Source organism: Schistocerca americana, chromosome 2 (assembly GCF_021461395.2).
Source record: "Schistocerca americana isolate TAMUIC-IGC-003095 chromosome 2, iqSchAmer2.1, whole genome shotgun sequence".
NCBI classification, from domain to species: Eukaryota; Metazoa; Arthropoda; class Insecta; order Orthoptera; family Acrididae; genus Schistocerca; species Schistocerca americana.
This window is the reverse complement of record NC_060120.1, coordinates 1014533663-1014666112: the sequence shown is the minus strand read 5'-3', so window position 1 is coordinate 1014666112 and position 132450 is coordinate 1014533663. Positions and strand designations below refer to the sequence as shown.

At 43.1% G+C, this 132450-nt stretch overlaps 1 protein-coding gene and 1 pseudogene across 1 annotated transcript; both read left to right on the top strand.

Moving 5' to 3' along the window:
• Positions 1–41494: 41494 nt before the first annotated feature.
• LOC124596365 (allergen Cr-PI-like) lies at positions 41495–102580 on the top strand. Its single transcript, XM_047135472.1, has 10 exons — positions 41495–41621; positions 57745–57875; positions 57972–58130; positions 75001–75178; positions 81863–82170; positions 82253–82408; positions 89391–89555; positions 89643–89771; positions 89861–90173; positions 101886–102580. The coding sequence occupies exons 1-10, from the start codon at positions 41549–41551 to the stop codon at positions 102287–102289; spliced, it is 2016 nt and encodes a 671-aa protein (XP_046991428.1). The 5' UTR covers positions 41495–41548; the 3' UTR covers positions 102290–102580.
• Positions 86681–86797, top strand: LOC124596959 (annotated as a pseudogene).
• Positions 102581–132450: the final 29870 nt, after the last annotated feature.

Sequence of the window (132450 nt, the reverse complement as noted above, 5' to 3'; positions counted from 1 at the left end):
AAGTTCAAGAATAAACTTCTCTTCTTGTTTGGTAAAAGAGACGCACTTCGCAAAAGCGACATAATTAGGAACTCGTGAATAACTGACTGATGATGGAAACGTACGCTACATTGCAGTTACTTTTCAGTCGTAGAGCTAAACAATGTGGCTGACAGTGTTCCAGTACAGAATCTGACAAGTGTAAAACATTTTTCAGCTAATATTTCTTTGGACCCCCGCCCCAAAAAAAAAAGAAAAATAACCAAAAGCATTTTCCCCAACAAATATCTTTTGCAAATTCAGTAAGTCTTTTTGGATCAAATGCATTTAGCTTGGTTTCTAAATCTCGATGGTGACAAGCTATGAGCTTACTTATAGGCTTATAAGTTGGTAACAGGAAATAAAAAACCGTTCTGATAACTAACATAGCCTTAGCATTTGTCATCTTCTTATATCGGTTCGGTATGTCTTACAGACTGCTCGGAATAATAAAGATTTTACTGATATAACCTCAACTGGAATAGACAATGCCTGCAGGCTCAAAGGAAACCGATAAACTCCATTTGTAGAATGATACCAAAGACGGATATCTCCGCTCAACTGAAGATTAGGCATTGGTAAAAACATAGGCAAGTATTTAAGACCTATGGACTGTGAAGCAGTGTGCCACTATTATATAATATAGCGTGAAGTATCTGCTACATTGCTACACGAAGAAATCATACAGCAGTGCGTAAATCCTCATACAGCGTTCTGTGATTCATTATTTGCGGAACCTTAACTTTAGATTAGATCAGAGAATACAAATTTGATACGACCGTACCGTAGCAGACAACAGTTCTCGCTCTCCGAACATGAAATGTACGCTTCTTAACGTGTAGCAACGCTTTTCAATGCAGCAAAACATGCAATGTGGCTGGGTGTTCTTCCTGGTAAGTCATCCGAAGTACAGCCCGCATCTCGTGGTCGTGCGGTAGCGTTCTCGCTTCCCACGCCCGGGTTCCCGGGTTCGATTCCCGGCGGGGTCAGGGATTTTCTCTGCCTCGTGATGGCTGGGTGTTGTGTGCTGTCCTTAGGTTAGTTAGGTTTAAGTAGTTCTAAGTTCTAGGGGACTTATGACCACAGCAGTTGAGTCCCATAGTGCTCAGAGCCATTTGAACCATCCGAAGTACAGATAACGACTTACCTCCGTAACACGCATGCGTAAGTATCGTTCAGTTATATGTAACAAAAACCAGCGTAAACGAACGTCCAAACCAATAAAAAATTATGGAAATAATTTATAGTATCAAAATGTACACAAGTAATTTTTAAAGTCTGTTGTTGCCGAAATATGAGGATCAATGCCGAAGTCAACTGTCCCAGAAGAGGAAGTCCCATAAACATCTACTCAACTGCACCAGGTGCAAGCAAACACGTAACTCAGGTGCAGTTCCCGTGTTTACCCGCTCGTGAAACTATTCAAAATTTAACTGTGTAAACGATATTAGAATCACGCCATGACCTGCCTCAGCAACGTCACACGGTATAGTCTTTGTGCATTAAATTATATTCTTCGTAGCGTGAATATGCGCATGAAATAAAACATTTATCGTTCACTAATTTTTGTGTGACTAACATATGATTCTACGTGTAAATATATTTGCGAATTAATAAGGATTTGATACAAGAATATTTGTGCTCCTCTTCGTTACCCTAGCGGGTGTGGGTTGTTTTCTTTATCATCCAACCAAGATATATATATGCCATCCAGCCAGAGTATCTATAAAGTGCTTTGAGGAGCACTTCCTCTTCTTCCTCCACGTGCCTGCCTAGATAAACTTCTGTAAACAAAAATGCTACCTGCCAAAGCTATTCCATATATACCCTAAAACACACAGACTGTGGTGGTAGTTCAGTGGGTTACAATCTTAGTGCATCATAAGTGAGCATGTTGACTTCAGCCAACTTTATTCTTACCGGATACCACAAGATATAGCTCTATGATCAGCTAACAATGGTGAATTTACTCGTTCATTAATAATACAGAATATTGATCAATTGTAGCTTCTTAATATACGGTAAAGATCGAAGGGGTAATAATGGTTGAGGAAGTGATTAATCAAGTTGTAAACTCCTACACCAACTGCAACTGATTTTAGGACATTGTTCTCCACTGTACTGTTAAATATATATATTACCTAATTAGGACTGGTTCCTAGAAACAACGTTATTACGCAATGTATCGAACAGACTTAAACCGTTTCCTATTAAACATTTCGATTACGGTATAAAACACATATGTAGCGTTACTGTCGTAATTTAATTATTCCGTAGCAGGAGAAATATACGAAGAACTCACTTATTGTCACTATTCGGCTAGCAGGTGCCAGTAAGCACACAATGGTACTTGTATTACATAAAAAACATTAGTTTGACTGATACTTCGGGCATGAAAGATCTATGATTAGGTAAACATCGTACAAAATACCAAAACACTTGTTTTCCTGTCTAGAGAACATGGTAGTAAACTGTGATTTATAAGTGTAAGGTGGTGCTAAACATTTTTCGTACTAGCAGGCTGTATTTTGTTCTGTGTTCTGCTGTGTATACAGCCTGGTTATAAGAACACCACGGTACGCATCTAGTGGTTGGAAAGCACTTCGCTGACCTTAAAAAAATCCGTATATTTAACAAACATTTCTTTTGCTAAAGTGCTTATCTTACATATATACTATGTGGAAGTCAATTTCACACAGACTCCGACGCTATTTAACATTTGGTAGCCAACCTACCGAATTGATAAAAATACCCTAAAAGGGGGAGATACTATTAACCTGTGAATATTTCCTAAGTTAATAGTATCTCCCCCTTTATTGCAGTGCTTGACCCTATGCGAAGAAACATTAATAGAATTGAAGAAAGTGACAGATTCAGTGCCTACAACTGACTGACGTGGAATCAAAAATTGGGATCTTTTGTTCTATAGGCTTTGTAAGTAGGCTGTTTAGGTTCTTATATTGGTAACGCCGCCGCCACGTAGCGCTCTTTATGAAAATCACTGGCTGTGCTGTGGGCAGTCTGTGGCTAGTTTGTATTGTTATCTGCCATTGTAGTGTTTGGCAGCTGGATGTTAACAGCACGTAGCGTTGCGCAGTTGGAGGTGAGCCGCCAGCAGTGGTGGATGTGGGGAGAGAAATGGCGGAGTTTTGAAATTTGTAAGACTGTATGTCATGAACTGCTATATATATTATGACTATTAAGGTAAATAAATTGTTTGTTCTCTATTAAAATCTTTCATTTGCTAACTATGCCTATCAGTAGTTAGTGCCTTCAGTAGTTTGAATCTTTTATTTAGCTGGCAGTAGTGGCGCTCGCTGTATTGCAGTAGCTTGAGTAACGAAGATTTTTGTGAGGTAAGTGATTTGTGAAAAGTATAGGTTAATGTAAGTCAGGGCCATTCTTTTGTAGGGATATCTGAAAGTCAGATTGCGTTGCGCTAAAAAAATATTGTGTATCAGTTTAAGCACAGTCATGTATAATTTTTCTAAGGGGACGTTTCAGCTTGTACATCCTTCTGTAGCTGGAAACAATTGATAACCACTCATCAGTGTGTTTTGTATTACAATGCCACAGAACTAAGTTAGCCGGATGGGGTGGCCGAGGGGTTCTAAGCGCTACAGTCTGGAACCGTGCGACCACTACGGTCGTAGGTTCGAATCCTGCCTCGGGAATGGATGTGTGTGATGTCCTTAGGTTAGTTAGGCTTAAGTAGTTCTAAGTTCTAGGAGACTGATGACCCCAGAAGTTAAGTCCCATAGTGCTCAGAGCCATTTGAACCATTTTTGAAGAACTAAGTTAGACCTGCCGTTCAGCTTTTGTGGAATGAGTGTCACGGTTTTGGAATGTGAATACGGTGCGAGTTTGTCTGGTACGTGGAGCTGTAATAGCTGTCACGCTAGTGGTGAGGGTGTCTCATTAGGCTCACAACCTGCAGTGGCAATCACTCTCGAGTCGGGTTTTGGTTAGAACCGCAAGTCTGTGCATTAATGAGCAATGCAAAAGCATTCCTACCTGCAACCGAGTGGTGGACGCAAGTTGCATATCAGAATATGCAAGTGTGACAAGAGTTAGATGGAAGTGCCTTCCACCATATATCCGTATGGTGGCATCTGATTTTCCGTACAGTCCGCATCAGCACTGTCTGGGAACAGATGTATGAAGCCTAAGTACAATGTCATCCATTGTAAACAGTACAGGGAGTTAGAGCATTGATAACACAGTGGTGTGCTTTTCTAAGGAACCATTTGGACGCTTCTACAGTCAGTCAGTGATTCCCATGTTGGCTCACAACAATCACAAACAAAAGCTGGTAATTGATTTGGGTTTTGCAATTTTTTGCAATATCTATCACTTTATTTAAGCAGGTGTTCTTGGGGGGGGGGGGGGCTGGAGTAACAGCAAGTGTACAAAGCACACGCATGATGCTTTTTGTAATGTGAAAAGGCTGATCGCTGATGATGCAGTTGTCTACATGAAGAAGACAGCAGTGCTGATAGATTGTAGTGAACTACACAGATTCAAAGATTCGTATAGAGACTAGATATAAATGCAGGTAACATATTATGCATTCGTAGAAGAACAGATCCTGTACAGTTCTATTACACAATCGGTGGAAACTGTAACAGCCATATAATACCTAGCAGTATCTGTGCCTGGAAGAATCTAAAATGGAATGACTACATAAACCAAAAGCAGATGCAGGGGGGCTCACATTAATTTGGTGTAATCTTAAGGAAACATGACCCATTCACAAAAGAAGCAGTTTACAAAACATTTACTTGAGTGACCTTATTATTCTTTTTTTCTTTTCCTCCTTTTTGTATTGGTCGTCAGCCTGGGACACTTACAAGCTAGGATTAATAGAGGATCCACCGCAGAGCGTTTGTTTAATCGGCGTGACTCCTTACGGTAGATGCTACAAGAGGGGTGATTTACATTTTCCCATTGTCATGTCGGTCCACATGGATGTGGTTCGAGCCTGTTTATTATTTAATGGAATGGTACTGCTGTATTCGAGATAATAAACAGGCTCGTCATCTGTTACTGGACGTCGGCGTGCGGAGGAGACTGCCCCACTGTTCTTATGTCGACATGAACATCTTCACTTTGTAGAGGACTTAAAGAGCGTACTTGGCCAAGAAGATCAATGCTCAAATTTTACACCGTGCCAGGAGCTGCGTCTCATTGTTCATGATCTAGCCCTATGGGATACTTGGGAGGTACGGCGAGCCGGGATTCACATTTCACTCGAGGCATTCGGCTAGTCCGTCAGACCGCATTTGTGTCTCCCGTAGGCTGAGAGCGCTTGCCTTTGGTGTTCTACGACCACTGCGCGTACCTGTGTACAGGAGGTTTGGAGAAGTCGGGCACCATGGAAACTCAACACTCAGCATCTACAGAATCCTGATTGTCGCTAACGTATCACTGAGAACAGCAGACAGGTGGCCGCTTGGCACATGCACACTACAGACTTCTACTTCAGCGCCCTCCGCCAGCCACCTTCTCTAGAAGTACTAACTCAATGTAGCATCATTAAGGCGAAGCTACTAGCGATTACTCGCCGGAAACTCCATGCGGCAGTGGCGCGTGCCCGTAGACCTGGTGTGGTGTGACGGGAGAATTTCTCCATGCAGCATATTGTGCACAATTGCAGACACCGCAGACTAAGCTCTGTCACAAAACTCGTAGATCATCGTGTGCAGCGAGTCACCTACCAAGCGGACATAGTCGATAGCTTTGTCGAACATTATCGACGGGTCTACTGTGTCGATAATGGGGCCGTACTGGACTACGAACCTAGCGCCGAGAACCTTTCGCGCACCCTATTCTTGAGGAGGGGATTACGTTAATGGAACCTTTCACTACCGCTATCTTCAGCGGTGCACTGTACAAGTCACCAGGCATCGACAGTCTCCTGCCCAATTTTGTCGTGCGTTTTGTGGTCTCTTCTTTACACGATGGACGGTGAAACGGGTGTTACGATTAATCAAGGAAAACCCCCAGTTGGGAAACGGGGCCAAAATTAGTTGGCTACTGTCGAGCTGCAATTTACATTTTCTTTATTGATCACTTCAACCATTAAAAGTCAATCCTTTACCACTTGACCAGGAACAGATCCAAAAAGCTAGCAGGTATGAGTGCCTTTTCAAAACTAGCCGTTTTACTTAAAACAGGCTTTGATAAAACATTTGATGACAAATCAAAATTTTCCAAGTAATGAAATTAAAAACTTTACCGTTAATAGCCAAGCCATTTTACTTAAAACAGACTTTGATAAAGCATTTAATAACAAAATTAAAATTTCCATGTAATGAAACAAAACATCAATTTGCATACAATTTCTCCACCGAACATGTAGGGAGCCACTTCTTTTAAATTTTGGCGCAACAAGATATTAAATTACAAGGGCTCGCTAACGGGGAGGCAGAACTAGCATTTCCAAAGGATGCCAAGTAGATTAAAACAATCAAAGTAAAGATACAGTCATTCACCTTTTACAATAACTAACAATTTTAAAGCCACGTAATTTTAAAAAACCCACCAATGAAAGGCAAACTTAACATTTTTAAACAGTGGCCAAAAACAATCAGAGTAAAATAGAACCATTTAACATTTTACAATAACTAACAACTTTAATACCATGTCCTGCCACCAAAATGTCCTGGGATAGAAATAATTCACCGACCGGGTGTAAGGGCGGACACAATCGTCTCCCGAAGGATGCTCAGGCTAGAAGCGGACTAACAGACCCACAACGCCTCACATTCAGCTATCACATCGACCTCACGCGAGGCCAGGGGAGGAGGAGCCATCAAATCAGGAACCATAATCCCTGCCCAAAAATACACTTCCTCTCAGGCAGTACTAATAAGAAGTCAAAAGATCACTGTCTATAATTACACTGGCGACAGGGATAGGAAATCCGAACGTAGGAGGCCACAAAGCAGAAAAAATGTAATCTAAAACAATACTCCCTGCCAAAAAATACACTTCCTACCGGGCAGTACTAATAAGAAGCGGAAAAGATCACAGTCTATAAATACACCGGCGACAGGTACAGGAAACCCGAACGCAGGAGGCCACAAGGCAGAAAAGACGCTGGTTGCACAAACCAAAATTCTTCAGTTAACGTCTAAACCTTTAACCAACTTAACTTGGAGTTTATCAGAGAAACAGCAGGTGAACTCAGATGCAAAGGTTCCTCATACCCGATCGTGTACACGTCGCCAGCGTACCCAACTGGGCACAGTCACGCAGCCACGCGCTCTGTCACCGGAGCCCGCGTCTTCTCTGCACCCACGGCGGCGAAATACCACTCCTCAGGTTAGGCGAGATACTAGTCCATCATTCCCGCCTCCAGACGGAAAATTTAAGGACATCCGTTGCCGCTCCCACCAAGTAGTGACTCGGAACCACAGCCGTGGCCCCCGGGTGCTCACAGCAAGAGCTTACAGCCTTTTGCCGTCAACTCGTCCCACACGTCTCACAGCGCCAGGATGGACCACGCGGCTTCTTGGAACAACAGCCAACCCTCCACCGACACGCCACGCCGCGGTCTCATCCGACATTCTCTAGCTCCCGATTTTAAAAATCGACCGACCGACTCGTCACCGCTAGGCAACCAACCGGCCATCCCCCCAAAGATCTTATTCCCTTACACAAGGCTAACAGGAAGCAACGACCCGAAGATCGATAAGACCAGACACGCCGCCAGAGGGGAATCTCAACAGAATCGTACGCAGCATAACGATAAATAAGAAAGAATCAATTAACGATGGAATGGAAGGACTCCGAACAATCTTAACAGCGCGATATATGTTGAGAGCCGACACACGGCTCAGACGGAGATGTATAATGTATAATGAACTGATCATGTCTTCAGCTGCGATTCCGCCAGCCCTTTGTCGAGGGCATTACTGTTCCCGTTCACAGATCGACGCCTGGAATTATTACGGGCCACTAACGTCCTGTTACATTATTAAACAATGATTACAAGATATTTGCGAGGTTATTGGTGGCGCGCTGCAGACCCCTCTTACCACGTGTCCTCTCCACCGCGCCAACTACGCCACGTGGTCCAGTTAACGTCCAGACAGCAACTGGAGAGTGTCGTGACGTGATTGCGCTGGCAGAGGCGTGCAGACTTCATGCGGCGATTGTTGCCATAGATTTCGACAGCCCATTTGACTGGGTACGCCATGCCTTCCTATATTCTGTCAGAACTGATGGGCTTACCTGCCCGGTTCACCAGCACTCTTCAGCGGCTTTTTAGCAGCTCGCGTTATTTGGTCCAAGTCAATGGGCATGTGGCAAGTCCGATACCGATTCAGCGGTCGTTCGAGAAGGCTGCTCCCCGTCCATATACCTTTATGCAGTGATGGTCGAGCCACTCGTCAGCCTACTGACGACGCAGCTGTCTGGACTCTCCTTACGTGGTTACACCTTCCGATGTCGGGCATACGCAGAGACCTCCCGCTGCTGATTCATTCTCGGGAGGAGTCGCACGGATCCTCGACACCATCACGGCTCATGGGAGAGCGGCTGGAAGTGTGTTGAATGTGCGCAAATCCACGGCGTTGTTATTGGACGCGGGAAGATGTGGCGCACCTGCCCAGTGTACTACATCTCTACTATCTTGAGATTACCTTTCCGTCGTCAAGGCGCCGTACAGCGGCGGTCAACTTTCGTAAGGTTTTGAGAATTACCCATGTGATGATCAGTCACAGCTCCTCCCTACGCCGCCTCGATCCTTTGCAGCTTGGTGTATACCTAAATGCGTGTGTATCATCCAGAATGATTCATATTGCGCAGATTCTACTGCTGCCGATTTCGATAGGACGTTGCATTCAAGAGACATTCAGATATTTTCAGACGTCTGGGTCCATCTTCAAAGTACTCTGTGACCCGCACACTCGACCCCCGAGTGGAGGGTTTGCTCTGACGAACGTCCGCTATCGTCCGGCAACACGTCACATGGCCACGACGCATAAGCAATGGCGCAGTGTCGAAGCCTCCATTTCGCACCATTTACTTGCCTTCCATGTGCCAGCATCCCTCTCCCAGCCGGTCCCGGTCGGTAGCATCGGGCCCGCGTTTGCACACCTCGCGGCCTTCATCGTGGAACTCAGTTATACTCGCACGAAAGCGGCTGCCGCGGGCTAAGAATTTCTACGTCCTTTTCCTGCGTGGTGTCACCTGTAACGTCGTAGAATACAAGTTATCATTGTTGCAGTGGACTGTGACTTGGCGCCACATTCATCACAGCTTCTTTCCGACGCATATCAGATCGACTTGGTATTATGCAACCTGTGGGAAGTATCCAGCTAATCAGCGGCTTCATGCCATAGGACTGGCGAACTCTCCCCTCTGCGACGTCTACCGTAATGTCAACGATGATCATCACAAATTCAACTCTGTAGGCGTAACGGATTTCTGCTTCTTGGGGCGACAAATAGTCGCGTGTTTTCTACGAGTGCCGCCGCATGTTACTGACCCCGAGTCCTTTCTTTACCCAGCGGTGGAATATTTTCCTGCAAGAAAATCTCAGGTGGATGTCTGGAAAAAGGACTGGACTGTGGCATATCTATACGGAGATGCTCATCACTCGCGCCTTATTTTTGGCAGTACTTGCAGACTGCACGTGCGGAGGTTGCGCACAGTTCCCGTTGTAACGAGTATTTTCCCAATTACCTTAACAGCGTTTTTACCACGCCCCCACCACGTTGGCGTGTTCCCGCTGTGGCAGGTGCCCGCCCGATTCTGACTGAAACAAGACGCCCCTACACCTTGAACTCGGCCCGCCTGCCACACTTTATACCCTGCAGGGTTTCCAGGATTCGGGATGGGTGGGTTAGTTTTCATTTGTTTTCGCTCTGTATACAAGTGCACAAAAATGAAATAAATAAATAAGTAAAATTAAGCTTCAGGAAGAGGGAGGCATCGTGCCAGAGCACTTGCTCGTGAAAGGAGAAGGTGCCGATTTCGAGACTCGACCCAGCACACAGTTTTAATCTGTCAGGGAGTTTCAAATGAAACGTTACTACGATCATTAAGGGGCTCCGGAACGCCCTATACTTGCAATGTTAAAATAACGCTTATAAATTACATCTTTCCTCACAAAGTATTTGAGGTAGGAAGTTGAACTTTTTACAGATTATTTATTGGAATATGGGCTACAACCTAACACAGGGATTTTACAACATTTTAGTTCAGTTATTAAAGATGATTTTTTTTCAATTGTAATGAAAATTCACAACATATTTTTGCAATTTTTTATTAATATATTCAAAAATATACAGTTTTTTGGAAAAAGGCTGTGTTAAATTATGCAGAAGGTACTGTGTAACATTTACTGAAAGTTTGAAACAAATATGTTTGGAAGATCCTTAGAAAACATGTAATTAGTATGAGAAAATAAAAGTTTTGGGAATCGAGCGACAAACATTGGATTAACTTTTTAGTGCATTCCAGGTCCATAGGATGGATTATCTTCATCCTCTGCAAACTCCTCCTCCAGCTTCCTCTTGTTCCTCCTCCTGTTTACTCTTGCTTGTATTTCTAGACTCTTTACAGCCCTGTCTGCAGCCCGAAGGCGTTCCTTGTCTAAAGCAAGCATCTCTCGTAACATGTTAGAACCTATCTTCATTCCCATATTTCTAAATACCTTGCACCTTACAATGTTGCCATCATCGAAAGTCGCAACAGCATCATACACACCAAAGTGAAGTGTTTCTATTCCAACAAATACCGTATTGGGGATTCTCGACCATATAACACTATTTACACTTTCATTGGGGTTTTGAGTTTTTCCGTGAATACACTTTTTCAACAGTTCAGGTGCTGCTAAGTCTCTGAAAATAGGTTTTATCACCTCCATTATTGCATGAGGCAGACTATGCTTATGAGTGTACACTTCACCAGTTAGCAATCTTTTGTTATATTTACACCAACTGTCTTCTTCTTTGGGACACAAGCTATGTTGGGGATTTTCCTCGGTTGAAGAAGTATGAAAAAAAAAAGCCCAAACAGCCTTCTTCATTTCGTCGACACTTTGTGTATTTTGCCTAATAGCCATTCCATAATAGTTCTGTATTTTGTCAATTACACTGTCAGTTAAACTTCCCTTCCCATCCAACCCTTTACCATCACTGAGTTTTTGTTTTTTGTACGAAGCTTTCAGTCGCCGAAGTCTTGTTCCCATTCGCTTCTGTACGTGTCCAATACACTCAAATTTCTGCACTACAACATCATCACCATAGGGCTTCAGTCCTTGAACATGTTTGAAACTTTTAGAATCACCGTCACCAAGGTAATTAACATATCGCACTTTATCACACGCCTCAGAACGCTGGAATATACTGGCAACACCAGCCACTTCCATTCCTCCACTACTGCCACTATAGTTAGCTTTGCAATTATTTTCATGTGTACCTTTATATTTTTGTGGACATCTACATTACTTTGATATTACTGCTACATCTAAAACTTTCCCTGTATACATACTGGTGGCAGATGCTACACCATGAAGAGATGTGTGTCCCCGTTTATGCCAGGTACCATCGAACGCTGCCGTCAAATCTCTGTTACCATTATTTTCCATTACTGCCTCGTCCACAGCATTCTTCATAGATTCTATACAGACATCTTCTACTTTAGACTCTATTGATTTATTATAGGTCGTAAACTTGGTTGGGGGATTTGGAAGATTCATGATGCCACAGAAAATTGCACCTGCAGTAGCACCCTTACCAACTGAACGCAAGGTATAAACAAATCTAATGTTGTGTTCGTAGATTTTGCTAGCATTTTCTTCAGTTGCAGTTACTGCAACACTCTTCCAAAAGGTGGTCATGTATGAACACTTATCACATTTCAGTTGTATTTCACTAGCAAGTCCTACGTGCTTTATTATGGAGAGTTCCAGACCAACTTCACTACAATGAATACATCTTACACAGTTTGAAAAATTTCCTTTGAGAACCGACATATCAAATATTTCATTCACATCTGATTCGCCCATAAAACATCCATAGTTTTCACTCATTGAACCAAGCTTCTTCTGTGAAGTATTTTCTTTCCCACTTTGACTGCTATGGGCAGGTGTACTTGAGAGGTTAGGTTCACTCACTTGGTTATCGTCTTTATTGTTTACAGTAATAACACATACCTTTGGCTTTCCAACATTTCTCCTTTTCTTAAAAGCCTTCAGAGGATTTCTAATAACTTTACTTTTACTCATTATTATACTCCAACAAAACAGAGACTCAAGAAACAGAATTAATTACGAATATTTTCGAGATAACGACAGAGTAAATAAACATGAAACAATCGACAATCACACCAGCGATATACATTGAACCATCACAGGTTAGCCACAACACATACTTTATCTCACATCACTAAAATGTACCTGATGAACACGGACGTTAATAATAACACCATTTGACAGCAGTTTAACAGCGCCACAGTGGGTCACGCCCATGTAGAACACATTTCAAAAAAAATTTAAAAATAGTTGTAGTCTTCGGAATTGAATAAATTATGTATCTATTAAAAGGTAATAGTCTGCAGATTCAGAAAACGCAAAAAAGTAAAAATTGAACTTTTCATGATTTTGAGCCTTTCCGGAGCCCCTTAACATGAGGTTACGAAGAAGCAGAAATAAATAAAAAAAACATTACAATTAAAGCAATTAATTCCAGACAAGTAATGAGCAATATCAATTCGACAACAAATTACAATAAAAAAACAGGTACTGTCTTTGATTAATATTCAAAACGTCCTCTGTTCGGCGATCGAAACCCACCACTGCTTAATTTTTGGTTAATAACCAGAATTGACGGCCGAAAACTTCCAGCATAAGAAGTCACACTCACTGTGCCTCGTCAAAGAGGGCGGAGGAGCGGACAGAGGTTCAGGGCACTCTCTTCTCCTTGGGTTGGGAAACTGCCCCTAAAGGTGGAGGATTCAGCAATGATCAACGGCATGAGGACGCACAAGACAATGTAAACCACTGGATGAAAGGCGCTTAACGTGTATTCACACCACATATGGTCTGTTATTGAAAAAGTTTCATGAAGATCCGTCCATTGCCAAAAGATTGCGGAACAGTCCCCCATTCTGATCTCCAAGAGGGAATAGCCAAGGGGGAAGTGACCATGACAAAAAGATTGAATAACCAACGAAAGGATAAGGTTCTACGAGTTGGGGCGTGGAACGTCAGAAGCTTGAACATGGTACGGAAGCTAGAAAAATCTGAAAGGGAAATGCAAAGACTCAGCCTAGATATATTACAGGTCCCTGAAGCGAAATGGAAAGAAGACAAGGATTTCTTGTCAGGTGTATATCGTGTAATATCAAAAGCAGCAGAAAATCGTATAACGGTAGAAGGATTCGTTGTGAATATGAAGGCAGGGCAGAGAGTGTTTTACTGCGAACACTTCAGTGTTAGGTTTGTTCTTATCAGAATTGACAGGGAACCAACACCGACAACGATAGTTCAGGTATATATGCCGACGTCTCAAGCTGAAGATGAAGAGATAGAGAAAGTATATGAGCATATTGAAAGGGTTTTACAGTACAGAAGCTGTGAAGGGAGATGAAAATTTAATAATCATGGGGGACAGGAATACAGTTGCAGGGTAAGGAGTAGGAGGAGAGGTTACAGGAGAGTATGGGCTTGGGTCAATGAATTTGAGAGGAGAAAGGATTCTGTAATATTCAGCTAGAAAAAGAAAATACTCTGTTCTAGGATCACAAAAGGACGGGGTATACTTGGAAAAGGCGAGATGATATGGGAAGATTTCACTTAGAGTACATAATGGTCAGAGAGAGATTTCGAAATAGGATACTGGCTGGATTGTAAGGCATACCCAGGAGCAGATATAGACTCAGATCACAATGTAGTAGTGATGAAGAGTAGGCCGAAGCTTAAGAGATCACCCAGGAAGTATCAGTACGCAAAAAAGTGGGATACGGACGGACTAGATAGACTTGAAGTTCTCTAAGGCTGTAGATAGAGCAATAAGAAAATCTCAGTACGCAGTGCAGTTGAAGAGAAATGAACATCTCTAAAAACGGTCATCACAGAAGTTGGCACGAAAAACGCAGGTACAAAGAAGGTAACTGCGAAGAAACCATGGGTGACAGAAGAAGTACTTTAGTTGATCCATGAAAGAAGGAAGTATAAAAATGTTCAGGAAAATTCAAGAATACAGAAATACAAGTCACTGAGCAATGAAATAAATGGGAAGTACAGAGAAGCTAAGACGAAATGGCTGCTGGAAAAATGTGAAGTCGAAAAAGAAATGATTGGGAGAAGGACTGACTCAGTATAAAGGAAAGTCAAAACAAAGTTCCCTGAAATTAAAAGCAAGAGTTGTAACATTAATAGTGCAACGGGAATTCCATTGTTAAATCCAGTGGAGAGAGCGGATAGGTGGAAAGAGAACATTAAAGGCCTCTATGACGGGAAAGATTTGACTGATGTGATAGAAAAAGAAACAGGAATCCATTTAGAAGAAATTTCCTAAATTCCTAAAAGTATTTGGGAAAATGGCAACAAAACAGCAATTGACATTGGTGTGTATAATGTCTGGCAACATTCAATCTTACTTCCGGAAAAATATCATCCACACAATTCCGGAGACTGCAAGAGCTGACAGGTGCGTCAATTATCGCACAATCAGCTTCATAACTCATGCATCCAAGTAGGTGACAAGAATAATATACAGAAGAATGGTAAAGAAAAATGAGGATGCGTTAGACGACGGTCAGTTTGGCTTTAGGAAAAGTAAATCATAGAGAGGCAATTCTGACGTTGCGGTTGATAATGGAAGCACGATTAAAGAAAAATAAAGACACGCTATAATATTAGTCGACGTGGAAAAAGCGTTCGACAATGTAAAATGGTGCAAGATGTTCGAAATTTTGATAAAAATAGGGGTACGCTTTAAGGAGAGGAATAATAAGAGTGGACGACCAAAAACGAAGTGCTCGGATTAGAAAGGATGTAAGACAAGGACGCAGTCTTTCGCCTCCATTGTTCAAACTGTACATCGAAGGAGTGGAATTAAAATTCAAGGTGAAATGATATGATACGATGCGCTGACGACATTATTACCCTGAGTGAAAGTGAAGGAGAATTATATGATCTGCTGAATGGAATGAACAGTCTAATGAGTACAGAATATGGACTGACAGTAAATCGAAGAAAGACGAAAGTAATGAGAAGTAGCAGAAATGAGAACAGCGGCAAACTTAACATCAGGATTGATGGTCACGAAGTATATAAAGTTAAGGAAGTCTACTATGTAGGCAGCAAAACAACCAATGATGGACGGAGCAAGGAGTACATCAAAAGCAAACCAATTCTGGCAAAAAGGGCTTTCCTGCCCAAGAGAAGTTTACTAGTATCAAACGTAGGCCTTAATTTGAGGTAGAAATTTCTGAACATGTATGTCTGGAACACAGAATTGTATGGCAGTGAAACTTGGAATGTGGGAAACCGGAACAGAAGAGAATCGTAGCATATGAGATGTGGTGCTACAGACGAATGTTGAAAATTAAGTGGACTGAAAAAGTAAGGAATGACGACGTTCTGCACAGAATCGGAGAGGAAAGGAATATGTGGAAAAAACTGACAAGGAGAAGGGGCAAGACGATAGGACATCTGTTAAGGCATCAGAGAATGACTTCCATGGTACAAGAAGGAGCTGTTGAGGCCAAAAACTGTAGAGGAAGGCAGAGATTTGTACACATTCAGCAAATAATTGAGGACGTAGGTTCCAATTAGTGCTCTTAGGTGAAGAGTTTGGCACAGGAGAGGAATTCGTGGGGGGCAGCACCAGACCAGTCAGAAGACTAAAGACTCAAAAAAAAAAAAAAAAAATGCTGTGGTACGAAATAATTCCCGTCCAGCATGTGAAAAAGGCTTCTTTAAAAGCTGACCTACGAAAACGATTGTTCCTCCATTTCTGTGTTCGTAGTACCTAAGTACAAGTATTTTGTGGAATACCCACTGCAATCGCTGTATAACGATTAAGACGCTAGTTACCGTAACACGCAGACTATATTTAGCAAATAAAAGCAAATTCGCCTGGGTCCAGAACCGAATACTCGAACTCCCCATGCTAACCGAAAGGCTATAAACTGCACCAACTGCACAGCACTTCTCCAATACGTTAACGGGGATACTTCCCGTACACGGGATTTTTGCCAGCCTATGTCGTCCATTTACTACCGGAAATATACGCAGGACGAAATTCTGTGTGAGGCATTTTTGTATTGTTAGTATTTGAGAAACCGCGTAGCGAAGTCCGATTGCGAGAATTTTTCTTCACCCAATGTAAACAGGGTGTTTGTTTTACCTTGAGATAACTAAATGTCTCAAAACGGCACATTATACGAAAAAAATTAAGGTGGAAAATTGATATTAGTAAACATATATCTTTGCTGCAACTGGCCATGTTCTAAGAACTCCGCTCTTGTGAACCTGGTCAGCATTGTATTTTCAGATGGCAACCCCACATTTTTATTGCATTTTCGGATTCTGTGCCAATAACATACGTACGCTTCACTCAAACCACTGTTCTCATTCGTGGTGGATGGCGCTGTAATCGATAAATATCAAGTGTACCTGTTATTGCAGTTAATAAAAAATTGTTCTGAGCACTATGGGACTTAACATCTATGGTCATCAGTCCCTTAGAACATAGAACTACTTAAACCTAACTAACCTAAGGACATCACACACATCCATGCCCGAGGCAGGATTCGAACCTCCGACCGTAGCGGTATCGCGGTTCCAGACTGTAGCGCCTAGAAACGCACGGCCACACAGTTAATAAAAGACACAATGGATTTTACATTTCATTTACGATGTAAGTGTAGTTTTTTTCTTGGAATCCGAATATGCAGTAAAAATCTGGGATTCCCAGTTGAAAGTACAAAGCTAACTCTGTCCACAGAGGAGGGGTGGTTAGGAGGTGGTCAGTTGTAGCACAGACATATGTCGTCCGTAGAAATATTAACTTTTCACCTCGAGCAGCTTTTTTCGTACGATGCGCCGTTTTAGAGATCTGTAGTTGTTTCAAGTTAATACAAACAGCCTATTATTACAGTTTGTGTTTACATAATATACAGTGGTGTAAAGCTACGTAGAGTGAGTTGTTAGTGAACCCTAAGTTTTACCAACAAATCTCTTCGCGGCGCTCTCTATTGCTAATGCTTGCTTCCTAATTACTGATATGAGTCTCAATAATACCTGCAAATTTAGATTACCACACCAGTTGTTTAAATGACAGCATTGAGAGACTTGTTACAGTATATTTGTACCGAAGAATATAGGGAAAGACAGCACCGTGCAGCAATAAATTAAAAGCGAAGTAAAATGTGTTGTATAGAATAGATTTCCTGCGTCTTCTTTACATTCAGTCCATAAAATGTAGTCTTCGGCTCATCCTTACACATGACGTTTGCACTGTTTACTGAGTAATAAAGTTATTCCGTCGCATTTTTTGTGTGTATGTACTAACATTATATAGAAACTCTTACTTATTACCAACTTAAAATAAGGGTGATTACTATACAGTTCACTAGTGATGGGTTTACTGTTAATGGAATGGAGGGAGTCTATATTATGCATTTGATTCATTATTGTAATATGTCCCAGAGATCGACCACCCATCAAAGAAAGTGTATGGTTACAATGTTTCGTCCTTCTATAAATGTTTGCGACCAATGTGTGTTGGAGTTGTGTAAGGATAATCGCGCTAGGGGTATCATGCATGCCGGGATGATGCAATTTTAAAGTCTCATTCTTGGAAATACTGCAGTAATAAAATCTGAGCATGTGGAAGACTGGTGGATGCTGTCTTCCTGCAGTAGCCTGCATTGTGATTTTAAGAAAGAGGCCTATCTGTTTCCACTGCTTCTGCTGGATGGAGTGGGGGAGGATTTGTTTGTTTACACATATGCACTGGTAAGAACTCTCTTAGCCTCACATTGTGTGGGAGTCATTTATTCCACAGCAGAGAGATGCACCACCACTCGCACTGGGCAAGTAGCAAGAGGACCGCAACCATAGTGAGTGTTGTCAACAACATTGGGTGGCAAGGTGGTTGAGCCGTGTTGCGGCTTGCGTTGGTGCCATGGCGTCTCGTTTTCTTCTTGTGTTTACTGGGGCCACTACGTTTGCTAGCGTTGTCTGTCCATGAGTGGCAGCAACAGCGGTTATCGATATCTAGTACGGTGGTACTACCTTTGGAGGGACGTCAGGTGTTTCTCTGGGTCGGAGTGATCGGCGAGTTCGGTTGGAATGGAGCACCAGTGAGGTCTGGTAGAACGAGGACATGCCAGGACCGCTGGCGGCACGCAGGCACTGCCGGATCGAGGGAATGTAGTTGCGAGGACCCCAACCTCGTCTGAGTGAACATTAGCCCACTAGTGAAACCTCCACTATTTTGAGATCATGCCGTTTGTTCGCGCGTTGCTGCTCGCAGGGTCGCTGAGACGAAATATAATTAGCCATCCTCCATTTCTTATTATTAATCATTGAATTCCTTGTGTTATTATTGGTGAAGTTCCACCAGCGGTATTTTTCTGCCTTGTGGCCGTTAACGCCCCCAGTTACCTGCCCTGGAGGTTAGCGTATTTTCGTGGCAGTGTACCTTTCTTCACCTTGCCGCTGCTGTCCAGTAAGGCATGCAGTTCGACAGCCTCCTTGATTGTGGCTCGGACATTTCGTTTCTTTTGGACTACTTTCATTATAGTGGTTCCTTCTGCTTCTGGATCTTCCAAACGCCGGATTCTGAAGACGCAGTGCTGTCCACCCGTTCCGCCTTGCCTGGGTTATTCCACCGTTGTATTGGTTATCAGACGTTAGGTAGATTTTGCAAGAGTGTTGGTCTGCATTTAAACTATCACTAATTTGAGTTGCCATCCAGTTAAGTGAATACAACTCTTGGCTGCCTGTTCATCATTTGCGAAGTTGAGCAACTTCCACAGGTCGATCCGTGGAGCACTCTCTAAGGCCCACTTCTCTCTTGATTTGGTCAGATTGTGATGATCGTTTAAAAATATATATATATATATATATATATATATATTTTGAATTATTACTGTTTGGGCCTTCAGATACGGGATGTTCTCATGAAACATCAATCACCAGTTTTCTCCTCCGATTGCGAAAACATTCTGTTGGCACCCACTTACATAGGGAGAAATAAATGATCATTACGAGAAAATAAGAGAAATCAGGACTTACACAGAAAAATTGAATTGCTCGTTTTTCCAGCGCGTAATTAGAGGGTGGAACTGTAGAGAGACAGCTTGAAGTTGGTTCATTGAACCCTCTGCCTGGCACTTTATTGTGAATAGCAGAATAATCCCGTAGCTGTAGATGTAGAAATTTGCGCTCTGTGGTGAGAAGACGAGGCACCTACATTGCGGACACTTTCCAAAACTCAAGGTTGCCAGTAATGACCGCCTGAGCACTACAATAACTTTGCCAACCTCTGTAGCAGTTGCAGCAACCGTTATTCGGTGATCGTCTTGAATTAACTTGCTAACAATGTGAATATTCTCGTCTGTCATGCTGGTCCTCGGGCAACGTCGGTGTACTGCATTCTCTACTGTTTCTCATCCTCGTAAAAACTGTTTATGCCTTATGTACTCTTGACTCTTTCTCACAGTGTTGTCCCCGAACTGCGCCTCAAGCCTTTTCAAAATTTCGGCCAGTTTTACGCCCTCTGTTGGCTGTTATTCTGAGTCACAAATAAAAAGACACAAGGCAACGAACGGTCTAGCTACGGAGGATAATCTCAGCAAGCAACACAACAATGAGCAGAGATCATGTTGCCCTCAGGTTACACAAAAACATGTAAAACAAAAATTGCGGTTTGTATTTGAGTCACACTCGTAGGTATACAGGGTGTTCGGAAAGTTCCGTTACAAACTGGGAGTGAGTAAATAACATTTTGAATAGGAACCCATCTCCAGAAACATGCTGTTTCCGTTCCACAACAGTTTAAATTCGGGTGTGTAACGCGTCCAAATCTAGAGAGGGAAAGAGAAAGGTGTGATATATGTTTTTTCTGGTATGCAACGGGGTAGATAGGATGACCCAGAAACCTCCCCTTAGAAAAATTTATGATTTACTGTGCTGATTTTCCAACAGCTGAGCAAAACTGAACGTACTCAGATATTTCTCTCTTTACTTATTCTGATCATCACTAAACTGACACACAATATTTTTAGCGCAACGCAATCTGACTTTCAATAATCCCTACAAAAGAATGGCCCTGACTAACAATAACCTATACCTTTCATGAATCACTCACCTCACAAAAATCTTCCTTACTCAAACTACTGCAATACAGCGAGCGCCAATACTGCCAGCTAAATAAAAGATTCTAATAGAGAACAAACAATGTATTCACCTTAATGGTGTTCAAAAGTCATTATATATATATATATATATATATATATATATATATATATATATATATATATATATATATATATATAGTGATTTTCATACAGAGCGCTACGTGACTTTACCAATATAAAAACCTAAACAGCCTACTTACAATCCTTACCACTCCTATGGACTACCGTTTGTGGGGTCGTAAACAAAATTTGATTTACGGTACTCCTGTAGAGACAGAGGAAGTCCTGCTGGCACGAGTTTTTACCGCTGCACAATAAAGTTAAGACACTAGTTGTACCAGAACAAGCTTCGTAGTACAATGTCTGTAATAACGTTGGTGGTCGTTACTTCAAGCCGCTGTTGTTATGCATCAGTACTGTTCTGTAAGTAGAGTATTCTGGGTTCTTTTCTGTTTTGGGATAACGTAAACACGTAATGTTTAAGTGTTAATACAAACAAATGTCCTTAAATGATAAATCGATGTTTAGTTATGTTCCCTTTCGAGTTCTTACCTAATAACTGTTGTGCGTCCTGCCTAATTAATTTCCTCAACCAGACGTGGATGAGTTGAAACATCTGAATTGAAGCCGTCGTATAACGGAGGCGGTGCGCTTCCCGATGTGGCTTCCTACTGAAATTATGATGTACTCATTCTCCTCTACATGTCCTAGAAGTATGTAACGGGAATTTCCGAACACCTTGTAGAACTGGATGTAGCACAATGGACACCTTCAAGGGGAAGACATGCGTAATCTCTGATCATTGACTATTTGTCAATCATTAATTGAACAGATCAACAAATGACACATTGGTTGGCCTGCACCACGGACTACCCTACAGACTAGCCTGCTAACCCTGCCTTATATCCAAAAGCATTACAGAGACCCAATTTTGAAACCGCAGTGGCAGCAGCCTAAGACAGCTTTAATGAATAACGAACCATTCTCAGAAGATCATCGGTAGATGTCACTGTAAGCTATAGGAACACATCGTGTTTTGTCATGCTTCACTGTCGCTCACCGATGTTAAAATATATGTGACCCGATTCGCTAGGTGAGGGCTTTTAGGTGAACCTTGACGATCGCACTCGAGTGCCCGACATAGTGACACAAGGTCGCGTTACGTGGTCTGGCGTTTATCACATTTCTCCGCCTCTGCTCCCAGTTCGCCTTTCGCTGCGCTGAGTCGCGAATTTCTCTGGGACAGCGAGGACATCTGTATCACACCATCCCAGCGAGTGCAATGTCAAGGGTACGGCTAACGTTGCGATACCGTTCAAGATTTTTACTTGTGGGCAATTCTCTATCTTGAATTCTTATTTTGAAGAATGCAAGGTTTCTGTGGCAGATAGGTGACTACTGTTGTTGTTGTTGTTGTGGTCTTCAGTCCTGAGACTGGTTTGATGCAGCTCTCCACGCTACTCTATCCTGTGCAAGCTTCTTCATCTCCCAGTACCTACTGCAACCTACATCCTTCTGAATCTGCTTAGTGTATTCATCTCTTGGTCTCCCTCTACGATTTTTACCCTCCATGCTGCCCTCCAATGCTAAATTTGTGATCCCTTGATGCCTCAAAACATGTCCTACCAACCGATCCCTTCCTCTAGTCAAGTTGTGCCACAAACTTCTCTTCTCCCCAATCCTATTCAATACCTCCTCATTAGTTACGTGATCTACCCACCTTATCTTCAGCATTCTTCTGTAGCACCGCATTTCGAAAGCTTCTATTCTCTTCTTGTCCAAAATAGTTATCGTCCATGTTTCACTTCCATACATGGCTACACTCCACACAAATACTTTCAGAAACGACTTCCTGGCACTTAAATCTATACTCGATGTTAACAAATTTCTCTTCATCAGAAACGCTTTCCTTGCCATTGCCAGTCTACATTTTATATCCTCTCTACTTCGACCATCATCAGTTATTTTACTCCCTAAATAGCAAAACTCCTTTACTACTTTAAGTGTCTCATTTTCTAATCTAATTCCCTCAGCATCACCCGATTTAATTTGACTACATTCCATTATCCTCGTTTTGCTTTTGTTGATGTTCATCCTATTTCCTCCTTTCAAGACACTGTCCATTCCGTTCAACTGTTCTTCCAAGTTCTTTGCTGTCTCTGACAGAATTACAATCTCATCGGCGAACCTCAAAGTTTTTACTTCTTCTCCATGAATTTTAATACCTACTCCGAATTTTTCTTTTGTTTCCTTTACTGCTTGCTCAATGTACAGATTGAATAACATCGGGGAGAGGCTACAACCCTCTCTCACTCCTTTCCCAACCACTGCTTCCCTTTCATGCCCCTCGACTCTTATAACTGCCATTTGATTTCTGTACAAATTGTAAATAGCCTTTCGCTCCTTGTATTTTATACCTGCCACCTTCAGAATTTGAAAGAGAGTATTCCAGTTAACATTGTCAAAAGCTTTCTCTAAGTCTACAAATGCTAGAAACGTAGGTTTGCCTTTTCTTAATCTTTCTTCTAAGATAAGTCGTAAGGTTAGTATTGCCTCACGTGTTCCAACATTTCTACGGAATCCAAACTGATCTTTCCCGAGGTCCGCTTCTACCAGTTTTTCCATTCGTCTGTAAAGAATTCGCGTTAGTATTTTGCAGCTGTCACTTATTAAAGTGATAGTTCGGTAATTTTCACATCTGTCAACTCCTGCTTTCTTTGGGATTGGAATTATTATATTCTTCTTGAAGTCTGAGGGTATTTCGCCTGTCTCATACATCTTGCTCACCAGATGGTAGAGTTTTGTCATGATTGGCTCTCCCAAGGCCATCAGTAGTTCTAATGGAATGTTGTCTATTCCCGGGGCCTTGTTTCGACTCAGGTCTTTCAGTGCTCTGTCAAACTCTTCACGCAGTATCTTATCTCCCATTTCGTCTTCATCTGCATCCTCTTCCATTTCCATAATATTGTCCTCAAGTACATCGCCCTTGTATAAACCCTCTATATACTCCTTCCACCTTTCTGCCTTCCCTTCTTTGCTTGGAACTGGGTTGCCATCTGAGCTCTTGATATTCATACAAGTGGTTCTCTTCTCTCCAAAGGTCTCTTTAATTTTCCTGTAGGCAGTATCTATGTTACCCCTAGTGAGACAAGCCTCTACATCCATCCCCGCTTAGCCATTTTGCACTTCCTGTCGATCTCATTTTTGAGACGTTTGTATTCCTTTTTGCCTGCTTCATTTACTGCATTTTTATATTTTCTCCTTTCATCAATTAAATTCAATATTTCTTCTGTTACCCAAGGATTTCTATTAGCCCTCGCCTTTTTACCTACTTGATCGTCTGCTGCCTTCACTACTTCATCTCTCATAGCTACCCATTCTTCTTCTACTGTATTTCTTTCCCCCATTCCTGTCAATTGTTCCCTTATGCTCTCCCTGAAACTCTCTACAACCTTTGGTTCTTTCAGTTTATCCAGGTCCCATCTCCTTAGATTCCCACCTTTTTGCAGTTTCTTCAGTTTCAATCTGCAGTTCATAACTAATAGATTGTGGTCAGAATCCACATCTGCCCCTGGAAATGTCTTACAATTTAAAACCTGGTTCCTAAATCTCTGTCTTACCATTATATAATCTATCTGATACCTTTTAGTATCTCCAGGATTCTTCCAGGTATAAAACCTTCTTTTATGATTCTTGAACCAAGTGTTAGCTATGATTAAGTTATGCTCTGTGCAAAATTCTAACCGACGGCTTCCTCTTTCATTTCTTAGCCCCAATCCATATTCACCTACTATGTTTCCTTCTCTCCCTTTTCCTACTGACGAATTCCAGTCAGCCATGACTATTAAATTTTCGTCTCCCTTCACTACCTGAATAATTTCTTTTATCTCGTCATACATTTCATCTATTTCTTCATCATCTGCAGAGCTAGTTGGCATATAAACTTGTACTACTGTAGTAGGCATGGGCTTTGTGTCTATCTTGGCCACAATAATGCGTTCACTATGCTGTTTGTAGTAGCTAACCCGCACTCCTATTTTTTTATTCATTATTAAACCTACTCCTGTATTACCCCTATTTGATTTTGTATTTATAACCCTGTAATCACCTGACCAAAAGTCTTGTTCCTCCTGCCACCGTACTTCACTAAATCCTACTATATCTAACTTTAAACTATCCATTTCCCTTTTTAAATTTTCTAACCTACCTGCCCGATTAAGGTATCTGACATTCCACGCTCCGATCCGTAGAACACCAGTTTTCTTTCTCCTGATAACGACGTCCTCTTGAGTAGTCCCCGCCCGGAGATCCGAATGGGGGACTATTTTACCTCCGGAATATTTTACCCAAGAGGACGCCATCATCATTTAATCATTCAGTACAGCTGCATGTCCTCGGGAAAAATTACGGCTGTAGTTTCCCCTTGCTTTCAGCCGTTCGCAGTACCAGCACAGCAAGGCCGTTTTGGTTAATGTTACAAGGCCAGATCAGTCAACCATCCAGACTGTTGCCCCTGCAACTACTGAAAAGGCTGCTGCCCCTCTTCAGGAACCACATGTTTGTCTGGCCTCTCAGCAGATACCCCTCCATTGTGGTTGCACCCACGGTACGGCCATCTGTATCGTTGAGGCACGCAAGCCTCCCCACCAACGGCAAGGTCCATGGTTCATGGGGGGGATGTGACTACTAAGTGTTTAAAAACATCCCACGCCGGTTCAGAGGATTGCAAAACACTTGGATTTCTCGACATGGACACGGAAATTGATGAGGTAGGGTAAGAGGTGCTAACTTCAAACAAATTTTGTAGGAGAGGGCTATGATAATATCACTTCAAATACTTCTCTTTGTGTTAGAGAACAAATTTTCAACAACAATCCCAAAGCCGAGGATATATCCTTCCTAAAGGGGGCCCTAGCCTTACAGCTTCGTGAATGAACTTCGGTGGAGTTTGGCAGGACAGAGAAGGAGCCAGTGACAAGTTGAGTCGGAATGGCAAGACTGCTGGTATGGCGTGGTTGGCGGCGCGCTGCACGCGAATAGCGTGATCCACATTTATAGGCTCGGTCACGCACAGAATCTTGACATGTCACATGTAAGACATGACAGTAAGTAAAAACCACTCCGCTCCATCTTTGGGCTAATGGTACAGCAACCTCCTGAGATGATCAAGAAAGAGTACGCAGTCTCGGTTGCAGAATGGTTATTTATTTATTTAATTTGTGTCGCTTTTCACTCTCGCAGGAGCGTCATCAGACATCTGGGGGAAAAGGCAAGTTTCCTCAGTGAAAATTTTTCAGCCAGGTAGCCATAAAGCTACATTGTCAGTCAAAGCAAATGAGAAACCACCACCCGAGATGTGAAAAGAGCGGAGCCATAGACAAATTCACCGGGTAAAAACACTAGAGGATCACCTGCAAGTGTAAAGAAAGTCCAGCAATCACCAAAAATGGCACATGATCCAATAAAATATGCCGGGCACATCCCCCTACGGAAATAAATAAGAGTAGGTTCCAAGGCGAGGAGCGGTAAACGGAACAAAGATAAGAAAGGCTGTAAATAAGGGTGGAGATAAAGGAACAAATATTGAGTGCTAAGAGATCTTTTCTCACAGAGTATGCGAGTAATAGAAGGAATAAAATCGTACAGGCTCAAGCGATACGTTATCTTAGACAATGGATCTAAGCTTACCATTATTCTGTGAACACATTCTTTGTTTTTCCGTCTGGCGGCGGCACCGAGTACGATATCGGTCACTTTGATTCATTTCTATGTAGTAGAAGCCGTAAACTGGTGCCATAAGAACGCTTTATACACCTGGCCTATGTTGTAAACACGCCCCGCATGGCGTTAAGAGCGATGACGCGTAAACACAGGTCATTTGTGATCCTTGTGCGGTTTATTTCTTATATTGCCACATACTCTGTGAGCCAAAGTCTCTTAGCACTCAATATTTGTTCCTTTATCTCCACCCTTATTTGTGTGCTTTCTCATGTTTGTTCTGATTACCGCTCTTCGCCTTGAAACATATTCTTATTTATTTGGGAAGGTGGATGTGTCCTCTATATTTTATTGGATGATGTGCCATTTTTTGGTGATTTCAGGACGCTCTGTACTCTCGTTAGTGGTCCTAAAGAGTTTTTACCCGGTGGACGTGTCCTGTAAATTATATTGGCTGACGTGCCATTTTTGGTGGTTGCGGGACTTTCTGTACACTTGCCAGTGGTCCACGAGTCTTTTTGACCAGTGATTTTGTCTTTGGTTACGCTCTTTTCACATTTCTGGTCGCGGTGTTCCGATTGATTTATTTAACTGATAATGTAGCTTTATAGCTGATTCCTGGCTCGTAAATTTGTGTTGGGGAATATTGGTTTTCCCCAGATTTCTGATGATGCTCACGTAAGAGTCTAACGCATCACAAATTAAATAAATAAATAACCATTTTGCAAATGGGTTGCCTATTCTTTCTTGACATCAAGTATATTTTTGTCAGTATTAAGTAAGAAAAGCTTCGCTATTGCGTTATCATCTAACAAAGGTAATTTATTGGTGAAGGGGTTAGTTTCCTGCTTTGTCAATTACTGCTAGCACCTCTGTTCTTTCCCTATGGTACCCGCAATTCTACTGGTACTGGGAAGTGGAACAGTGGCCACACATTGACCATCTACAGTATGTTTCCGTAAGAGTGTGCAAAAATTTAGCAAGACATAGAGGATGCTGCATTGAATAGTTTGAGGTAGGGAATATGGGGTCGGAGAAGCCAGCGTAAGGAGATACGGAAGCAGACTTGTCAGCCGCTTTGTCTAGTGTTGTGACTGACAACTCGCAATTTTTCACAAACACAATTTTTATTTATGTAAGTTTGCAAGGATGATGACTGAACAACAAAATGAAAGTAACAATAATGATGCCAGTAGAAGTTCATGTCTAATTTTCCACAAAGGTTCGTGGTAACACACACACACTAGTAAAAGTCCAATTCAGAGACTGAGACGTAATCTTCAGCGGTCGAAGTCCACGAGGTCGGCATCCGGAGTGAACTGAACTTTGGTGCTGGTTCTAGCCCCTAAATAGCTCTCTCCAGCCAATCAGGTTTCGGCATAGTGATACTTCCTGCAGGCTGTGGCTCGAGCTCCCCCAGCAGGAAGTAGTGCTCGGAATGTCTTTTTCCATTATCTTCTCAGGTGTTTTACCATGGCGCTTTTGGAACGCCTTCAACATTGACAACCCTATCCTCTGTGGTGTAATATGGGTTGCCGGCCTTCAGGGGCTACCTTGGCTCCGGCGTAACATCTAGCATTACTGTTTTCCAGCTTATTTACAAGTAACATGTGTACAAGTTTAGATGTACTGTGCTGTTTATTTACATGTACATTCTTTATTTCCTGCAAGAAAATGAGGAGCACGAGCCTGATTACTAGAGAGTCATGACACAGATTTTGTTTACTTTACATGCCCACAAGACGGCTCTGTTGTATCTTATTTACATTGTCTCATGACAGAATGTGCTGTGAATGAACGACAGACCCATTAATAACTCAGGGCTATTCAGAGACGTACCGTACAATACGATGGAGCAGTGTCGGTACAGTTTCGCAGAACTCACTGCTCTGCACCTTGTGTATGCGGAAGTAGGTTGCAAAACTCCCGTTGTTGAAAGGTTGTACAGGGAACGATTTCCTAAGAGGCATCATCCACCACTGTAGGCGAAAATGTCATTGGGCCATATCTTCTACCTGGCCGTCTGAATGTCCACCTGTACTTGAGGTTCGTGCAAAGAGTTCTACTTAGTTCCTGGAGGCATATCCTCCGCTGTTCATGAGACGATGTGGAAATAATATGCGGTGCATGGCCTCACTGAAGTATGGATGTCCGAAGCCATCTCAATGCTATATTTCCTAATCACTGGCTTGGAAGGGGAGAGCCTTTTCCGTGACCTGCTAGGTCACCTGACCCGGATCCCGTCACCTGTGAATGAGCCCCCAGTGGATACGGAGATGAAGTTAGTTGCCGGTATTGTAGCTGTCTTTGATGTTATTCGAAACACACCAGGGATATTTGTCAGGGTGCGTCAGAATCTTGTTGGCGAATGTCATGCTTGCGTCGAGGTTGATCGCTGACAATTTCAGCACATGTATGTGTATGATACAGTACAGATGGTACGTTCATTGTGTCAGTGATGATATTTTCAGTTAAATAATGTAAACAAAAAATACACAGTAATGTGATTTTAATCCTGTTATCTCCTTAAGCTGGCTTCTCCGACCCTAGGTTCCCTACCTCAACTTGCTCGGTGGAGCATCTCCTCTATCTCCTGTGAAATGTTTGCACTCTCTTGCTGAAACACCCTGTATACTAAACGTCTGACAGAGGACCATTGGCTGGCCGCTGTAGCCGAGCGGTTCTAGGCGCTTCAGTCCGGAACCACGCGCCTGCTACGGTCGCAGGTTCGAATCCTGCCTCAGGCATGGAAGTGTGTGATGTCCTTAGGTTAGTTGGGTTTAAGTAGTTCTAAGTTCTAGGGGACTGATGACCTCATATGTTAAGTCCCATAGTGCTCAGAGCCATTTGAACCGTTTTTTGAGGATCGTTGCAACACACACGAACTTCCGTTATTTACCGAACGGTGCGGTTCAGATTTATGTTACACCATCCTACGGATTTATTTCCTCTTTCAGTCTGTTGCATTAATTCCAGAATCAAAGGACAGCGATAATCGTAGTTTTAGTTTGTTTTGAGGCAACAGCCATGCCGGAGTGGATACACCTGTTCCCGTCAGATCACCGAAGTTAAGCGCCGTCGTGTGTGACCAGTACTCGCATAGGCTACCGTCCTGGTTTGCCCGTGCTGTTGCCAACCTTCTTTTCGCCTTTGCCCTAAAAGGTCAGGAAGGAAAGTGGCATGAAGTCGCTGATCAGCAGTCGTTGCGCCAATGTCCTGGATTAACTTCCAAATCTCTCCGCATTGTCTCATGAAGTGAGGGCAAGCGAAACTTTGGTGGTGCGTCCGTCGGGTTGGGGTATTGAGCCGGACGAGCCCTTTGGTGTTCTTCGAGAGGAGAGGGCTGTGTGCCGGCACCTGGTTTCAACCTCTCCTTTCTTTCGTCATCTCCAACACGAACACTACACTACACTAAAAGCACACCGTTACAATCATCTACACTTAACATGCACTTTCTCCACAGCCCTCACACTTCGCGAAGGAAAGGTGGCTGTGGACGCTAAGGATACAGAAAACCTTTGCGATTAGGCGGCCGAACCTGCCCTTCGGAGTTTCCCACCCATTCATGCCATACGATTTTACTTGTTTTGAGCACCATAACTCTGGGAATGTTCCAGTTTCAGCTCTTCTGATCTGGAAGCAGCAAGAAGGAAATACTGCAGTGACTATCAGCTGTTGAAAAATATTATTTTGCCGAGCAATATTTCGTGACTGAGGTTCATTACGTTTATTTTCCAACTAGATGTTAATATTGTCCCTCCTGAATGTGCTTGTTTCTGCCTAGATGATATAGGTCGATCACATTGTAACAGATTGTTGACAAGAGATAAAAATAATGAAAGTAAAATGGGGATAGGCGCCTTTCGCTTTCATCAAGCAATGCGCATCACAGAAAACACCAAAAATCTAAATAAGATATACTCTCTGCGAATTTTAACGATCCTCCCCTAAGGTCTGCTGTTTAGTGTAGTGGTTACGTAATCGGGAGGAAGTTGAAATCTTCATTTGAATATATCCTGGTTCTTCTTCAAATGACTTCAGGCAAACGCCTGATCTATCCAGGTCCGGTGTCTGTTCTTCCATCTACCTGAACAGTTCCTCCATATGACTCCCGACGAAAAGAAAAGTTATTTGTAATTTCTTCTTTCTGTGTCTACTGACTTTTGTGTCTTCCAAGCAGTACTTCAAATCGATTTTCTATCAGTGCAGGTATCAAGACTTACTAGGACAGGTCGTACTGAAATTTCTAGTCAAAAAAGGCGCGTGTGTTGCGTCTGCCTTAAAGGAAAATACTGAACCATTCTCAGTTCGACGCCTGGTTTGAATGAAACAAAATTTCACTAGGCTATGCCGTACAGCTTGCTAAACTTGTTTATTTCTTTGAGTTACCAAGAGGAGACAGTAGGGGATGAGGTTAATTTGAGGAATTTGAAAGGTCAGAGGCGAAATTTAGGTAAAAAAAAGCTGTAGCACTAATATTCGAATTGCTGCGGTCATCCTGGAGGTAAGGACAAGAGACTCAAACAACAGAAAACATTTCCGAAGCACTACATTTTCATATCTTTCTGATACGCCTGTGTAGAACATAGCATTTGCTTTTTACCTATAGCGACCAACGGTGTCCATAAATATTTTTAGACAGAACGTAAACTTTTAGTTTTTATTATGACATCGAAAAACAGGCTTGTTTATCACTGCCCTTTAGTCTCGGCACCGTCTGCGAAACTCTTTCCACGAAGGTTTCCCTTTAGTTTTGGCACGAACTAAGAAACCTCTTGATACGCGAGGTAAAAATGCGTCGAAGGACTGCAGCAGAACATATTAGAAACGTGTTCTTGTCGTACGGTCATTTTTACATGAAACGTGTTGTTATAAGGTCATTTTTGTGTAATAAAGGAAATCAAAGCCAAGGTATTTAGCGCCTTTTATTTTAAGCAGCTTTCCTTTCTTATCGTAACTGTTGGACGAATAGTGGAGGTGGGATACTTTTACTTCGCTGTAAGTGCTTCTATTACGCTTGAATATTCTCAGACATGGCATCCGTAAGAAAGAAAACAAACTTTGCGTTCAGTGGGATTGAAATCTGCAGTACCATTCTGAACTTTTAATTTTGATCACAGACATGGTGAACTTGATATCTAGTGAATTGCAGACTGTAAGGCAATGGAAAGGCTACTAACTGTTTTCTAAATTGTATTATATTTCCGTTATTACTTTTTTCATGTGCTTAAACTTCAGAAACAAGAAGTTCGTCGTAACATAAATATACTAGACTTATCGTATACGAAGTTCGAAGAAAGTGAACTAATACGAGGAGCTGTTGTAAGAAAGCTTATATTTTACGCAATGAGTATATTCGCTTATATCGGACATGCTTGATCTGTTTGGATCCGTCCCCTCGTTCGATATTGAATTTATCGTATTGTATGTTAACCGGGGGCCTAGAAACGACGGAGCGGCTGCGTCCCCGCCGCAGCCGCAGTGGTCCACAACGCCACGACGACTACCGCAGTCCACTTCACCCCTCCGCCGCCCCACACCGAACCCAGGGTTATTGTGCGGTTCGGCTCCCGGTGGACCCACCCCCCTTCCCGCCCCCAGGGAACGTCTCACAGCAGACGAGTGTAACCCCCTACGTTTGCGTATTAGAGTAATGGTGGTGTACGTGTACGTGGAGAACTTGTTTGCGCAACAGTCGCCGACATAGTGTAGCTGAGGCAGAATAAGGGGAACCTGCCCACATTCGCCGTGGCAGACGGAAAACCGCGTAAAAAACATCCACAGACTGGTCGTCTCACCGGACCTCGACACAAGTCCGCCGGGCACCAGGCGCTCCTTCCCAATCTGGAAACCCGCGCGTTAGACCGCACGGCTAACCGGGCGGGACTCTTTCGATATGATCAAAAGTCACTAGCCCTTAATTTTTCGAGATTTAATTAGCTTAACATGTTTGGAGCTGTATCACTGTTATCCAACCCCCCTCCCCCTCCCCCGAATTGTAAATTGCTTACTTTCTCCGTGGTGCCCTCTAGGAGATCGAGACACTGATATTCATATTCATGCCAGCAGGACCCTACAACGGCGGTCCTGCTGGGATCATCCAGTAGCTGAGGAGTGTTCCTCCGATGACGCGCTGCAGGATTTCGTCTGTTACCAAGCGTGATCAGTCCGGTTCATGTCAGCAGGTTCGGCAAGGCACAGCATTCGGTTGAATGTTGCCTGCTGAACGAAAGTGTTCATACGGAAGGCACGATGCATTCGTGCATTACCGTCTTTATACAGGAAGCCATCCCTGAAATGTTATCTGCAGAACTGGACAATAGGTGGAGGACAATGTCCAGTTCCTGCAATGACTTCAAATTACTCTCAATAGTAATGAGACACGTCCGGCTGCTTTATGTGATGTCGCCCCAAAACATGTCTCACTGCATTAATGAACTTGTGGGGCTGCCTGACTGAGATGTGCATTGGTACCTTACATACTCCTCTACGACAGTCATCGGGTGTCAAACAAATCCTGCACTCGTCGGGAAAGAGAAATCTACGCATTAAAACCTCGTAGTTTGCAAAAACAGACATAATGTCTGATAAGATAGCCGCAATAAGTGATTTTACAATGCTACTTATAATCCTTCTTGATTGCAAAATGTTTATTCATATGACCGGTTTCGGTTCCTGTAGAACCATCTTCAGATCTGATATTTCGGTCACAGGAATAAGTCGTCCAAATACAGCAACTTTCACTTGCTGCTGTATTTTGACGGATTACTCCTGTAACCGAAATATCAGATCTGAAGACGGTTCTACAGGAACCGAAACCGGTCATATGAATAAACATTTTGCAATCAAGACGGATTATAAGTAACATTGTTAAAACCTCTTCAGTACCGCTAGTCGAAAAGTACGTTTATTCATTAAACACTTCTGATACATGTAATCTAATTACTAAGCAGTATAATAAATTATAATAAATTGTAGTTACTTTCTGCAATTATTGACTAGGTTTTCCTAAAAGATATGTATTGTACACTCCACACACAAGGGAAACTCATACTACAAAACAGTGGAAACTACACTACTGGCCATTAAAATTGCTACACCAATAAGAAATGCAGATGATAAACGAGTATTCATTGGGCAGATATATTATACTAGAACTGGCATGTGTTAACATTTTCACGCAATTTGGGTGCATAGATCCTGAGAAATCAGTACCCAGAACAACGACCTCTGGCCGTAATAACGGCCTTGATACGCCTAGGCATTGAGTCAAACAGAGCTTGGATGGCGTGTACAGGTACAGCTGCCCATGCAGCTTCAACACGATACCACAGTTCATCAAGAGTAGTGACTGGCAGATTGTGACAAGCCAGTTGCTGGGCCACCATTGGCCAGACGTTTTAAATTGCTGAGAGATCTGGAGAATGTGCTGGCCAGGGCAGCAGTCTAACATTGTCTGTATCCGGAAAGGCCCGTACTGGACCTGCAACATGCCGTCGTGCATTATCCTGCTGAAATGTAGGGGGATCGAAGGTAGGGTAGAGCCACGGGTCGTAACACATCTGAAATGTAACGTCGACTGTTCAAAATGCTGTCAATGCGAACAAGATGTGACCGAGACGTGTAACCAGTGGCACCCCATACCATCACGCCGAGTGATACGCCAGCATGGCGATGACGAATACACGCTTCCAATGTGTGTTCACCGCGATGTCGCCAAACACGGATGCGACCATCATGATGCTGTAAACAGAACCTGGATTCATCCGAAAAAATGACGTTTTGCCATTCGTGCACCGAGGTTCGTTGTTGAGTACACCATCGCAGGCGCTCCAGTCTGTGATGGAGCGTCAAGGGTAACTCCAACCATAGTATCCGAGCTGATAGTCCATGCTGCTGCCAACGTCGTCGAACTGTTCGTGCAGATTGTTGTTGTATTGCAAACGTCCCCATCTGTTGACTCAGGGATCGAGACGTGGCCGCACGATCCGTTACAGCCATGCGGATAAGATGCCTGTCATTTCGGCTGCTAGTGATACGAGGCCGTTGGGATCCAGTACGGCGTTTCGTATTACCCTCCTCAACCCACCGATTCCATATTCTGCTAACAGTCATTGGATCTCGAACAACGTGAGCAGCAATGTCGCGATAAGATAAATCGCTATCGCGACAGGCTACAATTCGACCTTTATCAAAGTCGGAAACGTGATGGTACGCATTTCTCCTCCTTACACGAGGCATGACAACAACGCTTCACCAGGCAACGTCGGTCAACTGGTGTTTGTGTATATGGAGTCGGTTGGAAACTTTGCTCATGTCAGCACGTTGTAGGTGTCGCCACCGGCGCCAACTTTGTGTGAATGCTCTGAAAAGCTAGTCATTTGCATATCACAGCATCTTCTTCCTGTCGGTTAAATTTCGCGTCGGTAGCACGTCATCTTCGTGGTGTAACAATTTAAATGGCCAGTAGTGTATTGTCTTTATGTCCGCAGCTCGTGGTCTCGCGGCCACGTTCTCGCTTCCGAAGGGCGGGGTCCCGAGTTTGATTCCCGGCAGGGTCAGGGATTTTCACCTGCCTTGGGATGACTGGGTGTTTTTGTTGTCCTCATCATTTCATCCTCGTTCCTGACAGTGGGTAGATTGGACTGAGCAAAGGTTGGGACTTTGTACGGGCGCTGATAACCGCGCAGTTCAGCGCCCCACAAGCCAAACGTCTTCATCATATTATCTTTGTGCTGCAAGGTGTTAATATTCCATTTACAGTCTGTAGACAATCAAATAGGCTTGGACGAAGACAGGCAAGAGTTGAACAAATGAATGAAAACACACACCTGCTAGCCGGCCGCGGTGGGCGAGCAATGCTAAGCGCTTCAGTCCTGAACCGCGCGACTACTACGGTCGCAGGTTCGAAACCTGCCTTGGCCATGGATGCGTGTGATGTCCTTAGGTTAGTTAGGTTTAAGTAGTCCTAAGTTATAGGGGACTGATGACCTCAGACGTTAAGTCCCATAGTGCTCAGAGCCATTTGAACATACCTTCTCAACCTGGGCACTGGATTTGCTGTTCATCACTGCAGAGTTAGGGAAACAATACGACATCGTTATTCTAAATTACAATGAATGGTGACTCGGACATTCACACATGGAAGTTTGGTCTGCCCGTAGGTTGCATTCGGAAAGCCAAATGGTAAGGCGACCACTCGCGATAAACGGGAAATCCGTGTTCGAATCGCGGTCCAGCAAAAATTTTCACTGTCGTCATTACATTCTACACCTGATGGTTGTCCATATTCACGACTGCGAATACATTTACTGTATTAGGGAAACAATGCCTGATTTAAATAACTGACGATGCAGAACGCTGAAACTTACTGTGGTAGTTATCAACATCTTAAGAAAGGTTAACAAAGAATTGGCACTTCTGTATTTCGCGTAACATGAGCTCCGTATGCGGACTAAAGTTACCATGTCCATATGTTAGCCGCCCGCGGTGGCCGTGCGGTTCTATGCACTTCAGTCCGGAACCGCGTGACTGTTACGGTCGCAGGTTCGAATCCTGCCTCGGGCATGGATGTGTGTAATGTCCTTAGGTTAGTGAGGTTTAAGTAGTTCTAAGTTCTAGAGGACTGATGACCTCATATGTTGAGTCCCATAGTGCTGAAAGCCATTTGAACCATTTCCATAAGTTGTATACAACACGCGTGGTACGAAGGGTATTTTCAGGTTAAATTCGCGTAGAAAGGAGTATTTATTATTGTGCGTAAGAAACTTTTAGAGCCGAAATTGATCTTGGCATGTACAGTCTGGGTCGACACAACGCTCCCACAGGCTTCTAAAAAGGTAGTGCGGAATGACGCTATGATGTACACTAGTCGGCGGTCAACTTCCCGTGTTGACAACCCGTCTCGCCGCAGACTGACAACGCCCGCACCCTCATTCTAAGTAAGACTGAAATGACTTTTCAGGGCACAGAGACAGACTGAACCGTGCAAACCAGCCGCAATGTCCCGTTCACGACTGGAGACACACGGCATTCTGCTGAAATGCACTCACATTTCCCGTTTTCTTGTAACTCCATTGCACGAGTGGAGAGGTACTTAGCGATATCTCCTTCTAGAAAAAGTATTGAGAAGGAGGTTTCTAATTTAAAAAAAAAGGTATTGGATGGAGCATAAGCCGCGAAAAAAAGGACTTGAAAGAAGGATCGCTCAAGGTAAGATTGCGTGGAAGGAGGCTAGAGAAGAGAAGAAGGTATGGAGTGCTGAAGGCCACGAAATCAACAGATTACCCGTAGATTAAAGAAGAGAAGGTAAGTGGAGAGCTTCATTCGATTCCTGCTTTAAGTCGTTTATACCAAAGAAGTAGAGTATATGTTATTGGTCTGTGTTACATTGATACGGACTGAAATGATCGGATGTATCAGTCATATTTCCAACAACAAAAATACAGGTAATGTATATTTGGGTGGTTAAAAAAACTGAATAGTTAACATAAGTGAGATGCTAGAAAATATATCGAGTTCCGAGAAATCTTTCATGGATTATGCCATCGTGTAAGAGTATGGGCGCCGGCCGTCGTGACCGAGCGGTTCTAGGCGCTTCAGTCTGGAACCGCGCTGCTGCTACTGTCGCAGGTTCGAATCCTGCCTCGGGCATGAATGTGTGTGATGTCCTTAGCTTAGTTAGGTTTAAGTAGTTCTAAGTCTAAGGGACTCATGACCTCAGATGTGAAGTCCCATAGTGCTTAGGGCCATTTTTGAAGAGTATAGGCGTCCGCAAGAGGGGAGGGGCAGGTGGAGGAGATGTAAGAGGAGAAAATCCGCCCCTCCCCCTACGATCTGGATACAGAGTTTTAATTCATTACAGAATTCTAATAACCTCTAGAAGTGGGTGGATAAGCATCAATTCTGTGGGTCATAATAATTTCTTGTGTCACCTATAAGATTTAGTTTTTATGGCATGGCACACCTCGAAAATGACCAACTCAATTATATGAAAATTGACACTCTCACAGTCTTATTCCTCCATCTCTCTTTCTCCCGTGGAGAAACTTCTGCTGACGCCTATAGTCGCAGATATCGGCAAATTGTAGCGAAACGCAGGAAATTCTGAATATGAAAATTGACACTCTCACAGTCTTATTCCTCCACCTCTCTTTCTCCCGTGGAAAAACTTCTGCTGACGCCTATAGTCGCAGATATCGGCAAATTGTAGCGAAACGCAGGAAATTCTGAATATGAAAATTGACACTCTCACAGTCTTATTCCTCCACCTCTCTTTCTCCCGTGGAAAAACTTCTGCTGACGCCTATAGTCGCAGATATCGGCAAATTGTAGCGAAACGCAGGAAATTCTGAATATGAAAATTGACACTCTCACAGTCTTATTCCTCCACCTCTCTTTCTCCCGTGGAAAAACTTCTGCTGACGCCTATAGTCGCAGATATCGGCAAATTGCAGCGAAACGCAGGAAATTCTGAAGAGCATCGACACATGGTGTAGCGTCTGGCTGTTGACAATCTACGTAACCAAATGTGACGTATTGCTCTTCAGTGAGCGTAAAGACCAATTATTGTTGTTCGATTGCACTTCCACTTCTTCGTTGCATTGTCCCTTTTTTTCTTGAGGGTCGGCCATTGAGTAAATCTCATGTGCAAATGTGACGACGTTTTCTAAACGAATGCGTAGCGTTTAACTGAGGTCGATCATGGGTACCAGCGCGGAATTTACTAGGGCTGTTGAGACATCGATATATCGATATCATTTACAAAACATGTTGACTTATGCAGGTATTGTTACATCCCCGATATATCGATATCGAAGGGCAATATCGAGTAAGGATATTTTTTTTATATAATATTTCTTTCGTAATTTTCGGTAAATATTCGAAACTCTTCTTTTGGCATTGTAGTAGAACACAATTTTACACTCACTGCGTGAAGGAGCGTTACTACTTTTTGAGCTTTCATCACGTCCAGTCTTTTCTCATCGACGGTGTAGCAAGTATAGCGGTCACAAAGAAGAAGTCCGATTCACTGGGAGGGGGGGGGGGGGCGCGGTGTTAATGGAATGACAAGATTTCCGATGTGAAGAAATAGCACACCAGATCGTTAAAAATATTTTTTAACCCAACTGGTGTGCTATTTCTTCACATCGGCATTCTTCAAAAACAGTTGCTGAAAATTACGAACAAAAATCTAAATAACAAGATTGGCCTTAGCGGTAGGCGGAGATGTGTGAGGGAAATTGTCGACGCAATCGGCGCTTGGCGCTGCCAACACAAACTGCAACGTTTAGCTTCACCACGCAATTTTGACACTACTAGATCGCTTGCGTTCGCAGAAGTGAAAAAAACAAGGAAGTCGACATGAAATGTTCCTGACAAATCCGATGTGTGACGAAACCGAACGACAGATCACCCATCGGACGCATTTTACTGTGCCACTTACAAGCAGTTACCATTTTTACCATAGTGGTTATCACCTAGGGTGAACGTGAATCGCTTTCTTTTCAATTCTTGCTTTAATGGGGCTAAGCAGGCTACTAGCTTGTTGACATACAAGATATCTAATAATAAATCAATACTTAAATACAGAGATCTAAAACCGGCAGCTTATTTACAATGTGCAGCCCATATCTTCGTAGACCGGTTCGGCGATAAATTTTCCGTTGATATAACGGTACCTTTTTACGACATATCGAGGGGCTATAGAGATATTTTTAAATATCGATACATCGGACTCTCGATATTTTTAAATACATCAATATATTTACCTAAATGAATGTCAGAAAGCACCTAAAACCCACATCTGGGTTGGACAGATCACCAGCCATGGTTATTCAGCGGGGCCGAGGTACGCCGCGAGGCTTGCCTCCGAGAGTTCCAGAAGCGGCACGTTAGCGCGTTTAGTGGTTTAGTGTTAACACTGCAAAACCGCACTTCACATAGGAGTGGGCGCCCAGAGTGACCTAAAATGGAAGGACGACGCAAAATTAATTGCCAGTTTACCTGTAATACGTCTTGGCATCAAACGAAGCTGTACAGATTGCTCGTAAATTCCCGTTACAAACTCCTAGGACTTGTAGAGAGGAGTGAGTACATAATATTTTGAATAGGAACCCATATACGGAAACTTAACGTTTCCGTACTGCGACCGTTTCAGTTTAGATATTTAACTCATCCACTTCTGCTTGAGGAATTTAATTAGGCGTGATATAGTACAATTACTTGGCAACAATTCGAAAGGAAACGTGGCGAAACATCCATTTATCATTTAAGCACATTTGTTGGTACCAACACTGAAACATAACGTTTTAACATTACTCAAAAAAAAAAAAAAAAAATCAGAATCTTTTACATACAGAACAGTACTGAGGAATTACAACGGCGGCTCGATGTGGCGACCACCAATGTTGTTACAAACATTGTACCTACTGTAGTATCATTGCCACAGATCCTACTACAACGGCGCGCCAACACAAGGTTGGCAGCCTGTCGTCGGCCGAGCACAGCGCAGTCTAGCGGGCTGTGCAGCTCGACGGAACCGGAGTGTGCCTCGTTCATTTCTTAGCTAGATTTCAACCTAGGCAGACGCACTTTCATAATCGGCTCTCAGCCAGTTCTGTTTGCATAGATTCTCTGAGATGGGCCCATCAGGCTTAGTCCCTGAGAATATGTAGTGTTAGTTATAGCCAGAGCTGCAATCCTACAAACTACTGAAGATAAGTAATTTTCATCGTACTATTTGTTTCTTGAACATTAATCCTTCTCTCTAAGAGTGTGCCGTACCGCATATTATTGCAGCCTGGACTCCTTCACCTCCTGTCAACTCGGCCTCCTACTTATTTGCATTTAGTAACAAGCTGAAAACACCCACGCATTTTGTGCCTCTAAACAGTGAGACACAATACCTACGAAGCGATCTGGTACGCACTCTCCACAGCACCAGTGTCTCTTCAGTTGCTGTTGCACCGGCCTGAACGCTTGCCAGCAGATCTTCCCCTGTCTCGGGTATAAAACAAATCCTGCATTCGCCGGGGAGGAGAATACTATGCCTTGTAAATTGTTAAGTACCACTAGTCGAAAAATTTGTTTACTCATCAAATATTTCTATCACGCGTAATCAAATGACCAACAAGGTTAAGAAATGTAATTATTTTCAATCATTGTTAACCAGCTTTCCAAAAAACTGTGTGTTGTATACGGCACACATACACATACACTTGAAAGTCATTCTGCAAAATACTGGAAAGTACTATGATAATCCGGCAAGGGGATAACATTTCATAAACAGTCTTTTGACAAGCTGCATTGGTTCAAGATAGATAGAGCAATTAATAAAAACACACCGCTGCTGAACGTCGACAATGGGTTTGCTTAACTTCTCATGATTGGGATTCACAGTCATATAATATGTTTTAAAAGACATCATAGTCGCCGTTGAGTGTATAAAATATTTATTATTACGATTGTAATTTCGGCCTTGTGGCCATTATTCAAGTAACACAAGATCCGTGTCGTACTCATCGGATCTGTCAGACTCTCACAGTCCAAAGGCTGCATTTTGACGACGACACGTACTCATGTCAGATAGTCTAACATTCTGACAGAATGTAACTTTTGCAGTGTTACTTGAAAATGGCCACAAGACCGAAATTGCAATCGTAATAATAAATATTTTATACAGTCAACGGCGTCTATGATGTCTTTTAAGAAATGGATTTGCTGTTGTTCGTTGCAGGCTTCAGGGAGACAAACCCCAACTTCAATAACTGACGATGCAGAGCGCTGAAACTTGCTGCTGTAGTTGGTAGCAGCTGAAGGATGATTGACGAACTATTGGCACTTCTGTCTTCGCGTAACGTGCCTTTTGCATACGACCCCGCAAGAAGTTGTCAATAGGATCTACGTCTTGCAGTCACGGCCACACGGTTGGACACCTCTGCCTATCCATCTTTCAACAGCAGACGTATCTTTCAACAGCAGACGTTGAAGTGTTATTCGTCTGAATTGAAACCGTTGTAGATCGAAAACGGTAGTTTCCGGACGTGGGTCCATATGAAAAAATGTTATGCACTCACTTCCATATACAAGTCTTAGATATCAGTAACGGGAATTTCCGAACGCCCAATATAAAAAGTGGCTAGTCGCCGTACTTCTTGAAGCATTTGCGGCCTGCCAGCCACCAGCGCGCCACCTTCTCCAGTCATGATCTCTCACAGCATTGAGGGGGGGGGGGAGGGGGGGAGGGGATGAAGGTCAGGGCACGAGCGACAGGGACCGGTTTCCAGGAGCGGTGCGCGCGCACGGGTCCACGGCAGGCCGGGCGATGACGCGCCGACGGTTATCTGCGGGGACTCACAGGGTACTTAAGGCGGGTCGAGGTAGCCCGCTGCAGGCCCAGCACCAGCTGCCAGCTGCCGGCATGTGGTCGACGCTCCTGCTGTCTGCTCTCTTCGCCTGCGCCTCCGCCGCCGCCCTCGGCGGCTCCACGGACGGTGAGTGCCGCCTCTCTCGCGGTCACTGCCTCTGAAGGCTCACTCACACTCACAACTCCGCGCCCGTCCGCCAGGGTGAACAGATTGGGTCGCGGAGGGGTCGGCAGTCTAGGCTTCGCTTATTTTAAACCTACATACAGACTCCGCAGGCCACCGTATGGTGCGCGGCGGAGGGTATCATGTACCACTACATTTCCTTTCGTACTGCACTTGCAAGTACAGTGAGGAAATACGACTGTATACAGGGTGGTCCACTGATCGTGAGCGGGCCAAATATCTCACGAAATAAGCATCAAACGAAAAAACTACAAAGAACGAAACTCGTCTAGCTTGAAGGGGGAAAACAGATGGCGCTATGGTTGGCCCGCTAGATGGCGCTGCCATAGGGAAACGGATATCAACTGCGTTTCTTTTTAAAATACGAACCACCATTTCTTATTACATATTCGTGTAGCACGTAAAGAAATATGAATGTTTTAGTTGGAGCTCTTGTTTCGCTTTGTGATAGATGGCGCTGTAATAGTCACAAACATATGGCTCACAATTTTAGACGAACAGTTGGTAACAGGTAGGTTTTTTAAAATTGAAATACAGAAGGTAGGTACGTTTGTACATTTTATTTCCGTTGTTCCAATCTGATACATGTTCCTTTGTGAACATATCATTTATGAGAACGCATGCTGTTACAGCGTGATTACCTGTAAATACCGCATTAATGCAATAAATGCTCAAAATGATGTCTGTCAACCTCATTGCATTTAGCAATACGTGTAACGACATTCCTCTCAACAGCAAGTAGTTTGCCTTCCGTAATGTTCGCACATGCATTGACAATGCGCTGACGCATGTTGTCAGGCATTGTCGGTGGATCACGATAGCAAATATCCTTCAAATTTCCCCACAGAAAGAAATCCGGGGACGTCAGATCCAGTGAACGTGCGGGCCATGGTATGGCGCTTCGACGACCAATCCACCTCTCATGAAATATGCTATGCAATGCCGCTTGAACCGCACGCGAGCTATGTGCCGGACATCCATCATGTTCGAAGTACATCGCCATTCTGTCATGCAGTCAAACATCTTATAGTAACATCGGTAGAACATTACGTAGGAAATCAGCACACACTGCACCATTTAGATTGCCATCGATAAGATAGGGCCCAATTATCCTTCATGCCATAATGCCGCACCATACATTAACTCGCCAAGGTCGCTGATGTTCTCCTTGTCGCCTTTTCGCACCCATCGTGGATTTTCCGTTGCCCGATAGTGCATTTATGCCGGTTTACGTTACCGCTGTTGGTGAATGACGCTTCGTTGCTAAATAGAACGCTTGCAAAAATCTGTCATCCTTCCGTAATTTCTCTTGTGTCCAGTGGCAGAACTGTACACGACGTCCAAAGTCGTTGCCATCCAATTCCTGGTCCATAGAAATATGGTACGGGTGCAATCGATGTTGATGTAGCATTCTCAATACCGACGTTTTTGAGATTCCCGATTCTCGCGCAGTTTGTCTGCTACTGATGTGCGGATTAGCCGCGACAGCAGCTAAAACACCTACTTGGGCATCATCATTGTTTGCAGGTCTTGGTTGACGTTTCACATGTGGCTGAACACTTCTAGTTTCCTTAAATAACGTAACTATCCTGCGAACGGTCCGGACACTTGGATGATGCCGGCCAGGATACCGAGCAGCATACATAGCACACGCCCATTGGGCATTTTGATCACAATAGCCATACATCAACACGATATCGACCTTTTCCGCAATTGGTAAACGGTGCATTTTAACACGGGGAATGTATCACGAAGTAAATTCCGTCCGCACTGACGGAATGTTACGTGATACCACGTACTTATACGTTTGTGACTATTACAGCGCCATCTATCACAAAGCGAAAAAAGTGGTCCAATTAAAACATTAATATTTCTTTACGTAAGACACGCATATGTAATAAATAATGTGGGTTCCTATTTAAAAAAAAAAACTCAGTTGATATCCGTTTGCCTATGGCAGCGCCATCTAGCGGGCCAGCCATAACGCCATTTGGTTTCCCCCTTCAAGCTAGACAAGTTTCGTTCTTTGTAGTATTTTCGTTTGACGCTTATTTCGTGAGATATTTGGCCTGGTCGCTATCAATGGACCACCCTGTATAGCGTCTTCGTACGAGCCATTATTTAGCTTGTCTAACGTGGGCTATTTGGAAAGTAAGGCTCCACTGGGCGCGAAATCCGATGAAGCTTTACACAGATGTGTTGGGCACTGCCTTAGTATCCCCTTCGATCGCATCATGTCGCTCTTTTCAGTTATGAATGAGCACTTATAGATACCCGGAAAACAGTGTCTCCCGAAAAGTGTGAGGGTCTGGTGAGATTTCGCCTGATGTTATACAGCCCACATAACATAACTCTCATTTTCCTTCTTCATGACTGTTCTCGGCCGCACTCGGCAATGGGCAATGATGACGCCCCTGCAGAGTTTTCAGTGGAAAGTGTTTAATCACCTACAATACAGCTCGTAATTGGCTCCCCATGAGTTTCATCTCTGCTGACGTGAACCGCTGGCTATGAAGAGAACATTTTGGCTCAGACATCTGTAGACTAGCAGACCAGTTTATAGAATTGGAGGAAAGCACAGGCTGTTACCTTCTATGACGAGGATACTGGAAAGTTGGTACAACGTCACAACAGATTTCTAAGTCGGAGCGCCCACTGTATAGAGAAGTAGCTGGAAGATAGCAGTTGTAAATAAAACTTTTGTGGTTTTCACAGGAGTTACCATTTCTCGACGAATCGGACCTTTCTTCAGAATAGCTTTGGTATCTTAGTAGTACTTAAACGAAGTATACGTTGGCGGCAGTAGAAATGGTCTGTAGCCAGCTTAGAATTCCTGTTCTCTAAATTTTTTCAGTAATGTTCCTCGAAAAGAACGCCATCTTCCCTCCATTTGAGTTTCCGAAGCATCTCCAAACACTTGCGTGTTATTCGAATCTACTGGTAATAAATCTAGTACCACGCCTCCGAACTGCTTCGATGTCTTCCTTTAATCCGAGCTGTTGCGAATCCCAAACACTCTAGCAGTACTCAAGAATATGTCGCACTAGTCTCCTATATCCGGTCTCCTGCACAGACGAACCACACTTTAGAAATCCTCCCAATATTCCGATGAATTTCCTTGAGTCAGAGAAGTTGCTGTCCATGCATCAGCACGGCTTTAGAAAGCATCGCTCCTGCGAAACGAAACTCGCCCTTTTTTTACATGATATGTTGCGAACCATGGATGAAGGGTATCAGACGGATGCCATATTCCTTGACTTGCGGAAAGAGTTTGACTCGGTGCCCCACTGCAGACTCCTAACTAAGGTACGAGCATATGGGATTGGTTCCCAAATATGTGAGTGGCTCGAAGACTTCTTAAGTGATAGAACCCAGTACGTTGTCCTCGATCGTGAGTGTTCATCGGAGGTGAGGGTATCATCTGGAGAGCCCCAGGGAAGTGTGGTAGGTCCGCTGTTGTTTTATATCTACATAAATGATCTTTTTGATAGGGTGGATAACAATGTGCGTCTGTTTGCTGATGATGCTGTGGTGTACGGGAAGGTGTCGTCGTTGAGTGACTGTAGGAGGATACAAGATGACTTGGACAGGATTTGTGATTGGTCTAAAGAATGGCAGCTAACTCTAAATGTAGATAAATGTAAATTAATGCAGATGAATAGGAAAAAGAATCCCGTAATGTTTAAATACTCCATTAGTAGTGTAGCACTTGTCACAGTCACGTCGATTAAATATTTGGGCGTAACATTTCAGAGCGATATGAAGTGGGACAAGCATGTAATGGCAGTTGTGGGGAAGGCGGATAGTCGTCTTCGGTTCATTGGTTGAATTTGGGGAAGATGTGGTTCATATATAAAGGAGACCGCTTATAGAACACTATTACGACTTATTCTTGAGTACTGCTCGAGCGTTTGGGATCCGTATCAGGTCGGATTGAGGGAGAACATAGAAGCAATTCAGAGGCGGGCTTCTAGATTTGTTACTGGTAGGTTTGATCATCACGTGAATGTTACGGAAAGGCTTCAGGAACTTGGCTGGGAGTCTCTAGAGGAAAGGAGGCGTTCTTCTCGTGAATAGCTACTGAGGAAATTTAGAGAACCAGGATTTGAGGCTGACTGCAGCACAATTTTACTGCCACCAATTTACATTTCGCGGAAAGACCACAAAGATAAGATAAGAGAGATTAGGGCTCGTACAGAGGCATATAGACAGTCATTTTTCCCTCGTTCTGTTTGGGAGTGGAACAGGGAGAGAAGATGCTAGTTGTGGTACGAGGTACCCTCCGCCACGCACCGTATGGTGGATTGCGGAGTATGTATGTAGATGTAGATGTGGATGTAGGTCGACCATTTGCCTTCCCTACCACAATCCTCACATGCTCATTTCATTTAATATCGCTTTGCATTGCTGCGCCTTGATATTTGATTGACGTGAATTTCTCAAGCAGCACACTGCTAACGCTGTTTTCCAACATTGCGGGACTGTTTTTCGTACTCATTTGCATCAGATTACTTTTTTCTGCATTTAGAAGAAACTGCCTTTCATAACAGTAACTGGGAATTTTCTATCTTCTTATAGTTTCTCAACAACGATACCTTCCTGTACACCATCAGCAGACAGCCGCAAACTGCTGCTTATCCTATCCCACAGATCGTTAATGTACGAGGGTGGAACTTAAATAGTCGCAACTATTTGTTCACAACCGATACAAATGAGTTACATGATTTCACCTGTTACTGTCCTTCAAAGTAGTCACGAGCGCTGTGTAGGACCCGTTGTCAGCGATGTGGAAGGCGTAGTATACCGTCAGCAGAGCCTGTTCTATTCATGGTGCGAATGGAGCGGTGTACTGCCTGTCGGATCTCTGGAACAGTTCTGAAGCGGATGCCACGAAGTGGTCCCTTCATCTTCGGAACCAAATCAAAGTCACAAAGACTTAAGTCGTATTACTGTTCGTTTTTGGAGCATCACCTGCTTCCAGCTTTGCGAAAGAAGCGGCGACACTTTCCGCGCAACCCACCCATCATTTTACACGACAATGCGCGGGCGCATATAGCGCAAGCTGTGGCTGCTCTGTTCGGTCGATGGGACTGCGAATTACTGTACCATCCACCATACTTCCCGGACTTAAGTCCTTGTGACTTTGATTTGATTCCGAAGATGAAGGTACAATTTCGTGGCATTCGCTTCAGGACGGTTACAGAGATTCGACAGGCAGTAGACCGCTCCATTCGCACCATCAACAGAACAGGCTCTGATAACGGTATACTACTCCTTCCATGTCATTGGCAACGGGTTCTACACAACGCTGGTGACTACTTTGATGGACAGTAACAGGTGCAAACATGTAATTTTTTTGTGTCCATTGTGAATAAATGGTTGCCACTATTTAAGTTCCAACCCTCGTATATAGAAAAAAACAGCAGCCCCATCACACTTCCCTGGGACACTTTCGACGATGCCCTTGTCTCTGATAAACACACGCAGTCGAAATCAACGTACGTGGTTCTCTTACTTAAGAAGCTTCCGAGCCATGCACATATCTGGGAACCTATTCCGTAAGCTCGTACCTTATTTAACAGTCAGCAGTGGGGTGCCGTGTCAAATGCTTCCCGGACATCTAGGAATATGAAATCTGCCTGATGCCCTTTACCCATAGTTCGCCTGTGAGATAAGGGCTAGCTGAGTTCCGCACTAGCGATGCTTTCTAAAAGCTTGCTGATTCGTGGACAGCAGCTTTTCCGGCACAAGGAAATCTATTATATTCAAACTGAGAATACGTCCAAGATTTCTGCAGCAAACCAGTGTTACGGATATGGTCTGTAATGTTGCGGGTCTGTTCTTTTCCCCCTCTTATATACACGACTCATCTGTTCGTTTTTCAGTATTTCGTTCAATTACTGGACTGGTCACATTTAAATATTTAAAAAGCTGTCATGATCTACTCATTAACATGTATAATCCCGTGACTTCAGGGGATCGGCAAGTTATTCTGGATTTGGTATTATTGGTACGGTTCAAATGGCTCTGAGCACTATGGGACTCAACTGCTGAGGTCATTAGTCCCCTAGAACTTAGAACTAGTTAAACCTAACTAACCTAAGGACATCACAAACATCCATGCCTGAGGCAGGATTCGAACCTGCGACCGTAGCGGTCTTGCGGTTCCAGACTGCAGCACCTTTAACCGCACGGCCTCTTCGGCCGGCTTATTGGTATGGCAGGATACTCAAACTACCTGGCAGATTAAAACTGTGTGCCGGATCGAGACTCGAACTCGGGACCTTGGCCTTTCGCGGGCGAATGCTCTACCATCTGAGCCACCCAAGCACTTGCCCGCGAAAGGTAAAGGTCCCGAGTTCGAGTCTCGGTCCGGCACACAGTTTTAATCTGCCAGGAAGTTTCATATCAGCACACACTCCGCTGCATAGTGAAAATCTCATTATAGCAGGATACTCTTTTTCGTGGGAACCCTGCATCATTCTCTTCTTCTCCGGAACGGTATTTGCGTACTCTATTCTTCTGCGTCCAGTGTTATAGCGTCTGCAAGCGTGAAAACGTTTTCAAAATGCTTGCGAATCACGTGAGATCGGACGTGGGTACCACCCCAGCGTGCACCTAGTCTGGTGTGGGAAAAAGAATTAAACACAGTAGGTTAAGTATTAAAGTTAGATAGTGTGTATACCCTTCGAGGCAACATAACTCACGACGCACAAATTACACTGAGGTCGATTGTTTAAAGAATCGCAGGTGGGGAGGGTGTAGTGGTCGAATTGCTAAAAAGTGAGCCAACAGGGGTCACGGCCAATCAGTGGCCGAGTTCGGGGAAAAGTTGAAATACTCTTAAGGAAATAGCGGCGTGGCGGTGAAAATGCAACAGTGGAAGCCAAACGGCTGAGTGTTTTCGAAATGGACAATTCTGGAATGCAATGAGGCGTCCGTTTAGTTCGTCGGCTGATGGCAACACTCTTCTTGATTGGTAACTTTGGTGTACTCAACTGTTTTGAAGTAAAAACGCAATGCATTTGAATTATTAGCAGTGCCAAGAAGCTGCGACATGTGGGTTCCGGGAAAGCCATACGTCATCTTACCCTTAAAAATCGGAACATCCCGCGAATATCGGGACTTTTGTCAACTCTAGCAGAAGACACTTGAGAGCTCTGTACTACGGTCAAAATACGGTCAAACACGGTCAAAATATTCCTGGCGACGTTTCGTTTCAGGAATCGCAATTGACTGATACACCATTTTGATAGACCCGTTCATTTCAGTCTGTAACATTGTAACACATACTTCTTCTTTAGTATATCTAACTTAAGTAGGAATCGAATGGGGCCCTCCACTTTCTTCCTCTTCCTTAACCGACGAGTAATCTGTTGATTTCTTGGCAGCGACCCACACCTTCCTCTTTCCACTAGTTCCCTTCCACGCAATCTTCCTTTAAAGATCCTTCTTTGCAGTCAATTTTTAGCAGCATATGCCCCTGACAAGATGTTTCCATTTTCCTTATCCTTCCGGCAAAATTTCTATCTTCTTCTATTGTTTGATGTAATTCTTCGTTCGTCGCTCCGTAAGTCCATTCCACTTCTAGCATTTTTGTCCAAATCCACGTTTCACAACAGGACAATTATTTTTCCTCTCCCTTTTTGAGTGCCCATGATTCCCTGCTGTCTACACACATTATTAAAGCCCTCATTGTCTTTTCCAGTCTGTATGAGAAGGATAATCTCGAGAACTACTATAGGGGTACTGGTATGATTTTCACTGGTGTATAGACTGCTTAACGACTAAGTATTGTGTGTACAATGTATAAATGTTTCGTGCAAACTGTTTGAACTGTTACATTGTTATCTGTCAGATTTTTACTTGGAATTTGGAGTGACACCTCGTGACATTGATGGGAGCTACGAGCTACTGATCCACAGGGGAGGCGGATTATGGAGGGAAAAGCAGTAAAGAACTACCGCAACTCCGGGGAGCAATAAAAATCCTGACCAGAATATATTCTGCCACTTAGAATAAACTGAATTTCCCTGGCCACTTGTGTCAGTACGTTCGCCCTAATCTCAGAAACTACTGTAAGGATTTTGATCCAGTTTTCACTAACAGTTGGATTGAGTCACGAGAAAGGTCGTGTATGTAATATTATAAATATATCGTGGAAACTTGCTGAACTATGATGAATTACAGTCCGCCTCTTCAGTTAAAACGATGGAACTGCCATCTAGCGGTACGGCTACAACTCCAGACAAAGCGAAGCGTCAACAGTATACGAGTCAGTCCAGGTGGTATACCACTAAAGCGTGAGATGGGGTTGAGGGATCGAATCCCGGTCGAACCACAGATTTTTCACTGTGTTTTAACCTAGCATTTCGCCGGCCGGGGTGGCCAAGCGGTTAAAGGCGCTACAGTCTGGAACCACGCGACCGCTACGGTCGCAGGTTCGAATCCTGCCTCGGGCATGGATGTGTGTGATGTCCTTAGGTTAGTTAGGTTTAAGTAGTTCTAAGTTCTAGGGGACTGATGATCTTAGAAATTATGTCCCATAGTGCTCAGAGCCATTTGAACCATTTCAACCTAGCATTTCCCCTCAATTATATGGACATTCGACAGAAGCATGACGTGTTTCGGATTTCATGTTAAACTGTAGGTGTCGTTTGGAAGAGCAGAATGGAAGCAGGGTTTGGTGATCGAGTGGTAAAGCGCGAATTTGGTAACAGCAACGCTCCGGGATAGAATTCCATCTGGACGTCGATTTTTTTTATCTTTCTTTTTAACTTAACAGTCACCTTTCAATAATGTGAAACTTCGATACAAACGGAACGTGATTCGGATTCCGTATTAAACTGTAGGTCGCCTTTTCCCGGTTGGATAACTGGCTAGGGAGATGCAGTTCGCCAAAGTGACGTCCAGTCGAAATACTAACACCAGATGAGCTACACTGAAAACTCTGTGCATTTCATAAACTCTGTTAATGTCATAAACTTCAGGCTACTCTTCATCACTACGACATTGTGATCTGAGTCTATATCTGCTCCTGGGTACGCCTTACAATCCAGTATCTGATTTCGGAATGTCTGCCTGACAATGATGTAATCTAACCGAAGTCTTGCCGTATCACCTGGCCTTTTCCAAGTATACCTCCTCCTCTTGTGATTGTTCGACAGAGGATTCGCTATTACTAGCTAAAACTTGTTACAGAACTCAATTAGTCTTTCTCCTCTCTCATTCCTTTTCCCAAGCCCATATTCTCCTGTAACCTTTTCTTCTACTCCTTCCCCTAAAACTGCATTCCAGTCTCCCTTTATGTACTGTATTACCCTTTCAATATCCTCATGTGGTCCCTCCATCTCATCTTCAGCTTGCGGCGTCGGCATATATACCTGAACTATCGCTGTCGGTGTTGGTTTGCTGTCGATTCTGATAACAACCACCCTATCACTGAACCGTTCACAGTAACACATTCTCTTCCCTACCTTCATAACGAATCCTACTCCCGTTATACCATTTTCTGTTGCTGTTTGTATTACCATATACTCATTTGACCAGAAATCCTTGTCTGCTTTCCATTTCACTTCACTGATCTCCAATATACCTAAATCGAGCCTTTGCTTTTCCCTTTTCAGATTTTTTAGTTTCCCTACCACGTTCAGTCTTCTGATATTCCACGCCCCGATCCGCAGAACGTTATGCTTTCGTTGATTATTCAATCTTCTTTTCATGGCAACCTCCCCCTTGGCAGTCCCCTCCGGAGATTCGAATGGGGGACTATTCAGGAATCTTTTGCCAGTGGAGAGATCATCATGACACCTTTTCAGTTACAAGCCACATGTCCTGTGGATACACGTTGCGTGTCTTTAATGCAGCGGTTTCCATTGCCTTCTGCATCCTCACGCCGCTGATCATTGCTGATACTTCCGCCTTCGGGGACAGTTTCCCACCCCTAGAACAAGAGAGTGCCCTGAACCTCTGTGTGCTCCTCCGCCCTCTTTGACAAGGCCTTTGGCAGAACGAGGGTGACTTCTTATGCCGGAAGTCTTCGGCCGCCGATGCTGGTTATTAATCAGAATTTAGGCAGTGGCGGGATTCAGACTCGGGGCAGAGGACGTTTTGTTTACTAATCATAGAAGCTAACCCTAGATCCATCTATATATGACGGCTAATCGAAGGAAGTACTGTAAAGATTTTGATAAGGCTTCTTTCACTGAAGATCTGTGTGTGAAACTTAAAAATATGTGGTGCAAATTGGCTGAACTATGATGAACTACAATTCCCCGCCGCGTTTTTCTGTCTGTATAACACCGCTTACATGGGGCTCCCAAAACCGTATTTCGTAAACCGATTTCCCAGTAGTGCTGCTGGGTGGTCATGTGAACATTTGTAGATCGATTCTGGAAATTCACTTCTAGTTGTCCGTTTTACAATTCAGCAATCGATTTTCGCTCCTGTGTACGAGTAAACGCAACCGGTTTTGAAACGTGCTTCGGCTGTCAGATTTTGTCTTGTTTTTAAAAAAATTTCTGCTAATATGAACGGAGTGGCTCTTTGTACAGCGAAGGATAAGTAGAAATGTAGAATGAAGCTGTTTACATCTCGTATAATTTAATGGAAATGGTGATTGCACTGATTGCATTGGAAACTGTAACGGCTGTTTTCCGGGCGCCATATTTACCTGGGCTAGCAAATCCGCTTCAGTCCTTAACACGCAAACGGTTTTCGAAATTCGGTTTTCGTCTTTCGGAAGATGTGTCGCACGTAAAAGTGAAGGCTGCTCTCAGAAAATGCTATACATTTTTTGATACTCGCGGCGCATAACGCAGCCGCCCTGTCGACAAAGGAGAGACAGCGGAAGCGGAGCCTTTGATGCACGGCTAGCCTCGTTAGCGGGTCGCCGTCGGGCAGTCCGCTCACGCCTTTAGGCGTTGCAGTATGCCAGCAAGTGGCCTATGCTGCTGAAACGTTTAATTTTTATGAACGCGATGAAATTCAGTTACCTAACGCCGTTCCCTGATTTTAACCATAACTCTGCGCAGTGCCCATCAAACAAAATTGCCTGTACGTCGTAAGTCTTCCGACTATCCTACTTAGTGCTACCCTTGCGAAGACGAGGCGGATCGCTAGTATACTATTTCGTGCCTCGCCGCGTTTTTCTGTACGTACGTGATGGCTAATATCAGAAGAGACATTGATACGGTTTTCACTAATAGGCAGACTGATTCACGAGGGAGGCTTGTATATATAATTTATGTACTATTTAGTATAAACTGGCTGAAATACGGTGATGTTTGTGGATCAAGTCGTGTCTCCTCAGACTTTTCTGGCGTGCGCTGATTAAATCATTTAACTTTTAGTTACACTAAAATCTGGGGTTAATCCTCAGTAACCCAACTTTGTTGTCTGAATTTTAATCATAACACAAGCTGCGACATCGTCGGGAAAAACAGTGACCCGTATATGTAATAAGTTTCCTTTAATTTACGTCTATGGTCAGAAACTTTTTGTTAACAGAATACCGGTTTCGGTCTTTAATGACATCATCAGATCTCTTTCATAAAAACAAAGTCCTAATGTACGATGCCACTATGTCTGCAGTACATTAGGACTTTGTTTTTATGAAAAAGATCTGATGATGGTCATTAAAGACCGAAACCGGTAATCTGTTAACAAAAGTCCGCATCTCGTGGTCGTGCGGTAGCGTTCTCGCTTCCCACGCCCGGGTTCCCGGGTTCGACTCCCGGCGGGGTCAGGGATTTTCTCTGCCTCGTGATGACTGGGTGTTGTGTGAGGTCCTTAGGTTAGTTAGGTTTAAGTAGTTCTAAGTTCTAGGGGACTGATGACCATAGATGTTAAGTCCCATAGTGCTCAGAGCCATTTTTTTTGTTAACAAAAAGTTTCTGACCATAGACGTAAATTAAAGGAAACTTACTTAATCATAACTCCACATAAACAAAGTTACCGCTATGCCACCGGTCCTGACGTACAAAGCCGCGAGAAGTCGTTATTTGATTACTGTAGTCAAGACAAAGATCTCTCCTTCTTAGTTCTAAGGGAATTCTATTTGCTATAAACAAACCGTTCACCTTTTCAAAATCTCCGCTGACCGTAGATATTGTTCCTCTTATTTCCTCCACACAGCTTTCGTTTTCTGTCACAATTGAAATGCTTTGCTTGTTGCAAAGTCCTTCCTTGAACCTTTTTAATGTTTGCTGATTCTCGTCACATAATTTTTTCCTATATTTGTCCACCAACTTCTTTTCAGACTTTTACAATCCTCTCCGTCATAATCTGTAGTTATATATCTGATTCAGTCAACAAGATTCATCATGTGCTTTATTTTCTTTTCTCCTACTACTATGCGTCTTGATTTATCTAATGTTTTTTTCTGATAGCTTCTCGGCACAACAATAGGACTGCGATGGCGACTTCTTTAACAACTCTTCCAATACTCGTTTCATCTGTTTCGTAATCACAGTACTTGCTACCGATTTGTTTCTTATAAAAAGTTCCTTTACCAGTCTCCTGTTCTTCCTGTCTGCACCAACACCTCTCAAGGTCTTCGGGACAATACCCTAGTTCACTCTGTTAAACGCTTTCTCACTCCACAGACAAGATGTACACATCCCTAAAGTCTTGCATTCTTCGTCCCAACATTACAGGACTAAATATGGATAAATGTAAATACTACGTTCATAGAAGCCAAGCTAGGTGGACCGTTTAAAACAAAACGTGTTATTTGTCGAAATAGGTAAGAATACTGCCTATTACCAGCGAATCTGGTGGAAGCTACTATAGTGAAGTAGTGTTGCCAACGTAGTTGCTGACGACATTCAGTAAATATTAATATCAAATATTTCCATCCATCTAGAAGCACGTACTATCCCTCACCCCTGATCTCGTCACCCAGCCATGTGAAATAACATATACATAAAGTAGCAGCTTCATACCAGAGATATTATACCTAATGAACTCCCTGCGATAGCAGCTGTAAGCCGGCGGTTTTCTCACACAGAACAATTTTATCGAAATTAAACGAATAATTTGTCCCGTTTTCCTTACTTTTCATATACTCACGAGACACATCGAATTGTTTGATGTTGTAGTAGTATTGTATCCCTACACTTTTTTTATCTCCGTTTCTCTGAACCTGTGCTGAGCGCACTACACAAAGTGTTCTAATAAACCGGTTGAATGTTAACTCACGCGGGTTTACCTTTTTAGAGTGCTATTCATCGTCAGAGTAACTAATCTTTTATGCAAGGAACAGTCAAATGAAAACGTGACAGATGAAAAAACGGAAGTCGACTTGATGTGCATTTTCAACTTTTCGCAGCGTAATGAATGGTCTATTAAATTTCGGACATGCAACCGCGCAAATACGCCTTCGCCACAGACGGCGAGTGTTTAAGCGTGTCTTCCGATCAGCGTCTGTGACTCGCAGGCACGTACCGCGGCGGTGGAGCATATAATGCTGCACTTGACTTATTATTGGACGTTATATAATGATATAGAGTAGGGCAACACGATTCAATCTCACATTCCGAATCGGATTCTACGATTCGTTCACGATTCATTCTAGTCTGCGATGGCACAATTCTTACGGAATGCAGGAAGTTCTACATTTTACCCACAGATGGCGGGACATGTCTGACATTGTCGATGGGGTTAGAATCGAACTGCATCATGATAAGATATGCCATAAATAGTTTATTTATGAGTAAACTTGCATATGACGTTACAAGTGTAATTCTCGATCTTTACGTGTAATGCCTTAACTGATGAAAGGTCACATTTGATTGGATTGCATCTATTGTTTATTTCAGTATGCCAGGAAAGAGGAGTAGATTTGTGCGAAAGGTAGTGCAAAATTACGTGGTATGCCAGTTTGGTTATGTGGCTTGAACGAAGACAGACGAATGGAACTATGTAGTATATATACGTATATTGTAAAACTGACTTTTTACGAAAGAATGGAACTATGTAGGTGAACTCAAAAAGCAAAAACTAGTCTAAATACAAAATATCATCCAAATCGTTAGGGCCGTTTTCGAGATACGCGAAATGTAATACATAATCAAAGTGCTATTGCTCGTGTGTAAAGAAGGTGTGTGTGTTTTGCATTGCATCTGCAACAAATAAGAGGTACGTATTTATTCATCATTCTTGGATTTCTTGATTTTAGTCGTGTATATTGGGAGCTGTGTACTCGCTGTATATCGTTTCTGCCATCACTAGTTCGTGTATTACTCTCGCAAACTAAGCTGACGCCGGCGCGGTGACTGATGGTAGCGATAGTAAATGGGAAATGCCTTTACGCTCGTTCCTGTCAGCCACCGCCAAGTGTCAGCTTGGTTGCCACAGGTAACCTAATATTACGGCCCACGAATTTCGTTTGTTCGTTCCGAGCTTCCTTTGTTCACACGCATCCTCCACTTCACTGCCATCTGGCGGTCGTAATCATTCGGCACGACTCGGCATGATTCGGAAGTTGCCTTCGAAGCATAGCGTACTAACAAGGAAACCTCCCCATCGCACGCCCCTCAGATTTAGTTATAAGTTGGCACAATGGATAGGCCTTGAAAAACTGAACACAGATCAATCGAGAAAACAGGAAGAAGTTGTGTGGAACTATGAAAAAACTAAGCAAAATATACAAACTGAGTAGTCCATGTGCAAGATAGGCAACATCTAGGAGAGTCTGAGTTCAGGAGCGCCGTGGTCCCGTGGTTAGCGTGAGCAGCTGCGGAACGACAGCTTCTTGGTTCAGATCTTCCCTAGAGTGACAAGTTTACTTTCTTTATTTTTGCAAAGTTATGATCTGTCCGTTCGTTCATTGACGTCTCTGTTCAGTGTAATAAGTTTAGTGTCTGTGTTTTGCGACCGCACCGCAAAACCGTGCGATTAGTAGCCGAAAGGACGTGCCTGTCCAATGGAAACCGATTCCTCCACAGGAAAGCACGTCTGATATATTCTATACGACACTGGTGACGGCATGTGCGTCACATGACAGGAATATGTTGTCGATCCACCTAACTTGTACACTTGGTGAATGGGTAAAAAGATTCTTCTACCTTGCCCAATTTAGATTTCTTGTGGATGCGATAATCACTCCCAAAAAAGTGTGAAAACATAAGAGTTTGTCACATAAACTGCAACAAATGAATGCAACAGTTTCACAGTCGCACAGTTTTGTCTGTGCTCTGTCAAATCATATGTTTTTAACGTTTTCAAATTTCTCCGTGTGTAGACCGTCAAATCCTTCATATGTCGAAGCAAATCTGAACATGTCCTGGAATTTTGGAGAGCGAAGTTGATTATATGTGAGTGCCTGAGTGCCTGAACTTTGATAATTGTCTGAAAATAAAAAATTAAAATTTTCTCCCGAGGGAAGACTTGAACCATGGACCTACCGTTCCACTGTCGCACACGCTACCCACGTGACCACGGCGCTCATGGGTTTACACGCACCTAGTTGTTGCTTATCTTACACATGGACTACTCAGTTTGTATATTTTACTTATTTTTTCATAGTTCCACACAACTTCTTCCTGTTTTCTCCATTGATCTGTGTTCAGTTTTTCAAGGCCTATCCCCTGTACCAACTTATAACTTATTCTGATGGGCGTGCGATGGGGAGGTTCCCTTGTAAGAATCGATGAATCGTTGGAATTTGGAATCGTCACGACTCGGAAACACGCAATCGTTCTTACGATTCTTTTGAACGACGATTCGTCCGTATCACGATTCGATTCTTACGATTCTTTATGTAGAGTCGTTCAAATGAACGACTCATTCACGAATCGCCACAACTCTACAAAGAATAGGTGTATAAAAGGAAGAAGTATAATTTGCGCTGTTGCGTGGAGAAATGCTGTGCAAGAGGATAGCGATCGTTAATTATCTCAACAATAACTGTCGTAATCGTTAAAAGTACGTTTCATCAAATGCCCAATGCTAAATCTACCGAAATACGAAATTTTTCTCTGAACTGCTACCTAATGAGACCAATCCCGTTAATAATTAGAACACTAACTCCATCTTACATCTACTGTTCCTATATTTTCAACAGGTGCCGACTTTGCCCATCATCAGTTGGAGGTTCTGAGGCTCTTTGCCAAGATTCAGCAGCCGGTATTGATCCCAGAACACGATGAAGTGTTGAAGGCATTTAAATGGGAATCCATGAAGGACAAATTCAAGGTACGCATATCAGTTGTACTTAGCAATAACGGAACACACTACTTACTGAGAAAACATAAATCAGAAATGTGTAAGTTGCGGGTCTGACCGTTTCAGGATCCCACCATGCTGGAACACTTTATGTACCTGTACGACCATCACGTGTTCCTGGAGAGAAACAAGGACTTCAGCATGACGTATATGGCACACTTCTGGCAGATGAAGCAGCTGTACAAAGTTCTTCATTCTGCCACCGACTTCGAAACTTTTTGGAAGGTAAGGGGGGAATCTACACAATGAAATAATGTAGAGAACGAGAAAGGTATCAGGACTCGCCAAGCACGTAACTGGTAGACTGTGTCAAGGGGAAGAGAGGGCTAACATACCAGAGAGTGTTTCATTATGCTCGGTGTAAAGCTCGGTTTCCGTTGCTTGTTCTGAGTGCCCTTATAATGCTGTGTAAACAATTGTCTCCAACGTTTAGCATCTTCTTTCATTAGATGTGTGTCCAATAATATGAAATGAATTTTCGTGGATGTCGTAACTCCTGACTTCATATCAGAGACATAGTCTGTTCTGTAGCATGGTATACAGTTGCATCTAAATGGATGTATAAACACTAGGAGACGTTCCCTATTCTTGTTCCAGTCGTGAATGGTGCATGAGAAGAACAACAGTTGGTTAGTTTCCGTATGACCCCAAATCTCTCTAATTTTACATTCATGGTCTTTCTGTAAGACATATACATATAAGGTGAAACACTATATTAGTTGACCCTTCTAGCAAAGGTACCACTCGCTATTTTAACAGCAAATCACGCCGTGAGGCATAACGCTCTCGCACAGCGCCTTTCACTGGGATTGAATGCGAACCACCGTCACGCTTCCGCGCTTATTTAACAAAGCCATGACAAAATACGCTGCTATTCTTTGGATTTCCTCTATTTCATTTATCAGTTCCACACTATTAGGGTCTCATTCTGAGGAGCAATAATCAAGTATTTATCGAAAGTAGATTTTGCAAGCTGTAATAGCCGGCTGCGGTGACCGAGTGGTTCTAGCCGCTTCAGTCTGGAACCGCGCGACTGCTACGGTCGCAGGTTCGAATCCTGCCTCGAGCATGGATGTGTGTGATGTCCTTAGTCTCGTTAAGTTTAAGTAGTTCTAAGTCTAGGGGACTGATGACCTCAGGCATAATCGAAAAATAACTGGTAATTCCGCCTATTTTCGTGTAATACTTTAAATTTGCTTGTATCGAAGGTTAAACGTCAATCCCTCTACTAAGAGTTGATCCGCAGCAAATCTTCTCTGTACAGACAGCATTATCCGCGAACAGTTATTATCATTTGTGTACTCACGAAGTTGCTTTTACATCCTATTATCTTTCCCTTTAGAACGACATGCTACATTCCATTTTATGGTAGCTCTCCAACTTAGTCACTAACGTGGTCTGATATTCTGCACCCTTGTATTTTGTTCATTAGGCTACAACGCGGAACTGTATTGGAAGTTTTCCGAAAGTTAAGGAACACAGGATGAACCTGGGTGCCAGCGTCACCTATCGTCTTGCTCCCGTGGATGAACAGAGTAAGCTGTTTTCCACACGACCGTTGTTTACATAACATTTAGCGCGGGCGTCAATGCGAGATGCTTTTCATAGTTTCCACGATGAAACATTGTCTCAAAATGTGGTAGAAAACCCAAAGAGATTCTGGTCGTATGTGAAGTGCACCAGTGGAAAAAAACAGTCTATACCGTCACTGCGCCATAGCGATTGAAATATTACCGATGATGATGCCACTAAAGCGGAGTTACTAAATACAGTTTTTCGTAATTCCTTCAGGAAAGAAGACGAAGTAAATATTCTAGAATTCGAAACCAGAGCAGCTGTTAGCATGAGTGACATAAAAGTAGATATCTTAGGTGTTGCGAAACAACTCAAATCACTTAAGAAAGGCAAGTCTTACGGTCCAGATGGTACACCAATCAGCTTCCTTTCAGAGTATGCAGACACAATAGCGACTTTCTTAGCAATCATATACAACCACTCACTTGACGAAAGGTCTGTTCCTAAAGACTGGAAAGTAGCACAGGTCACACCAATATTCAAGAAAGGAAATAGGAGTAACCCATTGAATTACAGACCCATATCACTGAGCTCAATTTGCACTAGGATTTTGGAGCATATACACTACTCGAACATTATGAATCACCTTGAAGAAAATGACTTATTGATACACAACCAACACGGATTGTGCGATGCAGCTAGCTCTTTATTCCCATGAAGTAATGAGTGCTGTCGACAAGGGATCTCAGATCGATTCCATATTTCTAGATTTCCAGAAGGCTTTTGATACCGTTCCTCACAAGCGACTGTTAATCAAATTGTGTGCATATGGGGTATAGTCTCAATTGTGTGACTGGATTCGCGATTTCCTCTCAGAGAGGTCACAGTTCGTAGTGATAGGCAGTAAATCATCGAGTAGAACAGAAGTGATATCTGGCGTTCCCAAAGATAGTGTCATAGTCCTTCTGCTGTTCCTGATTTACATAAATGATCTAGGTGATAATCTGAGCAGCTCCCTTACATTGTTTGCAGATGACGCTGTAATTTACCAACTAGTAAAATCATCAGACGATCAATTCCAATTACTAAATGATCTAGAGAGAATTTCTGTATGGTGCGAAAAGTGACAATTGGCACTAAACAAAAAAAAGTGCGAGGTCATGAGTACTGAAAGAAATTCGATAAATTTTCGGTATACGATAAATCTCACAAGTCTAAGGGCTGTCAATTAGACTAAATATCTAGGAATTACAATTACGAGCAACCTAAATTCGAGAGACCACATAGATAATATTGTGGGGAAGGCGAAACGAAGACTGCGCTTTGTTGGCAGAACACTTAGAAGACGCGACAAACCCACTAACGAGACAGCCTACATTGCACTTGTCCGTCCTCTCCTGCAATATTGCTGCGCGGTGTGGGATCCTTACCAGGTAGGATTGAAGCAGGACATCGAAAAGGCCAGTCGCTGTGACCGAGCGGTTCTAGGCGCTTCAGTCTGGAACCGCGTGACCGCTACGGTCGCAGGTTCGAATCCTGCCTCGGGCATGGATGTGTGTGATGTCCTTAGGTTAGTTACGTTTAAGTAGTTCTAAGTTCTAGGGGACTCATCAGTCCCCACTTGAGCATCGAAAAAGTGCAAAGAAGGGCAGCTCGTTTCGTATTATCGCGCAATAGGGGTGAGAGTGTCATTGATATGATACGCGACTTGGGGTGGCAGTCACTGAAACAAAGGCGGTCTTCTTTGCGGCGAGATCTGTTTACGAAATTTCAATCACCAACTTTCTCTTCTGAATGCGACAATATTTTGTTGACACCCACCTACGTAGGGAAAAATGATCATCATAATAAAATAAGAGAAATCAGAGCTCGAACTGAAAGGTCTAAGAGTTCCTTTTTCCCACGCGCCATTGCAGAGTGGAATGGTAGAGAAGAAGTATGAAAATGGTTCGATGCACCGTTTGCCAGACACTTAAGTGTGAATTGCAGAGTAACCATGTAGATGTGGATGTAGACATGTGTTGATTCCCATATAGATTTTTGATGTCCAGGTAGGCCACAACACGCACACATAAAACGCGTTCCAAAATTCTGCAATAGGTTGACATTGGCGATGTTGTTGTTGTTGTGGTCTTCAGTCCTGAGACTGGTTTGATGCAGCTCTCCATGCTACTCTATCCTGTGCAAGCCTCTTCATCTCCCAGTACGTACTGCAACCTACATCCTTCTGAATCTGCTTAGTGTATTCATCTCTTGGTCTCCCTCTACGATTTTTACCCTCCACGCTGCCCTCCAATACTAAATTGGTGATCCCTTGATGCCTCAGAACATGTCCTACCAACCGATCCCTTCTTCTGGTCAAGTTGTGCCACTAACTTCTCTTCTCCCCAATCTCATTCAATACTTCCTCATTAGTTATGTGATCTACCCATCTAATCTTCAGCATTCTTTTGTAGCACCACATTTCGAAAGCTTCTATTCTCTCTTGCCCAAACCATTTATCGTCCATGTTTCACTTCCATACATGGCTACACTCCATACAAATACTTTCATAAATGACTTCCTGACACTTAAATCTATACTCGATGTTAACAAATTTCTCTTCCTCAGAAACGCTTTCCTTGCCACATTGGCGATATAGGCCTAGAAATGTATACATTTGTTCGTCCGCCCTTCTTAAGAAAGGGAATGACCTGCACTTATACTAATCGAGTGGAACATTTAAGTTTTCCGGTGTCTTACAACAGACTACTTTTAGAAACAGGGAAAGCTGTTTCACATTATCTAGAATCGTACAGGAATCCCATCATGTGCAGCAGTCTTATCTACTTCGACCGGTTTTACCTGATTTTGTATTCTCATGCCGCATAATTCGATATCTGCCATTCTGCTGTTAGTGCGACGATTTTAAGGAGTAATCGAGCTACGAATTTTTTCAGTTAAACAGTTTCGCGGCAAGAAATTTAGGATTTCAGCTTTCTATCATCTTTCGCTTTTGCTGTCAGTATGGTCCGTGATTAACTGGTGAGATGACTGTACTGCATTCGCTGTCGTAAGTCGTAAAGTAAAACAGAAACTCCAAAGGACTTTGTGTCAGATGGGTGCTTAGAATTTTATATTCCATTTTGTTGAATCCTTTACGCGTTATTCTCTTATCAATTTTTGGCTTCGATCACATTCTCTTTGTCAAAAAGGTGTAGGTCATGTCTTGAAATTATCTGTGTTTTCGGAGTAACTTTGTTTCTCTTTGTAAAACGCTTTGGTTAGGTGGTGAAGTTCTCATTGTTTTCGGCGTTACATTCCTACATGGCTGTTAAATCCGAAGGATTTTTCTCAACTCTCAAATGCCTCTCGACTGTCGGTTTAATGCGTGATCGCAGTACTCTCAAATTTTGTCCATTTATACTCAGTAATGGGGGTTTCATAGACGACTGCTTGATTATGGAAGATGAGGTAGACTGAAATCTTTATCTTGTAGCATTTACTAAGCAGGAATATCTTCCTACCTTTCTGAACATTCCTACTGAGGTATTCAGTGATGTTATGCCGACCTTATGATCACTAACTCCCTTCTCTACGTTATTTGAAACGAAAATTTCGGGCCTTTTCGTAGTCACGAGGTCTAAAACGATACCCGCTTCAGTGGGTTCTCTAACCACTCAAGATTATTTCTGGATAAGGCATTTAGAACATCACACGAAACGCTGTGTTTACCACTCATACCAATCACTTTAGTCCCCAATCTTCTTTTTCTGTGTCATCAGTCTTCTGACTGATTTGATGCGGCCCGCCACGAATTCCTCTCCTGTGCCAACCTCTTCATCTCAGAGAGCACTTGCAACCTACGTCCTCAATTATTTGCTGGATATATCCCAATCTCTGTCTTCTTCTATAATTTGTACCCTCTGTAACTCCCCCTAGTACCATGGAAGTTATTCTCTGGTGACCTATCATCCTGTTCCTTCTCCTTGTCAGTGTTTTCCCTATATTCCTTTCCTCACTGATTCTGCGGAGAACTTCCTCATTCCTTACTTTATCAGTCCACCTAATTTTCAACATTCTTCTGAAGCACCACATCTTAACTACTTCGCGTCTCTTCTGTTCCGATTTTCTCACAATCCACGTCTCACTGCCATAGTCTGCTTCACTCCAGAAGTTCATTCTCAGACATTTCTTCCTTAGCTTAAGGTAGTAGAATTCTCTTGGCAAGGAATGGCCTTTTTTCCAATACTAACCTGCTTTTGACGTCCTCCTTGCTCCGTCCGTCGTTGGTTATTTTGCTGCCTACATAGTGGAATTAATTAACTTCATCTACTTTGTGACCATCAATCCTGATATTAAGTTTCTCGATGTTCTCATTCCTGCTTCTTCTCATTACTTTCGTCTTTCTTCGATTTGCTCTCAATCCATATTCTGCACTTCGATTTACTCTCAATCTATATTCTGTACTCATTAGACTTATCATTAGCACATCATGTAATTCTTCTTCACTATCACTCAGGACAGCAATGTCATCAGCAAATCGTATCAGTGATATCCTTTCACCCTGAATTTTAACCCCACTCTTGACCCCTTCTTTTATTCCCATCATTTCGTCTTCGATGTACAGGGGGCGAATGACTATATCTCTGTCTTACACCCTTTCCAATCCAATTACTTCATACTTAGTCGTCCACTCTTATTATTCCTTTTTGGCTCTTTCACATATTGCACATTTCCCGTCTTTCCCTATAGCTTACCCCTCCATCTAATAGTATAAAATAATCAAGAAGAAATTACTCTAAATTTTCGTGGAATGTTGCGCTACTGCGGGCCATGTGACAGGGTTTTTGAAAGAGCACCCATTTACCGCATCTGATCCATTACTATTGTTCATCCAGTTATTTCACATTCTCCATCTGCACTAATCTCTAGCGTCCAGCTTACCTTTGCAGTATAAATAAATCCTAATCAAAAGTTAAAATTTCGCCGACGTTCTACTCTTCTTTCAGCCATATTCCTTTTACTAGTGCTTTATGAGTATTATTACCGCTTAAATGGGGGGCTAGTTATGAGTTGTATCAGCGTTTTGGTATTCACTTCTACAACAAGACATTCTACGATCATTTATTAAACGGGATGATTTTTCTCCTCCCTTCGAAATCGGTACGTAACTTTTATCGCGGTTCTTGAGAAGTTTCTCTATTCTAAGAAATCCGCATTTTCACACCTCGAGTATTTTACCATCAGGTGTTAAATTTCGATGCATGGTCGTACAGTGTAGTTCGTTTGTATTGTTATCCACGAGTATGGAGTGAAAAGAAGACGAGGCGCAGGGACCTATCCCAACCACCTAGAATATCAATAAGACAACCATGTGTCAAATCCATACAGACATCTGCTTGCCATTTACTGCTGTTCCTACAAGGCTGGAGTACTCTTTAGAAACGCACTTAGTGACATGCTAGTAACTGACACAATACATTTCAATTAGGATATAAGCTAGAAAATTTATTTCGCGCCAAAGTCTTATCGCAACAAACTTTCTGACTAAGTACCACTTCAGTTCATCACGTAGATAAAAACGCAATGATTACTTTTATTGCTATGGTTTGGTGTTGGCAACGAAGGGCCTTGCACGAAACATAGGTTTGGATTGTCGCAAATAAAATTTTTTATGAGGTTCAATGCTGTTCAACCTCATTTAAGTACAATTACAGGTAGGGACTTCAGGAAGAAATTTACGCATGACGTTCCGCGCTGAGCCCATTGTGCAAGAAGTTTCGTACATTGTCAGAAGAGAGTACACGTTTGGGTATATTGCAGACGCAGTTTGATGCAGTACGAATGACAGGCGCATCAAAGTGTGCGATTGGGAAGGCGCGGGAATGGTTCAAATGGCTCTGAGCACTATGGGACTCAATTGCTGAGGTCATTAGTCCCCTAGAACTTAGAACTAGTTAAACCTAACTAACCTAAGGACATCACAAACATCCATGCCCGAGGCAGGATTCGAACCTGCGACCGTAGCAGTCTTGCGGTTCCAGACTGCAGCGCCTTTAACCGCACGGCCACTGCGGCCGGCAAGGGCGGGAGCTGGCAACTTACGCCAGAGTGAAAGTGCGCTGGGCTGTACGGTTATTGTGGGCAAAACGTCGAAATTTTACACAGATTCACCGTGAAAGTCTGGCGGTATGGATCAAATGCAGTGTTGTCTCCAGCCGTAGTAATATCGTTCCAATAATTTGCCCCAAGGCACAGAGAAGCTGAATGATCGGGAATTCCAGTTCTTGCTCGATGCGATTTCCATCTTTCCGGCAAACTGAGAGAACATTTTGAGGGTGGCGGGGTGGGGGTGGGGGAGGGGGGAAGAACTTTTACAACAGTGAGAACGTTCACACAGCGGTTCTCCAAAAGTTCCGTGACCAAGGAGCGGATTTCTACTGTCGAGCAACTGAATGTTCCGAACATTAATGCTTGCTCGGTGTCGGTAGATAAATAGGATATTGTAGTGCCTGTGCTGTTGAGAAGAGCGAGTCATTGTTCTTCGGAGCCGGCCGCTGTGGCCGAGCGGTTCTAGGCCCTCAGTCCGGAGCCGCGGTGCTGCTTCGGTCGCAGGTTCGAATCCTGCCTCGGGCATGGATGCGTGTGATGTCTTGAGGTTAGATAGGTTTAAGTAGTTCTGAGTCTACCTGATGACCTCACATGTTAAATCCCATAGTGCTTAGAGCCATTTGAACTATTGTTCTTCGGATATGCATGCTTGTCCGAATGAACATAATATCGCACTTTTCAACAGCACAGGCACTGAATTATCGTCTCCATTCTTATTGTTCCCGCTTAGTTCTACTATATATATTGTATATTATTGCATATATTGTATATCATTACATTTATAAAAACATAGCGTCTGGTTGGTTATGATCAGCTTAACAGATTTAACCCTTTGTTTTGGATTTAGGATTCAGATTACACACGGTGTAACAAAAATCCACGTCACAAATGACAGGACACATACCTCATACGTAGACGAAGAAATTATGTTATATGAACATGGGTCTGGGAACGCTCTGTTTTCATGTTACAATTCAATTTCATCTACTCGTTAATCATGAGAAACACACACGACCAGAACGTTAGAATCATGGGGAACATGCACTCTCGGCGACGTCTGGTTACGTTGTGCAACACCAGTGTTTTGTTTTAGATGTACCTGTCGCTATGCGACGTACGCCATTGATTATTTACTAGTAACATCAACTATTCCAGCAATCAGTACGACCGTTTCAAGCACATAGGTTACAGCGTAGAGTTAATCACAGACTTGGCTCGTGCAATGGCAGTGTACACAAATGCATAGATGGCAGATGCCCATTTGATGTATGGATTAGCTGACGACAATGGCGCTCGCACTCACCGTTTGTACCGGGAGAAATTTCGTGACTGACAGATAGGTAGAGATGGGCCAATTGCCTGGCCTCCACGCTCTCCAGACCTAAACCCACTGCCGGCCGGAGTGACCGAGCGGTTCTAGGCGCTACAATCTGGAACCGCGCGACCGCTACGGTCGCAGTTTCGAATCCTGACTCTGGCATGGATGTGTGTGATGTCCTTAGGTTAGTTAGGTTTAAGTAGTTCCAAGTTCTAGGGGACTGATGACCTCAGATGTTAAGTCCCATAGTGCTCAGAGCCATTTGAACCTAAACCAGAGCCATTTGAACCAAAACCCACTGACCGTTTACTTGTGGGGGCATTTGAAAGTTCCGTAGTACAAAATGTTTTCAGAGTCTCCGTGCCCGTATTATGGGAGGCTGTGAAACTATAAGCAATATTTCAGGGAGACATCAGCGCATCCGATATTCACTAACAAGGCGTCTTGATGCTTGAATGAATTCTCATGGAGTGCATATTGAACATCTCATTTGAGAAAGAGCTTCTTGTGGTATGTTGGTGTGTTGTGTTCATGAATGGTTAATGAATTGGAGAAAATGAGTTGTGACAGGGAACCAAAGCGTTTCTAGACTCATGTTCATAAAACACAATTTCTTCGTCTACGTGTGAGGAATGTGTCCTGCAATTTAGGCTGTACATTTTGTTACACCTTGTATTACTCATTTCATAACGCTAATGCTTCAGTATGCATTCCCAGCTGTTCAAGTAGCGATTGGTTTCCGTTTGATACGAAAAGTAGGTTTTTCGCGCCATCTCTATGCTTACTGGTTAATGGCGGCTGGTCGTCAATGATGGCACTCCACTGTGCTACCAGCTCCTCGTAAAAGCACCGGGTGTATCGCTACATAGGCGTTCTGCTGACAGTCTGCGACCAGCACAACCGCGGCCTATATCTGCAGACCGAACCATGGCATGTTAGAAACTGCACGAAATGCTGTACCCTAAATGTGAGCAAAAAAATAAGTACTGTGACTAGGGGTGTTACAGTGAATGAGTTCAAAGGCCCCTTGCGACGAATGTAGTCACCTTATGATAAAATAGAGAGAGGTTTTCGCAGTTCATCTCACGACATCTGCGCTAAGACCGACGAACGGGGCACTTTTCACCATCACGCCTTCTCCAACCACTGCCAGACACCACTGATGCAGATTTGGTCCAGAAGCGGAAAAATAAGTCCGAGTCGAACTCCATCACAATAATTTGCGTCAACAACGTCGTGAACAGGCTTTATTGACTACTCGTCGTTACTCGTAGCCGTAATATAAGAGAAAATGTCGTTCTGCTTCCAGCCTGGTGCAAGTGCTTAGATTTGACAACACTTGGGAGGCGCGTTCTTAATTTTTGATACTTTTTTCTATCAAGGAGCTTCTTATTAGGCCTCTTCCGAATGGGCTGATCCCGTTCCAGACCTTCTCGTTACAATAATTTCTGACACAGTTACTATAAATCTAGTGCAGAACCTCAGCGTTAGTGACCAGCGGCGCAAACCACGAGATCGTGGAGACGGTCTGCACACCCATAGAAGCTCAGTCTGTAAAAGGATGAGGCGTTTTAATGAATGAATTTTCGACTGCACAACTTATGACGAGCTACGCGATAAATTTATGATCTGAAGATTGCTGATAACACAATCAAAACCGGTCAAATCATTATAAAAAATTGCTATCTAGGCTAATAAAAAGAAATTTATATTAAAAAGGACAAATGAACAGCCTTAATACAATACATCTCAATTTTTCAGATGACTTCTCGTCGTTTTTTGTTATCAGAACTCGTACAACATTGAAACAACAAATTAATCCGAGGTTGGAATTACCGCATAGCGTATTTCTTTTTAATATTATGCTTTTCGTAGGCAACCTTGCAGTTGTTCAGGATAGTGAGATCCATCTACGAGGGGCGTTCAGAAAGTAAGCTCCGATCGGTCGCGAAATGGAAACAACTATGAAAATCCGATAAAGCTTTGCACAGATGTGTTGGGTAGTGTCTCTAGTATAACCCCAGTTAGCATCACGTCGCTCTTCTCATTTATGAGCTCGCAGTGAGTGCGTAAAGATGTCTAGAAAATAGTGTCTGCCGCCAAGTACGAGGGCCTGGTGAGAAATTTCGCCTGAAGCTATGCAGCTAACATTACATAACTGTCGTGCTGTTTCTTCTTCAAGACAATTCTCAGCCGCATTCTGCAGGGGCAATGAAGATGCTCCTGCATCGTTTTCAAATGGAAATGTGAGATTACCCACAATACAGTCCGCAATTGTCTCCTCCTGAGTTTCATCTCTGGTCACATGAACCGCTGTCTTTGAAGACAACATTTTGACACAGACAACGAGGTGTAGGCCAGCGTGGAGAATTGGCGGAAAGCACTGGCGGCTGCCTTCTATGATGAGGCTATTGAAAAGTTGGTACAACGCTATGACAAAAGTCTAAGTCAGAACGGCGACTACGTAGAGAAGTAGCTGAAAGGTGTAGCTAATTGTTACAAGTAAAACATTTCTGATGTTCACTGTGGTTTCAATTTGGCAATCAATCGGAGCTTACTTTCTGAACAGCCCTCGTATAAACTGACACAAATTTGTAAAGTCTATAACATGAAAATATCCATTCGAAAAACAGGAGTGATGGCTTTCAAAGGGCCAATAGCGCTGAGAATTAAGACCATAATAGGAAATAAAGCAATTGAACAAATTAGTCATTTCAGTTACCTTGGAAATACTATAAGCTACCATCACCAGTTGTACAATATTATATGTCAACTAGCTCCGCAGACGATGAAGAGATTGAAGAACTGTATGATGAGATAAAAGACAGTAGGTAAAGTAAAAGAAGGAAAACTAGTTGGTGAATATGAACGGGGGTGTATAGAATGAAAGTGAAGCAGCCGAGATAATTTTGCACAGAGTATAACTTAATCATCGCCAACACTTGGTTTAAGAATCAATCAATCAAGACTTGGAGACACCGGAATGTTTCACATCGATTAAATAATGGTAAGACAGAGATTTAGGAACAAGATTTAAAATTGTAAGACGTTTCCAGGGGCAGAGGTGGACTCCGACATGAATTTATTGGTTATGAACTGTAGATTAAAATTGAAGAAACTGCAGAAAGGAAGGGATTTAACAAGATAGGACTGGGATAAATTGAAAAAAACTACGGGTTGTAGAGAGTTTCAGATGGAGCATTAGGGAACAATTGACAAGAAGAGGTAAATGGAACACTGTAGAAGAAGAATGGATAGCTTTTGAGAGATGGAATAGTAAGGACAGCAGAGGATCAAGTAGGTAAAAAGACGAGGGCTAGCAGAAATCCATGGGTAACAGAGGAAATATTGAATTTAATTGATGAAAGCAGAAAATATAAAAATGCAGTAAATTAAGCAGGCGAAAAGGAATGCGTACATAGAGGTCAAATGTAAGGATGTAGAAGTATATATCACTAGGGGTAAGACAGATGCCGCCTGCAGAAAAATTAAAGAGACCTTTGGAGAAAAGAGAACCACCTGTGGGAATATCGAGAGCTCAGATGGTAAACGAGTGCTAAGCAAAGAAGGGAAAGGCCAAAGGTAGGAGGGGTATATAGTGGGTCTATACAAGGGCGATGTAGCATTTCCATAATATTACCCTCAATATTATGGAAATGGAAGAGGATGTAGATGAAGATAAGATGGGAGATATGATACTGCGTGAAGAATTCGACAGAGCGCTGAGAGACCTAAGTCGAAACTAGGCCCCGGGATTAGACAACTTTCCATTATAATTACTGATAGCCTCGGGAGAGCCAGCTATGACAAAACTCTATCACCTGGTGAGAAAGATGTATGAGATAGGCGAAATACCCTCAGACTTCAAGAAGAACCTAAAAATTCCAATCCCAAAGAAAACAGATGTTGACAGGTGCGAAAATTACCGAACTATCAGTTTAATAAGTCACGGCTGCATAATAATAACATGAATTCTTTGCAGACGAATGGACAAGGTAGTAGAAGCCGACCACGTGCAAGATCAGTTTGGATTCCGTAGAAATACTGGACCACGTGAGGCAATACTGACCGTACGACGTATCTTAGGAGATAGATTAAGGAAAGGCAAATCTATGTTTCTAGCATTTGTAAACCTAGAGAAAGCTTTTGACAATGTTAACTGAATACTCTCTTTCAAATTCTGAAGAGATAAAATACAGGGAGCGAAAGGCTATTTACAATTTGTACAGAAACCAGACGGCATTTATAGGAGTCGAGGGGCATGAAAGGGATTCAGTGGTTGAGAAAGGAGTGAAACAGATTTGTAGCGCATCCCCGATGTCGTTCAGTTTGTATATTGAGCAAGCAGTAAAGGAAACAAAAGAAAAACTTGGATTAGGAATTAAAATCAGTGGAGAAGATAGAAAAACTTTGAGGTGTGCCGATGACACTGTAATTTTGTCAGAGACAGCAAAGGACCTGGAAGAACGGTTGAACGGAATGGACAGTGTCTTCATAGTGGGATGTAATATGAACATCAACAAAAGCAAAACGAGGGTAATGGAAAGTAGTCTAATCAAATCAGGTGATGCTGAGAGAATCAGATGGGAATGAGACACTTAAATTAGTAGATGAATTTTTCTATTTGGGCAGCAAAGTAACTGATGACGGTCGGAGTAGAGAAGATATAAGATGTAGACTGGCAGTGGCCACGAAACCGTTTCTGAGGAAGAGAAATTTGTTAATACCTAGAATAGATTTAAGTGTTAGGAAGTCGTTTCTGAAAGTATTTGTATGGAGTGTAGCTATATATGGAAGTGAAACATGGACGATAAGCTTCGAAACGTGGTACAATAGAAGAATGCTGAAGATTAGTTGGGTAGATGACGTAACTAATTATGAGGTACTGAATAGAACTGGGAAGAAGATAAATTTGTGGCACAACTTGACTATAAGAAGGGATCGGTTGGTAGGACACCTTCTGAAGAATCAAGAGATCAGCAATTTAGTATTGGAAGGAAGCGTGTAGGCTAAAAATCGTAGAGGGTGAGCAAGAGATGAATACACTAACCAGATTCAGAAGGATGTAGGTTGCAGTAGTTACTTGGAGATGAAGAGGCTTGCAAAGGATAGAGTAGCATGGAGTACTGCATCAAACCAGTCTTTGGACTGAAGACCACAACAACAACCAGAGTGAACTTGACAAGAAATGGCAAATATATCAAATGATTTATGGAACAATCAATAGAACATTGAGAAATAAAGTGAGGAAAGAGATAAAGGTCCTGTTTTACAAGGCAATGGCCACTCTCTCTTTGCTATTTGGAAGTGAAATCTGGACAATTACTAAAAAACAAGAAAGTAGAATGGAAGCGACAAAAAAGAAATCTCGTATGCTATAAATGAGAAGATGATGTCCAATCGTCAAAGCTATTTAGAACATCTACAAAGGGTGCCAGTTTCGAGTAAACCAAAACAAGCCATAATTTTAAGTCTTTAGGACAAGATCCATAGGAAGACCAACCAGAAATGGCTGGATACTTTAAAAGGCAGAACAGGTCTATGGCCTTGACCATGACGAAAGAAGAGGAAGTACTCATAATAATTAATGAAGTCTTGCCATATTGTCAATTGGGGAAACATGAGATCGTTACAGACGTTTATGAAATTGTGCCCAGTGAAGCCAAGAATTGTTTCATTACTGTATTAAGCAAAATAAAGTAACTCTCAATTTGACGATAAGCTCTTATAATTATTCTACGTACACTGTTCACTGACACTCCAAATGTTACCTAGCTGTATCGTAATATCAAATTCCAAGCTATTCACTATTATCTAATCGCTACGACCATGATGGAACTGCCTTGTAATCCTAGCTTTTTATGTCAAATAAGTACTACACACTTATTTGCTGCAGTGGATAATGTCTCACCTATGAGTGAGCCTGTGTGTTCATTCCATGTAATAGCCCTAGAAACTGTCACACTCAGGTATCTGTGTGAGTTGAATAATTTTAGATGTGAAAAATTCATTTTATACTTACAGCACACTGCATTTTTTTCGTTTCGTGAAGAGCATAAATTTACATTTCTCTATATTTAAAACAAGTTTACAATCTTTGCATAAATATAAAATCTTATCTAGATTATATCTGCAGCTTTTTACCAGATAATACTCCATTGTAGATACCTGCGTCATCTACGAGAAGTCTGATTACTTTTAATATTGTGTGCCAAGCCATTAATATCCAACTTGAGCAACAAGGCTCCTAACACACTTCCCTGGGCCACGCCTAAAGTTACTTCTGCATTTGTCGTTGACTCTCGCTCCAACATAACGGGCTGCTTCCTCCCTATCAACAAATTCTCAACCCAGTCACAAATTTTGTCCGATACCCTATATAGGTGCACTTAGTAAACGTTGGTGTGGTACCAATGCAAATGATCTTCGGAACTCAAGAAATACAGCGTCTATACCTGTTTTCAGTGATCCATGGTCTCCACAGTGGGGAGTGAGAAGTGCACAAGTTGCATTTCGCATGATCGATGGTTTAGAGGTCTGTGATTGTTGTTGTCCAGAAGTTCATTCAATCGGAAATGCCTCATTTGTTTTGAGCTCTGAAAATTGTCTATGGCTCTACTACAGATGGACGTCAAAGAGTGTGGACGGTAATTTTACGGATGACTTCTGTTATCCTTCCTCATCTACATCTACATGGATACTCTGCAAATCACACTTAAGTGCCTGGCAGAGAATTCATCGAACCACCTTCACAATAATTCTCTATTATTCCACTCTCGAACAGCGCGCGGGAAAAACGAACATCCATATCTTCCCGTGCGAACTCAGATTTCCTTCATTTTATTATGATGATCGTTTCTCCCTATATAGGTCGCCGTTAACAAAATATTTACGCATTTGGAGGAGAAAGTTGGTGATTGAAATTTCGTAGGAAGATCCACCTCAACGAGAAACACCTTTGTTTCAATGATGTCCACCCCAAACCCTCTATCATGTTCGTGACACTCTCTCCCCTATTTCTCGACAGTGCAAAACGTGCTACTATTCTCTGAACTTCCTGATGTACTCCGTCAATGGTATCTCGTAAGGATCCGACACCGCACAGCAGTACTCCAAAAGAGGACGTAGAAGAGTAGTGTAGGCAGTCTCTTTTATAGATCTGTTGCATCTTCTAAGTGTTGCCGCATGGGGTAGCCGCCTGGTCTAGGCCGCCTTGTCACGGTTCGTGCGGCTCCCCCTGTAGGAGGGTTGAGTCTTCCCTCGGGAGGAACCATAGCGTAAGAAAGCATAGCTTAACTTAGTTTAAGTTAGATTAAATAGTGTATATGCTTAGGAACCGATGACCTCAGCGGTCTCCGCAGTAGATCTGTTGCATCTTCTGAATGTTGTGATAGTAAATCGCAGTCTGTGATTGGCTTCTCCACAACATTTTCTACGTGTTCTGTCCAATTTAAGTAGTTAGTAATTGTAACTCTTTGGTATTTAGTTGAATTTATTACGTTTAGATTTGATTGATTTATCGCGTAACAGAAGTTTAACAGATTCGTTTTAGCACTTATGTGAATGACCTCACACTTTTCATTACTTAGAGTTAGTTGCCAATTTTCACACCATACAGATTTCTTTTCGAGATTGTATCTTGTAGATGAGTGAGACCTGTTATTAAAATATGAGCTAACTCTGCTGCAAATTGTGTACAGAATATGACAGTATCCTATAGGACCTTTGAGCGTTGTTTAATTTTAGAGAGAACTACATTGGCACAGTAATGGATCTTCCTTAGCAAAGGAGCACTTGAAAACGGAGTTCGGTACTTTTGCTTTCGCTCTGCTGCCCTCAATTTCAGTTCCTTTGTCAGTAGTCAGTGTCTGGACACTAACTTTGTTGTCACTGTCGTCGTCTGCCTATGGCCAGAATTTATTTGCGGTTTGCGAGGAACTTCTGACAAGATTATGCTATGGTAGCCGCTTAGTGTGAGGGTTACTCCGCTACACTTGAATCTGTCATGGAGCGACTTGTAGTGCCATGAAAACTTGTGCTGTGGATCCCCAACGAGCTCCAAGTGACAGTGCTTAATACCTTCTGTCAGCTGGCTATTAGAGTGTCAGGAGGGTGCCGATCAGTACCGCTAGCAGCGTGATCGGCGATCTCTTGTTGCACGTGCTGCAGATGGCGGTGTGGATGCGCTACCACATGAACGAGAGGATGTTCGCGCACGCGCTGTACACCGTCCTGCTGCACCGCGAGGACACGCACCACATGATGCTGCCGCCGCCCTACGAGGTCTTCCCCGAGTACTTCGTCACCAGTGACGTCATGCAAATGGCCTACGACGCCCATCTCAGAGGTGAGTCCACTCCGCTGCAGTACATCTCTGGGACTTACAGGTCAATTAGCTTAGCCACACTGGCAATCTGCGCTGATCAATCAATAAAATTGTAACACCATGAAGTTGGCATGAAACAATCTCCAAATCGGCGTGAAAAGTGCTACCTTCTTGGATATGTGAACTATCGGCATCTCAGCAGAAGCTGGTAAGAAAAACGCCATCTACATTTTGTCTAAACGTTACTCTGTGGGTTCTTGTGCGGAAATCGCATTTGAATGTTGGTTGGTTGTGAGAAGTTCATATTACGCCTCATATAAAAAGAATACCGTCTACCACCACTTGCAGGAATTCCACAGGGGGAGGATCTCAATGGCCCCATGCGACTAGCGCTCGAGAGGGCAGGCCTACCCTGTCAGTCCAAAAAGTTTGGAGATTCTATTAATTCATGTTATCAGTGAGGCAGATTGTTGTTCCATGTTGAAAGTGTTGTATATAGTTTCCCCCAGCCCAACCCTCCACTTCAGAACATGGCACGGAATATTCATACAGCCATGTGAGCTTGCCAGAGAAGTCCTTCTTTGGAACGTTGCTCAACTAGCGCATTGCGTTGGTCTGAATGTTAGTCATGTCTTCAAGTCGTTCACCCTTCATCTGATTTTCTGCACTTTGTTTTTTAGTGGTAGGTTCCAGAAAGAACTGTCTGCTTTTTGCATTGCAATTCAGTCTCGGCAGGCGTCCACACTTCGTTGATTTCGTTCGGGATGCAAGGTGTGCGGAACAAACTTTGCACACGCTTATCTCTTCTTCGAAGCAATCTAGAGAGTTTCTCGAACACTTAATTTAGATATGTTCCTCCTTTGCGATTTGTGATACACCAACGTTGGCATACTACTGCGGCCCGTTCACTGCTTAACACTGCCTGCTCTCCACTGCTTGGTGGAATGCACACCTGTTGCTTGCAGTTGTTGGTTCCAGCTGCCACTGTAGTTACTGCGCCGATGTCACTTACACTCCAGGAATAAAATCAACCTCGCAAGTATCTGGACGGGCGATTCATTGTTCGCTCAGCTCCGCAGAATCGTATGTCACGTAACTGGGGTCCAGGAAGACAGCATTTACACGATCGATGTATGGCCCACCTCAGGCTGGGCCTGCGAAGTAGGATTTTTTCAGGATTCGTAATTCAACAAAGCATGAGGGAAAGGTTATGTCTGACAATACGTTTTCGTTATAAGTGTCGACATTCAGGGGGCGGATGAGGAAGACCGCCTTCATAGAATGATCTCAAGGAATAAATGTATAATTATAACCGTCCAAAAGCAGGCATACTCTTTCACCACATCAAGTAGAATTTTATTCCGCGTCTAGGAATAAGACACGGTAGTTCCTTTACGATAAGGAACAATATTTGGCTAGTCTTTCGTACTTGCTATGGTCGAAACGGGCCTTGAATCGAAATCCCTGACCTCTAACTTTTCATCTACATCTACATCATACTCCGCAAATCACCTAATCCTGTGTGGCGGAGGGCACTTTTGCACCACTAACTGAGCCGTCCACCGCTATTCCACTCAAAAATAACGCGTGGAAAGAATGATTGTCGATAAACCTCTGTATTGGCTCTAACTTTTTAAATTTTCTCCTCGTGGTCATTACGGTAAACGTATCTGAGGGGGAAGTAATATGTTGTCCGACGCTTCTCGGGAAGAGCTCTCTCGAAATTTCAATAGTAACTCTCTCCGTAATGCACAACGTGTTGTAACGTCCGCGACTGGAGTTTTTTAAGCGTCTCCATAACGCTCTCCCGCTGTCTAAAGAATCCCGCTACGAAACCCGCCGCTGTTCGTTGGATCTTCTGTATCTCTTCTATCAGTCCTACCTGGTAGGGATCACAGATAGATGGACAATACTATAGAACCGGTCGAACAAGCACCTTATAAGCCACTTCCTTCGTGGACGACTTACATTTCGTCAAGATTCTTCCTATGAATCTGAGTCTGGTATCTGCTTTTCCCACTATTTCTTTCCCGTGTTCACTCCACTTCAAGTCGCTCTGGATAATTACTCCTAGATATTATACGGTAGATACTGTTCCCAGCGGTTTGTCATCAGTAGTGTAGCTGTACAGTAGAAGATTACATTTCCTATGTATGCGCAGTATTTTATATTTATTTACTTTCAGGGTCAACTCTTAGAGACTGCACCATTCGTCAGTTCTTTGGAGGTCATTCTGCAAATCTTTACTGTCTTCTGGCGTTGCTGCTTTGTTACAGACGACCACATCATTTGCGAACAGCCCTAAAGAGCATCAGACGCTTTCTACTAGATCATTTATATATATTGTAAATAGTAACGTTCGTATCACACTTCCTTGGGGTACTGCGGAAGTTACCTATATATCTGTCGATTTTGATCCGTTAAGAGCGATGTGTTGAGTTCTATCTTCAATTAATTTAGCAACAGCAGCATGAAGCCAACGCGTGATCCGTGACGACCGTACGAAAACCACATGTTAATGTTATGAATTTATTTGTTCCCTTGGGTGGGCATTACAGCTTCTTTGCTATTTCATGCGTTTCATCAACATTGTTTTTTGGTTGTATGTTATTAAAAGAAGAAATATGTAGTTTTAGTTTATTGCAGGAAAACTAAGTATTGATGGCAACCGAAACATGATTAGCCTACCATATGTTAACATTATATCTGTGTGAACACTTATTTCAGTAGTCAAGTCTGTCAATAATGTGACGACTTTCGAAAAGGAGAGAATGGCGGAACATGACCGTTACTACGAGAAAATTACGTTAGCGGTTACAAAGAAATGGGAGAGGGTTACCAAGCAGCCACCACTGAGGATAGATAGACGGGGAAATAATTCGCTACAGGTGAGGAAAAGGGCAAAGGAGGATCCCCTCCGTATGTTAGGTAAATCACTGGAGCATTTATCACATGATCTGCAGCTTACTAGCGTCCACATGATGGATCCCTCAGTCACGTATAATTACAGTTCTGTTAAGAAATGCTGCAGCTAATCGCTCGCCACTTGGTCCTAGGGTCAGGAAAAAAGCAAAACATGTCTCACAAAATCTGACCGTTGTAGAAATACTCAATTCACTCGCGAAATACTGAATCGGATGAATGGGATGAATTTAATTAACGCGGTTATCAAGTGTTCCACGTGGTCTTAAGATCAGTGACAAAGCAACAAGGTCATGTGCCACGAAAATTATCAGTTTCAAAAATATGCACTTCACTTACGAAATACTGTAACCAGTATAAGACTCGCCGAAGGCTAAACAAATGCATGGAAAGCCGATGAATTTACTTAACGTGGTTATCAAATGTCTCCATGTGCGTGAGAGCTAAGTAACGGAGAAAACCTCGGGTGCTGAGTCCAACACAGATCAACATTTAATGAATTTCAGACACAAAAGGATAAAGAAAAATGGAGGTAAGAATAAGTAGATGAACAAGAAAGCGCTGATGCTTTCAAATCTATGACTTAATGCAGAATCACGACTTCGTGTAAATCTGTGTTCGCTTACTCATCTACTGCAGAACTACTGCTCCTCTACCGAAGTCATCTTCTCTCCCCTGTTCAAAGTGGAGACCGGGCTTCATGGGGGCGAAAAGTGCCGCTCGCCATTCTGGTTAATGACGCCACGCCAAATTGCCGCGTCAACTTTGAGCTGTTCTGACATGTAACCCGAATGCAGTAAGATGGCTCGTGATTCACCAAAATGTAGGGAGAGGAATCTTTTAGCGTCACGAAACATGCAATAGAGGCTATGTTTAAACCTCGAAGAATGCACTGATGACCCAAAAAGTTATGATCATCTCCTTAATAGTTTCTTTGTCCGTCTTTGGAAAGAAATACATCACTGATTCTGCGTATCAGGGATCCGACAATTTTTTGGTAGGTTTGTGGAAGTATGTGGTATTAGATGACTACGCACATATCACGTAACTCGCGTAAATAATGGGCTGATGATTTGTGTATGCTGTCATGGCGCCTCATGGGGCCCTAGATTGGTTTGATAGGATTTGCATCAGGCGAATTTGGCCACCGAGACATCAACGTGAGTTCACCATAATGATCCTCAAACCACTGTAGCGCAGTTCTGGCTCCGAGACACGGAGAATTATACTGTTGAAAGATGACATCGCCGTCGGGGAAGAAATCAAGCGTGAAGGGAAGCAGGTGATTCGCAGCTGTCTGCGTGTCTTCAGTTACCACCGCAGATCCCATGAAAGCGCAGGAGGATGCCTCCCATTGCATAAGACTGCTGCCACCAGCCTGTGCCCGTGGCGCGAGGCACGTTTTAAGCCGCCGTTCACCTCGATGAGAATGTTTGTGGAGACGACAATCGACCTAGTCTAGCACAAATATGATTCACCCGAAGAGCCGACATGTTTCCGTTGATCGAATCCCAATGGTCCCTTGCCCACTGCAATCCTAACTGACGATGTCGATGGGTCAACATGTGGACACGTAGGGATGGTCTTCTGTGGAGCTCGTACGATGAAGGTTGTGCTCTGAAACACTTCTGCGTGCACCGCCATTGTGTTCTTTTGGCAGAGATGTCACAGATCACCATCTGTCCTACTTTACAACAGACAGGCTCCCGATCCTCACTTCCTGTGAAGAGTCGTGGACGTCCTTCCATGTAGCGCCTAGTGGTAGTTTCACTGTCCCACGTCTTTCCGTAGATGCTCAGAACAGTAGCATTAAACATTTGATCGGCTTCGCCGTTTTCGAAATATTCGTTCACAGGCCCTGCGCTTATCTCAACGGATTTTCCCATATGCAGCCCGTATCTTCGCTATGGTGACCTCTCGTACGTGTGTGCTTCGCTTACATACTTTTGTTATCACGTAACGTGCCCGCAACGTCACCGAGCGTCATCCAGTGTCGAGGTCACAGTGGTTTTGGCTTATCAGTGTAAGTAAGAAGACTTCTTCGGCCCCTACAAACAAGCCACACTATCAAGCTAAATGGTCTCGGCGGGGAAAGGACTCCATTTTGGCTACTTCAGAGAGACTGCAGTTTTTAAGAAAATAAATACCTTGTTCCCATCCTCTTTCACGTATCAGAGAGATTGACAGGTAAAGAAAATGATAAAGATACGATCAAAGGATTAAATATTATAGAAGTATGAAAAGATTGCGAAATAACGCACGTCTTTCAACAGTCAGAGTGGCTTCCCTTGCCTAGCAACGAAGAAAGGAGGAGGAGGAGGAGGAGGCGATTAGTGTGCCGTCGACAACATGGTCATTAGAGACGGAGCAGCAGCTCGGCCTAGGTAATTATGGAGAAGGATAGCGGCCGTGCCCTTTCGAAGGAACCAGCCCGGCATTTTTAGGGAGATCACGGAAAAGCCAAATCAGGGTGGCCGGACGCAGATTTGTACCGTCGGGCTCCCGCATCCTAGTCTAGTATGCTAACCACTGCGCTATCCTGCTCAGCGTCAACGAAGAGATGCGCGTCAACAGCGGCAACATTTACCGCAAACATGACGTCATTTTGACGTCACGCGCAATATCGACGACCGCTTGATCGGTTATTTATTTATGTATTTAACGTGATCAGATTATGGGCATCAGGCCGTCTCTTACATCGGGCCTCATTGGTTAACCCCAGAAAAATTCACAAGAGTAGAAAATTGTTAAACTTGTTTATTAAATTATCGTTAAAACTCACAAGGTCTGTTGCACTTAGCCGGCGAGATTCTGATGTTGGCAGAACCAGCTACGTTTCGTAGCATTTGGACACAAATGCTTCGGGGCTGCCGCAGAGGACACTGGTTTCACGGCTTGAGGCAGCGCGCTAGGTCATAAAGCTGTAGATCGGGTTGTCTTCGACTTTGACCAGAATACAGAGGCTGAGCTGAACTTAAAATTTTCAGCTAATACTACAGCCGTCTTCTGCCCTTGCGCAACTTATGAATGGAAAGCATGGGCTGTCACTGCTTCCATCCATTATGGTGAGGTGAGTGTGACGTCACTTAATTGTAATCAGGCTTTCATTCTGCATATATAATTTTCACAGCCGGCTAATTGCAACCATAGTGTGATTAGATGATATTATTGATTTTTGTTCATGCTTTTCCAGGGCTTTTCTTTAAATCACTCAGATTTTTCACTGTCATTCGCCATGTTCATGACACAGGTACTTTTAGGTCGCCACCCTTCTGTGCCAAGGCTATAGTTGGTATATGCAATGCCTTCCCCAATTGTTAAATGGTAGTATCTTTGATTCAGTGGACAAATAATTTGTTTCGCAATAAACTAGTTTGTTATAGTGACCATTAGTTACCTCTCATAGTTTGATAGATAACATCATTAATAAGTTCTTATGAGGTTCGGTGTCCAAATTTTCACCTTTAATTGCGCCAGCACTAGTAATTTTCACTCAATAAGGCGTTATTCGCAGTGCAGCCCCGTTTCTTTTGAAATACGTGATCGTATCGGGACCTTTCCATCCCTGAAGGTCATCGAGGATAGGATCTGTAGCATCTCAAATGTATGCTAAACAGCTCAGACAGAATCTCACAAAGTTATTAAAATTCTGAGTATTGCTATTACATTCCGTTTTTCTTCTTACTGCTTACAGTGCCTTACTTGTGTACCTAACGTTACAAAGAATATTGCTAAGTGAAATTATAAACACTTTTTAATTTGAAATCTGCCTCATGCACACAGGCCTGGATACTAAAGAGGATGCCCCTTACATCATCGAAGCCAACTACACGGGCTGGATGGAGGCGCGAGACACGGAATCCGTGCTGTCATACTTCCGGGAAGACGTTGGGCTCGCTGCATACTGGGCTTTCTTCGGATACAAGTTCCCCTTCTGGGTGAACACCACAGAGAGCTCCCAGCCCATGCTGCAGCACCGGGGCCGGCTCTTCTACATCCTGATCCGGAACCTTCTGGCTCGCTACGACATGGAGAGATACTCCCGAGGCATGCCACCCGTGTGGCCGGTCGAACTGTGGGAGCCCGTTGAGGTGATTAACAAGTCGTGCATGAAGTAAATACGTAACAGTTCCTCCAGAGTGATGAATCAGATGGATATGGTTCTTCTTACAGGGTTACGATCCGGAGATCAGGCACCAAAGTGGACACGAGTTCCCGGCCCGCCCCGAGGGTCTCAAGCCCAGAAGTACTGACGTGTTGTCCATGGAAGACCTCATGGACTGGGAGAGGAGAATTCGCGACGGCGTCGCCATGTCAATTTACCTGGACGTAAGTACCCAGCAGCAGCAAGTTACATAAATCAGTATGTTACATAGATTACGTCCAGTTTTGTGGCGCTATGAAGCTTCTTGACGAGATATGAATAATGAACATTAATAGCTGTAATAGGATAGTGACGAAAATAAGTTATATAATTCACACTCCTGCATATGGTGAACACATCGCATTAATTACTAGCGCAACACAAAATAATACAGTGATGTAAATAAAATCGCAGCACCAGGAAGGAGTTGTGTGACATAAACGATGGTTGGTAGGCGTGTTTGCATACCTGAATGATGATTGTTGGATGTCAGTTGTGTCAGATGTCCGTCAGTTGTGCAAAACACCGTTTTTTCTCAGTACCCAAACATGTTTCGGCATCACTGTGCCATTATCAGTGGGTTTACGTTTTCTCATCAACATCGTTTAGTTGCAGATGACAAGCTACCTGTAGTAAATAATACACTAGCGATCCGAAAAATTCATGCACACCAAGTGTGAAGGTATAAACAAAAAGAAACGAACTATTGTTTGAACTAAACATCCACATAATTTTGTAATCATTTAAGAAAAATGTTCACATTGCAAAATAAATAAAAACGTAAACCCACTGATGATGGCACAGTGGTGCCGAAACATGTTTGGGTACTGAGAAAAAACGGTGTTTTGCGTAACTGACGGATCTCACATCCGACAAGTTTAACTGCAAACATGGCCAACACAAGGAGCTGCAAATCAAAATGCTGAATGATGATGTCTACCCAAATTTCGCACCAGTCGCTAAGTGTGGCGCTTAAGCGCTAATATGAGGACGCAAATCATGTTTGATTTAAATGCACACTGCAACGGTCGTGAGCGTTGGTGACCTTTCAGGTCAGACGTGACGAGCTGATGTTAGTCAAGAATGCCTTTAAAGTGACCAAGGCGGCATTATTGATTTCTCACTGATTTTGGACGAGGTCGTGTAACAGGGCTACGAGAAGCTGTCCGTTCCTTCTGTGATACTGCAAAAAGACTTGGCAGGAATGTGGCCAATGTGCACGATTGCTGGCAGCGCTTATCACGAGAATGTACAGTCGTCAGAAGATCGGAGTCCAGACGGCCATGTGGCACTGGCGCAATATACTGCATCTGAAGCACCACAGTGACACAACGGACTGTTACAAATCGGCTACTTGACTGACAGGTCCGAGGCAGACACCTTGTAGTGTGCATTCCACTGACCCCAAACCATCGCAATCTGCGACTTGAATGGTGTCAAGCGAGAGCTCGTCGGAAGGCAGGGTGGAGGTCTGTTGAGTTTTCTGATGAAACCTGTTTCTGCCGCGGTGCCAGTTACGGCTGTTTGTTGGTTAGAAGTAGGCCAGTTGAGGGACCGCAGCCAGCCTGTCTGCGATATAGATACACTAGATGTACAACTGAAGTTATGGTCTGGGTTGAGATTTCTTATGACAGCAGGAGCACAATCCTGGTTATCCCACGAGCCCTGACGGCAAAACTGTACGTCTGTCTTGTGATTAGACATGTTGTGATTTCGTTCAAGAACAGCTTCCTAGGGGCTGTTTTCCAACAGGATAGCGCTCGTCTACATACCGCTGTTGTAACCCAACGTGCTCTACACAGTGTCGACATGTTGCCTTTGTGGACCATGGTACTACTCAATTCTTTAGAAAATCTAAAATTACAATCTGATTACAGTTATTTAAAGGAAATAAGAAGCCCGGGATCACTGGTGATGGACAAGCTTCTGATTGTCTTACATTTGTCATTTGACTTAAAAAAGAATTTATTATAAACTTCAATTCGGACATTTGCCCTCTTATTGGTGCAGTATACAAATCTTCACTTTAACTAAATTACATACACACGAATAAGAATCATATTTTGCGTCCGCAACCAAAATCATAGATAGTAGGAATGGTGAATAATCAATCATAAACAATCTTTCTTGTTTAACCATATCTCAAAAGACTAGTAACACTATACACTTACAACCCAAAGTTACACAGTCACATAATACCACAACTTCATTAAAAAACAAAGATCTTAAAGCTTAATAAAACTGAACTGCCCACATAAATGTCCACAGTGAAACATGCTTATACTAAAAATGCAAAGTGGGCCAACCGAGGTCGCAAAACTGGCATACAGGAAAAATAACAAGAAAATGGTTCCAATGGCTCTGAGAACTATGGGACTTAACTTCTGAGGTCATCAGTCCCCTAGAACTTAAAACTACTTAAACCTAACATAAGGACGTCACACTCATCCATGCCAGAGGCAGGATTCGAACCTGCGGCCGTAGCAGTCGCACGGTTCCAGTCTTTAGCGCCTAGAACCGCTCGGCCATCCCGACCGGCGAAAAGTAACAATTTGCACATTCATTAAAGATACACAAATGATTAACATAAATGTTAAATAACAATGGCTAGTAATAACTCAAGCAGTGGCCTCACTTAAGTAACTGACATAATGACTCAGAATGATTCCCAAATTGCACTTAACTTTAGACAACAGCGTTAAGGCCCACAGCAGTATTTGGAAGCAATAACGCTACGGCCGTCAGGCAATACGAGCGTTCACTCTCTATGGCTTGTGCACAAGCAGGCGGTATATATTTATACATAGTCCGACCGGCCTCACAATGAGCGGTCCTGACAAGAATCATAACCGCACCGAGGTCAGGAAACGAGCAGACTTAGCAAATGGCCTGCAGCACAAATAGAAAACAAGGTCAAATCACAGCCACACTGGAATATAGAATAAGCAAGCCCCCAAATTCTTATGGAGCAATACTCTAACCCAGTGAATTAGCAGGAATCTTAGAGATCACTTGCAGTTGCCTTAAGGCACTTTCAACATTAAATAAACATACCAAATCCTGCCGTGATAAATGATTAAACCATTAACTCTACGGCTGCCGTGCGCTTACACAACCCCAACCAGTCCAAAAGCGGCCACTGTGTCCTAAAACAAGTTAAAATTTGCACGAAAGCCACTTAAAACACACACTCCACAGATGATGAGAAACGAAATGAGGAACATCAGCCTTCTTAGAATAGCCGCTGTGGCACCAAGTTGAGAACCATCTCCGGCAGCTACCCATGCCACAACAAGTTTCAACAATCTTCTTAGTTAAACACAGAATAAAAGTCATACGTAACTTGGAGATTGCAAATTAAGAGCTGGGAAGCTGTTCAGCGTGAGACGACGAACCCACCACAATTTTGCGCTTCAAGGTGCTCAATAATCGGCACCGTACATCCGGCGCGACAAAAGACAGGGGCGGCGAGCACGGCGAGGCCCATGCAGCGCGGTTAGGGACGCGGGCTCGTTTTCAACACCAGCTTGCTCGTTGAACGCCGAACAGAGACTCTCTCGTCACACGTTCACCCGGAAAACCGCCGGGGGAAGCAGACAAAGATAGCAAGACAGCCGAACAAGTGAGTAGAGAGCACTCTGGCGCCAGCCGCCACGGCTCACTTTGCCTGTTCGATCACCACATCTGTCTGGTACGGGACATCATCGGACGAGAACTCCAGGCGAAGTATTAAGTAATGTGCGAATGGACGGTGTCATGTTAAGAGGCGGGTAAGAGTTACTTCATCTCGTCAGTGGCTGTTACGAGGTACGCCCTGGCCGGACATCTTGTTTCACCGACAGGACTTTATTTTCCCTAACCAGCTATTCCGCCATTCAGAGTTGCATGGCTTTCCGGTTCAACAGCAAAATGACACCCTGCTGGGAGTGGCGAATTGCGCCACGTTATGTTCCCCTTAGGACATCTTTGCAGCTTTACCTGCTTGCTGCTTTCTTCAGATTAGCAAGTGTTTTGGAACCCAGCAGAATGAGACTGTTTCCATGCTGTTGAAGAACGAGCGACTTCGCTACTTTTTCTCCACTTGGTACTTTTGTCGTAATGCTGGTAGCGCATTAAGGGAGTTATAGCAGATAAGAAAATTGTTGCTTTAAAGTTTCCTTGTGTGCTCCATTGTCTTGAGGACGGCAAGTATCTCTAGAATAAACAGACTGTATTTATTGGGAACGCAAATATTAAGGGAACGATCGGAGGACGAGATGAAACAGGTAAGTAGTGCCTGCTATTTTGAAACCATAGTATCTGTCTAAAATGAGATAAGCCAAAGATTTAAAGGTTACATCTGGAGTGATTTCTGTTTTAAAATCTGTCAAATACAAAGTAATTCTGGTCCTTGTCAGAAGATGGAAATCTGCTCAAACGTCGTCTAAAACTTTAAAATCAGCCACACTCTTCTCTAAAGCAACGGCCTTGCCGCAGTGGATACACCGGTTCCCGCAGATCACCGAAGTTAAGCGCTGTCGGGCGTGGCCGGCACTTGGATGGGTGACCATCCGGGTCGCCATGTGCTGTTGCCATTTTTCGGGGTGCACTCACCCTCATGATGCCAATTGAGGAGCTACTCGACCGAATAGTAGCGGCTCCGGTCAAAGAAAACCATCATAACGACCGGGAGAGCGGTGTGCTGACCACACGCCCCTCCTGTCTGCACCCTCAGTGAGGATGACATGGCGGTCGGATGGTCCCGATGGGCCACTTGTGGCCTGAAGACGGAGTGCACACTCTTCTCTAAAAGGCAGACTTTCTCGCAGATGCTATAGGGTTGTATAATTAGAAAGGCTTTCCATTACCCATTAGTGGGACACGAACAGTATGGTATGCAGGCGTCTGTGGATCGGATGTTCTCGTACAAGATCGGCGCACAGTGGGCAGTCGACTTCTGACGTTACGCGGCGGATCACCAGAGGCCTGGTACAGAACTGGCTCTAAAGGCCTCGGTGGACAATCTGATTTCTTCCTTGTGCACCACGTTCAACATTTCTAAATAGGAGGGTCTCGCAAAGGCAATACACCTTGCATCCACAAGTCAAGCCGAGGTAGCACGTAGGCTCTCGAAACCGGGATCACGCAGGTTCGGTCCGCTTCCAACGAAATATGGATAATACATTTTGAAACATTTAATGCTTTTAGGGCCTGTGCTTACACAATCCTTTGGTATCACAATAAGTTACACTGAAAATCAAGTGTGGGACACAGAAACATCAACATTCCTTTGAATTTAAGGGTAGTATCCCTCACCCTCAACACAGGAAAGTTAAAAACAGAAGCGAGCACTTGAAAGGACACAAACAGACTTCAATGATGAAAAATTAAAATATATCTTACCCGCTTGTTCCTCTAAACTTTTTCATCAGCGGCAGCCTTACTTTAAGGCTGGAGGGGGAATAAAAGACGGCAGTGTCGTCCACAAACAAAAACACTGGACTGGACGTTTTACTGACGATGTTCTACAATTAAAGACAATCACGCTTAAAACACTATTTTGAGAGTCACCGTCCTCTTGCTCGAAGCAGTCAGTGACAAGAAGTCGCTTTAAATAACGTGGGCATAGTAAGATCCGTTTAGAGTACGAGAAGATGTCCTCGAAAGGCCCATTCATGTAGCTGCCCGAAGATATAATGCATACAAGTAAAATCTTAGCTTTCTAAGTGTGAAATAGTACCCAAAACCCAGTCCCTGAGCGGATAAAATCTCCAACCCAGCCGGGAATCGAACCCGAGCCCTGGGGATTGACATTCTGTCACGCTGACCACTCAATTTCTCAGTAGTGTGTGTCGATAAATGAACGGCTTCTTCCATCCAACGATTCCCGTTTGAGTTGTTGTAGTACTCGCGTGTTGATCGAACCTACTGGTAACAAATTTAGCAGCTTACCACTGAATTCCTTGGATGTTTTCCTACAATCCGATCTACCGATATACGTGGCGCAGTGGCTAACCCATTGCACTCGCTTTCGGGAGGACGATGGTTGATCTCCGTGTCAGGCCATCCGGGTTTTGGTTCTCTGTGACTTCTCTCAACCGCTTGAGGCAAATGCCAGTATGGTTCGTTTGAAAAAGCACGGCCGATTTCCTTCCCCGTTCTTCCACATTCGGAGCTTCAGCTCTGCCTCCAACCACACCACTGTTAACGGGACGTTGAACTCCAGTCTTTCTTTTAATCCGACCTGGTGGGTATCTCAAACATTCGAGCAGGATATTTTCAGATGTCAGTGCCCCACAGTCGTAAGAAAGGTCTGTGTACCACTTTGGTTCAACCGGTACACAGTGACCAGCTGTGTAGTAGACAGCATGTAAAATGACTCCATTCATAACATGAATTCTGACTGTTGATCTACTACTGTCTGGCACATTTTGTGACAGACGATGTAATCTATATCATTATGTGTCAAATTCATGGATTTTATTTTATCTGATAGTGTTGATTTTATATCGTCTAGTCTGACGTTTTAAATGCTTTTATGAACCCTGTGATGGATCTAAACTCGTTGTTCAAGAAAGAATACACGCAGTAGGATCGTACAGAGATACCAGTCTGCAGCTGAGGAAATCGAGTTCGCCGAACCATTCGTAGCCAGCCAATGAAGGTTCGTAGAGTGCTCACCGTTTTGCACGACACAGAGGTCACGTGAGCCTTATCGAATGCCATGGACGTGGGGAACCTACGCCTCTGAAGTTTAAATTCCTGCTGAGATGTAGAATTAAGTTTCCCGTGCCGTTCATAAACAACCTTCGGTGATCGCCGGGATGGTAGACAAGAAGAGAAATATTGGAATCTGAAGCATCCATTGCTAAAAATGAGGGATAAAGAAAGTATGTAAAGGCGATTATATTAAACCATTTCAAAATATCGACCATTCTGTGACTGAGAGATAATGACAACAAGTGAGATCAGTCCTGTAACACATTTTGCAACGTATCAATACTTAATCTTAAGAACAGTAATACGAAGGAGCATCAAGATCTAGGGTAGTGAGTAACTTTACCTGCTCAGAATCAGCCGTTATGGTACATATTTACAATTGTCCGTAAATTAGTTTGTATCATATTGCTATTTGGATGGGACACGAATAAAACTGTTTTATGTGGTCTGTTTTCCTTTTATTACTAGGATAAAGTACAAATCCAGCAACTGAATGAGGAGAACGCAATGAAAATGATTTCTCTCATGCTCAAAGGCGGTGAAGATTCACCGAATATAAAATACTATGGTTCCGTATACTATGGGCTGTTCACCATTTTCGGACATCTGATGGATCCGTATCACAAATACGGAGTAAGTAAACCGGTATATTAAAATGGCAATGAAGATTCTCATTCCCAAAGTGTGAATGGACTGACGTGGGTTCTTAACTTGTTGCAGATGACGCCAACCGCTCTCGAGATTCCGGAAACGATGACGAGGGACCCACTGTTCTACAGAGTCTTGAAGCGCATGTGGAAGGTAATGGACGGATACAAGAATACTTTGCCGCCATACCACAAGGAGGACGTAAGTTGCTAACCCATTCCGTTTAACCGAATGTATAAAACGATGTCTAGTAAACGGGAAAATAAGAGGAACTGTTCCTGCTTTTGTAGCTGATGGTACCGGGTGTAAAAATTGAGAGCATGAAGATGGACAAACTCATGACGTATTTTGACGACTTCGATATTCACGTCGATAACGCAATCGATGTGCAGAAGATCGAGGATGCTGGCAAGGTGAACGTGATTGCGCGCCAACACAGGCTCAACCACAAACCGTTCACTTGCCTATTGAAGATCAGCAGCGAGAAGGAGATGAATGCCGTGGTGCGCCTCTTCCTGGGACCGAGTGACGGCTCCGGCAAGATCTGGACGGGTGACGACATGAGGCACCACTTCTACCTGCTGGACGCCTTCGAGGTGAAGCGTAAGTGCCCGCTTTCTTTCTGTTTCACTTTTGATCATTTGTTACTTTGTGCGATTTGTTTTCCTCTATATTCGTTTCTTACTCTTGGTTTTTCTTCACTTATTTTGATTACACGGTCAGTAACTTGTTTACGAATTCCACAATTCTACACCTCAGAAATGACTGCTGTCTGGTGGCTTTTTAGCGTCCTCACTTGCAAACACCGCTTCACTCAGACTCATAATGGTGAGGAAAGGTATTGCTTGCCTTTGCTCTTCCATGATTACGCTACAAAAATTACTAAAACAGTAAAACAGTAAGTTCGACATTATCACTTGCAGAGTACTCTTATAAAAAGGAATCTTCTGAGTTATTTAATTTTAATGCTTCAGTTGCCTAGGGCGTCGTATGCCTTTATGTCTTCCGAAGCAGTATACATATTTCTCCTGTTTATTTCCCAACCAAGTTATCCGCATAATAATGTTTGTTTGTTTTCTTTTCTTATTTATACTCTGTTGCTTCCGTTTAAAGACCTTTCATTCATCTAGGAAAGGCTTCATAGGTATAAACTGAAACTGTGTGAATAAAACAGGTGACATATAGTGTCACGTGGATTGTCTCCTCAAAAAGCTGTCGATATTTTTTTTTTTTTTAAATTCTGTTTCACTTAAAGCCATCGAAGAGACAACTACATCAAAAACTTGCATGTTCTCTATTTCCTCCAACAACGAAATTCCATAAACTGCTCAGCCAGTCTTGAATCTCTACCTTACCTTGAGCGCAATGCTTGGTGTTCACCTTTAATTAATGCCTACAGGAGCTCACATTGGAGTACAAAACTGGGGCTTGCAGAAGACACTCATGATCTTGTCGATGATTTTTGAGGGATCATCTGTCTTCTGACTTTTGGCCGCCCACGAAGTGCTCTTTTGTACCAGTCTCTTCATCTCAGTGTAGCACTTGAACCGTAAGTCCTCAATTTTTTTGTTGGATGTATACCAACTATTAGTATGCTCTTTGCCTGTCTAGGCTACTTCTTATATCGTCCTTGTTTCGTTCGTCATGTGTTATTTTGCTTCCGAGGTAGAAGAATTTCTTCGATTCCTCTCCTTCTTGATCTCTGACTTTGATAACTTTACGTCTAATTCTCATTTCCTCTCCTTGTCATTATATTCACTAATTTTAGTTTGCTCTCGATCGATGTTCTATGCCGATTAGACTATTCATTGCATTCAACACGTCCTGTAATTCCTCGTCACTGACGACAGCAATATCATCATTGATGTCCTGAATATTAATCTCACTCCTGAACCTTTTTTATGTTTGCGTCATGCATTCTTCCCTGGATAACTTGACCAGTAAAGGATAAAGAATGCATTTCGCTGCTACACCCTTTCTAAACCAAGGACTTCCGTCTTGGTTTTCGTTCTTACAGTTCCCTCTAGGTTCTCTACATGGCACTACGAAATGAATAAAACGATTACAAAAGGCTATAAATATTTAACACACCGCGATAGATGGTTAAGAATTACAGTGGATCCAAAAGAAATATCAATTTTCTTTTTGCATAGATTGTGGCTATCCTACATGACTACTGTTGGTCACACAGACATTAAGCAATAATTCGTTGTACGCCGCACACACTGAATTATATGTGGAGCACCGATGTGAGTACATTACAAATGCACAGTTTCAATTTTGGAACTGTTTTTGGGAAACATGGCACCTACTCGTACACAAGGTCTTTCACATAACCCCATAAAAATGAATCCATGGGTGTCAAGTACGGAGATCTAAATGCCCAAAAGCAGAACACAGGTGTCAGCATGTCCAGAAAGAAAAATTCAGTGGTTAGGAATTGAGGGTGCTCCATCTTGCTGAAAGATGTAATCTATGGAACACGTGTCAAGCTGTAGCGTCAACCAGTGTTCAAGTATGTCTAGATAGGGTTTTTTTTAAAACATTTAGCTCGATGTTCAGTTACACACCAAGGCATTTCCTGTACTCACATTTGAATGTTGTGCTGGGTAATCTTACCTTCCGAATTGTGGAATGTTGTTTACGGCTTAAAATGTGACATTAGCAAACGTTTCTTCCTGCCTGGCTTCCAAGATTGTCGTAGCGTAATTGAGTTCCGAATGATTTCATTTACAGCTCTCTCTCTCTCTCTCTCTCTCTCTCTCTCTCTCTTTGCGAATGTTGTTGGCATTTTGAGGTGATTGTATCGCCGAAAAAATCTGAGCTGTGATAACAGAACGGCAGCTATTAAGTTCCTGCGGGGAGAATGCCTTCTGAACGCGATCGCAATTTTCACGTCTGACGCAGGACTTTTCATTTACACATCATCGCACAGGTGACTGCTTCCGATTCAGTGCGTATACGCAATGATTGGAACTATGAACTTCCTTTTATATCGCTGCGCTTTGCATGTCGATCGAAATTCTGAATTTTCTGTTACATTCTCTGTAATTTTTATCGCTATACCGACGTCTATTTGACTACTCTGCAAGTCACACTCACTTTTGGCAGAGGGCTCACAAAACCACTTCCCGACTGTCTCTCGTAAGTTCCACTCTCGAAAAGCACGTGGAAAAAGGTACATCTAAATAATATTTCCATGCGAGCACTGATTCCTCTTTCTTTATTACAATGGCTATTCGTCGCTGAGGAAGTGAGACTCAGAAGAAGATTTTCGCATTCGGAGAAAATAGTTGGGGATTGAAATTTCGTGACAAGATATCTTGCTTTAATGATTGCCACACCAACTTGTGTGTCATCTCAATAACGCTATCTCGCCTATTTTGTGATAACACAAAACGAGCTGCCCTTCTTTCAACTTTCGCAATGTCCGCCGTTAATACTATCTGGTAACTATTCCATACTGCACAACAATATTCCAGCAGAAGACACGGAAGCGCGTTTTGTAGGCAGTCTCTTTAGCAGATTGGATGCAATAAACCTCAGTCTTTGTTTTATCTTCCGGACAACATTTTCTGTGTGATGGGTCCAGTTTAAGTTGTTCATAACTGTAATCACTATGTATCTTAGTTGAAACAGCGATCGTTATATTTCTATGACCTATCGCGTAATCAAAATTTAATGGAAACTGTTTAGTAGTCATATGGAGGTTTTCAAACATTTTGTAGTTCAGTGTCAATTTACACATTTCTCACAATACAGGTATCTTGTCTAAATCATTTTGCAATTCGTTTCGATATTCGGGTAAGTTTACTAGGCGGTAAACGACTGCATAATCAGCAAACAAATGGTCTGTTCAGGTTCTCTCCTAAATCGTTTACGTAGATTAGGAATAGCAGAGAGGCTTCTCCCTTGGGAAGTCTCTGGTATAAGTTCGGTTTCACTGTATCACTTCCCGCCAATTACCACGATCTGTCTTTCTGACAGAAAATCGTGAATCCATACGCACAATTCAGATGATACTACACGTAATTTGATCAGAAGCCGCTTGTGAGGAACGGTAACAAGAAACTCTGAAAATGTAGAAACATGGACTAACCTGAGATCCCTTATCTGCACCGTTCATTATTTAGTGTAAAAATACAGCCTGATGCATTTCCCAAGGACGGCATTTTCCTAATTCTTGCAGGTTATGTGTCAACAGATCTTGGAGATATTACCTAATGTTGTAACATATTACAAGTTCCAAAATAATACTGCAAGTCGATGTTAGTGATATGGGTCTGTAATGTAACGGATTATTTCTATTTCCTTTCTTGAGTATTTGTGTGACCTGTGCAACTTTCCAGATTTTTGGTATGGCTAAGTATTAAACAGCCATGGCCGTTTATAATTGGTATATTCTTTTATACACCACGTAAGTCTACAACTTCATATGTTTCCGAAAAGAAACAAAATGCGAAAAATGCTGCTGGCCAGTGATGCGCCTATGTCAGGGGCTCACATAGTGGACAGCAATGCTTAATCTCTAAACTGGACGGTGGAGATAGAACTTGCGTATTGTCAGAAGTTTGTTTACTGCAGAACAGTGCAGAAACCCTTTCCCTGCTCATAGGGCTCTTCCTTTATAGTATAATATTTCGGAATGTATGAAGTTCATAACAGTGAAACCAAGTCTGCGGTCACTAATCGTACCTCTAGTTTTCATTGTCGTACAGAAAAACGTACATATGCCACTTAAAAAATCTGACTTGTGCTGAAAGTGGTATTCGTTCAGCCGGCCGAAGTGGCCGTGCGGTTAAAGGCGCTGCAGTCTGGAACCGCAAGACCGCTACGGTCGCAGGTTCGAATCCTGCCTCGGGCATGGATGTTTGTGATGTCCTTAGGTTAGTTAGGTTTAACTAGTTCTAAGTTCTAGGGGACTAATGACCTCAGCAGTTGAGTCCCATAGTGCTCAGAGCCATTTGAACCATTTGGTATTCGTTCACTTCTATAGATTACGCATACCTGCCCATTATGTGAGACCAGGACAAAGATGCATCCCTGGCCAATTTCATTTCTCACATTTTGTTTCATTTAGGTAAGATATGAGGTGGCAGAGTTGCGTGGGATACCCTGTACATACAGGGTAGGTCAGGAGAGAAGGAAAATACTTTAAAGGGTGATAGTATTAATGATTCTGAACAAAAAACATCAAGTTGACGTATGCCCTATTCCGAATAGTTTTAGAATAGAATGGATTTAATGTAAAATTCTATCTCGGATCCGTTTGGAATAAGGCGTATGTCCACATGAAGTTTTTTGTTCAGAATCACTAACACCGTCATCCATCAAAGGAATGTACTTTCCCTCCTGACACACCCTGTATACACACGGTGTCTCTCCTAAGAGTCGTGTCCGCAGCTCGTGGTCTCGCGGTCACGTTCTCGCTTCCCGAGCAGGGGGTCCCGGGTTCGATTCCCGTCGGGGTCAGGGATTTTCACCTGCTTCGAGATGACTGGGTGTTGTACTGTCCCCATCATTTCATTATCATTCATCAAAGTGGCGAGACTGGACTGAGCAAAGGTTGGGAATTTGTACGGGCGCTGATAACCGCGCAGTTGAGCGCCCTGCAAACCAAACAACAACAACATCATCATCATCATCCTAAGGCCCGTCGGACAGATTTTCTCTGGGTATTCCTGCAGATGTTTACAATTTCGTTTTTGGATTGTGTAGCTGGGGTCAGCTCTGACAAATAGTTCTCATTACGACTTTCATGCGACGCCTGATGTCAATGGAAAGTGTCAATTTGTGTCCCAGTACAGACGGAATTTTACGTGCCCATTCGACAGAGTGATCTCAGATTAGTCTAGTGCGATATTTGTTTTATCGACATGAATATAGAAGGACAGTAAGACTGGAAGAGTAACCAGCATTCCAGCAGCTACAGTACTGTCCTAGACCGCACTGACTGCTAGCATGTAGTGCTACTGAATTACTGCTGAATAGCTGTTCATTCTTCCTGTTATACTGACGCTGTGAATGCACATCGATAGAACGAATATCGGATAATTTGGGAGCACTGTATCGAATGAGCACGTAAAATTCCTATTTTAAAATAATTTTGTTTGTAATGGAAAACAAACGGAGATTATTGAACAAGGCCTCGAATGACATATGTGACGAGCAGTGATTGCTTGGGCTGACTCCATCTATACAATACAAAAACGAAATTGAAAATGTCTGCCGAAACACCAGAGAAAATGCGTACGACGTCTCTTAGAAGAAACAGGGTCATTCACAGTTATTCGAGAGAAATACGTCTGAAGGTTACTTTTGTACGTTTTTGTTGAATCATTCGCCCAAACTACGTATCCAAGTACAAAACTTAACTACATTAAATTTCCTACAAAAAGATCGTGCTCGTTTTTCTGTAAGACTAATAGTGTGCACGTAACGAGCGAGAGAATATGAAAATCTTGTGTGAGGTATTTAATGGTGTTGCGGGTTGCATGAAACTCATCGTAGGGCAGCTGAATCACCCTGTGTAAGATAAAAAGTCAAAGTCCTGACTGACTGATTCACTCACTGACTCATCGTCACCCAGACCAAATCACTAAAAATAGACATTTGAAATCTGCAGAGGGTTTTGGTCTTCTACTGTGAACGTCTTTTAAGGCGGGATTTTTGGATTTTCGATCCATATGGGAGTGAAATAAGGGGTGAAAGGCTTTGTGAAAGTATGTCGTTATTAAGGCAATTTTGAAGCAAGAACTACGAAAATTCGAATTTGGCTTCTCAGTCAGAAATAAAATAATCCTCTCTCAGAGATTCAACAAGGGATGACAAGTCTTATGAAAATCTTCCATTATGAAAGCGTTTTAAAGCCAAATCTATGAAATTTTGTATTTGGCATCACAGTTAGAAATACAAAAAATACCGTAAGTATTTCAGTATTTTTGGAAATTCCATCCATAAGGTCGGAAGTAGAGGATGAAACTTTTAACGAAAATATTTCACTATGAATATTTGAATCTGGCTTGTCTTTTGTAAATAAGAAACTTTGTGTTGCAGTGCTTTTGGAAATTCAACCGCTAAGCAGTCGAAATAGGGCCTGGCTGGTTCACTGACTGATCGTCGCATTGTCAATACCGCTAAGGATAGAAACTTGAAATTTGGAGATTGCGTTACCTCATACTGTCGACATCGTTTAGTAAGAAACTGTCTGACATTTCATCCCTATGGGGGAGACGTAGCGAATGAAAAGTTTTTTTGAAAATGCGTCACTATCAAGGTCACTCTGAAAGTAGATGTATGAACACTGGTATTTGGTTTCTGGGTCAGAAATAAAAAAATACATGCTTCTGCATTTTTGGAAATTCAACCACTAAGGGGTGTAAAATAGTAGCTGAAAGTTTATTTTCAAAATATATAATTATTAAAGTACTACTAAAGCATTTTTAAAGCTATATCTCTGCAACTTGTTATTTGACCTCCCGCTAGGAAATAAAAAATACAGGTTTCAGTGGTTTTGGAAATTCATCCACTAAGGAGGTGAAATAGGAGATGACAATTTTTATCAGAATATTTCGTCATATTAAAACATTTTTAAAGCTGAATCTATCAAATCTGTTATACGACTTCTAAAGAAGTGTGTGTTAGGGTACGGTAGTTTCTATGGAAGTATCACCAGAAAAATTCAAAACGCATGCTTAAGAAAGACATCTGGCTCCAGCTGCAAGAGTCGCCTTTTGGTCAGAAATACGTGCGGAAAAGACTATGCTGCTATGGTCTTAACTGCTGTGAAAAAAGTTTAAAAGATGTCACAGTCTGTGAACAATATGAAAATTCAATTAAAGATTAAAAAATCTATCCAGACCATACAGTCTACACTTGTAAAACATAAATTTTTTTATCTTATTATATATATATATATATATATATATATATATATATATATATATATATATATATATATATATATATATATATACCCGTTTGTCGGAATACTTGGCGGAATACATACACATCGTATTGAAAGAAGTGGTAATAAACGATGTTCACTTCGAAGAGGGACATCCCTAACATAATGCTCGACCCCACCTACATCACCCCCGTGAACAGGACGGGGGTGACTTTGAAATCTTAAATAGGAACCCCTATTACTTATTGTACATTTGGATTATCCGTGAGAAAATATGTAACTTTTGTATAAAACATTTCTTTCGTTTAATAATAGATAGTAATCGATACACGTGAATGTGGGGTTACAATTGTTGAAAAAAGGGTAGGGTCTCAATCGAATACACATCCGATTAAGACAATGGAAGTACTTTTTTGATATTTTTGGTACTGCTATCATGTGACACCTCCCACAATCGAATGAAGTACAGACCGTGATCATGCACTCAGTCCTTGGTCAGATTGTGCTTGTTACTTCAATGATTCTGACTGTACACATCACGTCGTAATTGTTCCACAGTGTTAACGATTGCAGAGAGGGTCGATATAATTTCCGCGTATTTTGAGGCTCGTCGAAATTTTGATGGGGCTCTCGGCAAAGGTATACTACTCTGTTCCCCGATAAAAATGTTCCGTCTGCAACGACGTTTCGCAGTATTGTCCACCTGTTTACTGAAATGGGCATTGTTAAAACTAGAGAGAATCCGGCCACGGCCTGCGACAATGTTGCTGCAAATCCTCACATCAGTTCTCTGCAAATTGTGCGACGTTGAGGAATTTGAAAAATGGCTCTGAGCACTATGCGACTTAACTTCTGAGGTCATCAGTCGCCTAGAACATAGAACTAATTAAACCTAACTAACCTAAGGACATCACACACATCCATGCCCGAGGCAGGATTCGAACCTGCGACCGTAGCGGTCGCTCGGTTCCAGACTGTAGCGCCTAGAACCGCATGGCCACTCCGGCCGGCTGAGGAATTTCGCAAAGAAGTGTCCTATGCATACTGCATACACAAATGGCATCAGTTTCATCTATCGCTGCATCAAGAACTGCATGGTGATGATTTTCACAGTCGCCTGAAGCTCTGCAACGGGATACAGGAATAACCGGGATAATTTCGTTTCACAGATACTTTTCCCCGATGAATCATATTTTACGAATCGTGGTCAAGTGAATCGACATAATACGCATTATTGGTCGGTGGAGAATAGCAACTGGGTAAGGGAACTTCAACGTCCATGGAGTGTCAACGTTTGGTACGCAGGTAATTGGTTAGTACTTCATAGGAGGTAAAATGACGGGTCAAATGTACAGCGACATTGTGGATAATGTGTTACCCAGGCTAATGGATGATGTTCCACTTCAAACGAGAATGGATATAAGGTTTCAATACGATGGATGTCCAGCGCATTATTCACGACTAGCTTGAGGATTTCTGAATCGAGACTATCCAGGTCGATGTATTGGACGTTGCCCACACGTTCAACCGATTTGACATCTGCTGATTTTTTCCTCTGGGGATGACTAAAAGACGGAGTTTACATGGATGTACCAATAACCCTCGAAGATATGCGGCAGCGAATTCGCAATGAATGTGCAAAAATTGTCGCAGAGACACTACTACATGTCGGACAGTCATACAGACACAGAGTTGCAATATGCATTAAAAACAATAGTCAACATTTCGAATATTTCCTGCACTGAAACACTTATGAGAGGCAAGGGGACTAACAGCAATCGAGCACCCCGATATAATGAGGGGCAAAGGGAGTCACAGTAAACAAGCACCCTGAGACAGTGAGAGGTAAGGGGCTCACAGTACTCAAGCAGCCCAAGATAGTAAGAGGCAAAGGGACTCACAGTAATCAAGCACCCCAAAATAGTGAGAGGCAAGGGGACTCACAGTAACCAAGCACTCCGAGATAGTGAGAGATAAGGGGCTCACAGTACTCAAGCAGTCCAAGATAGTGAGAGGCAAGGCGACTCACAGTAATAAAGTATCCCAAGATAGTGAGAGGCAAGGGGACTCACAGTAACCAAGCACCATGAGATAGTGAGAGGCAAGGGGCTCACAGTACTCAAGCAGCCCGAGATAGTGAGAGGCAAGGGTACTCGCAGTAATCAAGCACCCCATGATAAGTGAGAGGCATGGGGACTCACAGTAACCAAGCACCCCGAGATAGTGAGAGGTATGGGGCTCACAGTACTCAAGCAGCCCAAGATAGGGAGAGGCAAGGGGACTCACAGTAATCAAGCACCCAAAGATAGTGAGAGGCAAGGGGATTCACAGTAACCAAACACCCCAAGATAGTGAGAGGCAAGGGGACTCACAGTAACCAAACACCCCGAGATAGTGAGAGGTAAGGGACTCACAGTACTCAAGCAGCCCAAGATAGTGAGAGGTAAGGGGACTCACAGCACTCAAGCAACGCAAGATAGTGAGAGGCAAGGGTACACACAGCAACCAAGCACCCCAAGATAGTGAGAGGTAAAGGGCTCACAGTACTCAAGCAACCCAACATAGTGAGAGGCAAGGGTACTCACAGTAATCAAACACCCCAAGATAGTGAGAGGCAAGGGAACTCACAGTAACCAAACACCCCGAGATAGTGAGAGGTAAGGGGCTCACAGTACTCAAGCAGCCGAAGATAGTGAGAGGTAAGGGGATTCCAGGAATAAAGCATCCCAAGATAGTGAGAGGCAAGGGGACTCACAGTAGCCAAGCACCCCAAGATAGTGAGAGGTAAGGGGCACGTGTCACATGATAGCATTTTCCCAAATATCAAATAACGTACTTTGTTTTTCGTAATTGGATGTGTATTTTAGTGAGATATTACCGTTTCGGAACAATTGTCATCCCATATCCATGTTTGCCGATTGTAGCGCCATCTATCATGAAACGAAAGAAATGTTTTATACAAGGGTTACATATTTTTTCACGGATAATCCAAATCTATCCACAGCTTGTGGTCTAGCGGTAGCGTTCTCGCTTCCCGAGCACTGGGTCCCGGCTTCGATTCCTGGCGGAGTCACGGATTTTCGCCTGCCTCGAGATGACTGGGTGTTATTGTGTCGTCTTCATGATCATCATTCATCCTCATTGCGGTCGGAGGAAAGCCAATGGCAAACCACGTCCATTAAGACCTTGCCTAGTACGGTGGTGCGGGTCTTCCACATAGTTCCCCTACGCTCTGCCAAGGAGTGTGGGACCTCATCACCAATCGAAATCTCCAGTAAAAAAAAGGGGGGTTCCTATTTATGATTTCAAAGTCACCATCCCTCTCAGCTTCCCTCTTCGAGGTGAACAACGTTTATTACCATATTGTTTTTTTAATCCGATGCCTATTTCGCCATATATTCCGACAAACAGTTTTAAATGCCTCATCCTGTATGTATGGCGTTTCCGCAAGAGCGTGCATAAATGTAACACGACATAGAGAATGCTCTACTGAACAATTTGACGTATGGAACCTGGGGTTGTGCAACTTTAGAAGATATGGAAGTAAACTTGTATACCGTTTTGTCTAGTATTACTGTTTTCCAGCTTATTTACAACTAACATAAGTACAGTATTACACATATTGTGCTGTTTATTTACATGGACATTCTTTATTTCCTGCAAGGTACATTCTTTACTTCCTGCCAGGAAACAAGAAGCACGATCTTGATTGCTAGGAAGTCATGATTCAGGCTTTGTTTACTTTACTTTTCCGTAAGGTGGCTCTGTTCAATCGTATTTACATTGTCTCATTACGGAACGTTCTATGAATCACAGACCCATTCAACATGACGGTGCACCACCTCACTTCAGTGTGGATGTCCGCAACCATCTTGTTGCTCTATTTCCTGGTCGCTGGATTGGAAGGGGAGGTACTATTCCATGGCCCACGAGATCACATGACCTGAAAGCCCTTGATTCTTGCCTATGGCCATACCTGAAGTCACTTGTGTATGAGTCCCCAGTGGATGTGGACATAGAATTAGTTGCCAGAATTCTAGCTACCTGTGATGCGATTCGAAACATACCAGGGGTATTTGACAGGACGCGTCGGAGTCTTGTTCGCCGATGTCATGCTTGCATTGAAGTTTGTAGCAGTCAGTTTCAGCACATTTTGTAAGATAGGGGACAGATGGTACGTTCATTGTGTCAATGATGGTATATGCAGTTAAGTGTAACTAATGTAAATAAAAAAGTACCTCCTTAATGCCCCCTGGCGTGTCCGAACCCAGGTTCCCTACCACAAATTGTTCAGTCCTCTTAAGTTTTTGCACGCACTTACGGAAACACCCTGTTGTGTATGTTGACTCGTACCTTTATGCGCCGTTGATGAGTGTTTCCACGCCAATCCGATCATTCTTTGTCGACAGTGAATAGTGGTGAGAACAGTATCGTGCGCGGCTCGCGCCAAATGTTCCTCGTTGCGGAGGAGGCAATGGCCTTCCGCCAGATGCTGAACAAAGTGGAGGCGTCGCTGAAAGGAGGGGAGAAGCTGTCGCCAGGGGCGGACAAGGAGAAGTACGAGGGCTTCCCCCACCGCCTGCTGCTGCCCCAGGGCCGCCGCACCGGCCTGCCGGTCACGCTGGTCGCGATCGTGACCGACTCCAAGGGCAACGGCTGGGAGGGCCAGAGGATCACCGACCACCGGGACCCCTTCTTCCCCATGGACCGGAGGCTCTTCATGTGGGAGCTCGAGACTGTGCCGAACGCGCACGTCGAGCACGTGAATATCTTCCATCGCAGCATGAATGAGCTGAACGTCTCTGAGGAATGAGGCTCGCTGCTCTGCCTAGCTTCACCGAACTCCAACATCAGACAGTGAGGTATCAAAGTATTGCCCGACTGTTGTGATTATGGAGTACCGCACACCGTTTGTATTCCGTGATAGTATGAGTAGAGGCAATTAATGAACTTGTTAAGTAACAGCTACTTTCCTATCGTTCTCTTGTCCCTCAGTCGTATTGTGTTGGCAGACATTCATAATAAATGATTACAGATGGTTATTTGGGTGTCCCTGCAAGATTGTTTTGTAACTTTTTAAGAAAATAAAAGTTTTTCAACTCAACATTGTTAATTTTGTGTAATTTTGTTACTGTTTTTGCTGTGGCTGTTGGTTGTTTGCACTTCTACTACCTTTTTCCCTCTGTAAATATTTCTTTTCAAACCAAATACTAAATATTGAAACAACAATATTCAAATATTTACTTATTGCATTCTGGCAACATTCCCTCCAGTAAACAAATCCATACAGCACAAAAACGTATAACGTAGAAAAGTCTCTACATGGACCCGCCAGGTTAGCCGAGGGCGCAAATGCACTGCTTCCAAGACTCTGGTAAGCGCTCCAGCCCCAGATCAAATCCGCCCAGGGGATTAACTACTAAGGCCGGTGTCCCGGCCAGCCTGGATGTGGTTTTTAGGCGGTTTTCCACATCCCAGTAGCTGAATACTGGGCTGGTCCCCATTTCCCACCTCAGTTACATGACTCGCAGTCATTTGAAAACTTTCGTACTATTTCATGGCTTACATTAGACGCAGACAGCTGGGGTACACTAATTTCATGACGGGTGATACGATCCGGCCGACCCCACGTAGGAGTTGGACAAAGGCTCAAAGACAATGTTTCTACATAACAGGATCTTTTTTTTAATTTTTTAAAATTTGTTTCTCTAATTACACATTAATAATATTAATTCATACAATATAATGTAACATGTAAAACAACCATAACCTCATCTAATCCATGCTTGGTCTCGTAAAATCAGCAGCCATTGAGGGTTAATGTTGATTAATGCAAGTGGCCACAAACACTTTTTAAAAAGCTTTATTCCAACGCCATAGCCAATGTCTCGCCATCATACCCACCTCGAAATGGCTTACGTTTCAGATTACATTAATATTTTCATCACCAACGTGTCCCCCACTCCTGCACTGCACAAAGATACACGTTGCTTTACATGTCGTTTCGATATGAAAAACATGCTAAAGTTCCTGTAATCTGTTATACAACGTGAAATAGTTCTATGCACTTATATATCTTTCAGTGGATGGCGCTTTATGTTGTTTTGTCCTGGTGCTTTTCCAGGACAATGTATAAAATTATTCTTGAGTTTCTCCCGGCGTATTTTATAATCAAAATATCCACGGGTGTACTGCCGGTCTGTAGTGTCCAACGGGCACAATATTTCGGCGATCATACATGTCGCCATCATCAGGTGAACTGACGGACTGAGCTCCTGTGAACGTGCCGGTACGGAGATCCGTACGCTATAGCTGCTCAGAGGGAACTCTTGAGTAGCCGTAGCGTACGGATCTCCGTATCGGCACGTTCACAGGAGCTCAGTCCGTCAGTTCACCTGATGATGGCGACATGTATGATCGCCGAAATATTGTGACCGTTGGACACTACAGACCGGCAGCACACCCGTGGATATTTTGATTAATGTATAAAATGTTGCAGTGCAAACACTACACATCTTTGAAATGGATCACTGTGGCACACAAAAATTTCATACTATTCTTCAATTTAGTTTCAGCTTCCGACGTGTGCTTTACATTCGATGTTTCTGTTTATAATGCAAAGAGCGTCCATAAAGCAAAGATATCATTCATTCTCTGTTAAGCAAACATAAAAACTAAGCAACGAAAAAGTGTAGCACCCGTAGCACATTAATAATGGAAAAATGCTTTTACTGTAAGAGTGAAATTATATACACAGAAGAGGCAAAGAAACTGGTACACCTTCCTAACATCGTGTAGGGCCCCCACGAGCATGCAGAAGTGCCGGAACATGACGTGGCATGGACTCGGCTAATGTCTGAAGTAGTGCTGGAAGCAATTGTCACCATTAATCCTGCAAGGCTGTCCATAAATCTGTAAGAGTTGTGACTTAACGGGCGAATTGTGGCGCCCTGAAAATATTCCAAGTTCGGATTTGGCGTGTCTGCACGGGCCGCTCAGCAGAAGCAAGAGGAGTCCAGCCTGAGCACGTGGCTGGGAATTCCATAGTGACGCTGTCTCGATGAAAGAGACTTGTATGTCGAGAGTGCCAAAGATGGTTCAGATGGTTCAAATGGCTCTGAGCACTATGTAATGCGACAACCACGTATCCCAGCCCCTAGACAACGAAACAAGCCAAAACGTTTAATATTTCAACTTTGAGTCTGAGGGTACGTAGTTGACGGCCAGCACCTCACATCCTTTAATCAATAATGTTCATATCTGGTCAGTCTGGTGGCCAGCGGAAGTGTTTAAGTTGAGAGAGTGTTCCTGGAGCCATTCTGTAGCAATTCTGGTCGGTTGGGTTGTCGCATTGTCCTGCTGGAATTGCCCAAGTCCGTCGAAATGCACAATGGACATGAATGGTTGCAGGCGATCAGACAGGATGCTTACGTACGTGTCACCTGTCAGAGTCGTATCTAGATGTATGAGGGATCCCATATCACTCCAACTGCGCACGCCCCACACCATTACAGAGCCTCCACCCTACTGACATGCAGCGTCGATGGATTCATGAAGTTGTCTCCATACCCGTACATGTCCATCCGTTCGATATGATTTTTAACGAAACTCGTCCGACCATGAAACATGTTTCCAGTCATCAACGGTCCACTGTCGGTTTTAACGGGCCCAGGGGAGCTGTAAAGCTTTGTGTCATGCAGTTATCGAGGGTAAAAGGGTGGGCTTTCTGCTCCGAAAGCCCATATCGAAGATGTTTCGTTGATTGGCTCGCACGTTGACACTCGTTGATAGCCTAGCATTGAAATCTGCAGCAATTGCAGAAGATTTGCACTTCTGTCACGTTGAACGATTCTTTTCAGTCGTCGTTGGTCCCGTTCTTGCAGGATCTTTTTCCGGCTGTAGCGATGTGCGAGATCTGATGTTTTATCAGACTGCTGATATTTACGGTGCACTCGCGATATGGTCCAACGGGAGAAACCCTACAACATTCTTACCTCGGAGATGATGTGTCCATTCGCTAGTGCGCCGACTATAAGACCGCGTTCAAATTCATTTAAATCTTGTAAACCTGTCGTTGTAGCAGCAGTAACCGTTCTAACAACTGCGCGAGACCCTTGTTGTCTTATATAGACGTTGCCGACCGCAGCGTCGTATTCTGCTTGTTTACACATTTCTGTATCTGAGTATGCATGGCTATACCAGTTTGTTTCGCGCTTCAAATAATGATACTTGTAGTTTAGAAGTTACTTGAGGCCATAACTATTTCAAAAAGTGGTGTGGACAGCTATACATTTGCTGGATATTACAGTTTGGGTTTAATTAACTTATACGGACTTCATAAACAGGTTGTTTCCAATATAAATAAATGAAAATTACTATTAAAGCAAACTCTACGAAAATGTAAAAATTAATAGTTTTTTATCATTTATGGAGTATTTGTCGTTAGGCTATTCTGAGTGTCTGTCTAGCGTTTGATTATGGCCGCTGTTCCTTTCCTTCTACAGCACTTGTTAGCACGTTAAGAAGTGCAAGTGTTTTTCTGTTTTAGTGACGATCTTTTTGTTTAGATTCTGGTCTATGTTGTGTTTAATTTTGGAATAGCCAAAGGAACATATGTAGAAATGGTTTGTTAGTTATCAATAGTTGCTCTTGTTGGATGAACTGACAGTATCAATGTATATCTCTAGTTCTTCTAGGAGATCAATTTCTTTCCTTTGTTTGTGGAATCTAGTATCTGTAAGACATCTTTAATACGGCATATGTTAAGGAATCATGGAGTAACATCCATAGTACTAGATGGAACTCTAGGGGGCAAAAACTGGAAGGGAAGACAGAGAATGGAATGCATCCAGCAGATAATTGAGGGACTAGGCCGCATGCAAGTGATAGTCTGAAAGGAAGGAGTTCACGCAGCACAGCAATTCTTGGCAGGTCATATTAAACCAGTTCGAAAACAGTGTTGAAGTTGATTCATATGAGTGGCGATTGCAGAATTACTCAAATTCTTTAATCTGAAGGTGTCCATGTGTTTACGGTGTCTTATATTACAGCACCTAACGGTCGGGCAAGGAAAATGCCTGCACAGTCCTGATTTTTCAACGTCTAGGCTGGTGATTTTGAAACTGTGTACCATGTTATGTCGCACAGTGTTGTTAGTGCGGGAACGTATTTGAACACCTGTCCTTCTGAAAACTTTTGTAACTCGATATGAAACTGGGCATAAGAAGGCAATCCACCCAAATATTTTCTTTCCTGCACGAGACTCTGAGTTTCACTAATGGTTCAAATCACTCTGAGCACTACGGGACTTAACTACTGAGGTCATCAGTCCCCTGGAACTTAGAACTACTAAAACCTAACTAACATAAGGACATCACACACATCCATGCCCGAGGCAGGATTCAAACCTGCGACCGTAGCAGTCGTGCGGTTCCGGATTGAAGCGCCTAAAACCGCTCGGCCAACGCGGCCGGCGGAATTCTAGTTCGAGTCGTTTAAAAAAGATATGGCATTTTGGAAAGTTTCCACAACGCAACTTGTTTATGCCATTCAACTTGCGTAGTTCTTATGTACGATGTTTTCATGTTTGCTTATAGTGCGCTTGTGTGTTTCTTCGGCGCATAAGAACTTGCTAGTCAGTTAGTGTGTAACAGTCCAAGCAGTAGGTCGTGAGTGGACAGTGGGATTTATCAATGCAGCAAAAGTCGACATGCTCACGATGTACGGAGAGTGTAGGAAGAATGCAGTTCGTTCTTGTACGGCGAATGTAGAAATACATCCGAACAGAATTCAACAATCTCGGCAATCATTTATCAGCCTCTTCGACCAATAACGTTAAAGTTGTAGTGTAAGACCGAGACAACGTAACAGAGGGAAACAAGTGACGACAGAAGAGGGGGAAATTAATGTTCTTGCTGCTGTTGCAGATGATCCGGACGTTAGCTCTTGCTCAGTTGCAAAAGGAAGTGGCATGAGTCAGCAAGTGTCCTACACACATCAACAAAGGCTCCATCCCTATTACATAACCCTTCTTCAAGAGCTGCAGAGAAACGATTATGAGAATCGTGTTAACTTCTATACACAGACATCAAGACGGGTTACTCCAAACGTATCATGTACCTTGTTTAGTGATGAAGCCACTTTTATTAGTAATGGCTAGGTAAACCGCCGGAACGTGCGCTTTTGGCCTGTTGACAGTACCCAGTGGTTTCGTCAGATGGAACGTCAGCGTCGATGAAGTGTAAACATGCGTTGAGGAGTAGTGAACAATCGACTCAAAGGTTTGTTTTTCATAGACGGAACACTGAACGCGCGCGAGTATCGCAGTCTCCTAACAGGACATTTTATACAGATGCTAGAGGACGTTCCTCTGCAGAGTAAGAGGGACCTTAGGTATCAACATGATGGTTGTCCAGCCCATAGTGAACAAAGTACTACAGTAGGTCTTCACATATTATTTCTAAATCGTTGGATCGGACGCAGAGGACCTGTACCTTGGCCAGCCCATACTGCAGATTTGACGGCTGTAGAGTTTTTTTCTGTGGGGAAAGCTTAAAGAGTACACCCGATGATATTCTACGACGTATTACTGCAGCCTGCTCTGACGTCCCCGCTGAAATGCTACCACTTGTTCAATAGTCGTTCAATACCAGAATGGATGCGTGTACTTCCGCTGCAGGTGGCCATTCTGAACACAAACTGTGATGGTCAGTTGTCTCGCTACTGGTTAGACCCACAAGACTAGCGCATGCACTTGTGTTGTTGTTTAGTGTGTGGTGATACAGGTACTGTACAAGTGTGGCAGTGTAAAATTTTCAAGCCACTCGCACTGGAATCCTCAAAAAACACCACTTACATTATAATTTACCCTACTTTTAGTCTGTTAATGTCCATAGGAATTGTTCCATGTAAGAGCAATGTCTGCAGCTCGTGGTCGTGCGATAGCGTTCTCGCTTCCCGCGCCCGGGTTCGATTCCTGGCGGGGTCAGGGATTTTCTCTTCCTCGTGATGACTGGGTGTTGTGTGATGTCCTTAGGTTTGTTAGGTTTAAGTAGTTCTAAGTTCTAGGGGACTGATGACCATAGATGTTTAGTCCCATAGTGCTCAGAGCCATTTGAACCATCTTTAAGAGCAATGTATGTGTGCACAAAAATATTCCTTGTAAATATTATTACAATCGGTAGATTTGCTAACAATACGACCTATCCTCTGACTACCAATCTATTGTGTGAAAACCGCAAATCAATACCACTTTCCATTTCCTCAATATTTGCGCTTCAGGTTTTAGGTGATTCACCCTATATGTATATATAGCAACATTCTTTCCATTGCTAGACCATCTGGCTGCATATAGATTTAGTCATTCAGTGATTCGTAGAAAAGTGCTGTCATTAATGCTAAAATTTTTATGATTTTGTATAACTATGCATAGTGAAGATGTTCGTTTTTTTTTACTTCATTACACTTACGAATTTCAATAGCACCATGGACAGGTATATTTGCGTAAATCTTTTACAGTGTCTAAGGATATAAATCTGGTATTATCTGGCATGTGTCCGCCTCCGTAGCGCAGCGGTAGCGTTACCGCCTACCAAGCAAGGGGGCCCAGGTTCGATTCCCGGCAGGGGACTGGGTGTTGTGTGTGTCCTTCATCAACATTGTCATCATCAGTGATACGCAAGTCGCCAAATTGGCGTCAACTAAAAAGACTTGCAGAACGGCGGCTGAACCCCGAAAGGGGATATCCCAGCCAATAAATGCCGTACGATCATCTCATTTATCTGGTATGTGCACATAAGTGATGTCATTATGAAGTTCTTGCAGATTTCTAATGGAAATGTTGTTTTTGTGTGTGTGTGTGGAATCTTATGGGACCTAACTGCCAAGGTTATCAGTCCATGAGCTTACACACTACTTAACCTAATTATCCTAAGGACAAACACACACCCATGCCCGAGGGAGGACTCTAACCTCCGCCGGGACTAGCCGTACAGAAATGTTGTTTTTAAATTTACACAATTTGCAGATGCTATTTTTAAGCTTGTTTGAGATGTAATTGTAACTTGAAATAAAACTAGACGTTATGGGCAATGAGGTCTACGAATTTTTTACTGAAATCTTAGCTTACGTGTAGGGGGATCACGACTGAGCTATGTTGAACATCAGCATCTAACATAAGATCATTGTCCGAAGAATATTATGAAGTTCCTGTGCCCCAAAGCGATTTTTTTAGAATATTTGAGGTTTTTACACTGCAGAAGTTTGTATCTCGCTCTGGAAAACCTGACCAACAACAGTTTCACTTTATATGTAATCTAATGCAGGTACCTTAAATGTTCTTGCTGTCGAAGCTACGTATAAAAGTGGCGTTAAATATTCAAGTATTCTTGTTCAGTACAGGAATTGAAAACTAGCTGGAGTAGAAAACATTAAGATAATCAGAAGCGCAAGCCATATTAGATGAGCATGATAGCCTTATATAGGATATGGCACTGAAACAAAATCTTCCTAGCGGTCTCAAGATGGGCGTGATGGTCCAAAATGGGCTGTGGCATTCAAATGAAGTTTGTTTGAAAAATATTTGTAGCTGCTTGCGATCCTGAACTAAGATCATCAGTAATTAGAAAGTAAATGAATATAAAAAAAATTATGAAAGATTTAACTACAATGAAACTGTGGTGTCACCGCCAGACACCACACTTGCCTTTAAATCGGCCGCGGTCCGGTAGTATACGTCGGACCCCCTTGTCGCCACTGTCAGTGATAGCAGACCGAGCGCCACCACACGGCAGATCTAGAGAGCCTTCCTAGCACTCGCCCCAGTTGTACAGCCGACTTAGCCAGAGATGGATCACTGACAACTACGCTCTCATTTGCCGAGACGATAGTTAGCATAGCCTTCAGCTACGTCATTTGCTACGACCTAGCAAGGCGCCATAGCATTTATTATTTTATATTGTGGTTATAACATGTACCGTCAAGAGAGATGTTCTACAATTGTGGATTAAAGTTAAGTATTACATCAACTACGTACTTTATTTGCTACTCTTAATTCCTTTAACTGTTCCAGACCTCACGCCAATCTGCGTGAGCTTAACGCGTGCCTTTCGGCATCCTCTCATTGTGACTTGGCTGTCTTGCCAAGTCACAACAGAAACAGTTAAGTGTCTTTTGGTGCATTTTTTATCTTGCTGTCCTTCACTTACATCGATATTTCATCGACGTTCGCCAGCACAGAACGGGAAAATACTGTAAACTCGCGACCATCTGAGCATTTCCTACAACTAATCTGCATTATTATTAATACGATCGTTATTCGACTTACCCATCTAATCTACAGCATTCGTCTGTAGCACCACATTTCAAGCCTTCCAGCGTCTTCGTGTCTAAACTGTTCATCATCCACGTTTCACTGCTAAACAAGGTTACAGTCCAAATACCTTCAAAAAATACTTCCTAACACTCAAATTTGTATCACACGTTTAAGGAATCTAATATTTCATGCTCCGACCCATAGAAAATCAGTGTTGTTTGTTCTGGTGATGACCTCCTTCTGAGTGGTCCAAGCCCAGAGATCCGGATGGGCGACTTTTTTACGTCTGGATAATTATACGCAAGAGGATGCCATTATCGTGTAGCCACACAGTAGAGCAACATGCCCTCGGGAAAAAATATCACAGTTGTAGTTTCCTCTTGCTTTCAGCTGTTCTCAGTAGCAGCACAGCAAGGATATGTTGGCTAATTTTATAAGGTCAGATCAGTCGATCATCCAGACCTACTCCTGGAACTACTGAAAAGGCTGTTGTAACTCTTCAGGAACCTAGTCTGGCCTCTCCGCAGATCCTCCGTTGTGGTTGCACCTACGAACGTATGATTAAGACACGAAAGATATTACACTTTGGCAAGGTTCGTGGTTGATGTGGACATATTACGCACAAGGAGTTTAGTTTTATTGTGTATTATTAATATCTGTCCATTTAGCGTATAGCTCGGTAACTGTAGAGCCAACATAACTCTGTACAGATTTCAAACATATTTTAAAAATTTAATATTGTAGTTATAATTAACTATCTAACTATTGAGCGACTCGGCAAAATATCGAGACTTCAAAATACTTGTGAATGAACCTGTTATGGTATTATATATGGTATATTAATGAATTTTTTTCAAACTAAAATGCAATTGTATATGTTACCATAGAAAAATACAACACAGTATTTTATGCCTACTTGTGAAGTTGCACTTATATATTTATATACTTTTCCTGAAAGCGTTTGTGGCTCCTGCGCATGCCTTTCCTCTATGCCTAAAACTGTAACTTGTAGCTCATGAAAGTTTATTTGACCAAAGCGCAACATGATTTCTTCAAGTTAGTGGTAAATCAATCCTTAGAATATTAGACTTTGTCATTGTAAGTTGGTAGCTAGGAGACATCTACATCATTGTTTTTTATCTTCAACCTGCCAGTTACAGTATTTACGCTACCAATGGTAGTATACACTCAGCAGATCACCGATTTCGCTCATCTTTCACACGATTACAGCACGTTCAGTGATTAAGAAATGCTGCTTTACTTTTACGCACTCGTTAAGTGTTTTCGAGAAATGGTGGTTCAAGGTTTTATGAGGCTTTTGAACACCGAGGGCCCGCAGCCCTGTATGTTGTATTGAACAGCGTACAATTTGGAAGGCGCCTCGGCGGTCATTGCGGTGGAAAACGTAAGCGCTTTTGGCTATAGCACATCTTCTTCTGAGTTATTTCACGAATTTATGTAACTATGAGACAGCAGTTTAAATTATCAACATACAGCTTTGGCCTACCAGTAGAATATTGCCACACCTGTTTCTTCAAAACCAAATGCAGCTTATTATGTTAACATAAGTGCTATTTATGGCATTTCGTTGTTTAATGCTCCAAAGTTTTGAAGTGAAATGTATATGTCATCACATGGTTTCTCTGGCATCTGGTGCGCTAAATCAATACAATTTCGTGCAATATATAGGTGAGTTCTTATATCTGACTGTGTGGTGTTCGTCCAACATTTGAGCGACTTCACGGCCCAACAGAATGAAACGTTTTGAGTCTCATGTCTGCCAGGATTGTGAAAGATGGCGGATACTGTTTAAGAAAACGATCTAAAGTCAGTGATGTATATCTTCTGAAAACGTTATACTATGGCCGATAGTCCAAAACTCTGAGAGATACTGTTGGTTCGATTCTCGAATTTATTCGTGCAACTCTTCACAATTTTGTTCACGTACACTGGAATGTGTAGACAGTACAGTTACGACTAACAAACAGACGACGTACACACCAACAAATACACTGTGTGTATGTGGGATCCTGCGTACTCGTCTCTTATAGGGTGCCTAGGAAGCTGTTTTCTCGGATAACTAGACAACATGCAAGCAAATCATATTAATGGAGTTTATTACTGTAATTCAATTGACAATACTTAACTTCCGTTTCTACATGATGGATCGCAAGCAGTTGGCGACATGCAAATAATCAGTGTCCTTTGATAGATACAATATCCGTGTAAGCTGATCACGGAAGTTGATAAGTCACTGTTATCGTTAATATCACTGCAGCTCTTCTAGTGCTCTCTTCTAGTCCAGGTCTACTAGTACGGCCGACGCTAGGCGGCGCTTTTATTCGCTTCGTAGAGATTCCGCTTCAGTCGTGGTGACGTAATAGTCGGCGTGCTATTGGCCGACGTCGTCTCACAGCCCTGTCTGCTGTATCGTCCTTGATTTTCGTTCTGGCTCTTGTCGTTACGCCGGAACAGTGTAAAACTTAAAAACGTTAGAAATATCTGCATGACAGTTCGCTGCCAAGAAACACTCCCCAATAAAACTTGGATCTTACAGAGAAAACGTGCTACATCATAGGACAGAAGGCAACTGAAATAAATACGCTTTAGGAATTTTATTCAAAGACCACAATTGCATTGAAGTCATCACGAGTCATGATAGTTCCCTGGACATTAAAAGCAACGTAACATGACATTTAATAGGGTTTGTGGCCATGACGGATGGCAAAACATGCTCTCTCACGTGCTCCCATAATGTAACTCTTCAGGCTTTCCCAGCGATCTAATGACATCTTGGGTTGTCGGATATCAGCGTCGTACTTGCACGATATTTCGGTCACGTTGCTCGTGGCCTTCATCAGGTGCGACCTGAGACTACTCCTCGAGTGGACCTGGTCCAGTATTTATGCCTATGGCCTTCCCCCTCCACCAACGGCTGCAGGCGCTTCCTCTGTGGTCCGCGCCCATTCCCTCCAACCTGCTGGAGCGTTGCTGCTCCGTTTTCCGTCCGCTGCGGTTCTAGGTGTTCCCTCTGCGGTCGGCGCCCACCAATCCCGCTCCTGGTGGTTTCATCTACGGTCTGGGGTACCAAGCGTTTCCCCTGTGGTCTGCGCCCGCTCACCACGACCTGTTGGAGCGTTGCCGCTCCGTTGTTCGTCCGCTGCGGCTATGGATGTTCCCTCTGCGGTCCGCGCCCACCAGTCCCACTTCTGGGTGTTCCATCGTCGGTCTGGTGTGCCTGGCAGTCCGTCAGGGGCTCGTTTTCCATCTCCATATCTCCGGTTCTTCTGTTTGTGTAGTGTTTCAGCTGGCCCTGTTGCTCCTTTAACAATTCGAGAGCCGGATCCCAGGCTCTGCTTAGCTGGTACCCTGTGTCACGGTTCATAAGATCGTCAGCCATTTTAATTTCTATCGATTCTCTTATAACACTGTCCCAAAATCTGGCTGTTTGTGCTAGAATCTTGGTATCCTCATACTTCATGGCATGGTCTAGTTCTAGACAGTGTTCACCAATGGCTGATTTAGTCACCTGTCTTAATCTAGTGTGGCTCTGATGTTCTTTGCACCTGATCTCCACACTTCTTGTCGTCTGGCCAATGTAGGACATGCCACATTGACAAGATATATTGTAAATCCCTGGTTTTCGTAACCCCAGGTCGTCTTTGACACTCCCCAGCAGTCTCTCGATCTTGTTGGATGGACAGAAAACCCACTTGATATTGTGTTTACTGAGGATCCTACTGATTCTGGCAGAAATAGAGCCAGCATAGGGCAGATAAGCCACCTTCTTTGCTTCATCTTGGTGTTCTTCAGGAACCTGTGGATAGTGGCTGGTTGGAGTGCTCTCTCAATTTGTCTGTCCGTGTATCCACTCTTGGAGAAAACTGTTTTGAGACGTTCTATCTCTATAGGTAGATTCTCTTGGTCTGACAGGGCACGTGCTCTGTGGATCAAATTCTTCAGAACCCCATTCTTCTGTGCAGAGTGGTGACAGCTGCTGGCCTGCAGATATAAATCAGTGTGTGTTGGTTTTCGGTACACACTGTGGTCAATTGATACATCTGCTTTCCTCTGGACTAGTACATCCAGAAATGGCAGCTGGCCATTCTTCTCCAGTTCCATGGTGAACTTGATATTAGGGTGGCATGAGTTAAGATGTTCAAGAAACTCATTGAGCCTGTCCATCCCATGTGGCCAGATCACGAAGGTGTCATCCACATACCTAAAGAAGCATGTGGGTTTAAATGTGGCTGTCTCCAAGGCCCTCTCCACAAAACTCTCCATAAACATGTTGGCAACCACAGGGGACAGTGGGCTGCCCATAGCTACACCTTCGTAATATTGGTTTCTGTACAGGAAATATGTGGATGTCAGTGTATGACTGAACAGGTCCAACAGAGCACCGTCAAATTTCTCTGAAATCAGTTCTAGTGAGTCCTTCAGTGGGACCCTGGTGAACAGCGATACCACATCAAAATTAACCATGATGTCCGAATCTGTGATGTGCAGTTGCTTGAGGCGTTGCGGGAAATCTTCTGAGTTGTGGATGTGGTGAATACATTTCCCCACATATGGAGATAGGAGACCTTTCAAGTACTTGGCTGTTGTGTACGTAGGTGCCGCAATATTACTGACAATAGGCCGTAGGGGCACGCCCTCCTTATGTGTTTTAGGTAGACCATACAGTCTAGGTGGCACTGGCGCTTTTTCCCGTAGTTGTCTGATGATCTTATGGGGCGTCCCTGTTTCTTTCAAGAGAGCACCAGTCTTCTTGGCCACCTTATCCGTGGGGTCACACTCCAGAATTCTGTATGCAGGGTCCTCCAGAAGTTGGCGTACTTTCTCATCGTAATCCACCCGCTGCAAGATGACAGTGGAGTTCCCTTAGTCTGCTGGCAGTACCACAATGCTGTTGTCTTCCCATAGTTTCTTGAGTGCAAGCCTCTCCTCGGTTGTGATGTTCGATTTCGGCGGCTTGGCCTTGGTGAGTGACCTGCAGGTCTCTCGGCGGACTTCCTCTGCCACATTAGGTGTAATTGTGGCTGCAACTTGCTCTACTGCAGTGACGAAACCTGAAATGGGTACGTTTCTAGGGGTCGTAGCAAAGTTGAGACCCTTGCTGAGTACCTTTAAGGTTGTATCATCAAACTGTATGCCACTCAGATTCGTTACGGTGCATGTCTCTTCCATCTGCTGCGCTTTCTTACTCATGCGGTCAAACTTTGCAGATTGGCAAGATGAGGCATTCCTTCTAGCACACTCAGCTAAAGACCAGGAGGCACGGTCTACCCAATCCCAATCTTCTCTTGTTAAGGAGGCTGCCATGTACAGATGAATGTGTAACAGCTCCCTGGCCACAACATCTAACCTGTGGCGTATATCTCGAATCCTCTCTCTCACCAGTGCCATGCTGGCTCTGCGTTTTATCTTGTTCGCTGCTCTGGAGTTGATGTGATGTTTAATTCTGGCAAATACTGGTACCACTTCTCCATCTCGACACCTCAGCAAAAAACTGGGGGAACTCAGCATCTTCCCTTTCTTCTGCCGTAGCTGGCTCTATTTCTGCCAGAATCAGTAGGATCCTCCGTAAACACAATATCAAGTATGTTTTCTGTCCATCCAACAAGATAGGGGGACTGCTGGGGAGTGTCAAAGACGACCTGGGGTTACAAAAACCAGGGATTTACAATATACCTTGTCAATGTGGCATGTCCTACATTGGCCAGACGACAAGAACTGTGGAGATCAGGTGCAAAGAACATCAGAGGCACACTAGATTAAGACAGGTGACTAAATCAGCCGTTGGTGAACACTGTCTAGAACTAGACCATGCCATGAAGTATGAGGATACCAAGATTCTAGCACAAACACCCAGATTTTGGGACAGTGTTATAAGAGAATCGATAGAAATTAAAATGGCTGAAGATCTTATGAACCGTGACACAGGGTACCAGCTAAGCAGAACCTGGGATCCGGCTCTGGAACTGTTAAAGGAGCAACGGGGCCAGCTGCAACACTACACAAACAGAAGAACCAGAGACATGGAGATGGAAAACGAGCCCCTGACGGACTGCCAGGCGCACTAGACCGAAGATGGAACACCCAGAAGTGGGACTGGTGGGCGCGGATCGCAGACGGAACATCCAGAGCCGCAGCGGACGAACAACGGAGCGGCAACGCTCCAACAGGTCGTGGTGAGCGGGCGCGGACCGCAGGGGGAACGCTTGGTACCCCAGACCGTAGATGAAACTCCCAGGAGCCGGTTTAGTGGGCGCGGACCGCAGAGGGAACACCTAGAACCGCAGCGGACGGAAAACGGAGCAGCAACGCTCCAGCAGGTGGGAGGGAATGGGCGCGGACCACAGAGGAAGCGCCTGAAGCCGTTGGTGGAGGGGGAAGGCCATAGGCATAAATACTGGACCAGGTCCACTCGAGGAGTAGTCTCAGGTCGCACCTGATGAAGGCCACGAGCAACGTGACCGAAATATCGTGCAAGGTCGACGCTGCTCCCATCATGTTCACACGTTGCTAATGATTCACATTACTCCACCAACTCGATTGTCATCCGCAGAAAGGTCGCTAGTTCATGTAGACGTGCTGTAATGTGTCTCCCCAATGCATTCCAATCGTGAGCTGTGGGATTTACGTAGGGGAATGGACAGGCCAGTACATTCGGCAAATATCCTCTTGTTGCAACAGCTCTTCCTCCCGTGCTGTCTGATGCGATCGTACGCTGTAATCCATAAAAATGAAGTCAGGGCGCAGTGCATCTCCAATTCTTTGAAGGTGGTACACTCAGCGGTCAAAGTTATTCTGACGCTATGGTCCTTCCCATTGTGCGTGTTTCATCGGTGCATTTGGCCTTGCCTTCGTTTTTATGGAGAATTAGTGAATAGATGTATGTACATTTCACATCCTGTGCAAATATATTCCGAAATTTCTGGAGGACATACTGACAAGCAGAAGTCTTCGTGCACTTAGTGCCAGTATTTTCAGCCCATTTAAAGTGCTTATCTAAAGTTACACCTAACTTCTTCACCGTTTTCTGATATGGTATTGCGATTCGCCTATGGAACTGTTTCAAGTGTTTGCTGAACAGTAGACAATAAATTGAGTTATAATATATTTATTTCACATCATTAATTACGGCAGAATATAATACTAATCAGTTTTGAGGTATTTAGGTCCACCTGATAATATAGTAATTTCGATTCAGAAAGTGAAAGATATTTCATTGGAAGATGATACTGCCTCCTATATGTGATGCAGTCACTATGAGTGCAGTTTGTGTGGTTTCGTGATATCATTCCAAATGTATGAGCGGCATTTTACAGTAGAAGAGCAAAGTTCTTTCTAGATGCCGGTTAACCCTAAATGCAGTAATTAACCTTGAAGACATTATGTAATCAATGACCTTGAACTTTTCGAACCAGCTTGCCTACATGCAGGAGCCACATTAATAACCGTTGAATACATGGCATCACCACTCACTTTCTCCCACCCTGTCCCCTCCCCACCCCCCCCCCCTTCACCTCCCATTATTACTTAACTCATTCTTAAGCCATGCCCTTCTCTTGGAATTAGACCAATCACAGCTCAAATACACAGCTTCTGCTCTCCTCTAATCACAGCTCAGTGTTTTGCCAGACATTAAAAGAAAATAACCAATCACAGTTCAGTATTTTGTCAGGCATTAAAATGAAAGAGCCAGTCAGTATGTATACCAGAGTCAGCTGTCTTGTTCTCTGTACACCCTTTCATCCATGATTGAAGTTGTATCTTCGTGCTTAACATGGAGAAATATGTGGTTGAACACGAGTTTAAATAGGTCTATTTCTACAGCTAAAATATCTCTACATGTGACTCACTTATTGGCACTACAGATCTAAGTTACGGGTTAAGACATAAATGCCGCCTAAAGCACAACTGTGGACTTCGAAATTATGTGGCCCATTGCTACATCCACGTCTAAATTCTCCGTGTTCTGTAACAATACAAAATACATGCTAAAATTACATGCTAAGCAGGCGATGCAGTAATACTTAAAAGTCCTCTGAGGCCTAAATGAGTATTTGTTACTGGCGATAGGAAATGAAATTTTGTCACCTGACCAAGCAGCAATTTAGAGAGGAAATAGATATTGCGTCACGTTCTACTCTAGAAAAATAAGTTGAAGGTATTCACTGGTTAATACTGTTTTTCTGTTACTTTTGATCTTATATTTGAAACGTCTAGTTAAATCCGCAGGACAGAACAGGAAGTTGGAATTGTGGAAAGGGTCCAAAAATGAGCGGCCGTCGGTTACACTCGAACACATATATCTTTATTTAGTTGCCCAAACATTGGAGCCTAAATTACCGAGATTAACTATCGACTGAATATGCCACACAATCTCATGGCTTAACGGCACAACCTCTTTAATTTTTAAAACGGCTGCTGGCCCATGATTTGAAACACAATTACAATAAATGTTCAAAAGGCAGACAGCGCAAGGTTTTTTCCTTAAATGATATTTCAAATGAGGCTGAAGGCCCAAACAATCTAAGACTTGATAAGTAAGGAATTTTAACTTTAAAAAGGCTGAAGGCCCATGATTTTAAAAACACAACTACAATAAATTTTAAAAGGCTAAAGGCCCAAAGCTTTATCCTTAATTAATTTTAAATAAGGGGCCTAAGTCCCAAACAATCCAAAACTTAACAATACGGAATTTTACTTTTAAAATGGCTGAAGGCCCATGATTGAGAACACACCTAGAATAAATTTTTACAAGGCAGAAAGCCCAAGGCTTTATCCTTAAATAATTTTTTTAAATGAGGCTGAAGGGCAGAACAATGTAAGATTTAACAAGTAAGGAATTTAAATTTTAAGACGGCTGAAGGCCCATGATTGAAAAACACAACTACAAAAAACTTTAAAAAGGCAGAAGGCCCAAAGCTTTATCCAGAAATAATATTTTAAATGAGGCTGAAGGCCCAGACAATGCAAGACTTGACAAGTAAGGAACTTTCAATTTTAAAACGGCTGAAGGCCCATTATTTAAAACCCAACCAAAAGCATACAAATTCAAACCATCGGCTATGAGCCATTAAAATACACAATCTAACACCAATAAGAAAATGCAGTACAGCCAGTGGCGCTCAGAAGTTTCCGTGGGTCGGTCTGCACTTGAAACATTAACGTTCGCTTAGGGGAGACAGGTAGTCGACCCAACTATATCCGATCCGCCGGCAACCCAACCAAGAGACAGTCAACAGACCCACCGACAAGACGACTTGCTTTCCACCCGACCATTACACAAGGAACTCCAAGGCCATAACGTAAAAGATGTAGCCGCTCACAACCGAGTATGCATAACCTGTCAAAACTACACACACGTGTTGGACAGCGACAACATGGCGAGGAAAGGACTCTGCCTGAATTTTACATCAGCGTCCAGGGCAGTTAAACGGAACGCTAACTGCCACAAGTCAGAAAATTCCGCTGAGCACCTGGACTTCACATAACCAAAATAGAGTTAACGTTCGCCAACTCGAAAGTTTTGAAATCTTGCAGTGACTAGCAAAGAATTACGAATGAAATTGCTGCTAAATAGTTAATACCTATGTGGCTTTGTTGATAAACAGGTGAAGCAATCGACACGACAAACGTAGCAACTGCAGTGCGCCCCGATAGCTGGGTGGTCAGTGCGGCAGACAGTCATGCCAAGAGGCCCGGGTTCGATTGCCTGCTGAGTTGGAGATTTTCTCCGCTCAGGAACTGGGTGTTGTGTTGTCATAATCTGATCCCAACCCACGCGCAAGCTGCTGAAGTGGAGTCAACTCAAAAGACTTGCACCAGGCAACCGGTGTAGCCGACGGGAGGCCTTAGTCACACGACGTTTCCATTTTTTAGCAACTGCAAAACTGGCGTAAGGCCCAGTTAATGGTAAGTGTCATTGGAAAGCCAACAAAAAACTGTTAAAAGCAGACATAATAACAGGCTAAATCCAAAATCATTCTTAACAACTCCACCAACGGCCGAATTATAAAAGTGCACTGTAATAAAATCAACAAGTATGAGGAATAATTACAGATTAAAAAAGGAAATTCTGATGCCGATGATTTATACTTGAAAATTTCATCAAAAGGCATATGACCTAGTAAAGTTACTAACCACGACCAAGGAAACATCAAATTTTAAGCGGACCACAAATTTTACAAGCAATTTTCAAAAAAGCCAGAATATATACACATTAACTCAATTAACGGCAGGTTCCCAAGGAGACAAGTTTAGTATCGATGGAGGCTCTTTAAGATTTGTCTGAAATTCCCCTAAAGATCAAGATATCTATTAGTAACGATAGTGAGACTGACACCACAGTGGCCTAGCTAACAGTAGGCGGAAATTATATTACAGGTTGTCTCTATGTGGCGTCTCTTTACTAAAAAAATTTTTAAGGAACATTTTCATATAAACACATACTATTTCGATAACTTAAAAATTCAAATAAGGTAGGCTGTTGCAGTTATAATAGCAAGAATAGTTACACATTAGGAACGTAAATACTAAAACTACACTGAGGTGATAAAAGTCGTGGGATACCTCCTAATATTGTGACGGACCTCTTTAGTCCGACGTCCTGCAGCAACTCGATGTGTCATGGACTCAAAAAGCACTTGGAAGTCCACTGCAGAAATATTGAGCCATGCTGCCTCTATAGCCGTCCATAATTGCGAAAATTTTGCCGGTGCAGCATGTTAAGAACGAATTGTCCTCTCGGTTATGTGCTAGAAATGTGCTTGGGATTCACGTCGGGCGATCTGGGTGGCCAAATCATTTTCTTCAAACCTGTAGCGAACAATTGTGGCCCAATGGCATGTCATCGTTGTTTGATAACATGAAGTTCATCCAAGTAGCTGAACATTTCTAGTCAATGATTGGTTCAGTTGGACCAGAGAAGCCAGTACATTCCATGTAAACACAGCCCACACCATTATGGGGTCCCGACCTGCTTGGACAGTGCCTTGTCAACAACTTTCGTCCATGGCTTCGTGGGGTCTGCGCCAGACTCAAACCTTCTTATCAACTGAAACCAGGACTCATCTGACCAGGCCAAGGTTTTCTAGTAGTCTAGGCTCCAATCAATATGGTCGCCCAGGAGAGGCGCTGCAGCCGATATCGTGTTTTTATCAAAGGCATTCACCTCGGTCGCCTGCTGCTGTAGCCCATTAACACCAAATTTCAGAGCACAGCCCTAAAGGATACGCTCACCGTAAGTCCCAGAGTGATTTCTGGGGTTATTTCGCCAGAAACTAAGTCCCACTACCTTAACAGCTTCTTTAAGTCGTTGCGTCACTTAATCAAGCACGTCTTTAACTTTGATGACCTCACAGAGACACACACATTCACAAAGACACCCATAGAGTCAGGGAAGTCTCAGAGAGCATCCCAGAGTGCCCCAGAGACCATCCCAGAGAGCTAAAACACTAAGAATCGTTTCTCGGTTTTCGGCTAGATTAGTCTGTAGTCTTTTTATTCAAGATCAACACTATTTAAGATAATACAGAGTGTAGTCACAAACAAGTGATACATCTTCACAGCAACCATGTCCTTTACACGAAAATATACAGCCTTATCATTATCCACCTTCCTGCGACCACGAGTACGAGTAAACAAACCTTGTGCAGGAACTAAATATGAAGTACTACCACCTCCAATTTCACTAAAGAGAAAAGTACGATAACAGATTACATCTCTACGAGCAAACCTCTCATGGCCGCCGTTCTCACTTGTGCCACCGCATCTAGCAAACACTGTCAGCACTGACAACTGAAAGTAAATGCCGCTGCTCGCGATGGTTATGTGAAGGGCGACGGCCAAGCATTTTCCGTGGTGAGAGGTAATGCCTGAAATTTGGTTCTCTCGGCACACCACTGACACTGTGGATCTCGGAATACTGAATTCCCTATTTCCGAAATAGAATGTCCATGCGTCTGGTTCCAACCAGCATTTCGCTTTCAAAGTCTGTTAATTCCCATCGTGCCACCATAACCCCGTCGGAAACCTCTTCACATGAATCACCTGAGAACAAATGACAGCTCCGCCAATGCACTGCTCTATTATACCTTGAATGCGCGATACTACCGCCATGTCCATAGCGCTATCGCATGACGTCTGTCACCTCATTGTAAATTATAGCCAGAAACAAACTCTGAGATTTACCAGGAATTTTAACAGTAGTTTAAAAGAAAGACATAAACTGAGTTAACAGCCAGCGGCCACTTAAGCAAGCTTTGCAGTTGGCGGAATTGCCATAGGATTGCTCTGAAATTTGATGAAAACACAAGAAGACCATAAATAATTATATATGAAGTTGTTACATCCCAATGGTCTAACACAGCAGCAGGCTAAATTTATACTACAGGACGCCCTCAGACGATACCAACGCTTAACTTCAGAGTCACTCAAATCTATCGACAAATGGTTCAAATGGCTCTGAGCACTATGGGACTTAACATCTGAGGTCATCAGTCCCCTAGAACTTAGAACTACTTAAACCTAACTAACCTGAGGACATCACACACATCCATGCCCGAGGCAGGATTCGAACCCGCGACCGTAGCGGTCACGCGGCTCCAGACTGAAGCGCCTAGAACCGCTCGGCCACACCGGCCGGCAATCTATCGACAGACTGGGCAAAGCCCAGGCGGTACGGTCCTATAAATAACTGTCAAATAATTAATACACAGAAGGCTAGTTCACCATTAACAGCAAGTATTACGGATCTAAAATACCCAGCTCACCAGCAGTCTTCCAAAAATAGATAATTATTAACGGACGTATTACGAATCCTGTTTGACGTCTGCCACAGCACTAACTAAGGCATGTAGTTAAGTCCCTGAAAAGGAAGCTTTAAATATTAGATTACATTTCCCGCAACACACACACAGAATTAAACTGCATGAGAATGAAAGACAATGCGTAAAGTACACTCTAAGGGAAAAAAGAGAAAATAGATAGAAGAAAGAAGACCCATGAAGGAATATCCGAATGAGACCGAAATTGATGTATGTGACGTCTGTGTACAAAGAAGTGATTGCAATTTCAGAAAGAATTGACGATTTTGTAAAGAGAAAGAGGTATGTAAATCGAGCTACTTTAGTCCGTCTCCAGCCCTTATGCAAGCAGTTATTTGGTTTGCTATTGATTGATAGAGTTGTTTAGTGTCTTTCTGAGGGATATCCTGCCAAATTCTTTGCAACTAATCCCTTTAGATCGTCAAAATCACCGCTGGTTGGAGGGTCCTACCCTTAATGCTCCAAACGTTCTCAGTTTGGGAGAGATCCAACCCCTTTCAACATGCACCTCACCATATTCCACAATATGTGCAGGCAACAGTTCCCCAAAAAGGCTCTCTTTCTTCAACGATTAAGTAAAAGAAATTCAAATTCCCAGGCTGTGTGACGGTACAGATGACTCTTTATAAGCAAAGCTGCATGTCATCCAGCAATCGTCGGTCAACACGAAGTGTTCATACGCCCTCCATGAAATCGGACCTCCAAGTACTAGTTCTGCGACCCAGCCACGTCCCTCATTACGGGGTGAGCACGGAAATATATCCTGTCAGCAGCCACTCATGCATGCCCTCTAGCGACCCAGTATTCCCTAGTCACCGAGCGCAAATAGAATCGATACCAGTGAAGATATCACGCACAGGTGGCACAATCCTCCCTTCATTGAGTTGGAACCTGCAGGGACAGGAGGGGCAAAGTATGAGTAGTGAGCCGTGGCGGCTTTAATTTTGGTAGACATGGCTCTCCCATGCCGCCACTAACTACTCGGGCTATGGATATCGATCCAGATCCTACAGCTACATCTACATGGATACTCTGCAAGTCAAATTTAAGTGACTGGCAGAGGCTTCATCGAACCACCTTCACAAATCTCTATTATTCCAATCTCGTATAGCGCGCGGAAAGAATGAACACCTGTATCTTTCCGTACGAGCTCTGATTTCCCTTATTTTATCGTGGTGTTCGTTCCGCCCTATGTAGGCCGGTGTCAACAAAATATTTTCGATTTCGGAGAAGAAAGTTGGTGACTGGAATTTCGTGAGAAGATTCCGTCGCATCGAAAAACGCCTTTCTTTTAATGATGACCAGCACGAATCCTGTATCATTTATGTGACACTCTCTCCCATATTTGGCGATAATACAAAACGTGCTGCTTTTCTTCGAACTTTTTCGGTGTACTCCGTCAGTCCTACCTGGTAAGGATCCCACAACGCGCACCAGTATTCTAAAAGAGGACGGACAAGCGTGGTGTAGGCAGTCTCCTTAGTAGGTCTGTTCCATTTTCTATGTGTTCTGCCAATAAAACGCAGGCTTTGGTTAGCTTTCCCCACAACATTTTCTATGTGTTCTTTCCAATGTAAGTTGTTCGTAATTGCTACACCTAGGTATTTAGTTTAATTTACGGCTTTTAGATTATACTGATTTATCGTGTAACCGAAGTTTAACGAGTTCCTTTTAGTACCCATGTGGATAACTTCACACTTTTCGTTATTTAGGGTCAACTGCCACTATTCACAACATTCAGATGTCTTCTCTAAATCGTTTTGCAGTTTGTTTTGGTCTTCTGATGAATTTATTAGTCCAGAATGAGGTTCGCAGGAGAACTTCTGTAAAGTTTGGAAGGTAGGAGACGAGATACTGGCAGAAGTAAAGCTGTGAGACCGGGCGTGATTCGTGCTTCGGTAGCTCAGATGGTAGAGCACTTGCCCGCGAAAGGCAAAGGTCCCGAGTTCGAGTCTCGGTCGGGCACACAGTTTTAATCTGCCAGGAAGTTTCAATTTATTAGTCGATAAACGACAGTGTCATCTGTAAACAATCAAAGACAGCTGCTCAGATTGTCTCCCAAATCGTTTATATAGATAAGGAACAGCAAAGGGCCTGTAACACTACCTTGGGGAACGCCTGAAACCACTTCTGTTTTACTCGATGACTTTCCGTCAATTACTACAAACTGTGACCTCGCCGACAGGCAATTGCAAATCCAGTCACATAACTGAGAAGATATTCCATAAGCACGCAATTTTACTACGAGCCGCTTGTGTGGTACAGTATCAAAAGCCCTCCGGAAATCCAGGAATTCGGAATCGATCTGAAATCCCTTGTCAATAGCACTCAGCACTTCATGTGAATAAAGAGCTAGTTGTGTTTCACAGGAACGATGTTTTCTAAACCCATGTTGACTGTGTGTCAATAGACCGTTTCCTTCGAGGTAATTCATAATGTTCGAACACAATATATGTTCTAAAATCCTGCTGCATATCGACGTTAACGATATGGGCCTGTAATTTAGTGGATTACTCCTACTACCTTTCTTGAATATTGGTGTGACCTGTGAAACTTTCCAGTCTTTGAGTACGGATCTTTCGTCGAGCGAACGGTTGTATATGGTTGTTAAGTATGAAGCTAATGCATCAGCATGCTTCGAAAGAGACTTAATTGGTATACAGTCTGGACCAGAAGACTTGATTTTATTAAGTTATTTGAGTTGCTTCACTACTCCGAGGATATTTACTTCTACGTTACTCATGTTGGCAGCTGTTCTCGATTCGAATTCTGGAATATTTACTTCGTCTTCTTTTCTGAAGTCATTTCGGAAGGCTGTGTTTAGTAAATCTGCTTTGGCAGCACTGTCTACGTCGGAAACTATGGTCTTTGCTCGAGGAGTGTGTTGTTGGTTTGGTGAGCCATGGAACCGACAGTTATCTAGAAAGCATGTGGCTGGCAGGTTGTTGGTCTTGGGGGTAGGCAAGTTCCCGGCCAACTCTGAAAGCTTAAATTTTATGACACCTGGAAGATCACCTGTATGGCCTGGAGGCAATAATACCGCTGCCTGGAACCCTAGAAGTCACGACCCCTTCATAGATGAGTGGAGTTAAGTTTTGTTTCTTATTGGTACTTGCTATCGTAAGGCAATGTTTCTGTTAATGTGGAATTAGCCTGTCATATTAGCGCCCCTCTGAGTGATTGTGTGGGTAGTCATCGGTCAGTGTAACTGATAAAAATTTGTTGTTCCAGGCCATATTCCATGCAAGTGTACGTGCATTCCCTGTTGCAAAGCCTACTTATGAATCTGAAATTGTAACGTAGTCCGTGTCAACGGCAAGGCACTTTTTATGGATGAGTATGCCCTAATAACTGGATCTGCAGGTGCTGATATTTCACCTTGTTAATTTTCGAGTAATTTTAATGAGTGTTAAGTTTGTAATTTGTATGTGTAGTCACTTTCTCAATAAGCTTGTATTGTCTACATGCTAGACATTCTCACTGGTAGCCTTATTTGGGCAGGTTACTGTTCCCTGCTGATGTGTGTCGGCAGGGTGGTCCTGGCAGCGGACGACGCGTTCCTGTTTCCTGGGCCAGGAGCAGAGACGTGTTTTCTCTCTGCTGTGGCGACACTTCCATCATTGCATGACGTCAGGCACGTCTAACAGCCGCCTCGTGTTGACTCCAGCAAAGTAAATTTGCCCGTTTGATATGTGCCACAGCGCAACGTCGGCAAGTAATTACAGATCTCTTGATCTACTCAGTACAGTGAATTCAGCAAGCACATAAACTTTGAAGTTTGTTCCGAAAGTCAGAATTTGCTTCTCACTATATTTTCTCTTTTACTACTTGTTTAAACCTTGCAGCCTTGTTGCTAGTTCTGGAGCATGTTAATTTTAAAACCCTTTGTTTATATGTGCTGTGAAGTTTTTCCGTTTTTATCTACAGTCAATAGCTGACTCCATTCATTGTGAGACTTGCCTTCTTATTGCCTGTTGGCTGTGATAGCCATCTGTTGTAATTTGCCCCCTTTTCTCGTATTTTGTGGGACTGCATATTTATTTAAGGGACATTGTTAATGTTTCTGCTGGTGTGTTCCAGTTGGGAGTCTCGTTTAAATTGCATGTCTTCCCAGCTTATTTTGTATTTTGAGGGATTGTGTATTTCTTTAAGGGTCACTGTCGATGTTTCTCCTGTGTGCACTATCTGGGAGTCACATTTAAATTGTATACCTTCCCAGTCCTTCTCGTATTTTTGGGGACTGTGTATCTTATTGCTTAAGGGATTTTATTAAGAATTATGAATTGTTAAGGGCTTCCCAGTGTGAGTGGCGTGACTTATTGTCCTTTCTGTATTTTGGGTGGGCGTTGTTTATTTGTTTAAAGTTGTCCATGCTTGGGAATTGTTAGTACTTTTAGTGGCAGTGATTTTCAGTTCATTTTACTGGGAAAACTCATTTGTTGAATCAGCTTGCAGTCACATCCAGTTCCTGTAACTTGTTACTTGTATTTGGGGACTTATCGTTTTGAGCCCTCTCCTAAATAGTGTAAATTGATAGTTTTTTAGTAATGAATTTATCCTGCCCAACCCAGTTAAAACTTCCGGGCTGAGAGGCCGTGGTCGATGTATAAAATTTCTACCTGACGTTTCGTCTCCAGGTGTTCCAGGTGCGGGAGACATCTTCTGAGGCCGTCCGGCTACTGCCACTGAGGCTCCAGGTACTCTAGCATTTATAGAGAGCATATAGGGCCCAACCATTCGTCACGTGATGCCGACGGTATGCCTATCTTTGGAAGGCGTCATCATTCTCGATTAAGAGTAATCGATTGTCATTCTGCTGCCGCAACGTCGACATCCATATTTTGTCTAACTTTAAAACTTCCTCTTTTCTATTAAAAGTGTTATGGTGTTTGTGAATCTTTATTGCTTCTCTATACATGCGCGCATGATAATGGGATGTTCGTGCTAGAACGCTTGTCTCATTAAATTTAATTTCGTGATTCCCATCTCGAAAAACATGCTCAGCTACGGCCGATTTCTCGTTGTGTCCTAAGCGACAGTTTCTTTTATGTTCGGCTAAGCGGGTGTTTACACTTCTTTTCGTTGTTCCAATATATACTTGTCCACAACTGCATGGAATTTTGTATACCCCAGGTGTTGCTAGGGGGTGTCGGGAGTCTTTTGCAGTTCTTAAATATTCCTTAATCTTCTTGGTGGGCCTGAAGATTGTTTCGATCCCATACTTGGCCATAACTTTCCCGATACGGTCCGTGACTTTATTGATGAAAGGTAGGAAAACTTTTCCAGTAGGTGACCGTTGTTGCTCTGGACTTCTGGCTTCTTTTCCTCTTTGATGGAGGGAGTCTTTTGCAGTTCTTAAATATTCCTTAATCTTCTTGGTGGGCCTGAAGATTGTTTCGATCCCATACTTGGCCATAACTTTCCCGATACGGTCCGTGACTTTATTGATGAAAGGTAGGAAAACTTTTCCAGTAGGTGACCGTTGTTGCTCTGGACTTCTGGCTTCTTTTCCTCTTTGATGGAGGGCTTGATCAATTTCCTTGCTGGTATATCCGTTTTTCATGAAGGCTGACCGTAAGTGATTCAGTTCATTTTGTATGTAAGACGGCTCGCAGATTTTGTTGGCTCTGTCCACTAAGGTTTTCATGACACCTCTTTTTTGCCTTGTATGATGGTTAGATTCCTTGTGGAGGTATCGATCCGTGTGAGTGTTTTTTCTATATACCTTGTGGCCCAGCGTCCCATCCACCCGTTTAATTACCGATACATCCAGGAAATTGAGTTGACCGTTGCTCTCTTTCTCCATCGTAAACTGTATCTTCGGGTTAATACTGTTCACATGGACCAAGAAGACATCCAACTCTTCTTCACCATGAGTTAAAACTTCCGGGCTGAGAGGCCGTGGTCTATGTATAAAATTTCTACCTGACGTTTCGTCTCCAGCTGTGGGAGACATCTCCTGAGGTCGTCCGGCTACTGCCACTGAGGCTCCAGGTACTCTAGCATTTATAGAGAGCATAGAGGGCACCACCATTCGTCACGTGATGCCGACGGTACGCCTATCTTTGGAAGGCGTCATTATTCGCGATTAAGAGTAATAGATTGTCATACTGCTGGCGCAACGTCGACATCCATACACCAGCCGTGAAAGCCTGCATTGTATGATTATCCTGCCCAAGTTCTTAAACTTATTGTGAGAGGCGTTATTCATTTTTGACAAGATTTTTAATTTGTAATCATAATAATTCTGGTTAATCAATAACGTGTATGCCATGAAATGACAAATGATGAATTATTTTGTTCCACCTTCCATGTGTTTTCCTGACAGTTATCCTAAACCTTGTTGTGAGATATCAAGCAGATTCTCCAGTACTCTGATTCCTAGTGGCGACCTTCAGATAGTTGATGTAAGCTCTAATTCGTTTACTGGTAGAATGTTCCTGATCAGGAAGACCACTGGTGATGAGTTTTCGACCACCTTGTACGATACCATTGAGGCAAAGCTAGTGCAAGTCGAATCGATACCAGTAAAGATATCACATGCACATGGCACAATTGTTCCAGGGGATGTTTTCACTCTCGAGGTGTTTTGCTTGTACGTTGACTTACTTCAGAGCTCGAAGTCGGCGCCGCCGTCGACTGGTTTCACTCATAAGTGATGCATCTGATTAGGTAGTGGGGTGAGGTTGGTGGATCCCACACTGTGGGCATTGTACATGAATAGTACGTAGCATAACATGTAAGAAGACGAATGCCACGTACGTATTGTCTATAGATGTGGAGTGTAAAACCATCAGAATACAGTAAGAATGGTTTAGATAGTGAGGAAGATCATATTGTTGCTCAATTCTTTAACAGTTATGTTTATCGGCTGAGCTCAATAAACTAACGGGAAACGCTTGTTAGTATGCACCGAACTAATAAAAATGAATTAAATTTAACATGATAACGTTATGGTTCAAATGGCTCTGAGCACATCGGACTTAACACCTGAGGTCATCAGTCCCCTAGAACTTAGAACTACTTAAACCTAACTAAACTAAGGACATCAGACACATCCAGGCCCGAGGCAGGATTCGAACCTGCGACCGTAGTGGTCGCGCGGTTCCAGACTGAAGCGCCTAGAACGACTCGGCCACTCCGGGCGGCTGATAACGTTATGAAAACAGTGTTTTTTTAGTAATACAAAGTGTCCAAATTTGTCACGAATTAGCAGGATAATACACAATTGCGGCTTGGAGACGGTCTGTCTCTACGCTCAGTCCACAGCCATACTGATGTAGCGTTATAGGACTAAGCTTATCCTCCATATACGATGGAATGGTTGTCGGTGAAAGTGGAATATCGACGATTTCATTACAAGTAACTCCTTCAAAGTTTATGCCGTTCTGTCAACCCTAAGACGAGAACTTAAACTGACGGATGAAGAATTATATTCGCCCGTTACAAAAGTGCCGTATTCTCATCTCAGAGCAAACGGAAGTTACAATTTGAAGCGAAGAAAATAATCCTTAAGCAATTGTAGGCTCCCGCTTTTGAGAAAGTACTTTGACACGGTTTGTCTGCCGCAAAATTATCGCCAGATCGTGAGCTATTTAGAACGTTAAGGAAGTTGTTTTTCCTAATAATTTTCACTTTAAAGGATATGACTGTGACATTAGACTTTCGCTTGTTGCTAGTGGTGGTTCTATTTTTTATGACACATGTCACCCTGCGGAATGTACGAGTTCTGTTGACATATAAAAGTTAAATCAATAATTGATATAGTAGAATTTATATGTTTTTCATTTTCAGTTATTGTTAGTTCAGTAGATTATATAAGATTTGCCATGGTAAACTATAATTTTAAATAATATTCCAAGTTCTTATTTACTTTATAAATAATTCCAGCCGGCCGCTGTGGCCGAGCGGTTCTAGGCACTTCAGTCCGGAACCGCGCTGCTGCTACGGTCGCAGGTTCGAATCCTGTCTCGGGCATGGATGCGTGTGATGTCCTTAGGTTAGTTAGGTTTAAGTAGTTCTAAGTCTAGGGAACTGATGACCTCAGATGTTAAGTCCCATAGTACTTAGAGCCATTTGAACCAGCCAATAATTCCATTGTATTTCTCGATGTAACATAAATATTCATGTCACAGATCTCACATACTTCTGAGGCAACAAAAGGAAAAAATGATATCATCGGACTGGATTTGAAAACCAAGCGCGAAAATTTGAACCTACGGTGTTACGTCACTGCTATACCCTCTTGCTTAGTACGACACCATTTGTGCAAACTGACGCAGTAGTACCAAAACTTTGACTCTCACTTTCTCGGAAACTAAAAGTCAAAAATTAAAAATCAAATAACTCAATCGCGTTTTCAGATTTTTTTGATATTTATTTGCTAGCAACCGGTTTCGGTCCTTTTCTCAGACCATCTTCAGGGCTTGAGTAACAAACTCACTTCTATGAATCTCGCTCCGTCTGCCGCCACCAGCAGCCATAATGGTGGTCAGTAACCTGAAGATGATCTGAGAAAACGGCCGAAAACGGTTGCTAACAACTAAACAATAAAAAATCTGGAAACGCCACCGAAATTGTTTTATTTCATTTTTAGCATTTTATGCCGATCGCTCTGCTCTAGGATACTTTCTAGAATTTCGTGGAAACTATTGAGTGTTGGCACTTCAGACAATATAACTATCCATTTACCTCCTCCATTTTTTTCACCAAGCGAAGTGAGCGACCTCTTGTGGTCACTCCTTGTAAGATATAGTTTCAGGAAATTTCTGATGTAAATCCAACCCAGCGCATGGAACATGGTGTTCTTACAGTATTTCCGCA

Bases quoted from the DNA above. Each gene is read 5' to 3' on its own strand.
- LOC124596365 (XM_047135472.1), top strand. From the start codon at position 41,549: ATGTGGTCGACGCTCCTGCTGTCTGCTCTCTTCGCCTGCGCCTCCGCC. The intron at 58,131-75,000 runs GTAAGGGGGGAA...CACGTGCTGCAG, and splicing joins ACTTCGAAACTTTTTGGAAG to ATGGCGGTGTGGATGCGCTA. The intron at 90,174-101,885 runs GTAAGTGCCCGC...CTTTGTCGACAG, and splicing joins GGACGCCTTCGAGGTGAAGC to TGAATAGTGGTGAGAACAGT.